At 39.1% G+C, this 120803-nt stretch overlaps 1 protein-coding gene across 1 annotated transcript; it reads right to left on the bottom strand.

Moving 5' to 3' along the window:
* Positions 1-11707: 11707 nt before the first annotated feature.
* gabrg2 (gamma-aminobutyric acid type A receptor subunit gamma2) lies at positions 11708-108331 on the bottom strand. Its single transcript, XM_067375744.1, has 10 exons — positions 108207-108331; positions 92338-92480; positions 81527-81594; positions 73779-73999; positions 59061-59143; positions 45118-45255; positions 38246-38398; positions 27614-27819; positions 21704-21727; positions 11708-11986 (listed from the first exon to the last, which is right to left on the bottom strand). The coding sequence occupies exons 1-10, from the start codon at positions 108320-108322 to the stop codon at positions 11708-11710; spliced, it is 1431 nt and encodes a 476-aa protein (XP_067231845.1). The 5' UTR covers positions 108323-108331.
* Positions 108332-120803: the final 12472 nt, after the last annotated feature.

Raw genomic sequence — 120803 nt, 5'->3', positions numbered from 1 at the left:
ACTGTGTTATTTTTAGTGTTCTGCGCGTTGCTCCCAGGTCAGGAGTACTCAATAGGTTCATACCACTGTGTTATTTTTAGTGTTCTGCGCATTGCTCCCAGGTCAGGAGTACTCAATAGGTTCATTTCACCGTGTTATTTTTAGTGTTCTGCGCGTTGCTCCCAGGTCAGGAGTACTCAATAGGTTCATATCACTGTGTTATTTTTAGTGTTCTGCGTGCTGCTCCCAGGTCAGGAGTACTCAATAGGTTCATATCACCGTGTTATTTTTAGTGTTCTGCGTGCTGCTCCCAGGTCAGGAGTACTCAATAGGTTCATACCACTGTGTTATTTTTAGTGTTCTGCGTGCTGCTCCCAGGGCAGGAGTACTCAATAGGTTCATATCACCGTGTTATTTTTAGTGTTCTGCGCGTTGCTTCCAGGTCAGGAGTACTCAATAGGTTCATATCACTGTGTTATTTTTAGTGTTCTGCGTGCTGCTCCCAGGTCAGGAGTACTCAATAGGTTCATTTCACTGTGTTATTTTTAGTGTTCTGCGTGCTGCTCCCAGGGCAGGAGTACTCAATAGGTTCATTTCACTGTGTTATTTTTAGTGTTCTGCGTGCTGCTCCCAGGTCAGGAGTACTCAATAGGTTCATACCACTGTGTTATTTTTAGTGTTCTGCGTGCTGCTCCCAGGTCAGGAGTACTCAATAGGTTCATATCACCGTGTTATTTTTAGTGTTCTGCGTGCTGCTCCCAGGTCAGGAGTACTCAATAGGTTCATATCACCGTGTTATTTTTAGTGTTCTGCGTGCTGCTCCCAGGTCAGGAGTACTCAATAGGTTCATATAACCGTGTTATTTTTAGTGTTCTGCGTGCTGCTCCCAGGTCAGGAGTACTCAATAGGTTCATATAACCGTGTTATTTTTAGTGTTCTGCGTGCTGCTCCCAGGTCAGGAGTACTCAATAGGTTCATATCACTGTGTTATTTTTAGTGTTCTGCGTGCTGCTCCCAGGTCAGGAGTACTCAATAGGTTCATTTCACTGTGTTATTTTTAGTGTTCTGCGTGCTGCTCCCAGGGCAGGAGTACTCAATAGGTTCATTTCACTGTGTTATTTTTAGTGTTCTGCGTGCTGCTCCCAGGTCAGGAGTACTCAATAGGTTCATACCACTGTGTTATTTTTAGTGTTCTGCGTGCTGCTCCCAGGTCAGGAGTACTCAATAGGTTCATATCACCGTGTTATTTTTAGTGTTCTGCGTGCTGCTCCCAGGTCAGGAGTACTCAATAGGTTCATATCACCGTGTTATTTTTAGTGTTCTGCGTGCTGCTCCCAGGTCAGGAGTACTCAATAGGTTCATATAACCGTGTTATTTTTAGTGTTCTGCGTGCTGCTCCCAGGTCAGGAGTACTCAATAGGTTCATATCACCGTGTTATTTTTAGTGTTCTGCGTGCTGCTCCCAGGTCAGGAGTACTCAATAGGTTCATATCACCGTGTTATTTTTAGTGTTCTGCGTGCTGCTCCCAGGGCAGGAGTACTCAATAGGTTCATATCACCGTGTTATTTTTAGTGTTCTGCGTGCTGCTCCCAGGGCAGGAGTACTCAATAGGTTCATTTCACCGTGTTATTTTTAGTGTTCTGCGCGTTGCTCCCAGGGCAGGAGTACTCAATAGGTTCATACCACTGTGTTATTTTTAGTGTTCTGCGTGCTGCTCCCAGGGCAGGAGTACTCAATAGGTTCATTTCACCGTGTTATTTTTAGTGTTCTGCGTGCTGCTCCCAGGTCAGGAGTACTCAATAGGTTCATATCACCGTGTTATTTTTAGTGTTCTGCGTGCTGCTCCCAGGTCAGGAGTACTCAATAGGTTCATATCACCGTGTTATTTTTAGTGTTCTGCGTGCTGCTCCCAGGGCAGGAGTACTCAATAGGTTCATTTCACCGTGTTATTTTTAGTGTTCTGCGCGTTGCTCCCAGGGCAGGAGTACTCAATAGGTTCATACCACTGTGTTATTTTTAGTGTTCTGCGTGCTGCTCCCAGGGCAGGAGTACTCAATAGGTTCATTTCACCGTGTTATTTTTAGTGTTCTGCGTGCTGCTCCCAGGTCAGGAGTACTCAATAGGTTCATATCACCGTGTTATTTTTAGTGTTCTGCGTGCTGCTCCCAGGGCAGGAGTACTCAATAGGTTCATTTCACCGTGTTATTTTTAGTGTTCTGCGTGCTGCTCCCAGGTCAGGAGTACTCAATAGGTTCATATCACCGTGTTATTTTTAGTGTTCTGCGTGCTGCTCCCAGGTCAGGAGTACTCAATAGGTTCATATCACCGTGTTATTTTTAGTGTTCTGCGTGCTGCTCCCAGGTCAGGAGTACTCAATAGGTTCATATCACTGTGTTATTTTTAGTGTTCTGCGCGCTGCTCCCAGGTCAGGAGTACTCAATAGGTTCATTTCACTGTGTTATTTTTAGTGTTCTGCGTGCTGCTCCCAGGTCAGGAGTACTCAATAGGTTCATTTCACTGTGTTATTTTTAGTATTCTGCGTGCTGCTCCCAGGTCAGGAGTACTCAATAGGTTCATTTCACCGTGTTATTTTTAGTGTTCTGCGCGTTGCTCCCAGGTCAGGAGTACTCAATAGGTTCATACCACTGTGTTATTTTTAGTGTTCTGCGCGTTGCTCCCAGGTCAGGAGTACTCAATAGGTTCATACCACTGTGTTATTTTTAGTGTTCTGCGTGCTGCTCCCAGGTCAGGAGTACTCAATAGGTTCATACCACTGTGTTATTTTTAGTGTTCTGCGCGTTGCTCCCAGGTCAGGAGTACTCAATAGGTTCATATAACCGTGTTATTTTTAGTGTTCTGCGTGCTGCTCCCAGGGCAGGAGTACTCAATAGGTTCATACCACTGTGTTATTTTTAGTGTTCTGCGTGCTGCTCCCAGGTCAGGAGTACTCAATAGGTTCATATAACCGTGTTATTTTTAGTGTTCTGCGTGCTGCTCCCAGGGCAGGAGTACTCAATAGGTTCATTTCACTGTGTTATTTTTAGTGTTCTGCGCGTTGCTCCCAGGTCAGGAGTACTCAATAGGTTCATATAACCGTGTTATTTTTAGTGTTCTGCGTGCTGCTCCCAGGGCAGGAGTACTCAATAGGTTCATTTCACTGTGTTATTTTTAGTGTTCTGCGTGTTGCTCCCAGGTCAGGAGTACTCAATAGGTTCATATAACCGTGTTATTTTTAGTGTTCTGCGTGCTGCTCCCAGGTCAGGAGTACTCAATAGGTTCATACCACTGTGTTATTTTTAGTGTTCTGCGTGCTGCTCCCAGGTCAGGAGTACTCAATAGGTTCATATCACTGTGTTATTTTTAGTGTTCTGCGTGCTGCTCCCAGGTCAGGAGTACTCAATAGGTTCATATAACCGTGTTATTTTTAGTGTTCTGCGTGCTGCTCCCAGGTCAGGAGTACTCAATAGGTTCATACCACTGTGTTATTTTTAGTGTTCTGCGTGCTGCTCCCAGGTCAGGAGTACTCAATAGGTTCATTTCACTGTGTTATTTTTAGTGTTCTGCGCGTTGCTCCCAGGTCAGGAGTACTCAATAGGTTCATTTCACTGTGTTATTTTTAGTGTTCTGCGCGCTGCTCCCAGGTCAGGAGTACTCATTAGGTTCATTTCACTGTGTTATTTTTAGTGTTCTGCGTGCTGCTCCCAGGTCAGGAGTACTCAATAGGTTCATTTCACTGTGTTATTTTTAGTGTTCTGCGCGTTGCTCCCAGGTCAGGAGTACTCAATAGGTTCATTTCACTGTGTTATTTTTAGTGTTCTGCGTGCTGCTCCCAGGTCAGGAGTACTCAATAGGTTCATTTCACTGTGTTATTTTTAGTGTTCTGCGTGCTGCTCCCAGGTCAGGAGTACTCAATAGGTTCATTTCACTGTGTTATTTTTAGTGTTCTGCGTGCTGCTCCCAGGTCAGGAGTACTCAATAGGTTCATTTCACTGTGTTATTTTTAGTGTTCTGCGCGTTGCTCCCAGGTCAGGAGTACTCAATAGGTTCATACCACTGTGTTATTTTTAGTGTTCTGCGCGTTGCTCCCAGGTCAGGAGTACTCAATAGGTTCATTTCACTGTGTTATTTTTAGTGTTCTGCGCGCTGCTCCCAGGGCAGGAGTACTCAATAGGTTCATACCACTGTGTTATTTTTAGTGTTCTGCGTGCTGCTCCCAGGTCAGGAGTACTCAATAGGTTCATACCACTGTGTTATTTTTAGTGTTCTGCGCGTTGCTCCCAGGTCAGGAGTACTCAATAGGTTCATATAACCGTGTTATTTTTAGTGTTCTGCGTGCTGCTCCCAGGTCAGGAGTACTCAATAGGTTCATATAACCGTGTTATTTTTAGTGTTCTGCGTGCTGCTCCCAGGGCAGGAGTACTCAATAGGTTCATTTCACTGTGTTATTTTTAGTGTTCTGCGTGCTGCTCCCAGGGCAGGAGTACTCAATAGGTTCATTTCACTGTGTTATTTTTAGTGTTCTGCGTGCTGCTCCCAGGGCAGGAGTACTCAATAGGTTCATACCACTGTGTTATTTTTAGTGTTCTGCGTGCTGCTCCCAGGGCAGGAGTACTCAATAGGTTCATACCACTGTGTTATTTTTAGTGTTCTGCGCGTTGCTCCCAGGTCAGGAGTACTCAATAGGTTCATTTCACTGTGTTATTTTTAGTGTTCTGCGCGTTGCTCCCAGGTCAGGAGTACTCAATAGGTTCATACCACTGTGTTATTTTTAGTGTTCTGCGTGCTGCTCCCAGGTCAGGAGTACTCAATAGGTTCATATCACTGTGTTATTTTTAGTGTTCTGCGTGCTGCTCCCAGGTCAGGAGTACTCAATAGGTTCATTTCACTGTGTTATTTTTAGTGTTCTGCGCGTTGCTCCCAGGTCAGGAGTACTCAATAGGTTCATTTCACTGTGTTATTTTTAGTGTTCTGCGCGCTGCTCCCAGGGCAGGAGTACTCAATAGGTTCATTTCACTGTGTTATTTTTAGTGTTCTGCGTGCTGCTCCCAGGGCAGGAGTACTCAATAGGTTCATACCACTGTGTTATTTTTAGTGTTCTGCGTGCTGCTCCCAGGGCAGGAGTACTCAATAGGTTCATTTCACTGTGTTATTTTTAGTGTTCTGCGTGCTGCTCCCAGGGCAGGAGTACTCAATAGGTTCATACCACTGTGTTATTTTTAGTGTTCTGCGTGCTGCTCCCAGGTCAGGAGTACTCAATAGGTTCATATAACCGTGTTATTTTTAGTGTTCTGCGTGCTGCTCCCAGGTCAGGAGTACTCAATAGGTTCATATAACCGTGTTATTTTTAGTGTTCTGCGTGCTGCTCCCAGGGCAGGAGTACTCAATAGGTTCATTTCACTGTGTTATTTTTAGTGTTCTGCGTGCTGCTCCCAGGGCAGGAGTACTCAATAGGTTCATACCACTGTGTTATTTTTAGTGTTCTGCGTGCTGCTCCCAGGTCAGGAGTACTCAATAGGTTCATATAACCGTGTTATTTTTAGTGTTCTGCGTGCTGCTCCCAGGTCAGGAGTACTCAATAGGTTCATATCACTGTGTTATTTTTAGTGTTCTGCGTGCTGCTCCCAGGTCAGGAGTACTCAATAGGTTCATTTCACTGTGTTATTTTTAGTGTTCTGCGTGCTGCTCCCAGGTCAGGAGTACTCAATAGGTTCATTTCACTGTGTTATTTTTAGTGTTCTGCGTGCTGCTCCCAGGTCAGGAGTACTCAATAGGTTCATTTCACCGTGTTATTTTTAGTGTTCTGCGCGTTGCTCCCAGGTCAGGAGTACTCAATAGGTTCATACCACTGTGTTATTTTTAGTGTTCTGCGCGTTGCTCCCAGGTCAGGAGTACTCAATAGGTTCATACCACTGTGTTATTTTTAGTGTTCTGCGTGCTGCTCCCAGGTCAGGAGTACTCAATAGGTTCATACCACTGTGTTATTTTTAGTGTTCTGCGTGCTGCTCCCAGGTCAGGAGTACTCAATAGGTTCATATCACTGTGTTATTTTTAGTGTTCTGCGTGCTGCTCCCAGGTCAGGAGTACTCAATAGGTTCATTTCACTGTGTTATTTTTAGTGTTCTGCGCGTTGCTCCCAGGTCAGGAGTACTCAATAGGTTCATTTCACTGTGTTATTTTTAGTGTTCTGCGCGTTGCTCCCAGGTCAGGAGTACTCAATAGGTTCATATCACTGTGTTATTTTTAGTGTTCTGCGTGCTGCTCCCAGGTCAGGAGTACTCAATAGGTTCATTTCACTGTGTTATTTTTAGTGTTCTGCGCGTTGCTCCCAGGTCAGGAGTACTCAATAGGTTCATACCACTGTGTTATTTTTAGTGTTCTGCGCGTTGCTCCCAGGTCAGGAGTACTCAATAGGTTCATTTCACTGTGTTATTTTTAGTGTTCTGCGCGTTGCTCCCAGGTCAGGAGTACTCAATAGGTTCATTTCACTGTGTTATTTTTAGTGTTCTGCGCGTTGCTCCCAGGTCAGGAGTACTCAATAGGTTCATACCACTGTGTTATTTTTAGTGTTCTGCGCGTTGCTCCCAGGTCAGGAGTACTCAATAGGTTCATTTCACTGTGTTATTTTTAGTGTTCTGCGCGTTGCTCCCAGGTCAGGAGTACTCAATAGGTTCATTTCACTGTGTTATTTTTAGTGTTCTGCGCGTTGCTCCCAGGGCAGGAGTACTCAATAGGTTCATTTCACTGTGTTATTTTTAGTGTTCTGCGTGCTGCTCCCAGGTCAGGAGTACTCAATAGGTTCATACCACTGTGTTATTTTTAGTGTTCTGCGCGTTGCTCCCAGGGCAGGAGTACTCAATAGGTTCATATCACTGTGTTATTTTTAGTGTTCTGCGTGCTGCTCCCAGGTCAGGAGTACTCAATAGGTTCATACCACTGTGTTATTTTTAGTGTTCTGCGCGTTGCTCCCAGGTCAGGAGTACTCAATAGGTTCATTTCACTGTGTTATTTTTAGTGTTCTGCGTGCTGCTCCCAGGTCAGGAGTACTCAATAGGTTCATACCACTGTGTTATTTTTAGTGTTCTGCGCGTTGCTCCCAGGTCAGGAGTACTCAATAGGTTCATTTCACTGTGTTATTTTTAGTGTTCTGCGCGTTGCTCCCAGGTCAGGAGTACTCAATAGGTTCATATAACCGTGTTATTTTTAGTGTTCTGCGTGCTGCTCCCAGGGCAGGAGTACTCAATAGGTTCATACCACTGTGTTATTTTTAGTGTTCTGCGCGTTGCTCCCAGGTCAGGAGTACTCAATAGGTTCATTTCACTGTGTTATTTTTAGTGTTCTGCGCGTTGCTCCCAGGGCAGGAGTACTCAATAGGTTCATATAACCGTGTTATTTTTAGTGTTCTGCGTGCTGCTCCCAGGGCAGGAGTACTCAATAGGTTCATACCACTGTGTTATTTTTAGTGTTCTGCGCGTTGCTCCCAGGTCAGGAGTACTCAATAGGTTCATTTCACTGTGTTATTTTTAGTGTTCTGCGCGTTGCTCCCAGGGCAGGAGTACTCAATAGGTTCATACCACTGTGTTATTTTTAGTGTTCTGCGCGTTGCTCCCAGGTCAGGAGTACTCAATAGGTTCATACCACTGTGTTATTTTTAGTGTTCTGCGCGTTGCTCCCAGGTCAGGAGTACTCAATAGGTTCATACCACTGTGTTATTTTTAGTGTTCTGCGTGCTGCTCCCAGGTCAGGAGTACTCAATAGGTTAATTTCACTGTGTTATTTTTAGTGTTCTGCGTGCTGCTCCCAGGTCAGGAGTACTCAATAGGTTCATATCACTGTGTTATTTTTAGTGTTCTGCGTGCTGCTCCCAGGTCAGGAGTACTCAATAGGTTCATTTCACTGTGTTATTTTTAGTGTTCTGCGTGCTGCTCCCAGGTCAGGAGTACTCAATAGGTTCATACCACTGTGTTATTTTTAGTGTTCTGCGCGTTGCTCCCAGGTCAGGAGTACTCAATAGGTTCATATCAATGTGTTATTTTTAGTGTTCTGCGTGCTGCTCCCAGGGCAGGAGTACTCAATAGGTTCATACCACTGTGTTATTTTTAGTGTTCTGCGTGCTGCTCCCAGGGCAGGAGTACTCAATAGGTTAATTTCACTGTGTTATTTTTAGTGTTCTGCGTGCTGCTCCCAGGTCAGGAGTACTCAATAGGTTCATATCACTGTGTTATTTTTAGTGTTCTGCGTGCTGCTCCCAGGTCAGGAGTACTCAATAGGTTCATTTCACTGTGTTATTTTTAGTGTTCTGCGTGCTGCTCCCAGGTCAGGAGTACTCAATAGGTTCATTTCACTGTGTTATTTTTAGTGTTCTGCGTGCTGCTCCCAGGTCAGGAGTACTCAATAGGTTAATTTCACTGTGTTATTTTTAGTGTTCTGCGTGCTGCTCCCAGGTCAGGAGTACTCAATAGGTTCATATCACCGTGTTATTTTTAATGTACTATGCGCTGCTCTCAGGGCAGAAGTACCCCACACAGCAAAAGGACTCTGGCAGATCGGCAGGTCAGTTTGGGACCTGCAAATTGATACAACCATTAAAGTAAAGGTGCGTGCGCGTCCAAGGATCCGAAATGGGTTCGCTCAGGATCCGCTGATTGACAGTAGAATTTGCGGCGCCGCCCAGAGGCGGAGCTGATCCTCTGTGCGGCGCCAAAACGAATGTGACAGTCGCGGGTTTGGCGACTTGAATGCGGCTCCGCCTAGGAGTCTCCTACTGTGTGGGACTCAATAGTGACTTAGGTTACAGGGTATAGTAAGCCCAGGGTACGTATAGGAACTCAGATATAATAACTAGCCACCAGGGACGTCACCGGAGAAGTGCCATTTTCTTGGTTGCATCCACACCGCCAGAAGGAACTCTGAAGTGATGTATGCCGTATTCAACTAAAAAGTGTGAAGAGCTTGATGATTGTCTGGGTAGTTCACATGTATCCACCTACTTGAAGAACAAAACAAAACACATGAGAGGTGATGAAAACATGTTTATTTTGTACAATGGTTACAAGCTGTTTGATTTTGCCTGTTATGGTATGTTATATATCTCTTATATGTCTTACTCTGCGACATTTCAAAATGTGAGATTTATTTGTTCTCTGTATGTATTTTTTTCTAAAGGGGAAAATTTGAGATTTATATTTGTATGATTTTTCTATGTTTATGCATATTGTGTAATTTGGTTATTGTTCATGGATGTACTTCTGAGTGATGTAACTGATGTTATTGATAAGGATGGGGAACTGGCACGCAAACACATGCGTGGTTGTTGTATGTGTGGGAGAAGCATGTGCAAGAGAGAGAGAGTGTGTAAACAAGAGTGATGCGTGTGAAGCAAGCTGTAACGCATGGTGTTCCTAACCACATAAGCTCTGGCAAATAAAAGCCAGTAAAGCTTCATATCTCAGTGTATGCCTGCATTATTATCTTGAACCCCTCTACAAGAGACTGGAGCTTCCTCTGTTCCACAGCTCCTCTTACACCACGACATCCATATCAATCTACAGTAAATAATAAACAGCACATTTCTTATGGCTAGGTGAAAATATTAGGAGCAAACTGATTAGATTGTGTAGATGGCACACAAACAGCAAACCGATTCTGTAAAGGGTAGATAATAGTGTTCATATTTCTCAAGATACTCCTGACACCTAATTTAAATGAGTATAAACTAATCAAAAATTAAACATGCCCACGTGTATGATCTATCTAGATGCATATATATCCACAAAATACAAAACCATACAGTGTGCTGGGATGTTCAGCTGGAAGGTCAAAAATGCATAGGGATTGGAAATCATGGAAATTTCTGTAACTGTAAATTATGTATTACTGTATGTAACCAGAAATGTTTGTTTATCTGTTATTTTTGCTACCAAACAGTTGCTCATGTTCAGTTATTTGGAAGAAAAACTAAATATTAATTTTTAATGCAGCAGCGAAAAACAAAATTATCTAAACATCTGATTATACCCCAACACTTTGGCAATTCTGAGATTTTTGTCCACAGTGTTTTTAGTTGCATTAGTTTTGGTGTTTATATATATATATATATAATTTTATTTTTTTTTTCTTCTTCTTCTTTTCCCCCCTGTGATAATGCTTAAACGGTGGTGCCCAACACCAAACATATCTATTTACTCAGAAGCATAGTTATCAATCTGGGGTGAGATTTCTGAAGTTAATGATTTATTAAAATAGAAAGTGGGTTGTGCTTACATATTTTACATTTTATTAATGATATTGTAATTTATTTGTTTCCCATGTATGCATGTTAATGTTATAAAGATACTATTTAATACATGCATGCATGTCATTTGCTAACTGCAACAAATAACACACAGTAACGTATCAATCTACAGATTATCTACTAAATTCAGTGAAATAAGTTTTTTCTTTAACTGAAATGTCATCCTACGTTTAAGCCCAATTTATTAATTTACAACATAAATGAATACATGGAGAAAAAAAAAAAAATGCTTGTAGACATTTTGCAGTTTGTTTGACATTGTTTCTGGAAAACCTAAGACAGTGCTAGTAAAGGAAAACTTTGTTTTATACCATCTTAGTTCTATAGTTAATTTTGTTAACCAAAACAAAATAATAATAATAATAATAACAACAGGGAAAGAATATGACTATAGTAGACTACAGTATACTCACCCCATCAACTGAAAGATGAGCTGGACTAACTTCTGGTTAATATTTATTCTGTGGGTATTTACCACAGCTATCCACGGATGGATAGGAGGCTCATACTGATACCCAAAAGGATGCAAAAATTGAAAACAGTACTTTTACATATAACAATATCATTGTGCATTTATAAATGACAGACATCTAGAAGTGGCCATAAATGATAAATGTAGCTGTACTGTTCAAGTTAAGCTTTCCTGACCTTTTTTTTTTTTTTTTTTTTTGCCTTTTATCAGTTGATGATAATAATAATAAAAGACTTTTGCTAATTTTGGCCTAAAAGGTGCATGCATTATTCAGTATTCATTATTTACAACATTTGTACAGGTGACCAAACATTTTACCAGCCGTGACCACGCATGAAAAAAACTCTTTTCAAACACTTACATTTTTACATTTGATCTTTAGAATGCACAAATAATAAAATGCTATTGGACACATTTGTTAATACTTGATTGATTGCTTTTACCTCATATAGGCCTGACAGCCATGCATTTGGATAAAGTGTCTCAAAAAATCTCGTTAGTGCTTACTCTTAAGGGGCCTAAAAGAGCATGTAGGCATGCAGTACTCATATTTTCTGCTTTTTGCCCAACCAATTCTGGATGAAAAATCTTACAGATGCAGGTTTCCACTCTCTGCCCCTTCTGTTTCTTTTTTTTCTTCTTTTTTTCTTCTTTTTGCTACAACTTTTGCTTTATGCACAAGATATACTTTCTAGAAAAAAAGATGTAAACATAGACAAACCAACAATTCACATATTACATGAATGCACAAAAAATCGTAAACTGTAAAACAAACTAATAAATAAATAAATAAGTTTAAAAAAATTGCACATAACATAGACCGGAAAAACAACAACAACAACAACAACAACACAATGCAACTTAATGTTTTCAGTGGGTTCCCATTTCCAAGAAAGGGTCTTGCTGGAATCTGTAACATAAAATAAGGCCAGCCTTTATATAGGCCTATATATATGTATATATTTTAAAGATAGAGATAGGAAAACCAGTAAACTACATTGAATAGACCAAATGCAGTAGGAAAGAAAATGCGGGCATAAGAGTCTATCTTAGCAACACGGATGTGTAAACGGCCGTGCCGCCACGCTCCTGAACGACAGTCCTCAAAGCAGCAGAAGAAGCTGGTGCAGTCCTTCCCATCCAGACATTCATAACCGTATTCCTCGTCCCGCTCCTGCATGTGGGTGGCGTTGTTCATCTGGATGGCAGTGGCTGAGCGCGGGCGGATGTCCACAGTGGGGGCCTGCTTTTAGAAGAAAACACATAATTAGCGAGGGTCACATCAATTACAAGGGACATCTCGACCAGCTGTTAGTGTCTGCGTTTAAAGGTCTGTCAATAAGTGCTTTGCCCCTAATTCTGTGGGTGGAATGTATTAACTGATTTGTGACTGCATTATTTGTCTGTAAAAGAGCTGTTTGTTTGTTTTTTACTTACTACTTGAATGAATACTCAATTAATATCATGGCTGTTCAATGTACAATTATCTGTCTGTTAAATTTATTATATTGTTGTTCAAAGATTACATTACACTAGTACAGTGGTTCCCAGATTTTAGAGTGGCGTATCCACTGTGGCATTTAACATCCTTCAGCTTATACCCCCTTTCCTCCACTATAACTGCATTCACACCTTTTCCATTAAGTGACAATATTTGCCCTTTAAATTATTCTTCAGGTGCATTTTTTTTAACCTTTATAAAGTTTATCTAACCCTTTTAAATGTATGTAATGTTTTGTCATATTCTGAAAATTCCATTAATTTAACTATTAATATAATAAATATATTAAAATAAATCAATAATTTAATAAAATTAAATTATATCAACAAAAGCCATTTTGCACTGCAGTGGTATAAGTCGAATCTACAGTAGATTTACACACTGTTTAATGCTGCTCAGTGGCATAAATTCAATTACAATGGCATAAATAATATTGGGCCCTATTTTAAGGCGGGTTGTGCACCCGCCTATAGAAGCATATTACTAATGCACTCTTTAAATAATAAAAATAAATAAATAAAAATACTACGCCATTGACTTTAGAGCAGGGATTTATTGGTCAATGGCAAAGTCGTTTTCAGTTGCCTCAAAATAGCAACACGCCAACAATGCACCTGAACACACCTCATTTTCAGACCAGCATTTGCTATTTAAACAATATGGCGCTGGATGTGAAAATGATAACTGTTCAACTAACAAAAAACACTTGCGTCACGCCTGGTGTCACTTTGCGCCAGGGGTATGATAAGGCCAATAGTTTTACAGTAAATACAAATGTTTAATAGAGAAATATGAAATTATGGTTTTAAATATTAAACTAAAACTGCCAATACGTAGCAGCAAGTCACTGGGCCCAATTTTAACGATTTACGCGTATGGTCTGAAGCACATGGCGCAGATGCACTTGGTCCGAATCCACTTTTGCTAGCTTAATGACAGAAAAAAATGTTTGGAACACACCTAATTTTCAGACCAGGGCGAACAGATGGGCACAAGTGCATTTACTATTTAAACAACGTGAAAATTATAAACTGTGTCGGGCAGAAACTAGCAAAAAAAATTTGCGTCATCCCTGGTGTGACATGCGCCGGGTGTATGATAGAGCCCACTGCCTTTAAGAGTGAGTCATCAAGTCATTCATTCATTCAGTGCTGTATTTATGAATGTGTCATTGAATCATTGACTCTCCCGATTCATTCAAAGCCATTCATTCATTCTGCTACTACTATTTTGTAGCTAAACAGAGCAAACAATATTGAATATATAATGTACGTCACTTAATATTGCCTTTTTGTTTGTTGAACTGATGTATAAAATCAAATGTTACATTTGCAATCATGTGGATTTTTGGGAAAGATTGTATTCTTGCTCATATAATTTATGACCAAAATTAAAGACTTACAGGGGTAAATCGAAGGATTTTAATCTTAAATTGATCTTTATGCACTCAATGTTTCTATATTTGTTCTTCATGCTAGTAAGCACTAAATCCTCACTTTTACAAAGGTACATTGTTGAGAACAGCACTAATATATCTAAGGCAGCAGTACTCTGCATGCAATTTATCATATCCACGCTGCTTGTGTGGATACAGTCAGTTTTGACTGCAAAAGATGAGGTAATCTGATTGGATGTCATGTATTTGACCTGTTATGGCACTACCGTTTTCCCGTTTTTACACTAGATGTGTCATTTACTTTTAGAAATACATGCTCTGTTTTAATGTTAAGGTGGGGTAGAATTAAATGAATGGCAAAACTCAGCATTTTGTTTGCGTCTGTCACCTCACGTACCCCAGTTTGGGAACCACTGCACAAGTATATGATGTATTGTGCAAAAATAATAAAGCATTATTGCATCATTTACTTGGCAAAAATGTCATCAGAATGACGCAGGATAAAAAGATAAGTGTCACTACAGCAACGTTTCCCATGTAAGACTATACATGGCACTTTTTAACAGGGTACTGTGTCAAAATGCAGAAGAACAGCGAAATAATTAATTATTAATATCCATTCAATCTTGTATCTTGGACAGAAGCAGAACTGAAATATATGTATAAATATACACTTGAAATACAAGATGTTATAAGACCTGCTTGTCAATATTTCCCATCAAAGCCAAGAGAAATAGGCTCATTTGGGACATATCCACATTTCTGGACTCACAATCATTTTGCCCAGCACTGGAAGGGGTGCTTCAAATCCCTTTGAAAAACGAAGCACAACCAGCTGTTCATGCTGGCTTCTCTGGGTGTACATTATGTAGCATTTAGGACAGAGCCACCTGAGGCTGTGTTAAAACGGATCATGTGACTCGCTTCTCAAAGGGTTTCACAGAAGCGTGTGGAAAGCAAAGAGCACAAAGAGACTGCCAAGTGAAAAGAAACAAATACAGAGGAATTGGCAGCTTTAACTGGATGAAATACGACAACCTTCAAGAGAAACTGCATGTCCTGGCTTACATATGTGTGTGTGTGTGTGTGTGCGCGCACGTGTGTGTAATTAATTCAAAATGCTTTTCTATTAACTGTGGTTCTCAACTAGTTGGCTATTAGGTTGTAAGTCTGACAGGGTCCCAGGGAAAGTAATAATAATAATAAGAATAAAAAAGCATAATAATACCTAATCCGAATTTAGCTCCAACCCTAATCAAACTACCTGAAGTAATCTTGAATCCAGTTGTGTCCTAAAGCCCTTATATGGAGATGATTTCCATGTGTTTGATGAAAATTACTAACCTTGGGTTTGCGGTCACTCATTTAGAATAGCTTACTACACATTAATTAACAACAGAATGAGGTTAATAACAAATTCTTGGAATAATTGTCCTGTGTGTAAAAAATGTGAACTTTCTGCAAAATGATCTGCTAAATTTTTAGTGAATTATACCCAGTGCTTGTTGTCCAGTGTAAAATCTAGGTCCTGAAGAAAAACTAGTTGAGAACCACTGGTATAGTCTGGTATGTATGGACGCTTGTTTCCGCCTCTAAATAAAATAAAAAAGTAAAACTCACAATTCTGACTTTATTTCTCAGGATTGCAAGATTTAAACTCGCAACTGCAAGTTATGAAGTCAGAATTTGGTGATATAAAGTCATAACTGCATGATATAAAGTCAGAATTGTGAATTATAAGGTCAGAGTTGCATGATATGTACTCACAATTGCATCTAGTAAAGTCTTGCAACTGATTTTTTTTTCTCAGAATTCGGACTTTATAACTCTCAATTCTGACTTTATATCTCGCAATTCTGACTATATAACTTGTAATTCTGACTTTATATCTCACAATCCTGACTTTATAACTCGCAATTCTGACTTTATTTCTCACAATTCTGACTATATAACTTGTAATTCTGACTTTATAACTCCCAATTCTGACTTTATAACTCTCAATTCTGACTTTATATCTCTCAATTCCGACTTTATAATTCGTAATTCTGACTTTATAACTCTCAATTCTGACTTTATAACTTGTAATTCTGACTTTATAACTCGTAATTCTGACTTTATAACTCACAATCCTGACTTTATAACCCACCATTCTGACTTTATAACCCACTATTCTGACTTTATAACTCACAATCCTGACTTTATAACCCACTATTCTGGCTTTATAACTCCCAATTCTGACTTTATATCTCGCAATTCTGACTTTATAACTCCCAATTCTGACTTTATATCTCGCAATTCTGACTTTATAACTCCCAATTCTGACTATATAACTCCCAATTCTGACTATATAACTCCCAATTCTGACTTTATAACTCCCAATTCTGACTTTATAACTCCCAATTCTGACTATATAACTTGTAATTCTGACTTTATAACTCCCAATTCTGACTTTATAACTCACAATTCTGACTTTATATCTCACAATCCTGACTTTATAACTTGCAATCCTGACTTTATAACTCTCAATTCTGACTATATAACTTGTAATTCTGACTTTATAACTCCCAATTCTGACTATATAACTTGTAATTCTGACTTTATAACTCCCAATTCTGACTTTATAACTCACAATTCTGACTTTATAACTCCCAATTCTGACTATACAACTCCCAATTCTGACTATATAACTTGTAATTCTGACTTTATAACTCCCAATTCTGACTTTATAACTCCCAATTCTGACTATATAACTTGTAATTCTGACTTTATAACTCCCAATCCTGACTTTATAACTCTCAATTCTGACTTTATAACTCCCAATTCTGACTTTATAACTCCCAATCCTGACTTTATAACTCACAATTCTGACTTTATAACTCCCAATTCTGACTATATAACTTGTAATTCTGACTTTATAACTCCCAATCCTGACTTTATAACTCTCAATTCTGACTTTATATCTCGCAATTCTGACTTTATAACTCGCAATTCTGATTTTATAACTCACAATCCTGACTTTATAACTTGCAATTCTGACTTTATATCTCACAATCCTGACTTTATAACTTGCAATCCTGACTTTATAACTCTCAATTCTGACTTTATATCTCCCAATCCTGACTTTATAACTCTCAATTCTGACTTTATATCTCGCAATTCTGACTTTATAACTCGCAATTCTGATTTTATACCTCGTAATCCTGACTTTATAACTTGCAATTCTGACTTTATATCTCACAATCCTGACTTTATAACTCTCAATTCTGACTTTATATCTCCCAATCCTGACTTTATAACTCACAATTCTGACTTTATATCTCCCAATCCTGACTTTATAACTCGTAATTCTGACTTTATAACTCTCAATTCTGACTTTATAACTCCCAATCCTGACTTTATAACTCGCAATTCTGACTTTATAACTCACAATTCTGACTTTATAACTCGCAATTCTGACTTTATAACTCACAATTCTGACTTTATAACTCGCAATTCTGACTATATAACTCGTAATTCTGACTTTTTTAACTCGCAATTCTGACTATATAACTCGTAATTCTGACTTTATAACTCTCAATTCTGACTTTATAACTCGTAATTCTGACTTTATAACTCTCAATTCTGACTTTATAACTCGCAATTCTGACTATATAACTCTCAATTCTGACTTTATGACTCCCAATTCTGACTTTATAACTCCCAATTCTGACTTTATATCTCACAATCCTGACTTTATAACTTGCAATCCTGACTTTATAACTCTCAATTCTGACTTTATATCTCCCAATTCTGACTATATAACTTGTAATTCTGACTTTATAACTCCCAATTCTGACTTTATAACTCCCAATCCTGACTTTATAACTCGCAATTCTGACTTTATAACTCACAATTCTGACTTTATAACTCGCAATTCTGACTTTATATCTCCCAATCCTGACTTTATAACTCACAATTCTGACTTTATATCTCCCAATTCTGACTTTATAACTCACAATTCTGACTTTATAACTCGCAATTCTGACTTTATAACTCGCAATTCTGACTATATAACTCGTAATTCTGACTTTATAACTCTCAATTCTGACTTTATAACTCGCAATTCTGACTATATAACTCGCAATTCTGACTTTATAACTCACAATTCTGACTTTATAACTCGCAATCCTGACTTTATAACCCACTATTCTGGCTTTATAACTCCCAATTCTGACTTTATAACTCCCAATTCTGACTTTATATCTCGCAATTCTGACTTTATAACTCCCAATTCTGACTTTATATCTCGCAATTCTGACTTTATAACTCCCAATTCTGACTATATAACTCCCAATTCTGACTATATAACTCCCAATTCTGACTTTATAACTCCCAATTCTGACTTTATAACTCCCAATTCTGACTATATAACTTGTAATTCTGACTTTATAACTCCCAATTCTGACTTTATAACTCACAATTCTGACTTTATATCTCACAATCCTGACTTTATAACTTGCAATCCTGACTTTATAACTCTCAATTCTGACTATATAACTTGTAATTCTGACTTTATAACTCCCAATTCTGACTATATAACTTGTAATTCTGACTTTATAACTCCCAATTCTGACTTTATAACTCACAATTCTGACTTTATAACTCCCAATTCTGACTATACAACTCCCAATTCTGACTATATAACTTGTAATTCTGACTTTATAACTCCCAATTCTGACTTTATAACTCCCAATTCTGACTATATAACTTGTAATTCTGACTTTATAACTCCCAATCCTGACTTTATAACTCTCAATTCTGACTTTATAACTCCCAATTCTGACTTTATAACTCCCAATCCTGACTTTATAACTCACAATTCTGACTTTATAACTCCCAATTCTGACTATATAACTTGTAATTCTGACTTTATAACTCCCAATCCTGACTTTATAACTCTCAATTCTGACTTTATATCTCGCAATTCTGACTTTATAACTCGCAATTCTGATTTTATAACTCACAATCCTGACTTTATAACTTGCAATTCTGACTTTATATCTCACAATCCTGACTTTATAACTTGCAATCCTGACTTTATAACTCTCAATTCTGACTTTATATCTCCCAATCCTGACTTTATAACTCTCAATTCTGACTTTATATCTCGCAATTCTGACTTTATAACTCGCAATTCTGATTTTATACCTCGTAATCCTGACTTTATAACTTGCAATTCTGACTTTATATCTCACAATCCTGACTTTATAACTCTCAATTCTGACTTTATATCTCCCAATCCTGACTTTATAACTCACAATTCTGACTTTATATCTCCCAATCCTGACTTTATAACTCTCAATTCTGACTTTATATCTCGCAATCCTGACTTTATAACTCGTAATTCTGACTTTATAACTCTCAATTCTGACTTTATAACTCCCAATCCTGACTTTATAACTCGCAATTCTGACTTTATAACTCACAATTCTGACTTTATAACTCGCAATTCTGACTTTATAACTCACAATTCTGACTTTATAACTCGCAATTCTGACTATATAACTCGTAATTCTGACTTTTTTAACTCGCAATTCTGACTATATAACTCGTAATTCTGACTTTATAACTCTCAATTCTGACTTTATAACTCGTAATTCTGACTTTATAACTCTCAATTCTGACTTTATAACTCGCAATTCTGACTATATAACTCTCAATTCTGACTTTATGACTCCCAATTCTGACTTTATAACTCCCAATTCTGACTTTATATCTCACAATCCTGACTTTATAACTTGCAATCCTGACTTTATAACTCTCAATTCTGACTTTATATCTCCCAATTCTGACTATATAACTTGTAATTCTGACTTTATAACTCCCAATTCTGACTTTATAACTCCCAATCCTGACTTTATAACTCGCAATTCTGACTTTATAACTCACAATTCTGACTTTATAACTCGCAATTCTGACTTTATATCTCCCAATCCTGACTTTATAACTCACAATTCTGACTTTATATCTCCCAATTCTGACTTTATAACTCACAATTCTGACTTTATAACTCGCAATTCTGACTTTATAACTCACAATTCTGACTTTATAACTCGCAATTCTGACTATATAACTCGTAATTCTGACTTTATAACTCTCAATTCTGACTTTATAACTCGCAATTCTGACTATATAACTCTCAATCCTGACTTTATAACTCACAATTCTGACTTTATAACTCTCAATTCTGACTTTATAACTCCCAATCCTGACTTTATAACTCGCAATTCTGACTTTATAACTCACAATTCTGACTTCATAACTCGCAATTCTGACTTTATAACTCACAATTCTGACTTTATAACTCGCAATTCTGACTATATAACTCGTAATTCTGACTTTTTTAACTCGCAATTCTGACTTTATAACTCGTAATTCTGACTTTATAACTCTCAATTCTGACTTTATAACTCGCAATTCTGACTATATAACTCTCAATTCTGACTTTATGACTCCCAATTCTGACTTTATAACTCCCAATTCTGACTTTATATCTCACAATCCTGACTTTATAACTTGCAATCCTGACTTTATAACTCTCAATTCTGACTTTATATCTCCCAATTCTGACTATATAACTTGTAATTCTGACTTTATAACTCCCAATTCTGACTTTATAACTCCCAATCCTGACTTTATAACTCGCAATTCTGACTTTATAACTCACAATTCTGACTTTATAACTCGCAATTCTGACTTTATATCTCCCAATCCTGACTTTATAACTCACAATTCTGACTTTATATCTCCCAATTCTGACTTTATAACTCACAATTCTGACTTTATAACTCGCAATTCTGACTTTATAACTCACAATTCTGACTTTATAACTCGCAATTCTGACTATATAACTCGTAATTCTGACTTTATAACTCTCAATTCTGACTTTATAACTCGCAATTCTGACTATATAACTCGCAATTCTGACTTTATAACTCACAATTCTGACTTTATAACTCGCAATCCTGACTTTATATCTCCCAATCCTGACTTTATAACTCACAATTCTGACTTTATATCTCCCAATTCTGACTTTATAACTCACAATTCTGACTTTATAACTCGCAATTCTGACTTTATAACTCACAATTCTGACTTTATAACTCGCAATTCTGACTATATAACTCGTAATTCTGACTTTTTTAACTCGCAATTCTGACTATATAACTCGTAATTCTGACTTTATAACTCTCAATTCTGACTTTATAACTCGTAATTCTGACTTTATAACTCTCAATTCTGACTTTATAACTCGCAATTCTGACTTTATACCACGCAATTCTGACTTTATAACTCGTAATTCTGACTTTATATCTCGCAAGTCTAACTTTATATCTCGTAATTCTGACTATATATCTCGCAATTCTCACTTTATAACTCGCAATTCTGTCTTTATAATTCGCAATTGAGTTTATATCTCGAAAGTCTGAGAAAAAAAAAGTCAGAATTGTGAGATAAAAAGTCACAATTACTTTTTTTTTTTTTTTTATGTCAATGCGGAAACAAGCTTCCATAGGTATACAATGGTTACACAATGATATAATTCCCTTTCTTCCAAATTCCGGAGAACTATTTTCTGGTACTTAGTGAAAGTTAAATATGTCTGTGCCCCATGCACATTGACTTTTAAAAGATTACTATAGCTAAATCTGCCAAAGCCATCAGGCTTATGCTATTTAACTGGGATAAAGGTAATCAGCGTGGTTGTCTATTTCAAGCTGTTAAGGCTCTGCTGACTATTTCTGTCAGGTTTAAAGCCTCATATACAAGCACACAGAGAGGGAGGAAGGCGGCCTCTTTTTAATTAAATGAAAGATGCAAATATTTCAGCCATTGCTGTTCTAAGTAAAGTAAGAGTCTGTATGCTGGTAAGTGTGCCCCTCTGCCTTTCCTAGCACAGGAGGTTCAGTACTAAAACTTACTAGATGTTAGTGCAGTGAATCTAAAGACCAGACACAAGAGCAGTGTGGTTGCGCAGAATGCAGAAACATGCATAATTAGTGAAGTTTACATGAGCAATATACCTTTGAGGAAAAGAGCCGCAGGAGCTTTTGTCCACACAGGAAACAAAAAAATATTAGAAATTGAAAAGAACACAAATACAAACAAACCAACAATAACAACAAGAACAACATAAAATACATACAATATAATATAATATAAAAAAGGTTCTGAAATATACATAGACAGAGGAAGGAAGGGGTGCAAGGCAGCATATCTTAACAAGTTCACTGCATGTTGTAAAATACGGAATAAATATGCTCATTCCTAAGAATAACACATCTACAAAGTGCAAGGATAATTTTAAAATACTATCAAAGTTATACTTAAATACAGTACTATTTGACATGACTCATCCTATCAGAATTTACAGCTTGGAAACAGACATTTCTTATATATCTAACAAATCAGGCCTTTATTCATATAAGGGCATGTGTGTAGCAAACAATCATTACCAAACAACAAAAGAACAACATAATCGCCTGAGGAGGAGACTGGTACACTTCCACTCTGCACAGATCAAAACACTTCTTCAGCAAAACATATCATTTTATTTGATGAGTTTTTCTTCAGTGTGTGCCTTTGACTGGTTACCAAACTGTCAAATGTGGTTTTAAAATCATTACTCATTAATCTGCCTAACATTTTAAACCCCAAAATCCAATAAGACTTTTCTGGCACCCCTTTAATCATCTGAAAGTGGAACCACCCCATTTACTGAGATCTACCCTCCTCAAACTACAGATATGAGCACCATGCTGAGATGAAAATCTAAGGCTGCACTTCAAACCTGCTGCTAAAATTATTTGGATTAATGTGTTAGTTGACCTAAAATTGAAAATTCTGTCATTAATTACTCACCCCCATGTTGTTCCAAACCTGTAAGACTTCAATTCATCTTCGGAACACAAATGGAGATTTTTTTTGATGAAATATAAGAGCTTTCTGTCCCTCTATTGACAGTCTACACAACTACCACTTTGACACTTCAAAAAGTTCATAAATAGATCGTAAAACTAATCCATATAAACTGAGTGGCTTAATCCAAATTTTCTGCAGAGACTTGGATTGCTTTATATGATATAATTTAAGCTTTTGTTCACATATAAACATTGATCAGCAAACATAAACAGAAGCTCACCCAAACCTGCTTGATGTACGAGAACAAACCTCTTTTCTGCGTGTCATTTGTTTTACATTTGGACCATGTTGATCAATTCAGGTGTGGTAAGCTTAGAATAGAACTTTTTTAACCCTCTGGAGTCTGAGGCTGATTTGGGGTCCTGGAGAAGTTTTGACATGCCTTGACATTTGTGCTTTTTTCAGTTGTTCATAAACAAATTAATGGCAAAGGTGTCATTACACTGTATTCAGCACAAACTAGGCTACCATAATATGTGAGGAACATGTATGTACATGTTTGTATTTTTTAAGGAATAACGTTTATGCATGGTTATTAAAAAAAAAAAAAAAAAACTGAAATAAGGCCAAAAAAATGTATTAAATCTGTGTTCACAAGACTTCTAGGTACTGGAGGTTGTAGAATAGAATTTTTGCTTTAAAATGATGTAAAATTATCCTGCCTACTCGTTCATATAAAACAATGTATTGATTTAGTTTTTGTAAGACACTTTTTGTCAAGAAACAGTATGCGTGGAGGTCATGAATAATGATTCACACCTGAAAAGACAAAAAAATCGCATAATGAGTTGTAATGACCTGCATATCAATGAGCTCTTTCAGTCAGGTAGGCTGTGAAAAAACCCTCTGTGATCATGTCTCAAGCTCATCATGGTGTAAATCAAACATACAGAAAAAACAGCAATACTGTGAAATATTATTACAATTTAAAATAATGGAATTCTATTATATACTTTAAAATATAATGTATTTCTGTGATGCAAAGCGTCTGAACATTCGTGTTACCTCTATTGCATTTCATATAGGCTTTTAGCTTAAAAGCATGCACATTTGGAGAAATACTGATGGATTCTCATGTTTATGTCAATTTTCTATACAGAGGGGTAATATTTATTTAATATTTATTGTCATCACTGTGAGCGCTAGATACTGTGTTTTCAATTCATACTTGCAGCCGGAGGGCGCTCTGTGCACCTTTAGTCCACACATGACTCTAAAGAAGAACATTGTGACCAAGCCATGTGACATTCCAGGAAATAACGGCATGTCTTCCAGAGGTCGCTAACCATAGCTTTAACGTGCAGATAAAAACTTTTGAAGACAATAAATACACAATTGCAACGATGTATGCATGTATTGCCTCAGAATTTGCATCTGAATAGAGATCTCTCCATAGGCGTGACCACATTAGCAGATAATGAGCTGAATCACGGGCGTCTGACATGTCTATTTTCATACAGATTACATAAATACAGAATGTTTGTTTTCGATTTGACTTACACGATTTAAAACCTGACATTTCAACGTTTCTTTAGACATAAGTCTAATTTTTGTGTGATTAGTATTCACTAAGTTACAGTTCATTTTCTGAGAACTATCAGATTGGACTTCGTTCAGAGGGAGACGAGAGATCACACATCATGTTAGTTTTCTTTATTTTGTAAAAAGCACAACATTTTGTTTTTACTCTGAGTGTACACAAATAAAAGAAGATATTCTATAGTTTCAATTGATATATTACTTATGTCTCTATGACAAAAAATGACGGAGTATTTTAAGTCTGTTTTGCTGCAATGTGAAAAAAATGCAGAGTAACACACAAGAATTAACCTCATTGGTTGTAGCGGAAGTTCAAATGTGCTATGTAACACAAGAATGAACCTGATTGCTTCTTGTAGAAGCTCAAACGTGCCGCGCAACACTCGAGAATGAACCTGATTAGTTTTTGTAGAAGCTCAAACGTGCCGCGTAACACAAGAATGAACCTCATTGGTTCTAGCACATCAAGCGAACATTCTTGAGCTTCTGTTTACCACAACTGATGTCTGAGTTGATGAATGTTTATATGTGAATACAAGCATAAATTAAATCTGTTCTTCAGAAAATTTGGACTAAACCACTCAATTAATTTGGACTAGTTTTGATCTCTTTATGAACTTTTTGAAGCGTCAAAGTTTCAGTTGTGGAGCTGTCTATGTAGGGACAGAAAGCTCTCAGATTTAATCAAAAAGATCTTCATTTGTGTTCCAAAGATGAATGAAAGTCTTATGGGTTTGGAATGATATGAGGGTGAGTAATTAATGACAGAATTTTCTTTTTTGTGTGAAGTATCCCTTAGTACATCACTGCTCAGAGACACTGTTCAACAGAGGTGGTCCACACTGGCAAAGCTGATCAGGAAGGAAGACCATGTGGAGGAAGTTTCTAGCATTCACACTACAGCTATGTTCTGAAACCTAGTGAGCTGTCTCATTGCCTACATAAGCATGTTGGAATCTTATTAGTGACTGATTTTAAATGCTCTGCATAGACAGCAACTATCGATTACTTCGATGCAAAAAGCACAGAAGAGACTCATCTAGCACTCAAATTTGATTCCTACAGAGTTAACATTAAAGACTTACCATGTTGCTAAGCTAACAACATGAAACTGTAATAAGCACAACTTACATACATACAGTAGAATACAATACATACAGACTACAATGTTACATACCGATTAAAATACATAGCATACATAAACACTTTTAACAGTATTTTTTAACCAGCTGAGACTAGTTTATCAATTTGATCAATTCTCAGCAAACTGCAGAATATACTCTTCCAGTCAAAGGTCTGGATACAAATACTTCTATTTTCGACATTTGAGTCATCAAGAATATTTATTTGTCCACCATCGGGCCAAACCCTTCTCGTTGCTTAACCGTTCCATTCCACGCCGATCTGGTCCAGTCGTTTAGTTTATATAATGCACCTTGCTGACGAAAAAGAAGGATACTAGGCCTATTTAATCATTTATTTGAATGATAAAAAATGTACTAACAACTCAGAATATGAATTATTGTCAAGGGCAGGTAATTTGGATGTAATGGATAATACAGATACGTTATTACAATCCATTGCATTACAAGCTTTGAAAGTCCAAATTGTATAGTCCTAGCAATGTCAATGGACTACTTGCACAACTACTTCCACGTTCTACTTATTACTACTCAGGAGTTTCTGGTAACAGCATTCAGCGCACCTACATACAGATAGTTAATCATGAAAATCCAGATTATTACTACTTTTTTATGGCTGTCAATTGATTAAAACAATGAATCATGTTCTCTGCATTAGCATGAATTATCTTGAATCTGCCAAAATGTTCCTATAAATATATTTTCTTTCCAACTGTGCATTCTGAATAATTAATAAACTAGCCACTAACCTGCAACAGTCTAGTGCTCGTATTCTCATTTAACAGTGTTTTTCTCTTTCTGATCATATTTCATATCTGTTGAGTTTACATTTTAAAATGAATTTGATAAAAAGCATAGCTGCATGCATTTCTGCTTTTTCAGATCGGTTTGGGTTCTTTACACAGTAATCATCAGAATATAATTTATATTTGCATAATTTATAGTTATTACTACAATAACTACATGTAACGTGTAACAATGACACTGTAAAATAAAGTGTTAATGATAACTGTGACTTTTTATCTCACAATTCTGACTTATTTTCTCAGAAATTTGAGATATAAACTCGCAATTGCAAGCTATAGTCCAATTCGGAGAAAAAAACGGAAATTTTTGCTTAGAATTGCGAGTTTAAATATCACAATTCTGACTTAATAACTTGCCACGGAATTAAAAAATTAAAGGATAATTGCGTCTTTTTATATTGCAATTCTGACTCTTATCTGACACTCTTCTGATTCTCAGAATTGTGAGATATAAACAGTAACACTTTAGTATAGGGAACACATAAACTATTAACTACAATTTTCCTTCAATAAACTCCAAATTTACTGCTTATTAATAGTAAGTAAGTTAGTTGTTAAGTTTAGGTATTGGGTAGGATTAAAAATGTAGAATAATGCCATGCAGAATAAGGCATTAATATGTGCTTAATAAGTACTAATAAATAGCCAATATTCTAGTAATATGCATGCTAATAAGCAACTAGTTAAAAGACCATAAAATAAAGGGTTACCATATAAACCATATAAAAGTCCAATTCTGAGGAAAATCAGGCTGACTTCTTTTGCTCAGAATTCTGACTTTATAACTCACAATTGTGAGTTGATATATCATGTAATTCTGAGAACAAAAGCAGAATTGCGAGTTTATATAATGCATTTCTGAGAGAAAAAGTCAGAATTGTAAGATAAAAAGTCCAATTACCTTTTTTATGTTTTATTTAGTGGCAGAAACAAGCATCACAAAGCTAAGACTACTGCAAGTATTCAATTATACTTGATGTTTATGAAAGCAAATCAAAAACTGAAGAGAATTTTGGTCCGAGAACACGCTGTCATCGTGCGTGCCGAACCAAGCTCAAGTGGAAATACTATAACCGGTCCCTAACGTTCTTACAACCGCTTGGCCCAATGGTGGAAAAGTGACTTATGATTCCAGCTCTTTACAATCAGTACAATCAATACTCCCAAACAATTTGAGGTATATCATACACTATATATACACTACCTTAACCTCACCTTGTGCCTCTTAGGATTTCTAATCCAGAAGAATACAAGTGGTGCTGTCTTAGAATTTCACCAGAGCAAGGTCTCCTCTCCACATTAGGAGCACATTAAGCCTAGAAATGCTGTCTAGGCAGCTCACTAACTTGTGGAAGGAGTACTTTAGAGTACTCAATCCTTGAACCTAAAATAAACTACCAATTGCAGATCTCAAATAGGCTAATCTTAGAATTCGAAGAATACTTACAACATCGGTAGCAAATATACTTTATAATATTGCTGTACTGTAGGTGATAATGTGAATTGCTTTAGAAAGTGTACTCACAGGATTTTTCCTCTTCTTGTCTTTGTTTTTGCTGGGCTTGCGGTTGCTCACAAAGTAGTGGAGAGTTCCATACTCAATTAGAGCGGCGAAAACAAAGATGAAGCACACCGATACGAAGAGGTCCATAGCTGTGACGTACGACACTTTGGGTAAGGACTTCCTAGCAATGGTACTCAAAGTGGTCATGGTAAGTACAGTTGTGATTCCTGGGGAACAAAGGAAATGACACTGAAATAAGAGAATGAAGATTTCAAAATATGTTGCATATGTATTACTGAGGTTAAATCGGTGATATTAATATTTTACTGTACATGGCTAGTCCACACTTGTGGTTTTGCTTTTAATCCCCAGTGGACAACAATAAGCACTCATTTAAGAGACAACGTAAAACAAATTATTATCATTGTAATGAAAATATAAAATAATAAGGTAAGGTGAATGTATAAATACTGCATATTTACTATTTGATTAATTGAATATTAAATTAAATTAATTTTGTATATTCATGAGTGTGAATTTTAATTGAATTGGTCAGAACCCACAAGATGTTAATTTGGATTTGATTCTTCATATAGCTCCTTCTTTGAAGCGACTTTGAAGTAAATTAGAGCATTTTTGGGGATTAAGTATTATGTACTATTAAAAACTACACTTACAGAAGATACAGTGCATTCAGAAAGTATTCAGACCCCTTCATTTTTTTCATGTTGTATGTTGCAGCCCTTATGGGAAAAAATGCTTTATTCTTTCTACACAATATACACTACAAATTACTTTTTGATGAGAGAACAAGATTTAGAGGGGTTTTTAGAAAGCAGTCTACTTGTAATATTAATCTTTACTTGTAAATATGAAGATTCAGTGACTTTAAATTGTAGTTTTGACCACCCCTGAAATGGGTCAAACCATTGACATCACCTGAGCAGTTTAAACCTTGCTTATTCAAGGATGAGCAAATATAAATAAAGACATACTGCACTTGCAAATCACCAAGCCTTTTAAGGGATGACAAGACCAAAAGCAATACTGACTTAAAAGTCATAAGCTCATCTGAAGATGACTCAAATGGCTAAAAAGGAGGGCTTGTCAAAGCCTCCAACACCACAGGTATATCCCAAAACAGAATGCTTACTAGGCAGAAAATTATCAACTGTCTCGCAGTTGTTGTTTTTTTGCTGTTTTTACTAAACTTTACTGGTGAGCATCTTGAGACAAAACAATGGCATATTTTAAGATATGTCAGTGCAAGTTGCTTTCAGATAAAACAGCTCAAACACGCATTTTAGTCTGGGACTAGGCTTAAACCTTGTCTGTGAAACCAGGCATGAATGTCTGCCAAGTCAGGTCCACAACCTGAGGATGAAGCCTCCACTTCCTGGGCCTAAGCCCATGTCTCGACAGCAGGTCTGCCCTCTCATTCAATATCCTCGAATGTGAACTGCCCTGAGCAAAAAAGGAACTTGCCTTGGGACCAAAGCAGAATGCACAGACTGACCTAGACAACGGACCCTGTGTTGAGCCAAGGAGAGGCAAAAAGACTGATCACACAGGAGACAGTCATACCTGCATCGTGCAAGAAACCAGGATCATTCCTGGAAAAGTTGTTTGCTGCCTCGGCAGTAACACGCTTATGGGTGTCCAACCTCAAGCCCATCCTTAATAAATGATCAAGAACTAAGTGCCCGATGCTGGACCACCAATTCCTGTGCTAAAATCAGCTGTCAAGGTCATTTAGAACTGTGGCCGAAGGAATGATGTTGAGTGAAGTCAGCAACGAGAGAGCGAGTTCAGGAGCAGAGCGGTAAGAAAGTGGGTCAGTTTTCTGATAACTGTTTGTTTCCTCTCTCAGTAACAGACGGGGAGAGAGGATATAAGCTGACTGCCTGGGATGGGAAAAGATAGACAAGCCTGACCCAAAAAGAAATAATACTGAAACGATCTTGCTGAATACACACAACCTGGGGCCTCAACAGGGCCATACATTTTGTAAACATCTGAGGAGCAAGGCCAGGCCAAAAAAAGATCCCGAAATTGGTAAGCCCCAAAAGCAAACTATAGCAACTTCCTCTCTCTCTAAACAATCTGAAATTGGAAGTAATCATCCTTAAGAATGATTCTGACAAACCAATTAATTCTGAAACTGAACACCCTGAGCGTCAGAGGACACAAATTCAGAATAGGATGCAGACCTTCTCTCTTTTTCATTACCAGAAAATACTGGCTGCAAAATCTAGTTCCCCTTTTGAGGAGGATATGCCTCCTCTGGGTTCAGTTGTGGCCTAATATTCAGAGAATCTGACTTATAACCCAGAGGTTGTGGGTTCGAGTCTCAGTACTGGCAGGAAATGTAGGTGGGGGGAGTGAATGAACAGAGCTCTCTTCCACTTTCATTACCCACAACTGAGGTGCCCTTGAGCAAGGCACCTAACACCTTTTTTCCAAAAGTCAAGTGAAGTCTCCTTTATATATATAGCACTTACATATTTTTTTTCAAAGCATCTTATCAGTGATAAACAGGAAAATAATGATTCAATGATGCAAACAGAATTCAATTCTGCTGTAAAGCAGTTCTATAAGTACAATAGTAAACAGTAATTATTCAGTTGAAGTTCAATGTTGATTTAGTTTGGTTCAATACTTGTGTAAAGTTCATCAATTATGGAATGTGTTCAATTCATCTATAAAGCAGCTTTGGAGAAAACATTGATGTCATCATCAGCTCATTTCAGTTCTCATCCAATAGTATCAGTCCATTCAAGTCAATAATAATGTAGAATATTAAGTGTCCCTATCTACACCACCAAATAACTGAACGGAGATGACCGAGAGGTGTGGACCTGTGGAGCCACCACATAAGGGGGAGATAACCTCCTGGGACAAGACAAAGAGAGTAGTCTGCATCTCTGACCAGGACTGACAAACAGCTGGCCAAGGCCAAGAAGACTTAGCTGCCTGCCTCAGGTTAACATGTTGACGGGGATGCGGCCCAATCTCTCTGAAAGATTGCCAAAGCTGCCTCACCACGGGTCATTGCAGAGAACTGGAGCAGAAATTACTCAAAGGTGGTGCAGGCTCTCAAACTCTGCATGGAATAAGATACCAAAAAGTAGCTTACTGCTGTTTCGAAGTCTGAAACTTATTGATGACAGCAGAAACAGTGTCCCAAAAAAGCATTGCAAGCCTCTGAATGAGCCTGGTCTCTAGACAAACGTACCTGTGGGAAAGTTTTCGTGAGTCGCAAAATACGTACCAGTACGTACGTATCACTTCAGTTTCAATGAAATGAACTGTCATGAACTGTCCACTGAGTGACGCTAGAAGCGTGTTCATTTTTTTGCCGGAACAGATAAAAATGAATATGGTACACTATTATGACATTGGTTTTTATACGAATCACCACAGTTCTGATTTGAAATTTGTCCAGTGAGTGGCGCTAAAAGCGATGTAAAATCCAAAATATATTTGTTTGCTTATATTCGTACAAAAGAAAGAGAAATGAGAATAAAGCATTACTGTCATTCTAAAACTTTAGTATTGCGGAAAATTAGACAATGTGCTAAGTATCGAATTAACATGTTGAAAACCCAAGCATTTAACACACTTTTACGTGTCTTTGCTTTAGATCTTCCAAAACGGCATCGTGCTCACCCTGATTTCCAAGGAGAATAATCCTCTTGAAGTGCATCGCTGACCACAATGAATCATTATACAACAACTAACGCAAGCAGATCTTTCTAAAAAAGAGAAATCTGAGCTCTAGACAGGAGACATTAGAAGAACATCACTGATATTTTTTGCACATGGTATCAGTTGGTCTCAAGGTTGGTTGCAGTAAGACGAGGACTGTTGAGGATCTTTTCCAATAGAATGTTTATTCAAAGAAAACATCCTGAATATTGTTTCATTGCTATGCTGACGATACTCAAATCTATGTGCCTTTTAAGCAAAACGACAACCATAGTTTAAGTTATTTATCCTCTTGTTTGTTGGATATTAAATCAATGATGTCCCTAAACTTCTTAAATCTCAATGAGACTAAGACTATGGCAATTGTGTTTGGACCTCTAGCTGTCTCTGGCAGCGTAAATCAAGTGTTAAGTAGTTTGGCCTCTAATGTTAAGCCTTTTGTCAAAAATTTGAGTGTTGTCTTTGATTCTGCTTTGAAATTTGATAAGCGTATAAATGCATGGTTAAATCTAGTTTCGTTCCGTTAAGACTCCTAGCCAAGGGTAAGAGTTTTTCTTTCCTTTTTCTTTTAATCTTTTTCGGAGTTCAAGAGAGTTATACATGCCTTTATTTCATAACGACTAGACTACTGTAGTTCAGTTTTTACAAACAGTCCAAAACACAGCTGCTAGACTTTTGACTGGTACTAGTAAAGGTGAACATATTACCCTGTCTTACTCTCATTGCACTGGCTACCAGTCTGTTTTAGAACAGAGTTTAACATTTTATTTTTGTTTTTAAGTTTTTTAATGGACCTTAAATGGACCTCTTATCTTTTTCATCTTTTAAGTATAAATTCACCTGCTAGATGTCTAAAATCTTTGGATCAGAAACTCTTACTGGTCTCTCGGTCCAGGCCGCAGAAAAGGGGTGACCAGGCTTTTGCCATAGCCAGCCCTAAATTGCGGAACAGCCTATGGCTTTCTATCAGAACGATTACAATAGAATCACCTTTTCAAGCATAACTAAAAACCTATGTTTTTAGGAAGGCTTATTATCGTTGAGTCTAAATGGGGCTATTCTAAGTATCAATTATATGTGTTTGTGTTGTGTTTTACTCCTGTACAATTCTACTTATTCTAGCTTTTTTAACTGATATTGTTTAGCACAATGTTCAACTATTGTTGTTTTTATTGTGATTTATGAAAAAACTGAGTTTGAGATCGTTTGAGTCAGTGTGTGAGAATAAAGGGGATTGTACTAATCGATGGGGGGCAGTCGTGGCCTAATGGATAGAGAGTCGGACTTGTAACCCAAAGGTCATGGGTTCGAGTCTCAGGTCCGGCAGGGATTGTTGGTGAGGGGAGTGAATTTCCAGCGCTCTCCCCACCTTCAATACCACGACTGAGGTGAGACCCTTGAGCAAGGCACCGTACCCAACTGCTCCCCGGGCGCCGCAGCAATGGCTGCCCACTGCTCCGGGTGTGTGTTCACGATGTGTGTGTTCACTGCTGTGTGTGTGCACTTGGATGGGTTAAATGCAGAGCACAAATTCCAAGTATACTTGGCCACAAGTCACTTCACTAAGTGGTTCTCGTCTTATTTAAATGACAGAACTTTTGTTGTGGAATTAGGGAGTTCTGTTTCCACCTCTGGGTCTATCTGTTCTGGGGTTTATCTAGGTTCTTGTCTTGGCCCTATCCTGTTTTCTCTTTATATGCTTCTGTTGGGATTAATCTGTCAAATCCACAACCTGGCATATTGTTGTTATGCAGAAGACACTCATTTGTATCTACCCATGAAGTGTAATGATATAAATGCCCTCTGCTGTGATTGGCTAATTTCATCGCACCATATCCACACTCTCCTTTACAACATGTTATGTGTTTTGATACTTGAGATGGCAAGTGCGATAAGAGCCGTTTGAGCCTGAGTCAGATTTCAAGGCAGAAGAAATTGAAACGACCAGGTATGTACTGATTTTATTAGCAACACTCAAACAATGATTTGCTTGGTGTCTTAATAATGTTAAACACTAGTTTGACGTTTATTACAAACACACTGTAACACCATGTCTACACCGGACACGAGAGGCGCAATGTAATAAAAGACCCATTATAATTAACAAATGCTGTCTACACTGGATGTGGTAAGACACAACATTAGAAACTCCTGACAGTAAACTGATGCCTTGTTCAATTTCTGATGTACTCCATGCAATCGTGCTACTTCTAAAATGAAGGACAAATGGATTTGAAATGTTCGACTTGTTCAGTGTAGACGTGGTGAGAAAATAAGTGTACTTACCTGACAAAATGCTTGCCATTACCAGAGATGGGCATAAATACACCAAAATGTAAATTAAAATACAAAATACCTCAGTTGAAATGTATCAAAATAAAATACCAAATATTGGGTCTCATTCATGAAACACGAGCAGAACAAATTTTTGTGTAAATCGCGTGTAAAGTGGTTCTGGCGTAAATTTTCGGATTCATTAAAATGTTTGTATTTTCCAAATGTTAGTTGGTACGAAAGAAATCTACACCTGCTCCCAGCCACGCGTAAATAGTGCGTTTAACATCCGAACGTTTTGCTCATTAATAAGGCTGCATTTTAATTCATCTTAATAAGGTACATATTTACAGCATTTTGAAAAAAATATTATATATAATAATTACATATGTTTTTTCTTTTTACTTTTATTGTGAGAGCCAGTAATAGCATCTGCAAAACGGAGCACTTTAATCAAATAATTAATTGATTTCAATAGGGCTGGGCAAACTAATGGCCCCTTAATTGTTATGGAAATTGTTTCCTATAAAATGGCCAAAATCCTTTGTTTGGTGTCATAATATGATGCCCATATATAGTTGTCAGTTGGATTTAATGGGCGGGATTTAGGGTAACTGAAAATAAGCGTGCACGCGCGTCCCATTTACGACTGAATGGAATTCATTAACACACACACACATTTCACTATCACTTCTGACGTTTACGAAGTATTTGTGAATCAGGAGAAGAGTTTTCGGGAAGGTCTCTTTACGTGCAAATCACTCACATATTTACTCGTATATTTACCAATGTTTCATGAATGAGACCCATTGTGTAGAAAAAATGTATTTAAATACAAATACGGAATTTTGTATTTTGAAAATACACAAAATACATGTGAAATTGGTGAAGTAGGCTGAAATCTATCCAAGGCTACATCTGTTCACATTTTCCCCAATCCCTCTGCTCCCGGAGTTCTAGAGAGTGGGCGTAGCCCCTGAGGAGGATCAAATCCTGAACTCTGGTATCTCAACAGAGGCTGTTGAGACCATTACAACTCTAGAGCTCCCTCCACGAGGGAACTTTATGTCTTAAAGTGGGGTCTCTTCACTTTATGGTGCAGAGAATGCCAGTTGGATCTAGTTTACTGCCAGGTTGGTTCAGTGCTGTAGTTCCTTCAGGATTGTGTTTCTGCTTGGTGATCCCCCTCCACGCTAAGGTTTACGTGGCAACCATAGCTGATGGCTGACCGACATTTTATTCCCCTCACAGGCAACCTATTGGAAAGCCCGGATGAGTCATTAGTTGGGAAATAAAATAACCCTTTCGCACGTAAGTTTAAAATATTCTGGCTGACCCCCCAGCATGAGTTTTTCAAGGCGTATCACGTATCACTTTATTTAGAACGTATCACTTTATTGTTTCCATGGTGATGCGTCATTGCTTGTCATGTTACACACCGCAGCGCTGTATGACTGATGATCTGCTTTTATTTCAGTTTTCCTTTTTTTATTCAAAATATTGACTAATTTGTTAACTATAACATGAAATATATGATATTTCAATTGTCAAATATGTGAAAGTGGATGTGTTTTGCTGTTTAAACAACTTTATAATGATTGCGTTAGTTGAGCTATACAAGTTATGGGCGTCGCCATGTTAGTTTGTGCCGCAGGTTCTGTTGGATTCACAACATCTTATATGTATTTAAACATCAGAAACCTAAAATAAACATTATGTGGTTGAAAACACTAAATATTTGTGATATATAAAAAGTTCTGCGCGCGTCCATCTCTGGTTTAGAGATGGACGCGCACATTTGAATTTGGCAATTGATCACGTGATGCACTGCACTGAACGTTCTAATCACACCGGTGTGATTGTACACGTCAAAGGGATAAATAAAGTAATAAAGTAAAATAATGAATAATAATTATATAATAACGAAAAATTAAAATACACCCCCCCCACCCCACCCCCGACGATATCATCGTCCATCATGATGTTTTACTGTAAACATCATCAACTGCCAATTTAGGGGACATCGCCCAACCCTACTGCTTACCACGCACCTTTGGGCGATGGATCTTTAAGTAGACACCCTCTGGTATCTTGTTTCCTTCGTGGCACTTTGAGGTTAAGGCCCGCATTTCATGCGAGTGTTCCGGTCTGGAATTTGGCCATGGTTCTAGAGGGGTTGTTCCTGGCACCCTTCGAACTATTGAAGCTGTTTCAGAGAAATTACCTTACTCACAGTATGGCTTTTCGCTAAGTAGTCTTGCAGGCCTTTTATCCTCAACCATTCATGTCATCAGACCAAGATAAGATTAATTTAGATCCTACAGCTGGACTTGGACCCTGCATCAGGGTGCTTCTGTCCTAAGCTGTCCTCGACATGATTCACACAAGGCACTTAACATTCCCAAAGCATTATCTTCGACGCAGCGTAGAAGTTCCCTCGAAAGAGGACATCTCGGTTAAGACTGTAATGATTAAGTTTCATGTTTCTTTATCACTCTAATGTTTCAATAACTCTTGCCAATTAAAAGCTGCATGGATATATTTGCATACTGCAATATATAAAAGATACAAAAAAACTTAAATCGATTCACATTTTATTATTTTCGCCACAATATACTGTATATTGTCATATCACTAGCAAGCAGTAATGCTAAAACAAATTTGACTAGCTAGTTGATAAAACCAATGATGATTAACAATCAAGACTGAATGGCTAAACTTATTTTTACAAATATTACTATACTGCACAAAAAAGTGCAGTATGGGAATATTTGATTTGAATTCAACCTCTAACAAACACAGAAAGAATCCAGGTCCACATTATAGTTCAGCAATGCATCACAAATGGAGAATCTATCACTATCTATCTATTTCTCTGTCATCAAATATGAAAAATAGAGTCTGAAAGCTTTCAAATGATATATAGTTTATCACGATTACTTAAGGTTTAGACTAAGATATTGTTAAAAGAAAGTAATGGCAAAAGTCCCACATGCTTAAATTGTGGTTAAAAACATTTTTTCTGTTATTTATTTTTTGTAATTTGTGAAAAGTATTGACATTAAAAGTTTACAGTTTGTATCTGATTCTTTGATGTTTTCATAGTGTAATCTTTGGGGAAACTGAATCCAATGTGGGTCAATTTGACCCTCTCCAACAAAATCATACCCAGAAATCGAACATAATACAAGGGTTAAATTGAAGAATCTCTACTCTTTTGCAAGTAATTGTCCTCAGATGCATTGAAATTTATAGTGGTGTGTATGTGGTGTTTTATTGTATTTGTGTAACAGGTGTTTTGTAATCTTGATTTTGCAAAACACTTTGGTCAGATTGCGTTGTTTTTAAATGTGCTATAGAAATAAATGTTGACTGAACAAATGAACAGGAACTAAACACACAAAGAAACTAAACTAAGAAGACTAAACATGACAATAATGATAGATATTATGCAGCATGCTGTATATCATCCTAGATGCATGATGCTAAGTATCAGATACACATCCATGTGCATACAAGGGATTTAGATATATGTTCTGTTTAAATTTACATATTTACATTTTTTTCATCTAATGGAGAAACTCATTAGCTTCTTAGATTAATTCTGCAACATCCAAACCAGTGCCTTTGATAACTGTGATACTTGGTCGAATGATGCACAGGACCTGAAACTAATCTCAGAGCCTTTAAATAATCCTATTTTGGCCCAGTACAAATATTTGAGCAGTGATTTGAATTACAATTATGTTGATTAGTATGCTGCCAAAAGTGGCAATTGGAAGATTTAAAAGAACAAGTACATTCTAACAACGATTACAAGAGAACAGAAACAAGAAATTTGCTTTCAGGAAAATATGTACATGCTTTTAAATGCTGATGCAGCACATTCATATTGCACTGCATAATATCATCAATATACATTATATTTATACAATTTTAAAAATTAACACAGCAAAAATCTTCTTCTTGATCAGTATTTCTGTATTGGTTTCCAGTAAAACACATCTAAACAGCTTAATAACAAGATGTGTTTTCAGAATATACTGAATTAAGTCAATTTTTCTTACATTTGTTTTTGCCCTCCCTTCTTGTTTTAAGCATAAAGGTTAATACATTTAGTGGTGTTTATAAGTAAGACAAGATAAAACCTTTTGCCTTTGAAATAAGAAAAATGAATTTAATTCAAGATAAATTCTTTTAATTATTGGGTCCCATCCATCCATTCATTCATTCATTCATTCATTCATTCATTCATTCATTCATACTGTGTACATACGTTTTTGTACTTATATTCTAAAAATACCTGAATGTAATTACATCTGTAATTAATTTCTGTAATTACATTTAAGAACTACACTGTTGACCCATCCCTTATACCTTGACCCACACTTAAACCTACCCATACCGCTAAACCTGTCTCTAACCTTACCCGTAACCCTCCTCAATAGCATCAAAAGTGTTTTGCAATACAATATGATGCAATTTTTGATGCAAGTACATAGTAGTTAAGGCCAACTAATATAAAGTGGGACCAATTATGGTCTTGTTATCTTACATTATTTTTATTCTCAAGTAAATCTGCCTTGATTTTAAGGATGTTTAGATTTAAATAGGGAATGTGCCACAACACAAAGCTTGTTTATCATGTAGAATGTAAACAGAGAGTTTTACCCAAGGAGGTTCTGGCTGGCACTGCATCCTTGTTGATCCAGAATGAAACCCATGACAGGACCACGATCAAGGTACAGGGGATATACGTCTGGATGGTGAAATAACCCATTCTTCTGCTCAAGTCAAAGAAGACTGTCAGAACCACATAATCTCCTGGGGACAAAACAAAATGTCATATTATGAACAAATGCAGACACCTTCTCATTCCTTATTATTACAATTTTCGATTACACTTTATATACGGTTTCATTGTTGCGGTGTAATTATACATTTAAGTACTGAGTTAATTAAGTAATTTATTTATATTTCTATAAAAACTAAACTAAAATAACACTTATTCATATGCTAAGTAACATTTATAGCATGCAAGTAATGATCAGATAAAGAACTTCTCATTACTGGCTTGAGCACAGTTAATGCTCGTTGAAAACAATATAAATTTGTTTTACATAGCCACCTAGAGCCTAACCACAAGGTCTACACTTCAGCATAATGGTAACCTCAAAAAATCGACATAACATAAACTCTTTTAAATGTCAAATATAACTGAACTTCAAACTTTAAAAGGTATTTCCCTTTACTAAAAAACACATTAAACAGCACTTAAGTTCAACATTTACTGTCCCAATCTTTCCCTATGCAAAGCATGCTGGGAACTAGAAATCCACTGCCCAGGTCCAATCAATGCAACATAAATGATTCATGTAGTCCCAACACAAATGGTTTAGGTTGACCTAACATTTTGCAAATTTAATTTCATTTAACATAATACAATTGAGTGTGAATGCCAATTAAGTAAAAAACTAAAGATTTGTGTTGGTTCAGCTTATTTTATTTAAATAAACTGAACAAGCAGCTAGAATCATTTTTTTGAGTGTGCAGCCAACAGGCAAAGTGCTGTTTGAGAATCATAAACTTGATGTTAAAGAACAATTTAAACATCAGTAAATTGAAAAACTACAGAACAGGTCATTTATGTAGTTGGAGGAACATCTAAGCCACTTTTACATCTCCCAGCAATAGACAACTTCACATTGATACACAACACACACACACAGAAACAAAACAGAAGGACATCATCACAAGAAAAAAAAAGTTTTCTCTGATTTAGAGAAATTATGAAAAAAAAACCCACTTTACTTAAAGCCTTTATGTATAATGCATTATAAAGTTATTCATAATATGTTATTATAATGCATTATATATTTTCATAGATAATTGTAACCAAAGTTAAAATTAGTGATCGACCGATCTATCTGTTTACCGATATTTTTCCCGACATTTAAGCATTTTTCCATAATCGGGTATCGGTTTTGTAATATCGGATTCGCCGATTTACGGCGCCATCTTGTGGCCGTTTTGAGACTGAGGAGATCAGTCAACAACAACTCAGTGCACAGGTAAAGTATATGTTCTACTTGGTTTGCTTTAATTAATCAACTTTATTTAACATAACAGACATGCACAAATGAGATCTGAGACATAAATTCCTGATGTAGTTCATTTATGCAGCTTGTTTCTAAACAATTGAGACGAACTCATTGAGTCACATAGTGTAATTCGTCATGTCCTGCCCCAATAAAGACGTAACTTTACATGAATTAAATATAACAGACATGAATGAGTGCATGTTGAAAATAAAAGCGCTGAATTTAATTCTCTATCTGTTGTATTTGCTCACCGTTAGTCTAGAAGAAAAAGTTTGTTCATATTGCTTAGCAACTGACGGATGATCAGGAGGCTTAAGCACGGCCACTGAATGAAACTTTTGACAAGATTATCTTGTTTAAACACACTAGATTATATTATCATTTACTACATAACAATTATTTCGCTACTACACATATAAATATAGCCTACCGCTTTGTGGAAATTAATTATTTATTATCTCCATGCGCGATCGCGGTTGATTAAGTTATAGTCAAACCGCACTTTGTCAGTTGGCATTTCATGATTTAACGTTAGATTAAATTTAGATCATAAAATGCCAACTGACAAGTGCTGTTTAACTTTATATAGTCTCGGAAAAAAAAGTTCGTTCATATTGCTCAGCACCTGAATGGGTTGATGATCAGAAGCCTCAAGCACGGCCACTGCATGAAATTTTTGACAAGATTATCTCGTTTAAACACCCTAGATTATATAATCATTTGATTTACTACATAACCATTATTTAGTTAATTGCACTTTAATTTTTTGGACTCAGACCCCTCTATTTATTTGTGTATAAATATAACGTTTTTTTTTTGTATGCAAGGAGGGAGTGATTGTTATAAATAAAATGGTTTGTTCAGCTCATTTGTGTTGTAATAATTGTCAAAAACAGAAGTATAACAGTAAATAAATATCGGTTATCGGGTACATAAACATGCAAATAATCGGTATCGGTATCGGTTATAAAAAATCAATATCGGTCGATCACTAGTTAAAATGCATTATAATATTTTCAGATTCCTCTGAGATGTCCTCCAACCAATACGCCCATATAGGTCATTTGTCACTTCCCTGAAATATGACCCATAGGAGCGTTTACTAAAGTTGCGCCCCTATCGACAACAGGACACTTTCATTTTAATGCACTGTACCCTTTTATCTGCATCATATTTAGGGTTTTGCGTAGCTCAAATGGTAGAGCATTACAATCATGCGATCGTGGGTTCGATCTCAGGGAACGCATGTGTTCATGAACTGAATATGCACTATAAATCACTAAGGGTTAGGGTAGGTGTAGTCGTTAAAAAGAAAATGAGTTTTGCTAAATGGAAATAGGACAAATGGTGGGTAAGGGACCGTGTAAAAAGTCCACACATTGCTTTGAAATGAAAATGCATTTTGATTGGTAACGACGGTCATACATCATTTCATGACGACAGACGTAACACGACACTGTCATTATTTTTAAATCCAGATACTGACTCCAAAACGCTAGATGAGCTCTCTGTACAAATAGTGCGGTTTCGAATGAGGCTGTTGAAATTCACTCTCGACATTGGGCATGTGTCAGGTAAGCAACTGATACTTGCAGACACATTATCAAGATCACATGTAAAGCACATCTTCACAGAGGCAGAAAAATAAAATAAGAGTGAATTATAAAGTGTAATTTAAAACCTTCCAGCCTCAGAAGCAAGGCTGAGTGTGATAATGAAGAGTTAATTAACCCCATCTTTGCAGAACTTATCCAATACTATGAGACTGAGTGGCCTGAGAAACGTCATTTTTCACCAGAGCCAGAGCTATAGTGGCCTGAAAGAGAAAATCAGTCTGTGGCTGGAGAGCTACTCCTCAGGGGAAACCTTAGGACACGCCACACTAACTCTCTCAACAGGTTTGCTTTACTTTTGTCAGGTATGAAACCTCATAGAAATGCCTCTGACCACTTTCAGAGAGAGAGAGAGAGAGAAAGAGAAGGATATCAAGTATCGAAGTAAAACAAGAAAATACATGAAATTATAATAAATAATCACAACCATCAGCCCAAGTATGTTCTGTATACTGCAGTGAATTGCAAAGTAATCAAGCATGTTAATCAAGGTTATTCTGAAATCTAATATTTTAGTAATTTCTTAAGCCTAATCTGCATGCATAACCAATCACGCATCTTTCAAAGCTGCAGAGGGAGAATGTTTTTGAACTAAAATGATTTCTTCCTGTTGCTGTTTTTGTCATATCGGCTTTTTCCAAAAGAAATATAGATGATGGCACAGGGCAGTGGTATCAGTCCTCTGCTCACTGAAGTAGCTGTGTCATCTCCATTGCATTTATTTCATTCTCAGCTCAAGGACTTCAAAGAAGCACATTGCTTAGATTATCCCTAATGAGAGCACAGCACAACACCTCAAAGGCTGAATCTGCCAGGAGATCTCATCTGACAGTCTGCTTGCCTGTAATGGAACAAATGGTGGGAGTGTAAAAAAAGAAAGATGAGATGCTTATTTGCCTTTTATCTCTGCACAGTGGGAACATTCTCAGACTTCTTTTGAGGGCAACATTTTTCTCTCTCTTTTTTCCTTCTGTCTCTTTCTTGCACTGAGACGTGTATATGCAAGTCACAAGCATGAATAGAAAGAAAGCTTGCCAAAAGATGGTTAAAATAGCTTCAGCACAGGTCAGAAACCTTCATGTACATACAAAATGGACATTGAAATATGTATAATTTTGCATTTAGATTTTTATTCTAAAACAAGACAAGGATACTGGATCTCAAGGCCTTTTAGTCTGTAACCAGTATTTCCTGTGTTTTCTTCCTGTTTTCATTTAGTTGTCATAATAATTCATTGTCTGATTGATTAGTGCACAGCTAAAGTGCACAGTATTGAGTTCATTATCGTGTATTTAAGTCCTTCAGTTCACTTTGTTCATTGTCTTGTGTGGCTTGTGCCTTTTTTTTCTTTCTAGTTTTGTATTTAGTTCTTTTGTTGGTTTTAAGAGATGTTTTATTCTGCAAATAGACAGAAACGTCTCGCCTCATTTTCATCATCATAAACATGACACTGTCATGTCCCCGTTGGTTCACTGCAGGCATTTATCTGTGGTTGTGGCCCCAGCTACACTGAAAGTGTATATGGTGGGACTGCTGCTGAACACTCACCAGTTGATAGTGTTTTTTTTTTTTTTGTCAAGAATTTTACTTTTTTATTTCATGCATAGGATGAGATAACTTACACCTTTCCCTCCTGCTTGTGTTCCTTCTTGGAACATATCTAGTCCTAGAAGGTTTAAAAGGGCCTACGTTTGCTTCAGTCAACTTCGAATAGAATTCCAATTCTTAAGCTGGTTTTGGCCTTAACGTTTTTACAAGAGAACTGGTGATTTACATGCCTTATTGGTGAGCCCATCCTGAATGGATTTTGCTTCTGGTTTTTGTTGTGACCAAAACTAGCTTATCCACCTACAATTGCATCCACGTCATTTCATGTTCAAATTGTAGTCTTGCAGTTGTTTTTTTCCTCCTCCACCCTTTGAGACGTATGAGGCTTAGAGACAGTGCAGGCTTTGTCTTCAATTCAATTTCAATGTACATTTATAAAGCATGATTAACCTTTTAACCCTCGGGAGGATGCCAGTGAACTGAAGCATTCTTTGTTTGCATTAGTTCAAAGTTACAAAGTAATGTAAAAGGATATAATTAACTTGACAAGCTACACATTATTAAAAAAAAGTCAGAGTCAAGCTTCAGTTTTTTTTTATCTCTGTTTTACTCTAAAAATCTAATTAATTTGTGTTGATGTGCATTTTGTGTATGAGTGATAAGCACGCACATTTAGTTCTCGAGGGAGCTGAATGTGCGCATTGTGAGGGTGATTTCTCAATGAGTGCTCCTTTAGCACCGGCTCTATTTCATATGTGTTTGGGTGGAATGCCTTTGAATGTGCTGGGTAGGATGTATCCGCAATACTATCTACAGAGACGGGTAAGGAGCTTTGTCTTTTCTATTCTCTCCTGAGGGATAAAAGTTAGCATTTGCAGGAGCGCGTTCAGCTCTCGAGGGGGTTGAAGGCACACATACCAATGCATTCATGGCAGTTCTCACATGATTCTTTCAGAGTTACAGAATCTTGCACTTGAATTTAGTGCAATTAACTGTGTTTTGTTCCACCCAGGCTTTACTCTCTCTTGAGGGATGAGAGTTAAGCACCTACTCTCTGCGGCTCAGGTCCCATGACCGCCATTGTGGTTAGGCAGGGTCAGGCAGGGTTGAGCATTTCTTTTCAGCCCCCCTAGGGTCCTCAGTGGTTGAACCAGATACCCCTAGTATAGTGACAAGGCAAATTTGCCTGTATTCCCTTAAAGGCAATGCCTGTCAGGGACTGGCATTACCAGACCTTGAGCTCTGCCCTGAGACGGGCACTGTTTGCTCACTCTGGTAAGGGTTCTTTCTTAGGGCTATTGGCCTAGGTTGTGGCCTTAAGGAAATAGTGTCACTGATAGCCCCTTTGTTTGACCTGAGTGAAGGATAGGTCTCCAGCATCTAGTCCGTTGAGTCTTCTTTTTGCTTATAATAGCAATTTAGGCAGTTACTCCCTCAGCATAACGGAGTGGGTACTCGTTCCCCACTGTCTTCGGATGCATGTAACCATGGTTCCCTAAGAAGGGGAACGAGACACTGCGTCTCACTGCCATGCTTCAGGGCACACCTGGTAACGTCTCCTTCAGACAAAAAAGTGTTGTTGATGTGTACTACAGGTGCCTTCTTGTACTCACAGTCACACACGTAGCCAAGTCAAGGGCTGTCACCAGCCAATGACAATGTCACATTTGAATCGCGTGCTTCAGACACCATCATACTGGAGGAATTCCCCAAAGAGTCTTCAGACGCAGTGTCTCGTTCCCCTTCTCAGAGAACCATGGTTACATGCATAACCTGAGCGTTTTATTGAAGGTCTAACCAATTAACGTCAATTAACAAATCATCGAGTACCCTAGTCTTTACTTTGACTGATATGATTTATTAAAAACACTCAATTGAATGAAACAATGGATGTGATCAAAAATATTCATTCTCCTATATGATTAATTCACAAACACAGATTAATTCCTTAATAAAACAATACTAATTACATTTTTATAAATAGGCAGATGCTATCTGCACTAAGTACAAAAAGATGTCCTTCCCTCAACATAGGATTGAGGCCATGTCTTCACCTCGAGTGGCAACAACATAAAGATGTTGTTAACTCAACACTAATTATATTGTGGCCACAGCATATCACATTGCCACGAGTTAATATGTCTTGGCCATGACAAAACAGTCAAAAAAAGTTAACAAGTCCCTTCCCAGTGACCATAATGGCTTGCAACATAAATGCTAGTAATTTAAGGAAAAAAAATCATACAAGGATTACAGATGCAAAGTAAATCTGAAATTTTACCTGACACAGTCCTGACAACCTCTGTGGTATTTCTCAGGCCAACAAAGGAGAATTGGTAAAGACGCCAGGAGCGGATGTCTCCAACTTCCACGGAGCTGCGTTTCCACTTGTATACAATCTCCTCCTTGGGGTAGCCATCTGCAAAACAATTAGAGTGGTATTGTTAACAATCAATTAGAAACAACAAACATAAAATAAAAAATAAATAATTAAAAAAAACTCCATAATTGCAAACACCAGTGACTCTAGCTCCACCCTTTAGACTGCTGTGCTAGGTACCCCAAAGGAAGGGTCCCAAAAAGGTGGTACAGTGCAGTTTCATATGTTGGTACCATTCACAACTTCTGACAATCAAAACGGAAATAATTGCATACTGTACTGTACTATACTGTACCGCTCAGTCAAAATTAGCCATAAGTGGTAAGTTTTTTTTTTTTTTTTTATGTGTCAAACATTGTAGATGAGATGTTGGTTGGAGATAAACTGCTGTGTATCATTGTGGTGTCAGTGTTTGAGGGATGGTCACTAGTTTTGAGCAGGAAGTAAGGCTCTAATTACTGATGACTTATTTCAGGCAATGTTGTTCTATGTAATATGTTGTGCACTTTGATTTTGAAACTTTGTAGACCTTTTACATTCACAAACTATATTGCACGCAACATGAAATGTAATATCTGAAAAAGCATAATGGAGCAGTAAAAAAAGTAAAATTACTGTATAAAAAAAGAAAAAGAAAAAGAAAAAAAGGTATCGCTATTATTTTTATATCTTGGCTGGTTTTATTTTTTAAAAAGTAATTTAATACAAAGACAGTATGATGTGAAAGTTAAAACTGGCTAAGGTGATTTGATCACAATGGGAATGATATGATAGGTTTCAGTACAATGATGAGTGATCTAGTGTGAATTTTACTGTACACACAACGCAAATATCTGTCCTAAGTAAATTATTTATTCCTGAAGATTATACCGAGAATTGCACTAGAACTGCAAAACAAATTGCCTCAAAGTTTAGTATTCAACATGCTTGTCTTTACTTGTAATCATTTCAAGTTTTAATAAAAGTCTATGTCTATGCCTTTAGGGTAGAGCTGATTAGCACAAACATAGATTTCTCATATTTACGTTAGAATTTTAACTTTCCTATTGTTGCTCCTCAACATAGACGTATTTCATACTTCTCTACCAATCTACTTTCATTGAGACGGTGTCGTGAACAACTTAGTCCCCTGTTGAACTGTTAATGGAGACATGACGTGCGAATGCAATTTTTAGGCACCAACCTTTCACAAGTACTTTCATGTGATTGCACTGCATCACTGCAATGATGCACAAGGAATCCATGACTTGATCTTTAAAATGATTTTTGTTCATATTTTTGTTCTTTTTTAAATCACATTGGATACTATCAGACATTTTTAATGACAATTTTCAAAATTCAAGCACATTTTAAACCTATGGGAAAAAAAAAAATCAAGAATTTCTTTATAAAAGTCTGAATGAACCCTGTGTTTTTTTACAAGTGTATATCCATTTATCCATTTATATCCATTTAGTGTTGTGGCTGGTGGTGTAGAGATGAGGCAGATAACAGATTTCCACAAACATATAAGACTTTAATATAAACAAAGGCAGCGTACACCAAACTAGTGTCTAACATACAACGAGAACGGACAAGGAGTGAATGGGAACACAGGGTATAAATACAGATGACTAACAAAGGGAGCTAAACAAGGTGATGGGATGATAAACAAGACACAGGTGAATCAAATGAACTAATCAACAGAACAGGGAAACTAGGTCACAGGGGAAGACAAACATGGGGCTCTGTAACAGTTCGCCCCCTCCCGAATAGGCGCGTCCTCGCGCCGTAAGAGTCCAGAGGAAGGAGGGAGGGGGTTCTGGAGGAGGGCGGAGTACCAACAAAACAAAAGAAAAGAGTCCATAGAACATAACAATGACAGTCCAAGGGGGAGTGGAGGGTGGGAGGAGCCAGGGGGTAGCCAGGAGCAGCAGGAGCCAGATGTTACCCCAGAAGCCAGCCAGGACGAGGCCCCAGGGTAGAGTCGCAGGTGGGAACCATGGAGGAGTCGGCTTGGGGGTAGACGACACCCTGGGGACGACCAACGGAGATGCCGCTGGAGACCTGGGTGTAACTGTAGAGCCGACGAGCCCACGCGCAGCCGATGGTCCTGGAGACCGAGGAGGAGCCATGGCGACGAGCGTCCGAGGAGGAGACGGACCTCCAGAGGGCAGAGGCTGAGCCGGTGGGACCGAGGATGTAGGCGGAGCTGGAGGGAAGGAGGAGCCAGACGGAGCCGTAGATGCAGGCAGGTGGACGACTGACCAAGGCGGAGCCGGAAAGACGAGGGAGCCCGGAGAAGCCGTATGGCCGATGGTATCCGGTGGAGCCGAGGGAGGGAGGAGCCAGGGTGACGCCGAAGTGTCGACAGGCCGAGGTGGAGCAGGGGGCGTGGAGGCTGGAAGTGGAGGCAGGGGATCTTCTTGAATGGATGGAGTGGAGGGCCTGAAGATGCTTGACATCCCCACCTGGCATGTGGGAGATGTCAAGTGGCTAAAGGGCAGAAATGATGGTGGGGCTGAGGAACTGGCTGTGAGACTGGGTGACGGAGGAGGCGGGAGAGGGAGGCTGGGTGGGCAGACAGGGAACTCAGGAGACAGAGATCTGGAGAACACTGGAGATTGGTCCTCTGGAGGCTCAGGAGAATCATTAAAAACAGGAGAATCAGGGGAATGGGAAGTCACCTCTCCGAAAAAATCAATTAAATTAGCTGTAAAAATGTCTTTCAGTTCCTCAGCATATTTGCCAGTATCAGTCATAGTTTTCGTCGTGGTGGTGTTGTGGGTGGAGATTTTCTCCCAGCCCTCGAGCTCCACAAACTCCCACGACGTCAGATGATGTTACCGGCTCACGCACCTGGTCAGAACCTTGCTGTGAGGTTGGCTCCGGGGCGATGGTACGGTCCGATCCTTTCCTCGGTCCTGGCTCATCCATCGCGGTGGGCTGGCCTCCTCGGTCTGCGGTGGGCTCGTGAAACATCTCCGTTGTGACGTTCGTCGATGTTGACTGACTGGCTTCTGGCAGTGGAGTGGGGCTGGCGGCGAAGTCATCCTCCGCGGGGCAGATGGTAAACGGAGAGTTGTTGTTTACCAGCACCCACTCCACGAGTGCGGCGAAGTCCTTCTGAGGACCGCTCCCTGGGAGGCGTGCCCGGGACCGCTCACTAAGGCTGGAGATGTAGAACACGCAGAGCGAGCGGTCTGGATAGTGTGTGAGGCACGCAAACTCCAAAAAATCCAGGGTGTGTGATTCCAGGGAGCGGTCCCTCTGCTCCAGGCACAAAAGGGCAACGGCAGGGTCCATGGTGACGGAGAAAGGGGAAAAAACAAACAAAAAGAAAATCGCCGCAAAAACTGTATTGGTCCGTTCTTCTGTTGTGGCTGGTGGTGTAGAGATGAGGCAGATAACAGATTTCCACAAACATATAAGACTTTAATATAAACAAAGGCAGTGTACACCAAACTAGCGTCTAACATACAACGAGAACGGACAAGGAGTGAATGGGAACACAGGGTATAAATACAGATGACTAACAAAGGGAGCTAAACAAGGTGATGGGATGATAAACAAGACACAGGTGAATCAAATGAACTAATCAACAGAACAGGGAAACTAGGTCACAGGGGAAGACAAACATGGGGCTCTGTAACATTTAGAATAAAACAGCAGGCTGTAATGTTGTTTGCCATCACTCATACATTGTCATTTGGATAGCTGCTCAAAATTGTTTGAAAAAAAGGGGGGGGGGGGGCAACTGCTGGTTCTCCTGTAAACACATGATAAGGAGGCAAGAAGGTTGTTAAAACAACATTTTGGCCATGATATGAAAATAACTGCTGTCTATATGGAAAAGGCTATAGGGTGGAAAGTCATCAAGCAAGAGGATAGCCAAGCAATCCACACACATGCAACCCTTTTAAAGACAGATGGCAATTAGATTTGATGAAGACAAATAATCAAAGAGCAACTCTTTTTTTGTGTGTGAGGTTTTTAGTGAAGTTGTGGAAAGGCAGTCAATGATAACAACAGATCCTGTTTTTGGTGACATCTTGCATTTTAAGCCTTTCATAGCAAATTTAAACTTTAAACAGATGATTTAAGAATAAATCAGAGGTCTGGAAACAAAAGTAGCAATTCCCTTTCGAAGTGGAACTTCAACCCCGCATCTTGGTGTTGACGCTAAATAGGAACACCTCCAGTGTGATCGGTGTCTATAAACACACTGCAAATTTATTGGCAGAAGGCAGTCCACACAACATTCAAATTATTCGAATGTGGAGGGATTGTGTGAGCAAGGGTATGTGAAAATGCCCCCTGTAGAAGAGACACTGGCTAGTGATCTCTCAGAGCGAGGTATTCTCATTAAAGGCTCTGATCTTGCTGTCAAAGCTGTGCCAGATCACCTTGCGGCTTGTGGACAAGGCGTATGTGGCAGTGGGTCAGGCTGGTTATGCCCTGCACACAATGGTGGTGTTGCAGGCGTACCTAGTCGACCTGCTCAAAAACTTGGACTGGGGTAGGGATTGTCTCCTGAGGTGGCCTCTAAACTGCACTGAACCACAGATTTAGCTCTCTGGGCCACCAAGCAGATGGCCACCAAGCACACGGCTACTGTCATTTGATGGCAGCAATGGTGGTCATGGAGAGACATCTGTGGCTAAATCTGCCATGGATCAAGGAGAAAGAGAAAACTTTCCTCCTTGATTCTCTGGTCTCACCCTCTGGACTTTTTAGTACCTCAGTTGAGGGCGGTGATGGGGAGGTTCAGAGAAGCGAGGGCATAGTCAGCAGCATTTAAGAAGTGCATCATGTGGAGGTTTGAATTACCTCCTACACCCTCTGCTTCCTCCAAATTTTCTGACCCATTTGCAGAGAGTTCCTGGATACAAAGTAAGAAGAAGAGGAAGCAAGATCTCAGGGAGATGATCACTAAAAAGCAATTGGAGAAAGAGAAACATCGGCTAAAGGTTATCACTTCCCCTAGCTCCCTAGTCTCTGAGGAGGGTGCTATGTATTGAGAGGTTAAGTGCTTACATCAGGCTCAGAATCTGGACTGATGATGTAAAGTGGCACGAGTCATGGTGAAATGAGGCAGCCCACTATCTGATTTGGTCAGGCCAATGCTTGATGTGAACACTGCATGAGGGAAACTGCATTTAAGAAAGGAGGGCACAGTGGGATGATGCAACCTCCTCTTGTTCTCTGTTTCCTGCCGTCATGCAGAACTGAAACAGCAATTACTTGAGGAAGGAATGTTTGTCCAGTATACAGGGGGTATCTGGCAGACCTTTTGTGGAATAGTGGTCGTGGTGAAATGATGCGACCCCTTGGCTTTGTTTATTATCCTCTCTTCTTCATAGCTGGCTGGTAGGGATAAAATTGAAGGAGCAATCTTTCATTCTTTTTGGAATTCTTCCCTCTAGTACTTCTACAGTAGTGGGGCTAAATGGTCAACTGTGAGTCTTAGTGATTGGTGAGACAATGTGGTAAGAAAAGAGAATGTTACCATTTCTCATCAGTTTCCCTTCAGCACATTGGCTGAGAGGTTATTGTTTAAGGATGGGCAAGTTGTATGTATGCGACTTTGCTATATGATCCCCACTCCTTCATTCGGGGCCCCCTCCTGAGGGAGGTATTTAAGTTATTTACACTTCCCTGTCGGACTTGTGGTAGCTATCGCAGCCATCGCGAAATGCTTAGGCACGGAGATAGAGCAGGTTATTGTTAAATAAATAAACAAACTGTTTCTTTATTGCATTGTGAACAGTGCTTGATCATGTAATGCACACTGGCACATTCTTGTATTCAGCAAGATACATTCAGGTAACAGTGTTGGAGGGTGGTTGTTTGTATCCTCAAAGTGATGGAGTGCCATTTGTCAGTGGGTCTGTGAAATAGAAGAACTGACAGAGTAGAGGAGCCTTTCGCATCACTCCTTTTGTTGCCTAGGTCAGTTGCTCTGCTCTGACCCCCCTGAAAGTATCTTTTTTTCCCCCCAGGGTTAAAGCTATTGAAAAGCTATTATTAAAGCTATATTAAGTTAGTAGATCGTGAAAGCATCACATTCTTTCTTTTTCCTTATTCTCACCTATGGCTAAAGTAAGATTATACGCTCTCCTTTGGAAAGGTTGCCATAAAATCTATATGAAGCTTGGCAAATGAGGGTTTCGATATAAAATATAAAATACAATGCCACTCTCATTTACTGCCCTTTACAACTATTAATTGGAATTTTAAGTAGAGCTAAAATTCTTCCCTCTAGACAGGTACGACATGAGGTTGATACACAGTGAATGGAATTAAGATGGGCAGTCCGCAAAGCGTCCCTCTATCTCGTTTATCTCCCTCCCCAACTATTTGTTGTAGTTTTGAATTAGGAATATATATTCCCCATGTGCATGGGTGCTTTTAATGGGCCTCTCTTTTTATTGAAGGGCTGACAGTAGAGGTAGATCACCTGAAGGCATCCCTCCTTCTTATTCTATCACCTGCTTCGACACAGCGCTGGAGACCGCTGAGCATAACAGGCATTTGGGGAGCGCCTTTACTTCTGGGTATGAGCTTGGTAAATGAGTTGTATGAGAGTTATAAGGGTAGACTACACAACTATTCATTGGGGTTTTAAGCAGAACTTTTAACTCCCCTGTGGTTGGATGCCATTCTCTCATTTGCCTACCTCCCTGATGATTTTCTGTAGTAGGGATATATGCTCCCCCTTGGATGGGTGACAATACTGAGGGTTGTAGCATGGGTCCACAGGCAGAGTAGAGGTGGAATGTACTATGTGGCTGTCCACTCCTCATCTATTGCCCTTCTCAGTACTCTCAGTCTGGAGGTACTGACTATTGAGGTTGTAACACCTTGCATGCTCCCTTTGGTAGGCCACTCACTCAGAGCTTCTCAAGCAAAGTATTCTGGAACATAGCTCAGGCTATATTGAGAGTCCCCTTATAGCTCTGTTCTTGTAACCCGGTTCCCTGAAAAGGGGAACGAGACACTGCATCTTGTCGCCATGCTTTGAGCATGCTTGCACGTCTCCTTCAGACAAAATAATTGATGACATGCAACACAGGTACCCTTTTAAACATACAGGTGCTTCATGTGTGATGTCATGGACTGCCAATGAATTTGGCATGTGTTTACAAGTGCTTCAGACACCGGTCAAGCTGAAGGCGTTCCTCATAGCGTCAATACCAAGACGCAGTGTCTCATTCTCTTTCTCAGGGAACCAGGTTACATACACAGCCTGAGACATTTTACAGCAATAATTTCAACAGTATCAAAAGGACAAGTAACAGACTAAGCTACATAGATACACACCAGAAAAAGTAATTTCATCATGACATTGGCTCCAAAGCTGGAATCGATACTTCCTATCTGTTCCTGTCCTTTTCTGTTCTAAGGATCATGCAATACAGCTATGCAAAAACCTAATACAAAAGCCCCATCATAAAAAGGGTGAGTTTCTAAAATCCAAATAAGCTCATTTATTAGAATAACTTAATTGTTTGAGTTACATTGGTCAAAAACACTGATTAAAATATTAATAATTGAATTACTAAAAATTATACTCCTAAATTACAGCATATAGCTCGGCGGTTATACCTTTCACTTGACAAGGCGGAGTTCATAGTCCAGAGAATCCACCAATTCCCATTTCAAAGTTATTTAAACGCAATGTCATAGATGATGTCAAAGCTGATTTCAATCTTGAGAAAAGTATTTTGACAAAACAAAAAAGTCATAGGCAGTGTGATCCTTATCTTTTACAGTTTACTGTTTGGGAAGACATCAGGTGCCCAAAACTTCCACGAGAGAAAGGGAAACAGTGATCATGTTCAATTTTCCTATGCAGAAGTTGAAAGAAAATGCATTATTCTGCTTCTTCAAATGAAACACCATAGTGTTCACATGACATCCTCAGTAGCTCGACTTCTGAAAAAAAAAAAAAAAATCAGAATATCAGGAAAACACGCAGCTACTGCACGCATTACTCTGTATTGTTATCATCCTGGAAAGATGAAGTAGGCTCAGATGTAGATGGCATAATATTTTTATGTGCTTCTGTACAATTGCGTAGGTGGCTTCAAGTTTTGGACAATATCAATATAATAAAAGGATATGCGTTGTGAATTCTTTACATTATATGTCTTTCAGCATCATTTAACTCTTTTTTTATATCTGATAATGGTTTGTATTAGAGATGCAACAATACAGTTAGCCCACGTCGTTTTTTTTAACCACGGTTTTTTTGATTCTGATGATTTGGCACATCAGAGTGCTTTCTGTTATTCTATGCCAAGGCGACAGGAACAGTAAGATGTTATGGAGAAAAAAATACTATTTTTATTTTACCTAAAAGCAATCTACTGTACAAATATACACACAATACACTTTCCTAATGTATTGTATAATATAAAATAAATATATGTAAAATTGACACTGGCAGCTCACAAATTTATAATTTGAGACCAGAAATGCACCACATAACTGTAAGAGTAAAATAAATAAATAAATAAACTGCACACTTGTTTGTAAGGAAGATTGGGAGTTATTAACTAATTTCTGTATCCAATACGTTTGTCACAACACCTGACAAAAAAAAACAAACAGCTCACACCCGAACACTCAAGAGCTCAACTAATCATTTGTGTTTCCAGTACCTGCTCATTTTGACAGCTCTAGGTAAGGAAAAACACGGAAGTGACCGTGCACAACATGTCCTCCAACCAATAAGCCCATATAGGTAGTTTGTCACTTCCATGAAATACAACCCATAGCAGCGTTTACTAAAGTTGCACCCCTATCGACAACAGGACACTTTCATTTTAATGCACTGTACCCTTTTATCTGCATCATATTTCGGGTTTGGCGTAACTCAATCGGTAGAGCATTGCAATATACAACAATATGCAGCTAGAGGGCACACGACTTTAAAACATAATTATAGGTCGTAATAAGGTGCTTTTGGAAAATAACCTATAAGGTCGTTTTTTTGGAGGACAGTCTCTACTGAAACTAATCTCTAGCATTAAGCCTGTGATGTTGCTAGTGTTTCCCGATCTTTATGATTATTAGTTGGTATATTGCTAATACTTGCAATTTATTGTTTAAATATGTTTATAATTCAGTGTATAATACATTCTATTTTTGTAATACTTTAATATCATAATGAGGACGCTAAAAAGTGTATCTTTGTTGTTTATATATAATACAATATACATATCAGTAGCAAGTGGGGACTTCTTTAACCAGGTATGCTGGCATTCCTTATGCACATGTAAAATAATGTAATCATCAAAAATGTAACAGCGGATAAATCAAAACTGCCTAACCTATTGAGTGAAATGTCGACCTAGGAAGAGGTGTAGGACTATGTAAGATTTGAAGGTGTTGTTGGACTTGATCTACTCTATGTTTGTAGTCTATGTTTTGATCATCATTCTGAATCTAATCCGGATATAGCAGAGGCCCTGTTCTTTCTTTTGGCATACTGCACGTTCAGATATTCATACAACAAAATATTCAGGGGGCCATGAAAGTGTGAGAATGATAAAATAAATAAATAAATAATAAAAAAACACTCTGGTGGGGAAAGAGCGTCTTAGTGTCTAGTGTCTTAGCTACTATGTACTAACATTAGTCATTTAATACAGTGCACTTTTTGTGCACACATATCTGCATATTACATATGTAATTCACTTCTGTAATGACATCTATAATTACACTGTTGACTCTTCCCCTTACACCTATCCATACCAGCAAACCTTTCCCGTTTCCACCTCAATAGCAGCAAAGTGTTTTTACCAACCTGGTCTCATGGGAGAGACGTACCAGTGGGCACGTTTTCGCGAGACACAAAATTACGTACCGGCGAGTACGTCTCGCCGCAGTTTCCGACAGAAACGAACGCTAGAGGCCGACAAAACGACTATGAGCGCTTTTGCTCGTTTTCACGCACGGTTTCGACGACGGCCGGGGTCGGATTATGGATTTGTAAAGACTCGTTTTGGCGTCTCCTCGCGCAATATCACGTCACGGCTTCAAAACGCATCCGACCGGAGTGCCCGATTTGTAAACAAACGTACTTTGGACTCTCCGGCTCTACGCGTTTCGCTTTTTTCGACCGTGACCAAGCTTGCTCGGTAGCTCGGCCGATACGGAGTCGGACTTAGGGCGAGGAGTTGACTCCCCCTGCCTGCATGGGTACGAATCCCGCGAAAGGCGACTGACGTAAAAAAAAAAAAAAAAAAAAAAAAAAACACGCTTTTGGCGCCGCTCAGTGGACATTTCAGAGCGAAACTGCAGCGATATGTACTCACTGGTACGTATTTCGCGACTCGCGAAAACGTGCACACGGGTACGTTTTCGTCATGAGACCAGGTTGGTTTTTACAAAACAACATGAACATGTACTCTGTACCTAACATTTTTTATGCAAATACATAGTGGTTAAAGACAACTAATATTTTTCTTTACTTTATATTATAGCGGCATCTAAAATTATTAAAACATTATAATGAAAATAATTGAAAGTGTAAAATATCTTCGATTTAAAACTAACATTTTAGAATAATAATTAATAAAGTATAATAATAATAGACACTCTTAGCTTAAATGTATTACATTTTTAGCTTAAATAACGTAATTCCATTAAGTTACAATCATTACAGTTGCACCAACTGACTTTTGCAACTAATAATACATTGGATAGGCTTGTACTCGGATGCCTGTATCAACTTTTGCCTTTGCTAAAAAGTTCATATATATAATTTTTTAATACAATAACTTTCAGTTTTCCTAGTTTTACATTGGTTGTACCACCTGACATGGAAAGTGTACCCTACCCATACTTGAAAATAGCCATTTTTATCAGTATTTGAGAGAGATCTACAAAACTTTTCACTCTGTCCCAAAGATCAATTGAGGTCCTCTGGATGATGCATTATCATGCATACTGTTATTACCTTTTCACTTCATAATAAAATAACCCATGTTTGAAGTTGTGCCACCCTGCTATTTCAGAACATGCAAATTGCTGGACAAAGGTTTTCAACTATCTCAACAGCTTTAAAACTACTGAAATTTATAAAATTAATTTATAGGAAAGGTTTCAAATGTAAAATTATGCAATAGTATTTTTATTTTGAATTTTCTATTATTAAAACAGTTTTAAATAGTTCATTTGCATGGACGGTTGCACAAAACTCAATAGGTTTTATAGATTAAAGTGTCAAAGAAGTCATGAATTTATCAAATTAAAAGGAATAATACACTTGCACACAAAAATATGCATGTCATGTCATTGACCCATATGGCAATGTTAATGTATTTGGTCTTGGCAGTCTAGATCTGCTACACTGTTGCTGTTGATAATTGCTTCTGCTGCAGAGCAAGTATGGACACACAGACACGCTACTGTGAGCATGTATGCTGCTGCTATAGACATAAATCTCTCAATAAATCAAGAAAAAGACAAGACAATAAAAGCCAACACACATGCTGAGAGTACGAAAACATGTTGCTGCATCAATAGACATAGATAATCCTCATACAGAGACAATATGACAAAAGGACAATACAACCATCCAAACAAGCAGATCTATCTCCAAGACATATGTACTGCTGCTGCTCAGAAGAGTCCTGAGAACCGGATGTTTGCTATTTATGTTTGCCTGCTTTGCCGAATGGCTTAACATCAAATGGATTGGCTTGAGTGTATCTAGGCTAGTGAAGCCCAGAATTATTCAACTAGTGACTCTAGCAATGTGAACCTGGGTGCCATACCCTTAGATTTGTTGTACCACACCATTGACCTAGATGGATCAAATGTATCTAATTAGAATGCACTCTATGTGCGGATTTGACATGTTGCAAGCTGATAGAAATGGAAAATAACCCCAAACAACCACCAGAGCAAGCATGCCTGCAATTATTTATATTTTTCGAACAGCATCCACAAGCACAGCCATGTGACAAACAGCATTTTGCAGAGTAACAAGCAAACGTTAACTTTATTCATGAACAATACAGAATTTCACTTAAAAAAATTTGCCTGTAACTTCACAGCAAGGTTGTCTTCCTTTTGTTGTTGTTATTATTGACTCAAAATGCACCATCTCATGCTAGCTTTGCTTATGTTTTATAATTTCTTGTATCTTGCATCATTTTGAACAGGAGTATTTACTGCTACTGCTATTAACTCAAAATGCATATTCTCATGCTTGCTTGCTTATATGCTTAATTATACACTCCTTGTATCATACACAACTGTAAAACATTAAACAGGGTTTGAGCAGGTGTATTTACTGCTGCTGCTATCAACTCAAAATGAATATTCTCATGCTAGCTTTGCTTATGCTTAATTATTTTCTCCTTTCATCATACACAACTTGTAAACATCAAAGATGATTTCAAATGTGTATTTACTGCTGCTGCTGCTGCTATCAACTAAAAATGCTTACTCAAGCTAGCTTGCTTATATGCCTAATTATCCACTCGGTGTAATAACGCAACTTGAAAAACATCAAACATGATTTTGAACATCTGTATGTTTGTTTCATTGATAAATGCAGACCATGCAACATTGTTTAGTGTTTTGAAATAGTAAAATAGTCTTTTCTCTTATCATAAGCAATTGAATTTTAGAGAAACTGAACCAGACTATTTAAATGGTGACCAAATCAGCTCGTGCTATTTATGTGATTGCTTGCAGATTGCATGTAAAGGACCTATCAACTGGTCTGCAGCTATGCAGCTCCATATACAACGAACTGATGCACTGTGTATTCTGACACCTTTCTATCAGAACCAGCATTAACTTCTTGAGCAATTTGAGCTACAGGAGCTCGCCTGTTGGATCAGACCACATGGGCCAGCCTTCGCCCCCCCACCTGCATCAATGATCTTGGCCGCCCATGACCCTGTCACCGGTTCACCACTGTTCCTTCCTTGGAGCACTTTTGATAGAGACTGACCACTGCAGACCGGGAACACCCCACAATAGCCATCACTATTTGGCTCTTGTCAAACTCACTCAAATCCTTACGCTTGCCCATTTTTCCTGCTTCTAACATCAACTTTGAGGACAAAATGTTCACTTGCTGCCTAATATATCCACCCACTAACAGGTACCGTGATGAAGAGAGGATCAGTGTTATTCACTTCAGCTGTCAGAGCTCATAAATAATGTTATGCCTGATCGGTGTATATTCAATTTCAAGTTGATGAAAATGAATGTAGCATAGTTGAATGAATGAATAAATGAATGAATGAATGCATAGTTGGGCCATTAAGGCTTTTTCTGTAAATAAATAAATAAATAATCGTTACCTTTCAATCAAAGTGAGTTAAAGAAGCCTAGTTTTCAAAGCAGAAGGAGACACAAAGCTTCACCCCACTGATCTACAAGAACAATTTGCAAGTCTCAAAGTAACTAATTTTCCTTCGTACTGTTTCTAAAATAAACACCCCACCCCATTTCCTCTGAAACTACAGATGATGTTGTCTTACAAGACTGTCCCATGGCACATCTGCTGCTTCATTCTTACCATAATAAGCCATTTCCCCCTCCATCCTCTCCATAGTCAAAGGAGAAGAAGAAAACTATGGCAGTGGCACACAGCTTGTTTGTGTGAGCATGCAAAGACATGTATCTCAAAGTCAGGCCATATTTTTAGTTCCTCACTACCTGTGCTTCATATTTCAAGACAAAAATTGAAATGTCTTTTATAGCATCCTAAAATGGTTTCTATGCTCTCAACTACATTGGAGCATGGAAGCAGGCATGGGTTGGAGAAAACTGGAAAGAAAAAGCAAGCAAGAATGGAACCAATATGGATGGATTTGCATGGCCAGACTTACAGCTTGAGAACTCCAGGGGACATGAATGTTCATCCATTGGAAAGTTATTCAGTTTAAGCTGGCACTCTGCATCAATGGTCAACCTAAAGAAAGAAATTGCCTTAGTTAAATTTCTCTTTATAAGCCACTTCATTAGCATACCCATAACACAACATTTATAATCTACAGTGCTAGAATGCATGATATACTGTACATGGCACAACAGTAAAACGGATGACAAAACATGCCGCTGAGAGTTGGCATCAAATGCAATTATGGCAGGCGTGCTTCGTAATTGTTATAACTGGATAAATGCTTACTGGAAGAATGTAATCAGACTAGAATGGCATAATGAATCAATTAAAGAAGTCAGGGTGAACATTAAACCGATATCACTTGTTAATTGTTTTTATTACAAAATCTACCCAGATAGCAAGGTGATATTGAAACAATGTTTAGTTTTCCTACAAACCATCATTTTGTTTGAGATTGATGTTTCAGTGTTTAAAGTATGCTGGATCAGCATTGAAATTTTGATAAAAGCCAACAGCACACATGGGTGATGCAAATGACATGGAATTAGCATTGATTTGTAGCTTATGAACACAAGATCATGTGACTATGTATCTCTAGAGGCTGTTCCCCAATCAATTGGGCCGTTTTCAAACTAAGAAGGGCACTTAACCCGATTTGCTCTAAACCACGGGGGGATAGGTTTAGGGGTGGAGTTAGGGATGTGACATGATTCTGTTCATTTTTATGGACTTTTAGTTTGTTATTTTGTCATGTTTTCCTCTGTTCAGTTTCCCGCCACTCTTTAGTTGTCATTGTGATTAATTTAACCTGCACAAGTGTTAATCATTTATTTAAGTTGTATTTAAGACTTTTCAGTTCCCATTTGTACGGTCACGTCTATGTTAGAGGTTGTGTTTTGTTTGCCTGCCTGTTTGGATGGCTTTTGCAGTGGATTATAAAAGACTTTTGAAACTTAATCATCATTTCTTTGTTCTTCCTTCAACCTTGTGTGACATTTTGAACCTTCATGATTTTAGCAAGTCGGTAAAGCGGATGAAAATCCCCATCGTGGTTTGAAATGCCTACTGATTGTGAAATGCCCATTTTGGTTCTGCAAATACTTCTCAGTAGTCTATTAGATGGTTCTGCTTTAGAGAGAAAACAGGAGCATCCTATAAAGAAGTCTTGTTTGTTGAACCGCCTGAAATACGATTTCTCTGGCACAATTTCAAATGGTGCATCTACTCAATATCTCTCTCCTCCTTCGCTTTACTAGCTTGTTTTTCTGTTTATTGATTTTGTATTCTTGCTGACTGTGATACATTAATTTTAATGTGATTATTGTTATTGTATTGTATATATTTTTCTACATACTTAACGTGCATCTTGCTTTAGTAAGATTTATTAGAAATGTCTTGATGTTCCAGCAACATTTAGTAGATTGCTTGAAGAGTAATGGCAGATGCACAACCAAAAATATTAGACTTTATCTATCTATCTATCTATCTATCTATCTATCTATCTATCTATCTATCTATCTATCTATCTATCTATCTATCTATCTATCTATCTATCTATCTATCTATCTATCTATCTATCTATCTATCTATCTATCTATCTATGTGTTGCAACTTTTATTTTAATAAATGGTAAACAGACTACAATAAAATGGTGAATGGCCAATAGATCAGGCAAGTTTTTCAAAAATGGACAAAAGGACGGTTCTAGGACATCTTTTGACATTCTTTAAAAAGAAGAGAACAGAAGGTATGTCGACAGTCTTTCAGGACATTCACTTGACAAAAAAATAGAAAGAATAAGTACATAAGGTACTTTGATTCAATAAGAGATGTTGTCAAGTTATTGAAAAGTAATGCAATCACCAAGGTGGTAATGCACACATGCATATGTTAGGTAAATGTGTGTGTTTATTTCCAAAATAGTCATGTTTTAGTCCCTAAAGCAAGGGCAGATTAAGGTCTACACAAGCCATTATTTTCTAGAGCTATTCAGGTGAGGTGATTCAATCTTTTCTGGCCCGTTGTCAGGGGCGAATTCAGGATCACCGCTGACAGAAATAAATACTGGTTATATAAGGGGATTTTAAATTATGCACCATTTATCATCTGTAATGCCATTGTGTAACCACTAGATGGCTGTATAGCCCAATATTTAAATATATAAACATGGCTGTGTATTCTCTACAATGGTGGATGAAGTACAGATACCCTAATAAAATATTACTAGTAAAAATCGAGAAGTACTTGATTTTTATTGTACTTAAGTATAAAAAGTACTGACTGATGAATGGTTATTTATTTTGCAATTTTATATACTCCATCCTACTGCTCAAAATATATGTAGAGGGAGGGGGTATAACGTACTAGACACACAGATAGAGATAGATCTGGCATCAGTGTAAATTATTATGAATTTTCAAGTAGCCAGCATTAGTCAATAAGGAAGATTATGCAGACATTTTAATTTATTACCAAAACGTTATACACGCTGATAATGAGTACTGATAATTTCTGGTAAGTCAATTATCAGTGAAAATAAAATAATGAGAGGGGATGCGAGTGAAAATAAAATAATGTGCAATCAAGTGAAAATAATACAATATACATAAAAAATGAGCAAAAACAAAATGTGTGTAAATATATGTTAAATAAACACATATTTAAACACAATATGAAAACAGACCTCACACAGTTCAAAACGTGTTAACATTTTAAAAGCACAGTATGTAATGTTTGCCACTAGAGGTCACTTATTCAAAACAATAACAAAGTCATCTTAATGATGCAGTGCATGAGCGTGGAATCACAGGAGTTGTCGTTTTCACCTCCACAGCAGATGGAAATCCATCCGACGGGACTCAGGTAGAAATTATGTTCATAGATGAGCTAATGTAATAAAGTTTTATTAATGTTACTGCAGTATGAAGCAGGGTGGGGCAGAGATATGTGGGAGTGGAGCGAGGTCGGTGCAGTGAATGCTAATAGCCATGTTTCCACTGTCACTTCCAGGGCTTGATCGGGCCTCGTCGGGGCTTCCATGGGGCCAATGGTTTTTGGCCTGCTGAATACCTTAGTCTAAAGAGGGCCAACTGGGGCTTGAGGAGTGGTCATGAACAAAGGCAGAGTTTATTTAGTCAGGAGACGGTCAAAACCGCTGCTCATTTCTCATGTTATCATATCATGCTACCATCTGACTTCAACATTTAAGACATTTAAAACAATTTTCAGCTCAAAAAACTCACATTTAGACACCAGCGAGTGTCTAAAATAACTTTAGAATTCGATCCGATTGGGATTCTGATTATCGCATGGGGCAGAAATATATATATATGCGATGCTAAGGCTACTAACCATTACAGTAATAAATACACATATGGAAAATACCAGAGACCATTTAAGAATAAAGACATGATTTGTGATTTATATGATCGTGTATTTATTTGGTTTCATCTGTCTCTTCCATGTGCCTTTGTTGATACCGGACTAATGTATCTGCATATGTCATAAATTACATATCAACTCACACAACTCCTGTTTTTTGTCTGTGAACTTCCTCTGTTGCTCTGACTAAAAGGATAAAAGTATACTGAGATGGAAGTGATTGCTCAAACCTCCTCAGATAGCATAATTTTGTGAAAAATTAAGAAAAAAAAAGCTAATTTTTTCTGAAGAAATGTGACGTAAACATATGATATTTTATCAATATTTTTCTAATGATATTTTATCTATATCTATATAATATATATAACTTAAAAGCCTTAATGTGGTTTTGTACATTCATGTGATCACAAATAAATGGAAGTATGTGTTCTCTTTTTATGTGAGATAATGATAAATACCAGTTTGATTCAGAATGATTGATGTGCACTCCCGACACAAATTAATATATTACCGTCACTGTAAATTTTTTTTCTTGTAAATCATTTGTTAAATATTGATGCATGGAGAATCGATTCTATAAATAAAGAACAAATGTTTGCTTCTGCTATGTTTATTTTGTGATCTAGCTAGTTTTCAGTCAGGCGTGTCAGGCCTCCTGCCTCCATCTTCACTGAACTTGAACATTTGATCACTAAAATTCACATTATTTTATTTTATTCAATTCTAATTTAATTTAATTCAACACAAAAAGTGACCTGTTTGAATATAGGTTACTTTATTTGTCTAATTAAATTGTGGGTTAACACAGCGCTGTTTCAAGTGATCAAAAGTATTTGAGTGTGTTGAATGTTATGTTGTTTAACGTTACTATATACATTAGTTTAGTGGCTTGCATGAGGCACTTGTTGCACATTGCAGTAAGCTAGATTGATATTAGAATTTCATATTATTAAAACCTGGATGACTGTGTTGATAAATGGCATGCAATTAATGTTAAAATGTACTATATGGTAGAGAAAATGCTATATTACTGTTACTACAAAAAAAAAAAAAAGTGTTAGCCACTTGACAAAATAAGGTTGTCTCCTAGGCATAATACAAACATGTGTCTTGTGGTAAATCAAGAAAACAAAAGTTTCAAGATTACGTTAGAAAACTTTATTTCGGTTGATAAAAATATCCAAACAGTTGCTCACCTGTCTAATAAAACACATGCAAGATCAGCATCTCTCAAGTTTGTCGCAAAGCTCTCTCCATCTTGGAAATTCCACACCAACATTGATCCTCGTTTTACTTCTCTCTTGTCCCAAAATAATCTTGGGCTGTCATTGTCGAGGTGGATAATTCTGATGTCAGGGTAGTCCTGTCTCAGCGGTCCCCTATGGATGGGAGGGTACATCCCTGTGCCTACTTCTCCCATAAATCTCCCAAATTTTGACTTTGGTGGAGTGGCACCACTGGTTGGCATTGTCGGTGCAACCCTTTTTTGGTTTGGTACAATCCTCCCTAGAGGAGTGGTGGTGTGGTCCCTTTCCTGGGCATCGAACAGCGAGTGGAGGAGGCTGATCGTCAGTGTAAAGTGCCAAGGGAGTGTCCTGTTGTGCCGGTGGCACTGCACCCTGAAGTCCATCAGTAGGGAAACTCATCCAAGCTGACCTATCACCCAGGAATTCTGAGAATGTGGTGGCCCTCCATGGGCCCGGGCATCAGGCAGTTTGTGTTGGCTTGCTCTACTTGTGCCCAGAACAAGACAAGTTGGTCTGCTCCAGCCCCTACCCATTCCCTCTTTCCCTTGGTCATATTTGGCCCTTGATTTTCTCACTGGCTTTCCATCCTCGAGACATAACACTGTGATCCTGACAGTGGTGGACCATTTCTCTGTAGTGATTTTGGATTAGCCTCACATGAGGGCACCACAAATGTAGTGATTTTTGGTCTTAAATATTAATATTAATATTAATATTTTGTATTAATATTAATATTGAGTCAGATGATTCCTTCCAATATTTCGGGGCACCAGTCAGGATTATCACCTTGACAATAAAGAACAATCATGAAAGATTGTTAACTGATTTAATATTTTATAAATTGGAGGAAGTTTATCATCTGACCAATCTGAAGGATTTAGTGAGATTTGGGCGAGCTTGTAGAGCCTCTGATTATCAACACAAGAATAACACAGTTTGCAATAAAATTAATTTATTAACAAAAAAAAAATATACAAGAGTAAAATATCACACTCACTAAATACTACAAAGGAAAATGATTAAACTACTAAGGAAAAATGACTAAACTACTAAGAAAATTGAATCAATAATAAAACAGAAACTACAAACTACAACACAAATGGATGTCAACAAAACTGAATGCCAAGTAGATGAGCAACGGATTGGACGAAGCAATGAATGGGTAATTAGCAGTCTATGAGGGGGTCAATTGTGGTCTTTCTGGATGCTGGTATTAAAAATAAGTAAATAAGCCGTTACTCTGAATACAGATAACGTGTCTAATGTATCTATCTGTGTACGCTGACCCTAGAAAAACAGTCTCTACACAAATAGCAATCTCATTTAGCAACAACCTAATGCCAAGGCTTTTGGAAAAGGATTGGTTAGCTTATATTTACGTTTCACTTGGTTGGGTGATCAGTCCGGGAATGGGAAACGTTGTCCACTGGTATCCTTCCGTGTGCAGTGAGAGACTGGATTGATTTCCAACAGCTGCAGAGCTGCTCTGAGTGCTGGAGGTCTTTGTGTAATCCAGAGAACTGTAGGTCAGATGGTGGTCGGTCCGTAGGATCTTCTGTAGGTTGGAGGTACTTGGGTTATGCAGGTCAGGAGTCAAAGTCCTCTGCAGAAGCACTTTGGCTGCTTGATCCGTGCGATGAAAGGTTTACTTGCAAGAGTCTCACCTTGGTCGTGCTGTTGTTCTTCCCTCGTCAGGTCAGAAACTCAGAACAAGGGTCTGTTCACTTAGGAAAACTTTTATTCCTTCACGTTGGGGAGGGGATTACTAATCCCTACCTTTCCTGATGTGGTGATGTATTTGGGTCACAGCATTCCAGGTGTCCGTCCCTTAACACGCCCACCTTTTATCCTGTGAAACTTGTTGTATTGTTCCAAAATACACAGTTAAATAAGACGATGTCTTTAGGACCTTGGAAATGCTTTATTTCTTTTTCAAACCTTTCTCAAAGTCCTTGTGGCAGTTTTCTGAACTCGTAGAGTCCAAACTTGATGTGAATTGGTTGAGGTATCACACTTCTGTCTCAGTGGGTGTAGTTGCATTGGCTTTTATTCCAGGTGTGGTTTCTACTGTGTGTGCATAGTTTCCTGGATGAGTACAAGGACACATAGGACATGTTCCTTACAGTATTCCTGTCCATTTTTGGTGATTTCAAGCCAATATGTTTAGAAAATGTCTTCCTTTCTGAGCATTTCTTTGTTCTTGCTGTGCTCTAGCCAGAACCGGTTTGGCAGCCTTAGGAGTCCATGGTCATTCGCACCTTGAACTAAGTGAACAAAGGCAACTCGTGATGAGATTAGCCTATCATCAATGGGCCGTTGATGTCATCTTTCCTGTCTTCCACCTTTGGCAGTCCTGATTACAATAGTCATTTACTTGACGTTGAGGGTCCAATCACATTCTTTTGATTAATCAAAGTGGGACAAAAGAATGTCTGTTGTGAAGCTCTGGTGCCATCACGTCTGTTGTTCACTACATCTCTAAAGCCCAAAGTATACTTCAGCCATCCACGTCCGCTGAATTTCTTCATCTGGAGGGTTTACGGATGTCCACACACCCTGTCCGTGTGCAGCCCATTTTTTGAGAATGTGTGGACGATGCGTGTACAAAAGCACATGCGCAAAAAGGACAGTTTTGTATTGACAGTTTGTTTCCCTGTTTCGTTTTCTTTTGTGCATTTTCCTCTGTTGATCTCGCCAGGTTTTCTCTCTGCACCCGTCTGGTATTCAGCTCACTGGTCCCGTTTTCCCACTCCAGTCTCTCGCCTCTCATCAGTGTGCAATCTCGCCGCTGCCCCTCCCCCTCTGCCTGGTGCCCCAGCTGTTCTCCCGCTGCCTAAGCTTTGCGCTCCACTTCATCATATAAGTAGACGGACTTCCAACATTCTCTGTTTGCCTGTTGGTTTCTGCTGGATCTGTTCATCTGTTTGCTTTCACTGCCTATATTTTGGTTTAAACTGTTTGAGCCTGCAACTGAATCCCGTCTTGACTTCCTGACATGGGTCATTTGATTCACTTGCACATTTTCACTTAATGGGGTTATCTTTGGTGACAGAACCCACTGCAAACGATAGCAAATAATTGTGCTCCATCACGAATGTGCAAAAAAAACAACAGAGTAGCTAGACGCTACAACTACTACTTTCGCAGTTTTTCAGGAAGCACAGTTTCCATGGTTTCTATGAAAGTAAAATGGATATGATGCCATCGACAGGGAGGCTTAAACAGCCTTGAACTCAAAGGTGGGATTTTGAGCCCAAACTGTTGAAAACAGGTACATTTTGATGGAGTAATGATACAGAAACAACTTTCATTCAAACTTTAATGAATAGGAGACAAGCAATGTCTGGATGAAATGGGGAAGCATGACAGAATGACGATAACAGCAGCGGTTAGACAAAACTGTGCTGTGAGTGAGTCAGAGTGGGTGGATTTAGATGAAAATGAGAGTGAAGACCATATGGAGAAATGAAAGGGAAATGAAAAATCAGGGGAGAAACGAGAAAACTCCTTTGAAAAAGCTGCAACAAGGAAAGACAAAATGGTGATGAATAAATCCGAAGCAAGGAATGGTAAACGATTTGTAAAGAGGATGATAAATTTAAGGTAATACATAGATTTAGTGAAGAAAAATGTTTGCATGCCATGAGCCCAGTGAAGTTGACTGCAATATAAAAATTTTTTTGAGAGATGCACTGCAAAAAAATGCTTTTCTTACTTAGATTTTTTGTCTTGTTTCCATCTAAAATATCTAAAAATTTTAAATCAAGAAGCATTTTCTAGACAAGTAAAAACGATTGTCGTTTTCAAAAAAAAAGAAAGTCAAAATTAAGTGAGTTTTTTGCTTAAAACAAGCAAAATAATCTGCCAATAAAAACAATATTATTTTGCTTACCCATTTGGCAGATATTTTTGCTCACTTAATAACTCACTTGACGATTCATTTAATTTTCACTTATTTTTTCTGAACACAAGACAATAATTTTAAATTGTCTACAAAATGCTTCTTGATTTAAGAATTTTTAGATATTTGGACTAGAAACAGAACAAAAACAAAAAGCATTTATTTATTTATTTATTTATTTATTTATTTGTTTTTTTGCAGTGTGGGAATTTACTAATCATTTGTAATAATTAAGAACTTGTGGGATAAAAAGAAGTAGGTAAACATAAAGTGACAGTTGCTACCTGTGTGGAGAAGAGCTACAAGTGGAATAGAGGAGTGATTTAACTGTATACACTTCGATGTTACTATGGATGTAAAAAAAAAGCAACTCTGAAAGGAAAGAAACTGAAGGATGCCTAAAGATTACATTCCATTAGAGGAGGAATAAGATGAGACAGTGGAAGTATACTGTTGGAGTTTGAGGAAGAAACTCTCTCAAACAGTAAATTTAGAACACATGACATATAAGGGAATATGTCCCTAAACATATAAGATGCTTCAGTGCTCATTGTGCATTACGGGGAGGGGAAAAACATACATATGGGCAGATAATAAAACAGTTATTGGAGAATAGTAATATGGTGTGTCTTAATGATGAAAGAGGAACAAGAATAGACATACACATGGGTAACAACTCAGCATTTGATTTAACACTGGAGTTAACAGATGTGGCTGGGATTTGCGAGTGGGAGATATGGGAAGACTCAACAGTTGGTAGTGATCATTACCCAATATTCAGTAAAATATATGTAGACAGAGATGAGAAAGTAGAGGAAAGAGAGATAAAATGGATATAATGGTGTAAAATGGTGTAAGGGGTCTGTGTCTTTAGTTTGTTTGGAGTTAAGTTTTTGTACTGGTTTCTTGGTTTCTGTTAATCTCTTGTTGTAGCATTTGATTTACCCTTTTGTGTCACACCTGTGTTTAATCAATTACCTTGTTTCCTCCCTTTGTTAATGTTAGTATATACAGCCCTGAGTTTGTAGTGTTAGTTGTCCGATCTTGTCATTGTTTTATGGTCGTTCTTTTTTTTTTTTTTTGTTCTTTCGTTGCTAGAAGATCAGTCCATTTAAAAATGGGTCTAGCGACAGAACAAATGAAGACTTCAGATGCAGATCTGAAATTTTCTTCTAAAATGAGCATTTTTATCAAGCTCGTATGTTTAGGTTGAGTAATTTCACTTTAATGGCAATGAAAATGACCTATTAATTGCCATTAAAGTGAAATTACTGAACCTAAACATACAAACTTGATAAAAATGCTCATTTTAGAAGAAAATTTCAGATGGCACTTAGAGGTTTTTGCATCTGAAGTCTTCAAATCCTCTTCAGGGGAATCGCTCCTTCGAGGAGCACATACAGGACTTCTTGGATCTCTACCATCTAGTCTGTGTGTGTTTTACTATGCCTGTGAAGGTCCTCGAGGAACGCTAATGGAATCTGTGCTTCTACATAATGGATTCCCCTTTACTATCAACGAGAAAGAGTCCATCACACCATTGACCACAGTCCACTCATTGGCCGCTGCAACTGTAGCCACTTCCACAACAAATGTCAAGCCATAGACCACTGCAGACAAGGAGTCCGAGCCAACCACAATGTATATGCCACAGCCGACGCCTGAGCCCCTATTCATCCTGGAGCCTAACAAAATGTCTGACCAGGTGCATGAGCCGGCAACATTGCCCGTCCCCATGGGAGTGCTGGTGGTATATGAGGGGATGGAGTAGACTCCTGTCTCTACTGCCAAGGTGGAAGTAAGTGCACTGAACTCTGTACCCCTGATAATTTTGCAGAAGTTTTTTTTTGCCTGTTTCATCTTCCTGCACCGAGCCTATTTCATCGCCCAGCAACATGTCACTGATGTTGTTGATGTTCATGCCCTGCCTCTCATGCCCTCTGCCTGTTCCACGTTGGCCAGAGAGGACATTCCTGAATTAACTGCATGTCCTATGTCGGCCAAGGATGCTATTCCTGAATTATCTGCCTGTTCCTCATCAGCCAAGGTAGTTGTTTTTAGACTCTCTGTTTGTCCAGTATTGGCCAAGAAGGCTGTTTGCCCACACGCCACAGTTCTTCAGTCCTGTCTTTACTCTCTCTTATCAGCCTTTCATCTCCTCCTCAGCTCAGCCCTGGATTATCGACCATCTATCTCCACCTAGAACCTGCAGGCTTGTCACTCCACCTCAGCCTGTCAACTTGCTGGCTCGGCTTTGGATTCTCACTCCCTTGGTTCCACCTGGGAGCATCGACTCTATGACTCCACTGGGCTTCCTCGTCTTCCTGTCGCCCCTGCCAGATTTCCACCGTGGCTCCTCCTGCCTTTGACTCCACCCTGGGACTGCATCCTGGTTCTCCTGCTGGGGGCTCCTCTCGCCTTCGAAAGATGCAGTTCCCTTTCAAGGGAGCTCTACGCTGCATCTGAGTGATGACACTATGGAAACACCCATGCATGATTTCATCTGAAGCATGTATTCAACAAACTCCAATGTCATTGGTGCAGTGTCACCCCATGACACGTGATGGCGTACCGTGGAAGCTATAAAGGAAACCCAAAACACAACAGCATCAGCTATTTGGTGTTGTTTCTCATGGATCAGATCAAGGGGGTCACAAATGGAGCTGGCAGAGGAGCTTGAGATGGGCCTGTCCCTTTTTCAGCTTTCACCTGCTGGCTCAAGTGCTTTTACTCAGGAAGCACGCTTTGTGTTTTCTTCCACCCAGAGTGAAGGCCTGATGTTGATGTTATCCAGTTCTGAGGGTGTAGATATTGTCAGCATCGAGGCAGGGGAGTTTGAGGAGTTGCCAGCCCTCTCCCCTGCTTATGAAGAGTTACTGGAGGTTGTGACTCATGCCATCACAAAGTTAAACATCAACTGGCTGGCTGAGAAGCAGGAAGTCCATCGAAAAGCAAGCTAAATGAGCGCTTGCTACCTAGCAAATCTCATTCTCCATGTCAGGGCCTTCCATTTTTGCCAGACCTCCACACTGAGGTGGCAAGGTCCTGGACAGGCCTTTCTCTACCCTACTCTTTAGTTCTATGGTCTCAAACTACGATCGTGGGGCTGAATGAGCACGGGTATGGGGCGATACCCAGGGTTGAAGAGATGTTTGCAAGCCATCTCTACCCTGAGGATGCATTGTGCCTCAAGGCCCAGATGTTGCCCACCAAGCCCTGCAAAACGACATCTAACTTGCTGGGCAAAGGCATACTATAGGCATCTTCCAGGCATACCAGGCTGACCTTCTAAGGAACGACGCACTGTCTGGGCCTTTCTGCACACATTCATCAGATTTTATAGCCGGGATTTGGACTCTACTCAATGATCTCAAATGCTCTCATACTAAGCTGTGCTCAGGTGACTCACACTAGGACAGGCATCTCGAAAGTTTGTCATCACTCAGATGCTGCATAGAGTTTCCTCGAAAGGGAATGTCTCAGTTACAACTGTAACCATGTTTCCCTGAGAAGGAAACCAGGCGCTGCGTCGCCTTGCCATAGTTACTGCATGCCCGTGAGTGCCAATCAGTTAAGGGCATCCTTTCTAGCTTCTGTGGTATGCCGTCAAGTGCCAGAAGTGACGTTGTACCAATGACAATGGAGTTTGTTGAATATGTGCTTCAGATGCAGTCAAGCAGGAGCATTCTCATAGCATCGTCACTCAGACGCAGCATCTCGTTACCTTCTCAGGGAACCATGGTTACAGTCATAACCAAGGCATTATCCTAGCCATAATAAAACCGGGAAAGTAGCAGGCAATTCCAACAAGTTACAGGCCAATTACATCACAAATAAGGACTATTACCTTAGAGTACATTTAGGAAAGGATGAGGAACAATGGATCCAGTAGTTTCTTTTGGGAAAAGAAATTATAAATGTCCAAATTAGCAAGGAATCAGTAACGGAATTATTTTTGGATGTAGAAAAAGGTTTAGGATATGGTATGGAAAGAGGGATTGCTGATTAAGCTAGATAAAATTTAAATAAAGGGAAGAAATGTTCATTGGATTATTCTTTTTGTTATTTATAAGATATTATAATATATCATATATAATCATATATAATCTATATATTCTGGATGAGGTGCAAGTAAAAGAGCTTTGAGAGATATTTATGTTGCTTTAATAAGACCAGTTTGGATTAAGTTTCACTGTTTGAGTATGGAAGTTTATAGATCAGTATGGAAGTTTATAGATCAGCTTCAAATACATTACTAAAGTAACTGGAAGTAATACAAATCAAGCTCTGACAATATGATGTTGGGCTATAAAGTCCTCTCCAGCTATTGCAATCCAAGGGGAGATGGGTAAACTACAATTTTTTAAAAAGAAAAAAGTATATTCCCACAATTCCTTATCTAGTGGTGCCATCATGGTTATTTCTCCCACTATTTTTACATTTGCACATACAAAAAGAAATAAAGGGAAAGGAAATTATTCCAGCTCATATGGGCACTGAGGGGAGTAAGATGGCAGACTCTCTGGCTAAACAAGCTTTGAAGCAGGAAAGATTATTATTATTTTTGTTTTTAATTAAAAGAAAAATGCAAATCTCTGGTCCACACTGCAGTACAGTAAGTGGCAGAAATGCACCTTAAAATGTTAGTTGCCACCCACAATAAAAAAAAATAAAAAAAGGCAGTCGACGCAATGACAATTTCACTGGATTTACATTGTTGGAAATATTTGAGATAATTTGAGTACACAAGTCAACAAAATATATAATGTTGTTCTAGTGGTTTTTGGATATTTTAATGCAAATTTCTTACATATTGTGACTTTAAGAAGAACACTATGCAAACACCAGTTTAAATCATTTGAAACTGCTATGGCAGTGGTGAAGATGCATAGGCATTCATTTGTGTAAGCCATTGTAAGTCCACAAGACCATAAGTGGATATGAAGTGTGCCATTTGGGACAGGCAAGACTTGTGTATTCAGTGAATTGTTAACTGGAGACTCGCTCTGATCGGATCATTTGAATCAGTGAGTTGTTGACTCGAGAACAGATGCAATCGGAATGGTCCAATTCACTAGTTCATTTTTCAGTGCGATTTGTGAACTGATTTAACAGGTTGATTGAAAATAATCAGCTCGTTCATGAAGTAGTGGAGCAAAAAAATACAATTTTTATTTTTTTTTGTTTGTTTAAAAAAATATTTTTAGAATGACTTTAGAAAATGCCATGATTAGACTATATAAACCCTTCAAAGTGCCTTTCAAAGGCATCGTTCAGGTTGTTTGGTATGCAGGGAGTGTTTTTTGTTGTGTGTGTGTGTGTGTGTGAGAGAGAGAGAGAGAGAGAGAGAGTTTGGTGCAAAGTCATACAAGACTACAGTCATATACATACTATGTTTATAAAGCTTAAATTTTGGTAAATAAAAATGGTTTTAATGATTAGACAAATTTTGTAATCAATGTCTAATTGTTTTGTAACCACACTGTTTTTATTTATTTATTTATCTATTTATTCACTCTAACAATCCTATTTCTGGTTTATCATATTAACATTCATGAATGTGGCTGTTGACCTGCTTTTAGGTGACATTATGCATTCTTTTACAGATTTCAGAGAACCCAAAAGAAAGGAGGCAGTAGTCTGATGTAAACGAGATATTTAAAATTTAAACCTCTGGGCCAACTGCAGTCATAATGACATCAGACTCCTGAAGCAAATTGCATATTTTTTTTAAGGGTTGTAGTCCTTTTGTCCTTTCTATCCCACTTTAACTTTCTAATTTTTAGCATTGCTTGTTCTAAACTGTGTTAAAAACAAAGAACTGAAATACAACTACTGGAAAGGTGTTGTTTTTATTTTAAGTGATTTTCATCAAATTGTGTTCATTCAACAACAAGGATGTAGAATCTAGAACCATCCTTACAGTGTAACATTGATTTAATGACGATACCATTATTTTTTATTATTATTATTATTTTTTTTTTATTATTATTTCAACAAGGTTTCAATATTAACCAAGGGTGCAAAACTGATACTGAACCAACATCACTTTGTAACTTTAATTCAGCGCAGTTTGTTTTGATGCATTTACATTGACTTTCAGTGGTTGCTTGCTATCTGGGTATGCTCAATTTATGTATGAGAGGAATAATTCACAATTAAAAAGTACATTTACCTTAAAGTATACAGTATCCGCCCATCATTCCATATCCGAAGCATCCGATTGGGTGTGGTGATCCAATGGGCATCTGCCTTCTTGGAGTTGCGGAAAAATGTGTCAGGGATCCAGATTTTTCCTACCATGTTGCTGTTGAGACGTAGAACTTTCATGGTGCTGTTGAACTTCAACCGCCTGTCATACCACGTCTGGGCGAAGAAGATGTCAATAGTGTACTCCTAAAGAATCGTAAAGGGCAGACCATTCAGACATTCGTGTAACTGACAAAGGCAAAACCAATTCTTGAGAGCATACCCCTTTGTCACAGTTAGAATGTAAGCATTCCACTTTATTTGGCCATTTTTGATCGGGACAGAGAAGAGAAAGAAATGGGATCAGGAAATGACAAGCCAGACTCAAACTTGCATTGGCCATTTTAAAAAAGTTTGGCACAAAATAATCAAAACATAAACACTGAATAAATCTGTGTTAAGGCTTAATTCTTACTTTTGCAAACACTGGAGGCATTGTTAAACAGACGTGTCAGCAACAACTGTAGGATAACTGTTGTCATATGTTTTGAACTGTTTCATAAATAGATGTTTAGAGACTGTCATAGCCCAAACTTCTTTTATTATAAGTCAAAGATGCATAACATACAGAAATAGGAGTGGCCAGCAACACTTGTGTTTATTTGGAGGTTTGAATCCTTAATGAATTTAATGGCAATGGGCAAACAGCATTATTGTCCAAGTTGCAGGAAACGGGGTCAACAATTTTGAAAAAAGGAACTTTTGATCTCACAAATTTGTTGATGTTGTTAATAAGTTTTTTTTTTTTTTCACTCTTCTCTCTAGAAATATGGCACATAGTCTTAAGGCCTGTACACACTGGGCTGAATATCGCACACGATTATCGCCAATGTTTAACGTCTCGTGACTAAACAAAGGGCGCCAATGTAAGTGTGCACACCGACGCAAAAAACACCAGCCGTAAAAGCGGCATTTTTTTAAAAACGCATCTGGTTCGTTTTTTTTGGTTTGACATATGAAATATGTTTATTTGCACTACCTTTCAGCACAAGTACCATATACTGTCAGGGAGTGAATTTGCACATTCACTCTGCTCATCTCCAGTAAAAATCGCTTGGGTATGAACACAAAAAAACGTCTCAAACGCTGGCGATAAGCACGTGCGATATTCGTCCCAGTGTGTACAGGCCTTTAGAGTTGGTACTTGATTAACTGGAGCCCAGGTCAAGAAGCAGACAGCTCTGTAGCTGCCTCACATCACAGAAGTCATATAAATCTCAGCACATAGAGACACTTTCATCTAGATATCATAACAGAGATATATGATAAGAGTAATCATGAGACTGTGTCTGTTCCCTAAACTAGTATATATAACTCCTGAACCCATTTAAGGGTAATTTAACTGATGTTCAACAAATAAAAAAAAGAGATTTAATACAGATAAACAAATCATAAACCTCAGCCTACTGAATATTAGATCCCTTTCTACAAAAGCAGTTACACAGAAACCTGGCTAAAACCAGATTACTACATTATTTAAAATGAGTCTACCCCCCACCATTACTGTTATAAACATGAGCCTTGTCTGAAAGGCAAAGGGGGAGGTATTGCTACAATTTATAGTAATAATTTCAGTATTTCGCAGAGGTCTGCTTTTAAGTTTATATCCTTTGAAGTGATGTAGTGTAAATGATAAATCTCTTTTGACATTTGTACTGGCTACTGTATACAGGCCACCAGAGTACCACCCAAATTCTATCAAAGAATTTGCTGATTTTCTACTGAGTTAGACAACATGTGTCAGAACACACTCACTGTCATAATCATTCTTTAGATTTAATATTGACACATGGAATCCATGTTGATGGCATTGCAATTCTGCAGCAAAACAAAGAAATTACATTTCAGATCATCATCTAGACTTGTGTATACTCCATTTAGCCAAGGCTGCAAAAGCAACTCGTTATAAAAAATAGAACTATCACTTCTTCCACTAAATATTACTTTATAAATAATATTCCTGAATTGTCTCAACTCCTCAGCTTACCAAAGAAACCACAGACTTTCTCTTTTCAAGCACTTTAGACACAGTTGCTCCTTTGTACTTGAAGATTAAGGAGAACAGTCAGATGTTGTGGTATAATGAATTCACTAGTGCCTTCAAGAGAGTATCCCAGAAAATGAAGCGCAACTGGAAGAAGACAAAACTAGAGGTATTTTGCATTGCATGGAAGGATAGTATGTGTTGTATAAATCTGCTAGATCTGCTTACTTTTAGACTCAGAAGAAAACACAACCCTAGGTATTTATTTGATGCAGTGGCTTAAGAAATAAAGCATTAACATATTCAGATATTTCCCAACAGCACAGCAGTAATGACTTTATGAATTTCTTTACTCACAAGATTGATACTATCAGAGAGAAAATTATAACCATGCAAAAGTCTACGACAGATACAATGCAATATAGACCCCTGAGGAATAATTCCATTCATTCTTTGCTATAGAGAAGGAAGCATGGTCTAAACTTGTTAAATCATCAAAATCAAAAACATTTTAGACCAGTGCTATATTTCAGCAGGACAAAGCACCATTACATCTATTCCCAGTCATTTCAGGGATAAATTATGGGACCACTGGAGAAAAGCAGTACAGGACATCAGTATATCCTGGTTGTTTGTGACTATGCAACACGGTACCCAGAAGCTTTCCCATTGTGGTGTGCACCACCACAATGCCCAAAGTCATACATGCCCTCATCCAGTTTTTCTCCAGGGTCCCAGATGAGATTCTAACAGTCCAAGAAACAAATTTCACATCACATCTGATGAAACAGCTGGGTATCATTGCACTAAAGACCAGTCCATATCACCCCAAGACTGTTGGCTTGGTGCAGATATTCGTTATAGAAATGGGGCGTGAATGGGACAAGTGGTTGTGTTTTACAGGGAGCATTGGACCTGGGCTGGGAGACCCCTGGAAGCTGTACTGAGGAGAGAGGGATCATCTAGTTCATACTGGAGATGTGAGACTGGCTTGAGAGCTACTGAGACCAAGCAAGGGAGAACCTGCAACAAGTAATCAAAGCCTCCATGAGTGAATGAAGCAGCCATTTGATGCTTACCCTATGCCTTGAATCGATTAACTCCTGGAAAGAATAGGACAAGCCCTCTTTATCACCACACTGGACTTGTGCAAGGGGGACTGGCAGGTGCCCCTTAATCCTGCTTCCAGGCCCTATATTGTCTTTAGGACTCCACTAGGCTTATTCCAGTTCATGATTTTACCTTTTGGCCTTCATGGGGTAACTGCCACCTTTCAGAGACTAATGGACACTGTTCTGCATCGATGTGAATAATGGCCTGCTGAGTGGGACTGTTTCTTAATCCCATTCCTGGCCGCTCCCACTGAATTTCAGTCCATTACCATTACTGTCACAGCTTTAAGATTTTTTATTTTTTTTTAATTACACAAACATTAGGGCAATGATAAAGAATAACAGAGATACAACATTGCGTTTGACCATAAGATAAAAGTAATGCTAGCACCACAAATGACAAACACATTCAGCCAGCTTTATATTAGCCTATTATATTAAACGTACTTAACGAATGAATTAAATAATGAATCACTTGACCTAGCCTGCTGTGGAGGAAGAGAATGTTACTGATCGACTGCAGTTAACTTAATTTGTTGACTCCTTTCTTGTTATGCAACAACAATCCTGCACTGTATGTTTTGACCACCACTACCGCCCACAGCAAAGGCAAAACCACCCGCTCTCGCAATATTTGCGCTGGGTCCGATGGGACCCACATAATCCCAATCCTAATCCAATCCAGCCTTCTAGTATTTCACAGCAGAATTTGTGCAAACTATCTAATGCATCTACAACAAGATCCATGCAGCAGGTCTGCTCTTAAATGTGGCAAAGTGCAAATGGGCTCAACAGGAAACTAGCTATTTGGGGTACCACCTGGGCAATGGCAAATTAAGGCCTCGGGTGGACAAAGTAGAGGCTATTAGATGCAATACACAAGAAAAGGGGTTTGATCATTCCTGGGTCTTGCGGGCAGGCTGGTACTGATGATTTATCCCAAACTGCACCTGCTAACCAGTTTTTTGACCAGCACACTGAAGAATCCAGTTCCGTGGACTGAAGAGTGTGAGAAGGCATTCACCCTGCTAAAAGAAAAGGTGTGCTCCAGTCTGGTCCTCCAGAGTCCAGACTTCTCCAAACGAGAGTCTCCAAATAAAGTCTTCTCCTGGTTCAAGAAGATGCCTCGAATAAAGGGTGGTACTGGCCCAGGGACCCAAAGGAGAGGAAAACTGTCTCGGCTTACAAATGTAACCATGGTTCCCAGAGAATGGGAAGAAGATGCTGGGTCTGACGTCAATGCTATGGGGAACACCTCAGCGTGACTGCATCTGAAGCACATGTGTACCACAGAAGAATAACAGGAACAAAGCAGAATTAGCTTCTTATTGGCTGAAGCAAGCTGCTCACAGGCATGCAGGAAGTATGGCAGGGCGACTGAGCATCTCAATCCCTTCTCAGGGAACCAAGGTTACAGTTGTAACCTGAGAAGTTCCCTTTTGAGGGTACTCCACTCTGCATCTGATGTCAATGTTATGGCAAATGAAATACCCACTGCACCATACTGACAAATGCCTCTCCTAGTGTGCAGTCATTAAGAGCACAGCGTTCAGGTTAGTTATATAAGCACACTAGGGGTGTGCCCAGAGCCAATTACCTTATTCAAACATGCACGGATAATGACTTCAAAATTAATAACAAATAACAAATAATTCTGCCGAATAATATTCAGCTGAGTTTGACAGAGTCACTTGTGTTTGCTGGATAAAATCACTATGCAATAATGAGTGTGTGAAGTGAATAAGTGTAAAGTTTGTTTTGGTGTTTGCTTGTTTTCCTTGTTTCTATTTCTTTCAGTTGTCTGTGCAGATTTTGGCCACCTGCTGCTGATTACTGAGCGACTGCTCCAAATTATCCGTTTGGCTCATAGTGGAGTAGCGTTAGGATATAAGCGGTCCAAAATCAACTGAGAAACAGAGAGAGGGTAGATGATTCGCCTCGTTTTGTTTCGCCTTGTTTAGTGCCTTGTTTCTTTTAAACCTTTTCTCTTGTTTTGTAGATAGACAAGGGAGAAAGGTTAGTGTATTGATTTCATAATTAGTTATCTTCTTCTTGTTACTCTGGGTCTGGAGACGGGTACATCAGCATCTCCCCTAACTGTTTTTGTTTGTTTCTATTTTACCTCTAGACTATAAATTAGGAACATAACCATTTGTTTATTTAAATGATTTAAAGGTGCCCTAGAATCAAAAATTGAATTTACCTTGGCATAGTTGAATAACAAGAGTTCAGTACATGGAAAAGACATACATTGAGATTCAAACTCCATTGCTTCCTCCTTATGTAAATCTCCTTTGTTTAAAAGACCTCCAGAAAACAGGCGAATCTCAACATAACACAGGCTGTTACGTAACAGCCAGGATCATTAATATGTACGCCCCCAATATTTGCATATGCCAGCCCATGTTCAAGGCATTAGACAAGGGCAGCCAGTATTAACGTCTGGATCTGTGCACAGCTGAATCATCAGACTAGGTAAGCAAGAAAGAACAATAGCGAAAAATGGCAGATGGAGCGATAATAACTGACATGATCCATGATAACATGATATTTTTAGTGATATTTGTAAATTGTCTTTCTAAATGTTTTGTTAACATGTTGCTAATGTACTGTTAAATGTGGTTAAAGTTACCATCATTTATTACTGTATTTGCGGAGACAAGAGAGCCGTCGCTATTTTCATTTTTAAACACTTGCAGTCTGTATAATTCATAAACACAACTTCATTCTTTATAAATCTCTCCAACAGTGTGTAATGTTAGCTTTAGCCACGGAGCACCATCAAACTCATTCAGAATCAAATGTAAAATCATCCAAATAAATACTATACTCACATGATCCGATCCATGCATGCAGCATGCATGACGAACATCTTGTAAAGATTCATTTGAGGGTTATATTAGCTGTGTGAACTTTGTTTATGCACTGTATAACTGCACTTATAGTCGAGAGCTCGGGGGGCAGGGAGCGCGCAATTTAAAGGGGCCGCAGCCTGAATCGGTGCATAGTTAATGATGCCCCAAAATAAGCAGTTAAAAAAATGAATTTAAAAAAATCTATGGGGTATTTTGAGCTGAAACTTCACAGACACATTCAGGGGACACCTTAGACTTGTATTACATCTTGTGAAAGAACGTTCTACGGCACATTTAAACCTTGTACGATATGATACACGAATGAATGGAATAAGCACAGCAAGATCACAAATCAAACAGTTCCATCTCTGTACGTCTCTCAGAAACCAAACAATATGTAATAATATTTTTGAGTTACAGAATTTTTTTCATTATACAGCTGTCATAATTAACCCTTATTCATTACTGTTTTTAATTTACTTTACCTTAAAAATGACACGTAATTAGCTTTAGTTGTGACGTGTGTATAAATTTAGCCCATGAATGATGATTATGCCCTTTATTGATTTTTTTTTTTTTTCCCAGAGCGGGATTAAATGTAATTCAAGGCTTCTCAGAAATGGTCCTCAAGGGACATTTTGTCAATTTGTGGCACTGAGTGGATTCTGGAGGAGGATCCTGATCTTCCAGCATCTGCTCCAGAACCACAGCTTCTACCTGAGCCATCCCAGCCTCTCGTCATGCCTCTCAGCACACATGCCTGTCACTGACACTGAGCCATTGCACATGCCTGTCACAGACATTTAGCTAGAGGTCTTATCTGTCCTGGAGCCAGCACCCAACACTCAGTCTATCCTGGGGCCACCACTCATTGAACTGTCTGCCCTCCACCGGCTCCACCATGGTGGTATTTACTGCTCTGCAGCGGGGATCTCTTCCGTTTCTGCGGGCCTGGACCTCCCTCCCATTAATGCTCTCAGTGAGCGAAGCCCACCTTGACTGTCTTTGTGGTTTTGCTTGTGGGCAATGGTTGAATGAAGTGGTCAGATTAAATATTTTAACATTTTCGGTTTAAGCAGAATGAATCAGAACAACGGCACAATTTAATTAAACTAAGACATACATCTTATTTCCCTGCTATTCTATTCTGGAAATACTAGAGAGGGCACTTGTCTAATCTGATAGCTCCCAGAATTACCTTTTTTTAGACATACACATATATAAATTAATGTTCAGTTATTGCAGATATTCTGAATAAGATGTTTACATGACCCCGAATTCTGAAAAATATAGGTCAGTTGTCAGTTGGATTTCTAGAAACCAAAACATTGGCTTAATATGTTTGTTATTTTTCTAAATAAGATTATATTATACAACATGCATCACTATGCTAAAAGACACTATAAAACTTAAGCATTAAAAACAAAACAAAAAAAAATGATAATGATAATATAGTACACTCTCAGAAAAAAAAAAAAATGTACAAAAGCTGGGGCAGTACCCTTTTAAAAGGTACACCTTTGTATCAAAAGAGTGCATATTAGTATATCAAAGGTAGATTTAAGAAACTTTTTTTTTCTGAGCGTGTACAAAATAAAAAGCATTTTCTGATGGACATCACATATCTGTTGGTGAAAGAAACACACTCATATATATTTTTTATTTTCTTCTTCTTATTTTTTTTTTTTCATAAAAGAATTTGTCATTAGAGCATAACTCTTACCATGTTGATGGCATTTACTGGGCCAATACTGTTGACAAACATGTCTGTATGGATCACGGTTGGTTTGACTGTAAAGAGCAGTGGAGAGAAACAAGGAGAATGTAAAATTAGTTCATTTATCTCAGAGTACATTTAAAAGAGGTTTATTAAGGTAATCACAATGGAATAAGTTTGCACCCCTCCTCCTCCTCCTCCTCATTTAAAACAAACTTCTGCATGTGAAACGTTTTGCTTGGACCTGCTATCTTTCTTTAAAAAAACATGTCACTTGATTTGGTATTTTGCCTATTTAATAAAATTTATATGACATAGGAATCTTGCAAATGAATCTTGCTAAGATTTGCAAAAATATTAAACATATTAATAGCCACACAAATGTAGTTCAGGCAACAGTACATTCATTATCTACACTGAACGTAACAAAACGAAATATAAAAAAAAACACTGCCTCTTTTCGTTTTCATTTTAAAAAATATTAAACATTAATATATGGTTCAAGCAATATGTGCATATGCACTCTGATTATCTTCACTGTAATACAATGAAATAAAGGCTACCATAAAACACAACCAGTGTAAATGTCAGTTTTAATGATCAAAAATAGCCTTTATATAAGTAAAAGTATAAGAAGCTATACAATAAGTCAATAAAATTCAGTCAAACGTACAAAGTCAGTGCTCTAGTAGGCTACAACGGTAAAGTTAAATAGCCTAAATATATGAAGTTATGAAACTTCACTTTGCCCTCTGCAAAAACGATTTGCCAGGAAAATAATTATAGATTCATGAGACCAAAAATTGCAAATTAGATATAAACAAGACGAATTTTAATGTAGTTCTAAACGTAGGTTCAGGAGGAGCCTAAACATTCAGTCCTGTCAATCATCATTACGAGCGTATATAAGCAGCAGTCACTGCATCATCCCCAGCGACAATTCTACCAGCATCCCTCCTCTTCCCCATCTCCTCCTTTATTTCTCTTATTCTTCCTCTACGCAGTACTGTTATAGGGGGTTTAACTCGGAGCTCAAGCCGAGCCTCAGTTTCGAGTCTCGTTCAAGGACAGCAAGCCAAGTTTGTTTTACCATTAACCATTCAGACTGAATGGGCAGGCGAACTTGTGAATCTCATGTTTAACCAGTACAGAGACATCAGAGTCAGTGGCAAACGTCAGAAGGAGTAGCCGAGGTAAGGCTGTTCTCGGCGGGTACTTGAGCGCTGAGTGGCCGATGATCGACTGGATCTCACAACTCTAAACACGTCAGATCAAAATTTTTAAATAGGTGCTATCTTTATCAATAAACCACAGATTTGAGCTATTCCCAGTTGAAAAACTACATTTCGTGACACAATGACAGTATTATTTTTTTACATTATGCAAGTTTTCTTCTCCGCTAATGACCCTTGCTGATAGGTGCAAGATGAATTCTGGGATACCTGGCTGTCTCAAGTCCACACAAGTCACCCCTCGATGAAATCTCGATAAAAGGGGCAAATCAAGAACACATCCGGGGATTTGAACTGTACTTGGCTAAATGTGAACTATGAACTGGAACAGTACTTGGGCAGCAATTGATGACGTTTAACAGAAAAGAATGCATATTGAGAAATGGCCTCGGTCATAAAGAAGACAGGAAATGAACACAGGAACTGGGAACACAAAATTAAGCCATAAACCGGACAAGACCGTGCTTATTAAAAGCTTTTTGTTAGACTCAACCGTTCTCGTATAGCAGATCAAGGAATTGACAAAGAGCAAGCCAAAATGTGTGATATTTTGTAGTGCAGCGGAATATGGAGATATATTTGATGCGTATCTATTAACAGATTTTTACATGGGAACACACAAGTTGGATCTGCTACCAAGCACGGGCAACAACAACACTGCTTACTCTAAAAGATGCAGCCACTTGTTGCACAAGCACACCCTCTAGTGATCACACTCCCAAATAACATTATACTTCACTACATCCCCTTCCCCCTGATAACACTTGTCACCCAACAAATTAGTCAGATATATTAACAGCAGTATAATAACTTTATATGAACGTTAATTTTTTTTTTTTTTTTAACAACATTATCACATAGCCTAAGCTAGGGTAGACTGCCTTCATCTCCATCTACCTCCAGACTGCCTCCTCCTGTGGCCTCTGGTGTAAGTCCACTTGTCTGCTGTACAACTCTGCCTGAACCCCTTAGTCCTGTACCATCAGATGACAATGGCAGCTTATCAACATCTTGCAAGGTAGTCCCCAACAACACTGCTGTTCCATCAGGAAATGTCTGTTCCCCACCTGATCAATGTGCCGGCTCACTACCTGGCCATTTTCAAGTTCGATTGTACATGATTGTACTGCTCCTGGAATCCAGGTAGGGCCTGAACTAAAGTTCTTGGTATACACATTACCACCTACACTCAAATGTCTCTCTATACCACTTCTGCTTCACTTGCTTGTCTTGCACTTAACTTTTGAAGTCAAGGTGAATGAGATCTAGAGTAGACCTCAGTTTCCATCCACACAACAGCTCCGCAGGTGATTTTCCAGTAGTCAGCTGAGGTGTAATTCTATAGCTGAAAAACACTCTTGCCAGCCTGGCTTCCATGGAATCTCCTGTGTTCTTTTTCATCGGACCTTTGAACGTTTGCACAGCTTTTTTCAGCCGGTCCATTAGAAGCTGCGTGGTACAGTGTTGTGGTTATGTGCTTGATGCCATTATGGTTCTTGAATTCTTGAAACTCTTTTCTTGTGATACAACTGCTGTCACCTGACACCACTACTTCTGGTAATCCATGCTGCCTGAAACTTTGTCTCAGGTACTGGAAGCTAACAGTGTATGTAGAACAGATGAGCCTCTATCCATTTAGAGTACGCATCCACCAGGATCAGGAACATTTTACCTAGCCACGGTCCAGCATAATCAATATGGATCCTTCTCAGTGGCAGCTTTGGGATTTCCAAGCGATGTAAAGGTGCACATGGAGGGGCATTCCTGTTCTCCTGACACCTGGCACAAGCGTTTACCAGTCCTTCCATGGCAGCATCCATCTGTGGCCACCACACGTAGCTCTGTGCCAACCCCTTCATTCTGGTTATGTCCGGATGACCACTGTGTAACTGTCTAAGTATGGCTGCATGGCTTTGAAGGGGAATCACCACGTGCGTGCCCCACAGTAAACCTCCTGTTTTCATCCTGAGTTCATTCTGATTTTTAAGGTATGTTCCAAAATCTGGATCCTCCAGCCTTTTGGGTCATCCTCTATGCACATATTCTCTCACCTGTTATAAAACAGGATCTTTATCAGTCCATTTCCTCACCGGCTCTGATTTTACCAGTGATACATCATTTTCATGCAGCAGCAGTACTCTCTCTTCCTCTGGTGGTGTCTCCACTCCCTTTTTGGACAATGGCAACCTGCTCAATCCATCAGCGTTTTGATGCTCCTGTCCCGCTCGATACACAATGGTGTAGTCGTACCCACACAACATTACTGCCCATTGCAGGATACATGGTGAGACCATCTGTGGCTCCTCTTTGAGTTAATCAAACAGCAAAATCAGAGGCTTGTGATCTGTTACGGTGGTAAATGGTCTGCCATACACATACATGTAGTATTATTTAACCCAAAAATGACAGCAAGACCCTCCTTATCCAGTTGAGAGTAATTCTTCTTTGCTGCATTTAACATATGTGGCACAAACCCTATCGGGCCTGTTTGTTCCATCTTCCATCTTGTGAGACAGCATGGCCCCACCCCATACAGGGAGGCATCACAAGCCAAGATGAGGAGTTTGGTAGAATCCTAGTGCACTAATGTAGCAGAGAACTGGAGAAGCTTTTTTGACTTTACAAAGGCTTCCTCCTGCTCACAGCCCCACAATCAATTTGTCTTCTTTCTCAACAATGTGTCAACAGTTTGTGCAATGGTGCCAACACTGTGGACAGGCAAGACAGGAACTTGTGATAATAATGCAGCAGGCCTAGATAAGCCTTCAGTTCACTCACTGTCTTAGGAGCGAGACCTTCTTGAATCGCCTGCACTTTTTCTACAACCGGCTGCACACTTGCAGCACTGATTCTGTGACCCAGGAAGACCACTTCCTTTCCCAGGAACTCACACTTGCTCCTCTTCAGCCACAATCCACTCCTCTTTAGGTCTACTCAGAACTTTCTCCAGATTTCTTTGTAATGCCTAACAAATCAGTCAGAGCTGCCAAGGAAGTTTAAGGCCTGGATATACCAACACAACATTCTGCCCTGGATCCTTGGCCACTTCTGGCATATGGTCAACTGACATCTGTGCAGGTGGCTGAGTTTCCCCAGAAGTCTAAGATGCACTTCTTTTTATGGGAAGAATTATAAGTTGAAACTCCCTTTTAATATCCTGAACAAGGAGTTTATGGTCAGCCATGGTAGGGATGTGCTCTAGTACAAAGAATCCAGCGACCCCAAGGACTCACAGGCAAGGATCGAGATGAGGACAGTGAGAGAAAATGGAAAGCTCAGGCTGCAGTTGAGCAAGCAGAGGCCAGATTGCTCCACAGCATTTTGCTGGGCAAGATAGCTAAAGGACAAGCAGGCCTGGGAAGCTTCCAGACAGTCCAATATGACAAGGTCCACTTTAGATCGTACCTCAGGTAGTTAGCACTCATGCCTTTAGGCATATGTTATGTTTATATACAAAACCTTGATAATTTTTTGTGGTTTTGGGATGCACACTGTAGACCCTCTAAATGTTTCCCGCTTGCTGAATTTTCTGTGGTTGATGTTCTTGCTGTGATTGCTAGTGTTGCTTGCCCCTAAATTGCTGCTTGCAGATATATTACTGCTACCATATTTCTAGTATGTTTTTGCATGCTGCAAAGCATTGTTAACATGTTTCTTTCATTATTGCCATGCTCCTAGACATGTCTAACATGTTGATAACTTGTTTTACATGCTCATGGACATTGTTAACATGTGTCTTGTTCGTTGCTAGGCATTGTTAGCATGTTGCTAGCATGATTTAGCACGCTGTTAGGAATTGATATGTCACAAGTAACAACATTTTATAAGTAATGTACATATAAAATGAAGTTTGTCACTGAGTTGCTCTGAATAGAACCCTGACCAACTCCATAGCATCACTATAGACCACCTAACAGAAATGACAGAACAGAATTTTGATTTGTGCCTTCTTTCAAAAGATATGATGACGCAAACCTAATGATGTCTACCCAAATTTAGATGAGAGAGAGTATCTTGGCCATACTTCCATCTATCAAAACAAAATTTGGTATGCTTCATCGCCACCATCTGACAGTCTGTGTCATTTTGTGATGAGAATTTGTTTTGTTCTATTTCGAAGTGGAACTTCAATGGTGTTGATGCTATGAGAAACGTTTCGTGTGAGCCGGTGTCAACGGTCTATAAAAGGCTGTCTAGAGAAAACATTATCAGCTTCTTTGTCTTCAGGAAGCAGTTTGTGGGTCTCGGTGTGAAACCAGCATCATCAGCTACTTCTGTTTAGGAAGCCATTTGTGTGTTGTGCGTGTGTATCCAGTGTGTTTGGGAAAAAAATAGTATGTCAGCTAGGTTTAGGAGATGTTCACCATGCAACATATTTATTACTCCAGATGATACACACGATTTATGTGTTATCTGTCTAGGAGCGGAGCACACTCGGTCAGCTCACTTGGGGGCTGTGCTCACTGTGATCATTTCACAGTGTAAAAGCTCTGCCTAGAGCTAGCAGAAGAGTTAGAGACAGGCTTGTCCCTTTCCTTATCTGTCGCCTTTTTGATACAGGTAGTGTGGAGGTAGTAGCAATATGCTCCCTCTGTACTTGCATATAGGCAGGACTGAAGATAAGAGAGGGTGTGACCGCTATTTGCGCCTCACTCTCAGTAATGATAGTTCAGGGTTGGTAGCAGTGTGCTCACTCTGCAATTCTGAGAAGGATTGTACAGGCAAAGATGGTGGGCAATATAGCCACTCGTCTCACTTTTTCATCTATCACCTCTCTGGTACTGGAAGTACGGAGCATGAAATTGGGCTGATAAAATGAAGAAGAGAGCGGGCAGTACCGCCACTCGTTTCTCGCTTCCATATTTGTCGCCCTCTCCTCGATGTAATTTCCCTTTGTATTCACTTATTTTAGAATGGGCTGAAGAGAAGTGAGCAATATTGCACTCTTGTCTTACTTTCTTTTTGGCCTCAGCCCTACAGTACAGGCAGCTCAGGGGTGGTAGTGATATGCTCCCTCTTTATTGGATTGGGCTAGTACAGATGAGGACCGTAGGCAGTACCGCCACTTGCGTCACATGTCCACATCTGTCGCTCCAGTACTTGGGAGTTTGGTGGAGGCTTAATGCCTACTATGGAATCAAATTCACATATTACACATGGAGTTAGTAGTGTTATTATTGCACTACCCTTGTGGATCAAGGGAATGGGCTGTTCACAGAATGGAAAGAATGGGTATGACTGCTAACAGTGTCCCACTTTCATATAATTAAGCCCTCTGATCCAAACAGATACGGAGGCTGCATTAATTTTGCTTCCCCATGTAATCCTATATGAATGGGCAGTATGAAAGAGGAGAATGGGCATGGCCGCCACTCACGCCTCATTCCCTCATCTGTCGCCTCTCCAGCATGGTGTGGAGGTGATAGTGTGGACATACTGAAGGTGCTATGTTAACATGGTTTCTGGCGGTTCACAAGCAGCATGGAAGGGCAGAGCATAAAGGTGGGCATCATTGCCATTGTGACCCACTTTCTGCCTTCTCTACCAGTACTTTGACAGAGGTAGAATCTAGGTCTCCTCATTAGAACCACAGGACTGGGTAACCACTAGCCAATAGGGCCACTTGGCTAACATGTGGAATTTCCCTGCCATGTCTTTCAGTAATGGAGCTCTTGATGACAGATGTGGTTGTTATCACCATGGCTGCACCTCGTTCCCTTCAGAAGATGGAGGTGCGGTGTCGTCAGGAAGGGTTGACACAACCATTTTGGGCAGAAACAGTGAAGCTGTGGTCTCTCTAGCTAAACTATATTGCCAAAAGTATTGGGACACCCCTCCAAATCATTGAATTCAGGTGTTCCAATCACTTCCATGGCCACAGGTGTATAAAATCAAGCACCTAGGCATGCAGACTGCTTCTACAAACATTTGTGAAAGAATGGGTCACTCTCAGGAGTTCAGTGAATTCAAGCGTGGTACCGTGATTAAGTCCATTAAGTGAAATTTCCTCACTACTAAATATTTCACGGTCAACTGTTCGTGGTATCATAACAAAGTGGAAGCAATTGGGAAAAACAGCAACTCAGCCACGAAGTGGTAGGCCATGTAACATAACAGAGCGGGGTCAGCGCATACTGAGGCACACCGTGCGCAGAAGTCGCCAACTTTCTGCAGAGTCAATAGCTACAGACCTCCAAACTTCGTGTAGCCTTCGGATTAGCTCAAGTACAGTGCGTAGAGAGCTTCCTGCAATGGGTTTCCATGGCTGAGCAGTTGCATCCAAGCCTTACATCACCAAGTACAATGCAAAGCGTCGGATGCAGTGGTGTAAAGCACGCCATCACTGGACTTTAGAGCAGTTGAGACGTGTTCTCTGAAATGACGAATCAATGGCAATCCGATGGACGAGTCTGGGTTTTGTGGTTGCCAGGAGAACGGTACTTGACTGCATTGTGCCAAGTGTAAAGTTTGATGGAGGGGGGATTATGGTGTGGGGTTGTTTTTCAGGGGTTGGGCTTGAACCCTTAGTTCCTTTGAAAGGAACTCTTAATGCTTCAGCATACCAAGACATTTAGGACAATTTCATGCTCCCAACTTTGTGGGAACCATTTAGGGATGACCCTTCCTGTTCCAACATGACTGCACACCAGTGCACAAAGCAAGGTCCATAAAGACATGTGTGGCGAGGGGGGCGTGGTTTAGCGGGTTCTGCAACAGGAGGGAGCGTCAGGGGAGGCGCGGAGATTGAACGGGTTGGATGCAAATTACGTAGATTCGTTCCCCTGTCATACAACCGGCACTGTCTGTCCTGGGCTTGTAACAAATTCTCCATAACATGGATGAGCGAGTTGGAGGAACTTGACTGGCCTGCACAGAGTCCTGCCCTCAACCCGATAGAACACCTTTGGGACATCACTGCCTGACCTCACAAATGCGCTTCTAGAAGAATGGTCAAAAAATTCCCATAAACACACTCCTAAACCTTGTGGAAAGCCTTCCCAGAAGAGTTTAGGCTGTTTTAGCAGCAAAGGGTGGGCCAACTCCATATTAAACCCTACGGATTAAGAATGGGATGTCATTAGAGTTCATGTGCACATAAAGAATATAGTGTAGCTCTGCTCTGGGTCATTTGGGCTTGGAGGTTATTCCTGTTTTCCTGAGAAGGTGAAGACTCTCCTGTGATGTCACCTGACTTCAGTAGCCAAAATTGCTGTGTATCACATGTGCTTCAGACACTGGCTCATGCGACACATTCCCAAAGTATCAATGCCATGACGCAGCTTCTCTTTCCCCTTCTCAGGGAACCGGGTTACATATGTAATCTAGACATTTTGGAATGCGATGTCTAAAATAAAAGAATTTACGTACAAGTTAAACTAAAGATAAAAATAAAACAAACAAGATCCAGTTGAATTAATAAATCATATATTTCCAGAGATATTTCCACATCGTTTGTTTCACATGTCAGCTGTATGCATGAACAGTAATATGTACACTTTAACAAACATTGAATCCTCAGTTTCTAACTGAGAGGGAGTTTGGAGGAATATGGTTCCTATGTATGTTCAAAGAATATGGTGCAAACTTAAATAAATATTTAATAAGGATCAGAATTTTTGGAAATTAGATATGTATTTTAACCCGTTGTTAAAGGTGAAGTATGTACAATTTTTTTATTTTATTTTATTAATGTTAAAATATATTCTCTTAACCCAGCCAATTGTTTATTGACTACTATTAGTATGCCATTTATGAGATTATGCTCCAAAAGTGTAAACACTGTGCCTCCCAGGCACCATTGAGCATTGAGAGTGGTCCACTTAGATCTGTCAATCTCTTTCCAGCTCAACCTATAGCAATAATTTAGGGTGTGGCTACTGTAGCAGGCTGAAACAGAGGGTGTTTAGCCAGTATGACAGGGCTTGACAGTGCGACTAAAAATACATGTGTGAGAACTGTGAAATGCTTTTAGGAGCATATGTGTGATTAAAAAAAAAAAAAAAAAAAAAGTGGGTCCTCAGTTTTGTGAAATTAAAAGTAATAAAAATTCTTGTATCTTACATTTTATAACAAAAGAATTTATTATTTTAAGATGTCTTAAATTTGGGGATGTAAAAAAAGTTACCTTCTTCGATTTTTTTTAAGGCAGCATAGATGTATCCTTCACTGCCTTTGATATCCCACAATCTTGTGCTTTCCATTCTGTGACAGTTGAGCTAAAAAATAAAGATGCCATTTGAAAGTTGTGGTTGCTGGTCAATTTGTGTGTAAATTTACATTTTTGACCAATGTTTTTCATGTCTTATGTCATTTCTAGTGAGAAATTACTCTTTTATTAGTTATCATCAAAGCTCACTCTATTTTGCTATAATATATCATTAAACTGTTATGCTGCCTCCAAAGTCTGTCTGAAATCAGTTTCATGAGGTACCTTTGTGCGCAGTCATAAGGCAGTGAGGCAACAAGTCAGTTGCCTAAGTTTTCAGATGCAGCCTTTGTATCTGTATCTTGTCTAACACACCTGATTTAGATTATCAGCTTGTTAAGAGAGAGCTCCATGATTTGACTGTTCCAATTTACAGGTTCCCTATGCTCTTCACAATTCCCTGAGAACTGGATAATATAAGCAATATAAACAAGTTTGCATAATTTGGTTATATTATAATGACTGGAATTGAAAACCACTGCAGTCAGTGCATTGTGTCAAATTATTAATTTAAATATTAATACATTGTAGTTAAAGACACTTAATATAAAATGGGTCTAAACAACGATTAAAATAAAGTATTTTTTGACATGGAACCAAAACTTACAGAGAACAGTGAAATTTTACTGGTAAATAAATGGTGGTAAAATGTCATTGCACCCCTAATTTTTTTTTTTTTTTTTTTTTTTTTAAGTTTGAAAATTTCAGTATAAAAACTTTCTCCTTCGGAAAAAAATAAGTGTCAAGCTCTAGAACCAAGGCTGATGCATTACATGGGAAAAGACATTCAGCTTCTATTACAAAAGTGCAAGCCACAATTTGCTGCATTTAGACCTTCAAAGATTAAACAGGTCATGAACACGTCAAAGCAAACAGGGCACTGCACTGCAACGTGCTACAGTAAGTGTTTCAATACCATACAGCATTATGCAACCATCAGAAAGAAAAATGTACCAGTTTATAATGTTTACTTTGATGTGTCCACTGTAAACAGCCTCAAACAGTTGTGGTGCATGTCAAAAGATGTGCCCTCTGCAGATGCGTTGGATGGGTTTATTATAAGGAAGACAATATCATTCACTCTAGAGAGAGTGTAAGCCTACTCAATTGCTTACCTACTGTATGACACATTGCAACACAGCTTAATGTATTCCTGATATGTTGGACCTTTTATTGAAAATATATATTTTTTTACCTGTTTGCAAAGTTGTTTGAAAATATGCTTTATTTTTGTAATTCTGCTAGGTGCCACTAGTTTCGCAGAAACTACATACTTCACCTTTAAACAAAATAAAGCAATTTCACATGTGTTGAACCCTTCTACACCTTCAGTAGCTCAGTACCTCAGGTCTTAACTTAAAAAAAAAAAAGACACCTACCTCCAATGTCTGGCCGCAGCTTGTTATCATAGCCATCTAGTAAGCTGTTCAAAATATGTGTGACGTCACTCTCATACACTTTGGGGGTCAGAACCCATGTTTTGTTTGTCACTTCGTCATCATCACTTTCCAGCTGAAGAGATCTAATGGGTAAAACAAACAACAAAGGCTAATCAAAGTTGCTAATGATCCTATTTTCCAACATTTTTATAAATGCATTTTTATTTTTGTAGTCTCTAGAATGTAAGCTGTGATCATGCTGATTCTAAATGTCCTTATAATTTGGTTCTGCTATCACACATGATCTTGTTAACAAGCCGTCAAGTAAGTATACTGTAAACAAGTATTGTAACCTTTCTTCAGGCAATTTTGGTCTCCCAGAAAAGACTGTATAGCTCAAAGGTTGCTCTTTTATGATCATAGTCTCATAGTTACATTTCCTTTACATATCAATTAGTAAACATAAATAAAATGTGCTAATGTAAATAGAAATAATGTAACAGAAGAAGTTAAACTTGGTAGAAGAGGTTTAAACTTTATCTGAGAAGAGGAGCTACTTCATTGCAAAAATTGATTAAACATAAAAATAGAAATAGAAAGCAGACACATTTTGCTGAAATGTCATCCAGACATCTTCTCAATACACCATAAGCTGAGGCCATTTATTTAAATGACACATTGTGTGGGTATTCTTTCCTCTGCATGCATGTGTATTGGGCATGCATATACATATAGCTGAAGACTTTTAAGGTGAGGAAAAGGCATTAATTACCACTCAAAAGAAGTAAATAGTTCTCTTTACTTGAATTTATTGAATGCAATTGTTGTTTCCCTTATCTCCTTGTTACATTTTCTGTGAAACTGAAAAGAAAATACAAAAATGCTTATTTTGACGTTTATAAACCAAAATAAAATGACTTAACATATTAACATTAATAAACTAGAGTAATTATTTCAACAAGACATGACTGATCTCTGAAACATTTGCATGGAGCACAAGGCGATGTTAACAATTGCGAAATGAAAACGCAAGTTATAAATATAATAATACATAGCAATTATAAAAGATAAAACCTACAAGCACAGCTTCTATGGGACTGTACACAACAGATGGAAGCAGATTCAAGATGCAAGTGTTATTTACTCTGCTGATCTGAAAATGGCTGCTGCACTGTCCATTACACATGTGACCATGAAACACAACAAGTAAGTTATGCGTCTTAATAAGTAATTTAACTTGAACCATAAAAAAGGGTTACACTTTATTTAACAGTGCCATAGTTACATTGAAATTACTCAAATAAGTACTGAGTATTGTTAATTAACTACAGGTACTTACTGTAGAGTTACAGTTAGAGTTAGGGTTTGGTTTAGGGTTAGTTACTTGTAATTATGCATAATTTACTGTTATTACTGGAGTAAGTACATGTAACTTGGCACTGTAAAATAAAGTGTTACCAAAAAAAGATAATGATAAATATAGCTGCAAGCAGCCATTAAGGGGCCAAGCACAAAGAAGGCATGATAAGTCATGACAGCATGGCTGGGAGCATCAGACCAACTGCAACAATGAGCAATTAAAGACATATTAAGTTGATTTCAGGCAAAATGGCTGAAAAATCACAAATACAGTCACTAGTAATATGATTTAAGAGTTCATTACTTTCAACCAATAGGTGGCGCTGTGACAAAATTGATGTTGTGAGGTCAGAGTAAGGTGACAATGACACATGCAAAGTTTGGTGTCAGTATGCCAAAGAATTGCAGAGATACAGCCTCAGAGTGATTTTGGCATCGTGCCTTCAAATTTGTTGATGCGCTATATGAAAAAGGTCTCATCAATCGACGCAAAATCCATGACTTTTTTGCTTGCATTATCTGAAGATGATATGATTCGATTTTGGTGAAAATCGGACCAGCGGTCTAGTAGAAGTTCAAAAAAGTAGGTTTTTAAAGAAAATCAAAATGGCGGACAGGAAGTTCGGCCGACTATGACAAAATTGATATCTATGCTCTCTGCATGACACAAGGAATCTATTGAGACCAGTTTCATTATAATAGGCATAAGTTATTAGCATTTTCGGAAATTTAATTATAACTGTTGACCACAAGGTGGTGCTGCCCCGAAACTTTGTTGAAGACACTTACCAAGTTTTGTATCGATCGAATCTAAAGAGAACAATTTTGTGATTTTTGGCCAAACTGCTCATAATTTATAAGCAAAAATGTCAATTTTTTCATATCGCCTGACCACTAGGTGGCACTGTGCCTAAACTGGTACCCTCAGGTCATGGTCGTCATAACACAAACTAAATTTGGTCTCAAAACAGTAAAGCATTGTGAAGATATAGCCTTCTATCTATTTTGACACGCTTTTCGTCAAATTCGTTCGCATGTTATTCTAGAACAGTTAAATGAATAAACGAATCAAAATCAAAGCAACAGCCAAAATCACTGTGGTTAATGTTGAGACTGTTCTCTGTGTGCTAAATTTCATAACTTTCCTGCAAGCGGTTCAATGGGCTGCTGGAGCGGAAGAATAAGAAGTGGAATAACGGCAATGGATACAATAGGTGCCTATGCACCTTCGATGCTTGGCCCCTAAATAAGAAACTGAATCTTTGGAGAGTGTGGGTGTGATACTGGAGGCTGGAGACAGACAGACATACAATAATAATGTTGCATTAGAGTGGAAATGTATTCTCAATCGTTCTGTAGTCCTCCTTGGCAGCACTCCTAAAGTCAGATTGTGAGTGGAAGGTGCGACAAACGCAAGCCTCTGTTTTCATCTACAGCATTATTTCATGTGTACCCATTCTGTGCGAATAGGCTATAAAATATTTTAGTAACATGCTTATCTATCTATCTATCTATCTATCTATCTATCTATCTATCTATCTATCTATCTATCTATCTATCTATCTATCTATCTATCTATCTATCTATCTATCTATCTATCTATCTATCTATCTATCTATCTATCTTCAATTGATAATGAATGCTGAGGACCTTGGCAAAGCAATCAAACAATGCTGTGAAGCAGTAACCATGGAGTCCGTAGAAGATAGAAAGGCATATCCTTGAGAGAAACATGTGACTGAGAGCTGTGCTGCACTGGCAACTTCAGAAACATTTCAGAAAGGCAAGACTACAGTATAACACTTTCAATGCATTTCACTGTACATTATATGGGGAGAAAGCACTGCATCATGACAGTCATTTCAACAGCAAGAGTGTGAAGAGCTTTTAAAGCCTTCTTGCAAAACATTTAGCAAAAAAATGAAGACCCGACTTTTACCATCCCAGAATAAGATTAGATTAGATAATTAGATAAAGTGAACATTAAGCAGGCTTGTCAATGTCTGATTAAGTTTAGTGGATTTTTTTTCTTTGATTTTTTAAGTGTGATCAATGTGCACTTTAAAAATTGATTACACATTGTATTTCCTATGTAGACAGCATCTACACATATTGTGCGATGATATAAAACGATTGTCTGGCTATCACCAGACCAAGCTCAATTTCAAATTGAACATTAGTCTGGGGAGTTTGCTATGTATTTCCTACGGCACAAGAGGCGTGATCAACGAGCATAATTCACGCAATTGGATAGTCCTTCAATCAATCAGATCAACGATCCGGGTGACGTACTTTTGCAGAGCGATGTGAAAACTCCAGACAGTTTTGTATTGGTTTGTAGCATTTATCAGCGGTTTGCAGAAGCAGCAATGGCATTGAGCGATTTTTGCAGGTTGTGCAAAAAAACATGAAAGTGAGTGATATTTACACCCAGTCGAACGATTTGTTTGCTAAACTAAATAAGTAATTTAGCATCGTTGAGAGGTTAAAAGGAATTGGATTGACGGTTGTGCGAGAGACGTCATCGTGTTATACCCGCCCAGAGCCATAGAAAGAGCTCTGTACCCGCGAATAGCGAGCAAGGTGGATAAGCCAGTCTGTGATTGGTTCCCGCAAAAGTGTAACAGACGCAGCAGAAATGAATGTACGGGTTTCCAGACTGAGTTGCCGGGCGAAATCAAATCGCTGGCAGATCAGGCTGTGTTTACCCAGTCTAATAAAACGATTCATTGATGTGCGAATTCCAAACTGCGTTTTTGTGCTCTTAAAGGGCACTTCAGGAAGGAGACATCCTTTGTAGTTCTAAATGAAAATGAACAACTGAATTCCTTCAAAAAGGGCCCTACCACAAATCCGTTACCGAGAAGGGTAAGTGTGATGGTCACACTTCAGGTAAGTACTTTTATTGTTTATGGTCAGGTGAAACCTCACAATTAATCAAGGTCTAGATGAAATCAAAACTGACATTTTTTTTTTTTTACCGGATTTTGCAGTGTTTATTAGAAATGATTTATCCGTGCATATCATTTTACTTTTTTAAATTCATCTTTATTTAAAATGTTAACCTCCCCTAACCTCCCTGTTAACCTCAATTCCACCAATTCTCAAATACAATTTCCACCATATTGGATTGTACAAAACCTACTTTGCAAACTAGCCCTAGGTTTTTCGTCCAATCGGAACCAAACCAGTGGAGCAGGTATCTCATTTTATGGGTCTGTAAATGATTGTATATCATGCAACATTTCACACATACAAACAATATTGATATCATATGTTAGATCTCCTCATTCTGAAAAACTTTGCCTCAAGAACCACTGCTGTCAACTTTGCCTCTACTTTTGCAAACAAGTCTGAGGTTTTTCAATCAATCTCAACAAAACCAGTGTAGTACAAATCTCTGGACTCTAGGTCAATAGTTATCAAAAAAAAAAAAATAAATAAAATAAATACATTTTAGTATTTGGATGGCTATAATAGTCTAATTTAGAATGTGGGTGTGACCAAGTGTACCTTAAAACCTGTAACTCCTCAACGAATGCTCAGATCTTCTTGAAATTAGTTCAATAATAATACGTTTTTTAATAAGTCACCCAACAAGATAAAAGAACTTCATTATAAAATGGTACATTTTTTATTTTTTTTTGTAAGGTTTTATTTATTTATTTTTTATTTTAGGCTAAATGTCTCTAACATTAAATGTATTTTAACACTTTGCTCCATATATATATATATATATATATATATTTGGTCATACATTTTATATAAAGTTTAAATAAGTTTCATAGGTAAGAAATAAATAGTAAATATGTTAAGTAAACCTACCTCCAGGAAGATATCCTAAAACATGTGTCTCTATATCTGTGGGACACGCAGTGGGTTTGGTCCCTGGGTAATAGGGCCCACTCTGCAGAAAGAGAGTGTGTGTCTCTTGGGACTTTATTTGTTGCTTGTTTGTGTTGTAGCAGCTTGGCCCTTTCCACACACATTCATGGATGTTGTTATTGAAATGAATTGACCCCGGGCTCTCTCAGGGAAATGGGTTACATAACCTGAGACGTTTTTATGACAAACATTTAATTGACTCAAAAATGATTAAAAAAAACGTAGAAAGCGGAGGCTATAGTTTTTAATTTAGTGCATAAAACTTAAAATATATTTCTGGGTCAAATTACTCAAAAAGGAGCATGTCATATTCACAAAATGCATACATTTTTTATGAAAATGTTGCATTCACAATGCAGCCTAATAAGCCTACATTTCTTTTAATGCAATACCTTATTTAGTTACACTTCAAAGCTGCTTGATTATGGCAAAAATCATAATCACGATTATTTTGGTCAATATTGAAATCACAATTATTTAACATCTTATTTAGAATTTTAGATATCAGTAAAGTTCCACAAATATCCGACTCGGCCAGCAAGGTGCTACTAGCAGTAGACATATCCCTTCCCGGAGAATTTTCTCCAGAACTCCCGGGAGCAGAACAACTGGGGGAAATGCATACAGACGCAGCCTCGCCATGGAGCTGGATGTGTGAGGGAGAACAACAGTGTACAGTGTGTCGTATCCTGAGACGCAAACAGATCCACTTCCGCTTGGCCATAAATCTCCCATATGAGCTTCACCACCTCAGGGTGAAGTCTCCATTCCTCTGGCCTCAGCCCCTGTCTCGACAGGATGTCTGCTCTATATTCTGGGTCCCTGGAATATAGATTGCTCTCAAGGAGAGCATCTTCCCCAGAGACCACAGGAGGATCTGGTGTGCCAGTTTGCAGAGTGGGCGCGAACGCAGACCCCCCTGTCGATTTATATAAGAGACGTGTCGTCTGTCCGGACAAGCACATGATGGCCTCTCAGGTCCAGGAGGAAAAACTTCAACACATTGAAGACTGCCATCATCTCCAGGCAATTTATGTGCCACAAAAGATGATGACTCCTCCAAAGACCCTGAGCTGAGCGGCCTTCCATTACCACTCCCCAGCCCGTGAGAGAAGCGTCCGTCATGAGAGTGACTCGACGATAGTGAGCTCCTAACACAGGGCCCTGGGACAGGAACCAAATTTCTTACATATAACCAAGGTGAGAAGTGGGATCCCCCTCAGGGAAAACCCTTTGGTCCTGAGCCACCACTGTAAGGGTCTCATATACAGCAGGCCAAAAGGTATCACGTTGGATGCAGCTGCCATCAGACCCAACAGCCTCTGAAACTGTTTTACAGTGCGTGACTGGCCTAGCTTCAGTTCTTTCACAGCTGATAGAATAGCAGAGATGCGAGGGGGTGAAAGAGCTAGGCCGAATGCAAGAACCTGAAATAGGTACGCTTCGCCCCCGAAAGCAAACCTCAGGAACTTTCTGTGCTGTGGAATGATGGAGACATGGAAGTATGCGTCCTTTAGATCTATTGTGACAAACCAATCCTCGGATTTGATTTGAGTCATGATTTCAGTTTTTAGCCTTTGTACTGCACGATTCAGATAATGCAGATCTAAAATAGGGCGCAACCCCCCATCCTTTTTCGGAACTAAGAAGTACCGGCTGTAAAACCCTGATTCTCTGTTGGTAAATGGGACCCGTTCTATAGCTTCCTTCGCTAGCAAGGTCTTTAAATCTTGCTCCAATACCAGAGCCTGCTCAGGATGCACTATTGTCTATAGCACTCCTTAGTATAGAGGTGGGCGACACCAAAACTGGATTTTGTAACCCTTTTCTATACTCTGCAGGACCCATCATGAGATATTTGTGAGAGATTTCCACTCTGCCAGAAAATCTACTAAGGGAACCAGCCTCTCGAAGCTGGCCTCTGGTATATTGAGAACATACATTTCAGTGACCTGAAGCTTACTGGCAGGAACCAACTGATTTTCTAACTGTATTTTTATTCTCCTCAGAGAATGCTTAGCCTGAAGCATGACCCTCAGGTCTGTCTTCGGCTTTGAAGGCTTAGGCTGAGAGTGCCGTCACTCCACCGTATCTTTGAGGTGGAGCAAGAGAAGCAACACTCTCCTTTTGCTGTGCTCTATATGAGGAGCTATATGGCTGGGGCTGCTCACGCCCAGCAACCCCAGAGGATGGATGGCGGCATGGAAGATATTTCTTGAATGCTTGTTTCTTAGACTCCTGAAACCTGTCTACGAACAAGTTGACAGCATCGCTGAACAGGCCAGTTGGCTCAAGTGGAGCGTCGAGGAGAAAGGCCCTGTCTTTTTCTTTTATATCAGACAGGTTGAGCCACAGGTGTCTCTCGGTCACAACCAAGACTGCCATAGACCGCCCAATTGCTCTGGTGGTCTCTTTAGTGGCTCTCAGAGATAAGTCCGTGGCTTGACGCAGATAGCTCGCGAGCGTCTGTTCAACCCGGGGCACCGCCCCATAGCCATACTCTTTCAGCCCTCTTATATCTGAATAGTAATTGACCTGAGGACTGAAAATTCTTGACGAGTATGGCTTTTTCCATGATCTAGATAACTCGTCATGTAGATCAGGAAAGAAGGGAAGGCCCCTTGGCGAAGATGATTTATTAGAAACGGTTTGCTTTTGGGATGAGCGCCTTTCCTGGTCATGATGTCACCCGCCCGTGACGTTCACTCTCGCCATTGGACTAGTTGACAGACGTGCATCAGACACAATCACGCTAGGGGCATTCCCAAAGCGATCCTATCGGACGCAGCGCGAGTTCCCTCGAAAGGGAACAGCAATACAATAAGAACAAAGAAACTAATTACAAACAAAATGGACAAATGAATACAACAGAACAAAAATACAAATTAAATAAACATTGCTTTAAGTTTTTCAGGAAGATATAATAAAAAATGGTATTCAGATAAGTAATAGCCTTCAACAGAAACTGAATAAAGTAATTAAATGTCAAATAACACAGCATAGTCTTCCCACACTGTATACAGTACATTAAATTTACATTTTATTAGATTTCATCCTTGTCTTTTGTTGTTTGATTAACATTAATGACACAGACTGAAGCAGTAATATCGGAGCATGCACAAAGAAAACTGCCTGGGGAACAATGTTTCTTTCACAGCTTAATGCGCTTTTAATGACACTTCATCCTAGTAAAAAAATAATAATAATAACCTATACCAAAATCTATTTAAAATACATTTATTTCATACTTCAAGTAGGCCTATACTCTAAATCCATTAAAGGTGCCCTAGAATCAAAATTTGAATTTACCTCGGCATAGTTGAATAACAAGAGTTCAGTACATGGAAAAGACATACATTGAGATTCAAACCCCATTGCTTCCTCCTTCTTATGTAAATCTCATTTGTTTAAAAGACTTCTGGAAAACACGCGGATCTCAACATAACACCGACTGTTACGTAACAGTCGGGATCATTAATATGTATGACCCCAATATTTGCATATATGCCAGCCCATGTTCAAGGCATTACACAAGGGCAGCCAGTATTAATGTCTGGATCTGTGCAGACAAGGTAAGCCAGCAAGAACAACAGTGAAAAAAGGCAGATGGACCAATAATAACTGACATGATCCATGATATCATGATATTTTTAGTGATATTTGTAAATTGTCTTTCTAAATGTTTCATTAGCATGTTGCTAACGTACTGTTAAATGTGGTTAAAGTTACCATCGTTTCTTACTGTATTCACGGAGACAAGAGCCGTCGCTATTTTAATTTTTAACACTTGCAGTCTGTATAATTCATAAACACAACTTCATTTTTTATAAATCTCTCCAACAGTGTAGCATTAGCCGTTAGCCACAGAGCATAGCCTCAAACTCATACAGAATCAAACGTAACCATCTAAATAAATACTTTACTCACATAATTCGAAGCATGCATACATCATGCATGACGAACATCTTGTAAAGATCCATTTGAGGGTTATATTAGCTTTGTGAACTTTGTAAATGCACTGTAATATAGGCGAGAGCTCGTGTGGCAGGGAGCAGGCGAATTAAAGGGGCGGCGCGCTGCCAAAATCAGTGTATAGTTAATGATGCCCCAAAATCGGTATTTTGAGCTGAAACTTCACAGACACATTCAGGAGACACCTTAGACTTATATCACATCTTGTGAAAAGCATTCTTGGGCACCTTTAACATATTTATTGACAGATCACGTAAGACTTACTAACATAAAATTATAATTAAACTTTATTTGGAGTATTTCTTTATTGCACAATGCACATTTCTTAATATTAAAGGGTTAGTTCACCCAAAAATGTGACGAGAATATTTTTGGTGTGCCAGAAAAACAAAATAATGACTTATGTAGTGATGGCCGATTTCAAAACACTGCTTCATGAAGCATCAGAGCACAAATGAATCAGTGTATCAGTGTAAAAAAGATCATCACAAGATCAACAACTTTACCTTCCAAAGGATCCTAATGCTAGGGAAGCATGTTTTTACCCCCCCCCCCCCCCCCACCATTTCACTGTGGATTATTTGGTGATTCAGTCGCAATTTCGGCACAGACTTTGCAAACAGACTTTTACAATATGGACCCGACAGCAAAGCAACATGTAAGTAGCCATGTTCATTCTAATGCCTGATCTGTGATCAGTGATTTCTGATGTGTAATTTATACGCATCAAAATAAATTACATCAAAATTTAAATTCAGTCAGATTTTCTCAAAATCGTTTAAAGCTGTTTATGCATCAGTAAATCAATCCAGTGACTAAACGATCAACTTCACAGTGTTTCTCTTAGTAGCATGAAAAAAATCTATTATTTACACTGATTAAATTATTTACAGAAAGCAATCAAATCTCTCTGTCAGCTGTAATAGTAAAAATTTGATAAAAGTATTCAAGAGGATTCCACATGTAATACTTATTTCATATGCAAATATTCAGCCAATCACAGCAGTGGGTGTTTTCATTGAAGTCTCACAGCAGACACGCTCCTTCAAACAGAGCATTCAAATCATAGGACTAAAATAAATACCCATTTATTTTTTGATGTTAAAATTATATTAACATTACAAGTGCACCTCAGGAAACATTATAAAAAAAAATAATAATAATAATAATAAAAAATAAAAAAAACATTGTGGGAAAAAAAAAAAGTTTGTGACCTCTTTAAGTATATCTTTAGTTGGACCACAGCACCACTTCCACACAATTAAATTGCATTAAGTACAAAATTAGTTTTAGTCCAATTCAGCAAACTTTAACTAGTTTAGTATACCAAAAGTACAATTGCAGGGTATTTTTATTAAGCAAACAAATATGTAAATGTATTTGTAGTATACTTACAAATTAAATGTATTTCAGATACATTTTAGTATTTTTTTCCACTAGGGTAATATCAGGCATGTCCCGCAGTTTAGTAACAGTAGACTGCATTTTACAACACACTTATTTGGCTGATTTGGATGCTAAGGATGGCATAACGAGGAACGAAAGCGCACCACTGAATGTGGCACAATCATCGTTTTACATCAATTATCTTTAATAATAGTTGGAAGCCAAAATCAAAATCATTAACGATTAATCGCACAGCCATATGTGACAGTGTTTTGCTTTGCAGGATTGGGCGGAGCTGACAGAACGGCAGTTTCTTTCAGTTGTTCCCCTCCGTTTGACCTAAAACATTGTGTTTGTGGTTACTGAGATTGAAATGTTGACCACAAACAGAAGTTTTTCAGATTTTCCATTGCGGCGTTCTTTGTTTATTTACGATACTTTGAAGCCACTGCCTTGCTAAGGGTCTTGCTCTTAAACCAGCATGCTGAGAACTATCAAAGGCAGTACTATCAAAATCTTTTCATCATGCCACTATAGTCAGTATTAATCCCTGTGGTGCAACTCTAGATGAAAATATCACTTAATCTTGGGGTACAGCCAACACGTGTCACCAGTGCCACAGTGTCAGTCACCCACTGTCAGCTTTTGAATCTAGACTATTCCTTATGGGTCAGAAAAATATAAGGATTAAAATCCTTGAAGGATATATAAATTCCTAAAGTCAATTTACTTATAGAGAGATATTTTCCAGAGAAATGTTGATATCTGCTTGTAACACTTTACAATAATAGTTAACATGAACTAATAATGAACTGCACTTATACATCATTTATTAATCTTTGTTGTTGTTCATTTCAACATTTACTAATACATTATTAAAATCTTGTTAACATTAGTTAATGCACTGTGAACTAACATGAACAAACAACAAACAACTGTATTTTCATTAACTAACGTTAACGAAGATTAGTAAATACAGTAACAAATGTATTGTTCATTGTTAGTTAATACATTACAATAAGGTTCATTAGTTAAACATTACATAAAGTGTTTAGTTTTAAAAATAGTTGAACACCTAAAGTATTCTGTTTCAAAGTTCATGAAGATTAGGGAGATAACCCTGAGTGACAGTATTAGAAGCACTGTCAGTGCTAATCCTTCAGTAAGTAATTGTCAATTAGTGATTTCAGCACTGTTAACACCAATTTGAATTTCTGCACAGTTCCTGTATTAACAGTTAGAATCCATCAATAATTGTATACAAGGTCTGACTGGCCTTTCCCAATCAATAATTGGGATAGGATCCTTTGAATGCCCTATGTGAAACTGGATTGGGCGTACAATAGAAACATGTTATGGTAAGAGATCGGACTTAAACCTATATATATATTTCAAAATAGAAATAACTGACTTAATATTTGTTCATTTTTCCATTTAACACTTTCAATTTGTCAGTATATTAGCCTGCAAAAATCAATCGAAATGGAAATAAAGGGTGCTTTATTCAGTTACTTTATTTTAAATAAATGGGGTACAACGGGGCTAAAGGTTTTACACATGCATCCATCCATCATAAAAGTAATCCATACGGCTCCAGGCGATTAATTAAGGCCTTCTGAAGTGAAGCGATGGGTTTTTGTAAGAAAAATATCCATATTTAAGATGTTATAATCTAAAATTACTAGCTTCCACCAGACGACCATACGCATACTGCGCATAAGTCGACTTGCACTACAGGGTGAGTAGGGCTGGGTACCGAACTCGATACTTTTTAGGTACCGATCTAACTGCCTCGATACTATCGAGTATCGAAAAGTGTCTTGTCATTCGGTACCAAATTTCGGTACCTCAGAATGGAGCCGAGTAGAGGGGCGGAGAAATGCTTTCGCTGTCTCGTTGAGGAGCAAGTAACGTTGCGCTACATTATTATGTATATCTAAATATATAAAACTATACGCGCGAGAGAGACCCTATGTGCGAGAGGGCGAGTGAATCAACGGTTTCGTTTTCAGTTTATCTCCGAATGGACGGGTGAGAAACGGCTGTTTATGTGAGCAGCCGGTTCACTACAGATAATACTGTTAACATAAAACAAAAGTGTCGCACTGCCTGCAGAAACAGCGGAACGCGCAATGTTTTTGTAGTCTAGTTATGGACAGGTACAACACACAGCAGCTTTACATCAGCGTTCTTCCCTCAAGTCTATGGAAACACGCGACCGGTTCGTGACAGGCTCGTTCACCTGCACGAGCACAGGCTCTGCCTCTGGCTCCAGAACGCGAACAATTCTGCTGAAAAAGAGGTATCAGCGTCCTCCTGATACTGCGGATAATCTGTGGGTCGGGCCAAGTAATAAAAAAATAACATTCAAATTAATTGCGGGTGGATGAGAGATGAATCATTAATGTGTTGATTTTAATAAAGACACAGAACTCTTATTTCAACGAACTTGCGTCACTCTTACTTCCGCTTTGATCTTGTTAATAATAATTAATTTTTTGAAGAAGAACAATTGCTGAGTGATTTATAAAAGAGCCTCACATACTGAATTTTTGCATTGAAAACTAAACTTTATTAAAACTATTTGCACTGATTTATTGTGTTGGGTAAATTTAGTTAATTTGTGCTTTTTTTATTCCCCGCAGTGGCTCAGGAGATGAGTCTTTGAGTCTGAAAAAAGTAAACAAAATTAAAATATAAAACCAAATATTTTTTTTGAGGTTATGTAATCTTGTTTAAACCGATTTTATAAAATTGGTATCGAAAAAGGTATCGTTTAGGTATCGGTATCGAAGTCAAGGTATCGGTATCGTCTCGGTATCGACAATTTTCGAACGATACCCAGCCCTAAGGGTGAGTATACAAATTTTCATTTTTGGGTGAACTAACCCTTTAAGTACTCAGCCTCATGTCGTTCCATGCCCGTAAGAACTTCGTTCATCTTCTGAGCACTAAGATATTTTTGATGAAATCCAAGAGTATCTGAACCACACATAGACAGCAACATCATTGCACCTTTTGAGGTCCAGAAAGGTATTAAAGACCATGTAACCAAGACCATGTGACTGCAGAGGTTCAACCTTAATGTTATGAAGCGACGAGTATACTTTTTGTGTGCAAAAACAAAACAAAAATAACGACTTTATTTAACAGTTTGAACTATTGACATAGTGAATGCAGTGCGGGCTTCTGTGTTTACGTCCGAACACAGACTCAGTGTTGGCCGACGCTGTACACGAGATCAGCACGACGCATGTGTGTGATACTGACACAGGAGGCAGGAGCCGCCAATAATGAGGCAAGGTGGGCACGGTGTAAAAGGCTCACCAGCATAGGGCAAAAGGCACAAAGTATTTACACAAATATTTTAGCTAAAATTATATGCTTTGAATAATGTCTGTTCAAAGTTTAGTACAAATGCAAAGTTTGTACTATTTTCTGTTTATTTCGATTATTTTTTTTTTTTGTCGTTAAAATGTTTGTTTTAAAAATACAGAAACAAAATTATTTTAATAAATAAAAATAAAGAAAGCATTGAATGAGATCCCACAATAATTTAATATAGATTTACAGTAGTAACAATAAATATATTTTATTATATGATAAGTAATATCATATTTTTTAATATGATGGTTTCATTACATATATGGTGATTATCTCTTTAAGGTGGACACCCAACTTAAAATGTGATATTTTCCATCTGAATCTTACCATGTCATGTCAACAAATGGAAAAGTCAGCAGCTGTTTATTATCACATTAATTATTGTGCCTTTAACCCCAACAGCAGGGGCGCCTTTTACCCCAAATACCATTCTTTTACATATAACATTTCTGTCAATAACATTTCTGTTATTGAAAAACTGTTGCTTTAATTACCTTAAACAAAACTGAAAAACATTAACAAGACCTTTGCCTCAAAATATAGTAAATTTTATTGAGTCTCATTTGCTATATAAATCTACAACATTTAAAAAAAAAATTGTTGGATCAACTTTGCGTTGCTGTCCATGATCGCGTCAAAGATCGGCCAAATTTCCACGTACATTGTCAAAATCGGTTGTCAAGAAAAGTGCTGAGCTGAATTTTTGTGCCATCTAGTGATTTAAAACAGAATAAAGTCAATTGCGCCTTTTACTCCTGTGCGCCTTTAGCCTCAGATTAATAATTTGTGACTTTTCCTTTCACCAAACAGATGTGATGTTGCTTGGAACCCCTGGACAGTATATTTAATTGGTCCCCATTTGTAGAATTAGGGGTCCGGGATGGGGAGTCTCCCTCTGTCAAAATTATGGGGGCCTTCAGGGGTGATCGGCCCCTCAATAGTTCTGATCTCACTCTTTACCCCCATTTGAGACTCTTCTGCAAAAGAAAAATTTAAACCTACAGTGCTTTTTAATATTACGTGCCTACTGGGGTTAGATTAGGCCAATGGTACATACTAAATATATAGCTAAATATAGAGATTCATTTCAAAATTATTATTATTACAAGTATAGCATTATAGAAGGGAACCACAAGATTTCAATCCCAATCTCAATAATAAGTAGGCTACATGACAGGTAAAACCCATTAAACCCCTGATAATCTCTATTCATATCAAAACTTTGATAAGTTTATTATTTGTGGTACATGTCCAAGCTCAGGCTGTTAGGCCAGAATTATCCCTGATTCTTCAACAGCAGGTGGAGAGGAGGAGTCAATCGCTGACTTAAATCTTCTTAAACAAATGTCTGAACTGAAATGGCGTCATGTACATGACAAGGCTTTGAACTTTACCCCTCTGACTGTATACAATGAGAAATTGCATGTATTGCTAATAGAGGAAAAAGTCTCATATCCTGTTTCTCAGATTCTGTTTAATGGCTGTTTGGATCATGACACACCTCTTGTCAATAAATAATGTCATTATATAAATATTATTTAAATATTATAAATTATTATAACTATACGGTGGTGTATAGTTCGCCTAATACCATACATATATATTAATAGCCTATATATATATATATATATATATATATATATATATATATATATATATATATATATATATATATATATATATATATATTTTGTCACATACGACTATGTGAAAAACATATATTTCTAGACTCACCAAGCCAAACAGAAAACAGATTAAAGCAATCCATGGGAAATAGAGCAGCACCAATCATCGCACACACTCCAAACACACGAGCCCATGTAACGTTTGCGTATCATAACACAATAACGTGTTAAATTCGTCAACACGTATGATATTCTTACCTCAAAGGAAGATAGGCGATTAGAAAAGCCCACAGAAATAGCTTGAGTGTGATCGCAGGGATGGCCATCGCATTGAGGCATTTAGAGGAAAAATGAAAAGAAGCCATGATCACCATCTTGCTCTCTCTTCACACAGATAGATTGTGTCCCTGTATTCACTGCCTTTCCTCGCTGTTACACATAGCAGATCGCGCTGGCTTTGGCGTCTCAGAGCCGTGGCTGCGATGCGATGCAATACAAGCCGTCACAAAAACAACAAAACACGCGCACACACCTAATGAAGGCGAGTTTCCTGCTATATTGAAATTTTGGCAGACGACTGGAAATACATGCAAAAGATAAATGCGATCAATCCGGGTCCTGTATAACTGGGAAAAGTGTGGATGCAGATGAATTGTGTGAAAGCCGATCTGATGCTCGTCGCTGCAGCACACTACAACACATGCGTGGTAGAGATGATGGAACCAGCTCACATGCTTCTATTAATAAAACTAGATAATATTAAAATACCAAGCAAACGTCTTAAAACATCCATTCATGCATTATAGCGTCGGAATTTACGTTTTTCTTTTAATAATAATATTAATAGATTATTAACATAGTATTAGCCTTTAACAATACACCATTATTCAATAAAAGGGAATAAACAAAACTTTTGTAATGGAGGCGGTTTCCAAGCAACTAATATAAAATGTGCGATTTTAGTGTCTTTGAACGCGATTTATCCAATCGCAATTTAGAAGCTGAATTTCGATTTCGGTTATGTTGTTAAAGTTAATATAGGCCTATATTAAAGGCACTTAATATTAAGATAATACATTCTTTCTTTGACCTAACCCTCTATTGATCTATTTGTTATTTAGTATTCCTTTTCCTTTTATCTGTGCTGTTTTTATAATTTTTATTTTAAATTGTACATTATTTAATGTACTTATTTATTATTATTATATTTTTATTTTTGGGGGGGGGGAGGGGGGGTTAAGTTGGTGTAAGGGGTTCATGAGACGAAGAGGCTGACTCTTGGAGCCCTACCTCACATTATAAATGTTTTTTTTTTGTTTTTTTTGTTTTTTTATGCTGTGTTTTTTATTGTATTTTAATGAACTGATGTGAAGATTCTGATAATTATTATTTAACATGTCCATAAATGACAATTAATTTGGTTGAGTGTAAATAGCACATATGTGTGCTAGCAGAGAGAGAGAGAGAGAGAGAGAGAGAGAGAGAGGTGATGCGACCACAGGAAGCTGTCATGCCTCACAGCATGAGAAAAAGAAGAGCATGATAATTCCACGTGATGTAGGCTACCAATCGCCATCTACAGCTTACAGATGTCATATATCTGTAATCAGGTAGTGTTATATCATCAGGTAGAGTGACAAAATTTTAGCGACAGCTGCTATTTATGGGAGGAAACGTCAAATTGAGCAAATTGTATTCTAGTACCATAGACAGCCTTTAGATGTCCTCATGTGAAATCTCTGTTGAAACAGACAAAAAAAAAAAAAAAAAAAAAGGAAAAAAGAAAGAATTCACCACTGTTTTACAAACCACTAATTAATAAATAGTCAAATTATATACATTTAAGTGACATTATCCTCATGCTTTATCCTTACATTATCCAATGCTTTATAAAATCCCTTATATAATAGCATCTGTCTAATGAATTATCTACTGTTGCTAAGTGAGGCATTGTGTCCGAATAGTCCATCCACTTCTTTTAGCCACTGGGAAGGAATAAAATGGGAAACGTATTATAATTCACGCTCCTGGCCTGTCCTCCTTTTCACTGATGTCAGCTTATGCCATGAATGCTCAGCACAAAAGTTAGCCTAAGGAAGTATCGTGCCTGTGGTCATGCTTTGTTTGCTGGCCTATCTCTGAGAACACCCAGCACATGCATTATTTCTCCTCTAATCTGTTAGGTTATCAAAAGTCATTTAACTCAAATAAATGCAACTCTCATCCAAATTAACTATGTTGTTGGTGAGACCGTTGCTTGCATTAAAGGTGCCATTGAACGTTTTTTTACAAGATGTAATATAAGTCTAAGGTGTCCCCTGAATGTGTCTGTGAAGTTTCAGCTCAAAATACCCCATAGATTTTTTTTAATTAATTTTTTTAACTGCATATTTTGGGGCATCATTAACTATGCACCGATTCAGTGTTATGATATAGACACGGAGGCAGAGATAAAAGCAATCCAGGTGAGTTTATTGGAACAATATGTGGAACACAGAGTGGTAATGGCTGTTATCAGGTTCTTGAGAGATGAATATAAAGTAATACTGTCCTTGTGTGGTTTGTGGATCCAGGAGTTGAGCTGAGATGGAGGGAGACGTTGGAGACACTCACACACACAGATGGGTAAGCACACGAAGGGACCAGGAGACGAAGGAGATGAAGGAGATCGCTGGAGCAGGTAAGTATGTTGAAGGGGAGTCCTTAAGGTAAGCATATACATGGCGTAGTGCAAACGAGACCGGACAGTGAGTGTGTGTGAGAGTGGTGGCTTTGTAGTGCTGGTGATTGCAGAGTGAATGAGGTGCAGGTGGCGGTGATTAATAAGCTGGTGATTGGGTGCGTGGGTACTGTGGTGAGGTGGAGCCTGGCATGTCTCAGGACAGTACCCCCTCCCACGGCCCGCTCCTGAGGGCCGCGGACCCCGACGTCGTGGTGGTCTTCCCCTGGGTCGTGGGGCAGGTCTGTCTGGATGGTTGGTATGGAAGTTCTGTAACAGAAGAGGATCAAGGATATCGTTCCTGGGAATCCATGAGCGTTCCTCGGGACCATAGTCCTCCCAGTCCACGAGGTATTCGAGTTTACCACCACGGCGCCGGGAATCCAAGATCTCGTGGACCACGTAGGCTGTGCCGTCTTCTAGGAGAAGTGGAAGGGGGCTCGGCGGCTGCCACGTCAGGCTCTGTGGAGGGAACAACAGAAGGGTGGTGAGGTTTAAGTAGAGACACGTGAAATGTAGGATGGATTCTACTATACTGTGCCGGGAGTTGGAGACGATAGGTGACGGGGTTGATCTGCCGAAGGATGGTGAACGGGCCAATGAAGCGGGGACTCAGCTTTTTGCAGGGCAGACGCATCCTGATGTCCCGGGTGGACAGCCAGACCTTCTGCCCCGGCTGGTAGACAGGAGCCTCGGAGCGTCGAAGGTCGGCTGCCATCTTGCGTCTGCGCAGGGCCCTCTGCAGCTGGTGGTGAGCTGAGTCCCACACCCTCTCGCTCTCCCGGAACCAGTAGTCGACTGCCGGAACGTTGGAGGGTTCCCCGTCCCAGGGGAACATCGGGGGTTGGTAGCCGAGTACGCACTGGAAGGGTGTTAGTCCCGTTGAGGCTTGGCGGAGAGAGTTTTGTGCGTACTCGGCCCAACCCAGGTACTGGTTCCAGGAGTTCTGGTGGCCGTGACAGAAGGTACGCAGGAAGCGGCCGATCTCCTGGATCTTCCGTTCCGTCTGCCCGTTCGACTGAGGATGGTATCCAGACGATAGGCTGACGGTCACACCCAGGAGGGAGAAGAAGGCTTTCCAGACGTGTGAGACAAACTGGGGTCCTCTGTCGGAGACGATGTCTTCAGGTAATCCATAATAGCGAAAAACATGATTAAACATTAGTTCTGCGGTGGCCATGGCGGTAGGTAGACCCTCCAGGGGTATCAGACGGCAGGACTTTGAGAAGCGGTCCACCACCACCAGGATGCATGTGTGACCGTCAGACTCGGGGAGATCGGTGACGAAGTCCACTCCCAGGTGTGACCAGGGTCTCTCAGGAACGGGCAGAGGAAAGAGCTTGCCGGTGGGAAGATGGCGTGGGCTCTTGGAGATGGCACACTCCTGCAGCCCTGCACGTACCTCCTGACGTCGTTGGCCATGTTGGGCCACCAGAAGCGTTGTTTGAGCAACGAGAGGGTCTCCTTGACCCCCGGGTGACCAGTGCCAAGTGAAGAGTGAACGTTGTGCAGGAGTGGAGTGCGACGTGTCCGTGTGATGTACTGCAAGCCCGGTGGGCAACCCGGCGGAGTGCGTGTGGAGGCATTGGCGGAAGGAATGGTTTCTTCGGACCACTGGATGGGGCTCACGAAGATGGACTCCGGCAGAATAGTATCAGGTTTTTCGGGCTTTTCCTCAGGAGCATAGAGGCGAGATAAGGCGTCAGCCTTCGTATTCTTTGAACCAGGACGGTAGGAGATGGAGAAGTTGAATCTAGAGAAGAACATAGCCCAGCGAGCTTGGCGAGGATTGAGTCTCTTTGCGGCCTTCAGATATTCGAGATTCTTGTGATCAGTGAGGACTTGAAATGGGTGAGTAGCTCCTCCAACCAATGCCTCCACTCCTCAAGGGCAAGCTTGACGGCCAGGAGTTCGCGGTCACCGATGTCGTAGTTGACCTCCGCCGGGTTGAGCTTGCGGGAGAAGAAGGCGCATGGATGGAGTCTACTTGGTGTCCCCTGCTGCTGTGAAAGGACCGCTCCCACTCCGGTGGTAGATGCGTCCACCTCTACTATGAACGGGAGGTCCGGGTTAGGGTGGACGAGGAGGGGAGCGGTGGTGAAGGCCTTCTTCAGGGTCTCAAAGGCGTCGGTGGCTAATGGAGACCAGGACAGAGACTTGGGCTGGTGACGGAGGAGGTTGGTGAGTGGACTGACGATTGTGCTGTAGTTTTTGATGAACCGGCGATAGAAATTGGAGAAACCTAGGAATCTTTGGAGTTCTTTGATGGTGGTAGGAGTGGGCCAGGACTGTATGGCGGAGACCTTCCCCTCGTCCATCCGGATGCCACTGTGATCAATCACGTACCCCAGGAACTGGACGGAGGGTTGGTGGAATGAGCATTTTTCAGCCTTGAGGAAGAGATGGAACTGCCGTAAGCGCTGGAGGACCTCCGCAACGTGGTGGCGATGTTCGGCCAAGCTCCGGGAGTAGATGAGGATGTCATCTATATAAACCAGAACGGACTTATGGAGAAACTCCCGGAGCACCTCGTGGATGAAATCCTGGAATACGGAGGGGGCGTTGACCAGGCCATACGGCATCACGAGGTACTCGTAGTGTCCAGTGGGCGTGACGAAGGCGGTCTTCCACTCGTCCCCCTCACGTATCCGGATGAGGTTATACGCGCTGCGGAGGTCCAACTTGGTGAACACAGTGGCACCGCGGAGATGTTCCAGGGCCGCTGGGACGAGGGGAAGTGGGTATCGGAACTTGATGGTGATCTTGTTGAGTGCACGGTAATCGATGCATGGCCTCAAGCCTCCGTCCTTCTTGCCACGAAGAAGAAGCTTGAAGCAGCAGGGGAAGTAGACGGGCGGATGTAACCTTGTTCGAGTGCCTCCTTGATGTATTCCTCCATGGCCTTCTCCTCCGGTATGGACAGGGGGTATATGCGTCCCCTGGGCACTGGTTCACCCGGCAGCAGATCGATGGCGCAGTCCCATGGCCGGTGTGGAGGAAGCTTGGAGGCGCGTTGCGGGCAGAAGACGTCCGCTGAAGGGGGCGTAGTCAGGGGGAACATCCACCGAGCGCTTCTCAACAGGGCTCTCGATGGACGTGGCATTCACGAGAAGAGACTTGGAGAGTGGAGATTTAGGAACAGGAAGCGCTGGGAAGCAGTCTGGGAAGCAGTGATCGCCCCACTTCAGGACTTCGCCCGTGCGCCAGGAGATGTTGGGGTTGTGTTGTTCCAGCCACGGGCGCCCTAGAACCACGTCAGCGGTGGATTCCTCCAGAACCAGCAAATGGATGTGTTCAGTGTGCAGGATACCGATGCTGAGTTGTAGTGGACCCACGCAGTGACGGATGTGTCTGCGGCTTAGGGGTTTGCCCGTGATGGAGTGGATTTGATAGCTCGTCGGTGAAGGAGAGATCTTAAGGTTGAGTTGTCTACAGAGGGTGCCTGAGATGAAGTTTCCGGCTGACCCTGAATCAAGGAGCGCCACCACTGGAACAGAGATGTTAGCAGCAGTAAGAGTTACAGTTGTAGTGAGTGGTTTCATTTTCTGAATGGAGGGAAATATTGCACTCACCACGGGTCGAGGAGGACGGATTGGGCATGTGGAGAGATTATGCCCCATTGTTCCGCAATAGAGACAGAGATTCAGGGCCAGCCTTCTTTGTCTTTCGTTAGGGGTGAGGCGAGAGTGATCAATTTGCATGGGTTCGTTGGCTGGTTCTGGGGAGCTGACGGGTTCGGACCGACGGAGGAGGTTAGTGGTGGATGACTGGCCCTGGTGTTCTTGAATGCACGACTGCATACGGGACCCCACGCGGATGGCGAGTTGGATGAAGCGTTCTAATCCCATGGAGTCCTCGTATGCAGCGAGATGCAGCCGCACGGAGGGTTCCAGCCCCTGACGGAACGTGGTGATGAGGGCTTGCTCGTTCCATCCGCTGGTGGCGGCTAGCGTTCGAAACTGCAAGGCATATTCGTTAACAGATAGGTTTCTTTGCTTTAGATTATAAAGTTTCTCACCAGTCGAGGAATCAGTCAGAGGTTTCCCGAATACTTCCCGGAAGTGGGAGACGAACGCCGAATAGGATTGGACGACTGGGCCTTTCTGGGTCCACAACGAATCTGCCCATTGCAGAGCCTTCCCTTGCAGTTGTGAAATAATGAACGCTATTTTAGCCGTGTCTGTGGTGTAGAGGTGCGGCTGCATCTCCAGGACCAGCTCACATTGGAGAAGAAATCCGCTGCATTCCTCCGCCGATCCAGAGTAGGGCGCCGGTTTGGCCATGGGACTGGCGGTGAATGCAGGTGAAGGAGTGGTGCTGGTGGGTGCGGAGACAGCCGTGTTGTGGGATGACGATGTTGAGGGCTGTGGTGTGAGTGCTCGACGCAGCACGTCCACGAGTTCCTGGAATGGATCGTTTGTACTCATGCCGTTAGTTGTTAAGGTCCGGTCTTCTGTTATGATATAGACACGGAGGCAGAGATAAAAGCAATCCAGGTGAGTTTATTGGAACAATATGTGGAACACAGAGTGGTAATGGCTGTTATCAGGTTCTTGAGAGATGAATATAAAGTAATACTGTCCTTGTGTGGTTTGTGGATCCAGGAGTTGAGCTGAGATGGAGGGAGACGTTGGAGACACTCACACACACAGATGGGTAAGCACACGAAGGGACCAGGAGACGAAGGAGATGAAGGAGATCGCTGGAGCAGGTAAGTATGTTGAAGGGGAGTCCTTAAGGTAAGCATATACATGGCGTAGTGCAAACGAGACCGGACAGTGAGTGTGTGTGAGAGTGGTGGCTTTGTAGTGCTGGTGATTGCAGAGTGAATGAGGTGCAGGTGGCGGTGATTAATAAGCTGGTGATTGGGTGCGTGGGTACTGTGGTGAGGTGGAGCCTGGCGTGTCTGTGACATTCAGGGGCTGCTGGCCCTTTAAATCTCATGCTCCCTGCCCATCGAGCTCGCGACTCTATAATACAGTGCATTTACGAAGTTCACACAGCTAATATAACCCTCAAATGGATCTTTACAAGATGTTCGTCGTGTATGCTGCATGCATGGATTGGATCATGTGAGTATAGTATTTATTTGGATGATTACATTTGATTCTGAATGAGTTTGATAGTACTCTGTAGCTAAAGCTAACATTACACACTGTTGGAGAGATTTATAAAGAATGAAGTTGTGTTTATGAATTATACAGACTGCAAGTGTTTAAAAATGAAAATAGCGATGGCTCTTGTCTCCGTGAATACAGTAATAAACAATGGTAACTTTAACCACATTTAACAGTACATTAGCAACATGCTAACGAAACATTTAGAAATACAATTTACAAATATCACTAAAAATATCATGATATCATGGATCATGTCAGTTATTATTGCTCCATCTGCCATTTTGTTCTTGCTTGCTTACCTAGTCTGATGATTCAGCTGTGCACAGATCCAGACGTTAATACTGGCTGCCCTTGTCTAATGCCTTTCATAATTTTGGGAACATGGGCTGGCATATGCAAATATTGGGGGCGTACACTCCGACTGTTATGTAACAGTCGGTATTATGTTAAGATTCGCCTGTTCTTCGGAGGTCTTTTAAACAAATTAGATTTATATAAGAAGGAGGAAACAATTGAGTTTGAAACTCAGTGTATGTCATTTCCATGTACTGAACTCTTGTTATTCAACTATGCCATGGTAAATTCAATTTTTGAATGTAGGGCACCTTTAAAATCTTGAACTTTTCTCTGTTTTCATTTAATCTCACTTTTTTGTGTTTCAAAATCTCACATACTGTAGGAGAGAGAAAGCTGGCACCAAGAAGTTTAAATAACATTTTAACAAAGTATTATATAAAAGAGACTGTCACATTTATGTTCTGTTTAGTTTGGTTCTTCGTATTTGTTTTTGTTGTTGTTGGTTTAGTCCCTAGTCATTTGTTACCCTATAGTTACTTATTTATTCATTAAAGGGTTAGTTCACCCAAAAATGAAAATTGTCATCATTTACTCAACCTCGTGTTGTTCCAAACCCATAAGACTTCTGTTCTTCTTTGGAACAGAAGTGAAAATCTTTTTAATGAAATCTGAGAGATTTCAGTCCCTCCGTTGACAGTCTACACAACTACCACTTTGACACCTTAAAACATTCATAAAGAGATCGTAAAACTAATCCACATGAATTGAGCAGTTTAGTCCAAATTTTCTGAAGAGACAGGTCTCTTTTCCCCCCTGGTCCTCCCAGGCTAACTGGACATTCCGCTGATTTCATCTGGCTCTCTGGTTCCACCCACACCGCTGGTTCCGCTCAGCCCTCAGACTCCGCCTCAATCCTTCTGATCTGCTGGCTCCTGGTCACCCAAATATGATGGTCTTTAGAGTGGAGTCTTCAGAGCTTTGACCCTTTTGCTCCACCTCAACCCTCCAAGCCCAGGACTCTGCCTCATCAGTTCCTCTATGGCTCCTCACTCCCTCTGCTCCACTGTGGCCTATCATTCCTACAGCTCCACTGGGGTCCCTGATGCTACGATCTCTGCCTTTGTTCATCATGACCCTGGTTTTGCTGTGGAATTCCTGGCCTGTGGCTGCTTCTGGTTCTTCCACTCATTTGGCTCCACCATCATCTTTGCTCCTTCTGGCTCCACCTCGGTCTTCCAAGCCCCAATCTCTGCCTTGGTTCTCGAATCCCCTGGCTCCACCTCGGCCCTCCGGCCCAATGACATAACCCTGGTCCACACGTCCAAAGGCTCTGCCATGGGCCTTTAGTCAATCTGGCTCCACAATTCTACTCTGCTGATTCTGCCATGATCTCTTCCTCCTCCAACTCCCCAATAGACTCTTCTTCTCGGGGGTTCTGGCCCTTCTTTCCAACCCTGTTATGGTCATCATCACCCCCTCCCATCACCTAAGTGTACTACTTGGAGGGGGATTTGATGATGAACTTGGAGGTTGTCATAACAGGAGCATCAGATTATGGTGTTATTGTGTATATTGATTTCTTTAGTGTATACTTTGTGTCACGGTTTTGATGTGATTTGTATATGAAGACAATATCAATGTCTAGTGTTCAAAGTGTGTTTTGTAATTGAATACAAGAAAGGTTTGAGGGGTGGGTTCTGATGACTGGGATGTCCTGAATTTCTCCTTTAATTAGTGGTTTTACCATTTATCAGGACAGGGATAGACATAAGTGCTTTGAAGTGGTAATAATATAGTTTGGTATATGTATTGTTAATATTTGATCAATGATGATATTTGAGAATGTAATTATATGTTTGAATGTGTATTTATGGCAAGGGGTGGAATTGTGATGTTTTATTCCAGCCATAAGTGTTAATCTACCCCCAATAGTTGGTATATTCCGTTAGTGTTTGGCAGGAAGATCACCTATTCAGTAATTGTTACTGTGTGTCTACGTAAGGTGGTAGCATGTGAAGCCAAAACGCTGGTAAAATGTGTAGGTCTGAAGAGAGACTACATTTTCATAAGTTTGTGCCTCTAGGCAATGTCTAGTGCCTAGTTTTGCTGCTCTCAACATGTTTTTTTTTTTCTTATGGTATGTTAATTTCTTTTGTATTTTGTTTTGTAAAATATTGTTTAATTTATTTTTGGTTATTTTGTATTTTGAGTGAAGCACTTTTGGAGAAACAGTTGGTGAAAATAAAACCACTTTGGACTGAGACTGCCTATGTTGTACTCAGCTTCTTCTCCCGGGCCTCTCACCAATACACACAATCCAACAGGGAAGTTATGTCACATTTATGTTCTGTTTAGTTTGGTTCTTTGCATTTAGTTTCTTTGTTGGTTTAATCCATGGTTATTTGTTACCTAGGGTTACTAAGTAGTTAAAAGCCCCGTATTTAAGTCTTTTTTTGTGTGTTCTTCTTCAAAAGCCAGGCAAAAGAAAGTTTTTAAACCACTCTTGAAAGTGTCCATATTTGAAGATTTTATAGTTCATTCAGATGCTGCAGCAGAAAAGGCGTGATCTGCTCTATACCTCAAACGAGACCGTGAGACAATTAAGCACATGCTCTTAGAGGAGCGTTAAAGTCATTGAGATTGGTAGGGGTTTAAAAGTCCTCATACCCAAAGGGAAGGAGAAACCCGCTGTTGCCGTAGGGATGGAGGGACAGAGCGCAGCGGACGGAAGTAAAGTGATTACCAGTGTTAATTTTGGCAGCCATTTTTGATTTAGTCTTAGTCATTATCTTCAGACGAAAATGGTCTTTAGTCTTAGTCACATTTTTTGTCATTTTTGTCTTTCATATTTTAGTCTAGTTTTAGTTGAAGAAAAGTCGTTGCAGTTTTGTCAAGTTTTAGTTTCATTACTTTTAGTCAAACTCCAATTACCAACATTAATTTTGCTAGCTATTTTATATGTAGTCTTTATACAAAATAGTCATAATTTTTCTCTTTAGACCAATTTATTTAAGCTTATGAAAAATTTGAATCAACGCATATCCTCTCTTTTCCACTTAGACACCTTTTCCATTTAGGGACAATATTTGCCCGTTTAAATTGATTTTTCCAATGCATTTTTTTTTTTTTTTTTTACCTTTATACCTTTATAAAATAAATAATGCTTTAAATAAAATGATAAATGATGATAAAAACAAAGTGATTCTTTTAAATATTACATTAAAACCTCCAATAGGTGGCGGTAAGTCACTGTTTTTATGAGTGAATCATCGAGTGAATCATCGAGTCATTCATTCTTTCAGTATCAAAGCAAGCAGCTGTATTTATGAATGAGTCATTGAATCATTGTTGATTCGTTCATGAAACACAGCTTGTGTGCTGCAGTTCTGCTGTGGTTTTCGTTGCAAAATAATACTGTAAATACTGTTTAAAAAGTTTAAAAAGTACATCACTTAAAATTACCTTTTGTTTGTTGAACTGTTGTATAAAATCAATGTCACATTTGAAATTGTGTGGACATTCATACATGCTCAGTTTTAATGTTATTTTAAGGTGGAGTAGAATTAAATGAGCTGCAAAACCAAACATTTTGTTCACGTATGTCAGGTTGAGAGCCACTGCTGGATATATCAGCCTACACTTCGGTCGCAGATTTAGTCAGCAAACGAGCAGCGCAATATCCAACACTTTATGACACTTTAATTTAAGCAGAAAATCTCAAATGAAGATCGCTGAACTCCAGCTTACTTGTCTGTGTTTTCAGATCATCCACGCTTCTTTCTCAATGTAGAGAGAGTGTGCGTGCATGGTTGCCATATTGTAAAGATTAAGTAAAACCTGTTCTTTTAACAGAAAACTGATAGGAGGGTTTAGATTCTGGAAATCTGGCAACCGTAAATTCGTAAAAACAGTCTGTGATGTCTTGTCTCTTTTAGTCGACAAAAACAAAATGTAATTTCAAAAGAGTGGTTTTGGTAAAGTTTTTTGACTTTTAGCTACATTGCAGTCTCGTCAACGATATTGTGTTGATTTCGACACAGTTATTGTTTAATGACATTGGTGTCATCTCTCATCGTCTAGTTTTAGTCATGGACAAAAAGGTCGTCAACAAACATTTTTTGTCATAGTTTTCATTAATAAAATTAACACCGGTGACTACTGACCAAGGGGAAGCCGGTGGGGCGAGGGAACCCGGTGGAGCCACAAGGCCCAGGGTCTCTAGTGGAGCCAAAGGTGGGAGGAGCCAAGATGGAGCCGACAGGTCGATGGGCAGAGATGAAGCGAAGTGATCAGAGGCCGGAGGCAGAGCCACAGGATCCTCTCGCTCAGGCACTGTCCGTGGTTGCACATCCTGAGGCTCGAAGTCACAACAAGGCATCCCCAGAGACGGCAAAGGGCTACAACCCAGATAGCAAACGGATGTGGGCCACTTTAGGCAATGGTGTGGCACTACAGGCCTTCTTATGGCCCGGACAAAATGTATGTGAGCCTTAAGTGGCCCACATGTAACATGGCAAAAATGGCCCAAATATTTCAAATTGCATGTGGGCCTTTTTAGGCAAAGATGCGGCACTTACGGCAATGTGTAATCTGAATGTGAGCCTGAAGTGGCCCGTGTGATAAATAATGAATATGGGCCAAATATCGCAAACCAAATGTGGGCCATCTTTGGCAAAAATGTGGCACAATCAATAATGGCTAATCTGGCTTTAAACCAAA

This window comes from Chanodichthys erythropterus, chromosome 22, assembly GCF_024489055.1.
Source record: "Chanodichthys erythropterus isolate Z2021 chromosome 22, ASM2448905v1, whole genome shotgun sequence".
NCBI lineage: Eukaryota > Metazoa > Chordata > Actinopteri > Cypriniformes > Xenocyprididae > Chanodichthys > Chanodichthys erythropterus.
The sequence above is the reverse complement of the archived record's forward strand: the minus strand, read 5'-3'. Positions and strand labels throughout refer to the sequence as shown.

Bases quoted from the DNA above. Each gene is read 5' to 3' on its own strand.
- gabrg2 (XM_067375744.1), bottom strand. From the start codon at position 108,322: ATGGTGATCATGGCTTCTTTTCATTTTTCCTCTAAATGCCTCAATGCG. The intron at 59,144-73,778 runs GTAAATGTACTT...TTCTTTCTTTAG, and splicing joins CGGATACTGTATACTTTAAG to GTTGACCATTGATGCAGAGT. The intron at 27,820-38,245 runs GTAAAACTCTCT...TTTGTTCCCCAG, and splicing joins GCCAGCCAGAACCTCCTTGG to GAATCACAACTGTACTTACC.